This window comes from Watersipora subatra, chromosome 3, assembly GCF_963576615.1.
Source record: "Watersipora subatra chromosome 3, tzWatSuba1.1, whole genome shotgun sequence".
Lineage (NCBI taxonomy): Eukaryota > Metazoa > Bryozoa > Gymnolaemata > Cheilostomatida > Watersiporidae > Watersipora > Watersipora subatra.
The window spans coordinates 51,574,842-51,719,020 of record NC_088710.1 but is presented as its reverse complement, the minus strand read 5'-3'; the positions used below and the strand labels follow the sequence as shown (position 1 = coordinate 51,719,020).

Below are 144,179 nucleotides of genomic sequence, written 5' to 3'. Positions count from 1 at the left end.
TTATTGTGAGGTTTCAGCATGTGACCAGTATCTTTTTATCATTTCAGCAAAAATACCTATGTTGTGTTTATCAAATTAGACCCAGGTGTCATACTGAGCGAGTGTATAAATACATTAAAAAACTCATTAATTACAGTATATGTATTATGCGTTAGAGTGTCTTTCCATACCATTTTGTTTGGTATTGCACCCCAAGATTTTTTGTAATTGTAAACAATGTGCAACAGCTCAAAAAAAGTTAAAAACCACTTTTCTAATGAGTAAGCTTGGTTACTATATAAAAGTGGAGCAGTTGATCTGTTGACATATACAGTTATACCTCAACTCACAATCACCATTCTATACGAGCTGTTAGACATACGTATAGGACACAAAATTTCAGCAAATATATTTCGTAGCATACAAAGAAATTTCTTGAAAAATCACAGTTTTGTAAATAAAAAAAGAAAACTAGTAAAAAATAAAAAAAGACAAGAAAACTAATAAAAATATATAAATTACATTAATTTGAACTTTATATAGTCTAAATTAGAAAATTTTACATCACATATTTCTATCACTTACTTTGCCGCTGAACTTACACTTCAATCTAGGTTTTTCTAAAGGCCTCTTCTCCCTGATTATTATTCCATTAATTTAATCTTTACATTTAATTAAGGTTTATATGTTTTTATAATATATTTGCAATTATATATTTACAACAAGCATCAATGTTTGTGAGCTCTGAAATGAATCAAACAACTTCTGCTTAAAAAATTATTTGCTCCAACAAGTGACAGTTCCGACTTAGGAAGCAACTATTGAGATGAATTAATCCTACATGTCGAGGTTTAAATACAACGTATTAGATTAAATTGAAGATGGCGCAGATGTGTATGTTGATTTTGAGCAGTATTGTATTTCCCAAGTTCACTATAATAACCATGCAAGGTCTGAATGTAGTAATTTTAATAGCCCCATGGTAGTACCTAGTCAACTGCGCTATTTGTAGAGAGCATGCTAGATTGGTATATGTGTTCGTTGGAGGTAGATAACCAGTTGTCTCAGGTAGGTCAAGTCTCTTGTTGGTCATAGACGTAAAGTAGGCACCTTTACATGTACAACATAAATAATCCATTCCAGGAACGATTGTGTTATTGGGAATTTACGTTACAAGAACAGTAAAATACATGTAAATTGCCTAATCCATTCTAAGATCTTTCCAAAGTCACTCCATTGGCCATGCAAAAAAGAAGATTTTGACTTAACTCTGCTAATTTGTACGCTGTGCCATAACTACAGTATTATTGATATGCATCGACAACTTTTCTTTTTTTCTAATGAATCTTACAGGTTTTATAGACCATGATTACGGTAATTTTTACAATAAATTTATGGGGAGCGCACATCTTCAACGTTTACTTACAATGATTTGCTTATTTTTCTAAACAGCAAAATCTATTCTGCAAAGTAAAACTAAAAACAAATATTTTATGTCTACAATAATGCAAAATAACAAAATATTTTTACTATACAAAGCGGTGCTACTTGTTCATCGTCTATGTGTATCCAGGGGTCAAGGTTAGAATAAAAGAGAACTCTTTACGATACTCCAACTCGTCACATTCAGATTGGTAGATTAACGCTGTAACGCCTGCACCAATCGATCGCCTTGGTATTTTTGAACAACTGCGCAGCAACCGTTCTCTATTTTGTCAACACATCTGACGATCTATCACGACGAACTAGAATGTCGCAAATGTTGTATATATAATAGATATAACTATATACGCGTGTCGTTTTTCTCTTGTGGCGAGATTGAGTAACATTCAAATCGAATTTGAGAACTCGCCCGACTTGACATTTTACGTTATATGGAATTTTTTACATAGTAGGAAACAATAACTTCACATAATATTTTCAAGTTTGATCTATAATTTATGTTATAGGGGTGTACGTTATAGGAGCGTCTATTGTTAATTGTATTTATTGGCTGACACAAAGCAACTGCTATCAATGTAGATCTTTGGTTGTAATGCTAGACTAGCTAAACTCCAGATGCCTGATGCTTGCTTGTGATTATTGTATGATTGAAATTTAAAAACACTGGCTACATAATCAGGAATAAATCAGTCATAATTCAAACATAGTATATATGTATGTATCTATGAAATCTTTAATATAATAAGAACCATTTCCATACAAAGCCATGGTTGAGGGTTGAGGACAAAGGTTGCATTACACAGGTTTTGAACCCATAACAATCAGCTAGGTCAATCGACACTCCAACCCCTATGCCAATCAATCACTATGCTTTTTTTGGAATAATTGTGAAGATAGTCATAACACCTGAAAATTGCTAATGTTGCACATAACTGCCAGGGTAATAGTGATAATAATAGCTAAAAACTACTTGAAACAGGCAACCCTTTTACATGTTTGGCTCCAGTATGTATGATATAAAATTATTTTAATAAAAATATATTATAATAATATTCAAATAATAATATATTATGATCGTATTATAATATAGTATAACGCAATAATATTATTGCATTATAATATAATTGTAATAGACTCAAACATCAGGCAGATAAATAGTACTGAAGTATAATATTATCCCACGACCAAACATGAGCGAAGCGATTGTTCGGGAGCTTTATGATAAATGCATATGTGCACACAACTCCCGAAAATTATTCAACAACAGCCGTCGCAAACCCTTGTACCGAAATCTCATCAACAAGTTTAACCATTTTTCAATGTAGTTGTTTAAGTATAATAACGATACAAAACACATATAAACCTATTTAAATATGGTACCAAGTCTTTGAAATTTGTAGACAATATCCTAAACCTTACCCATTTGATCGGATTATACATAAATAGACAGATTAATTTGGCCTAAACTTGTTATTATAACTTTGACAAGCCTTTTGTAATCAAAATTAAGATCGGTGCATTTCACAAGAAAAATGTGCACATGGCACCAGTCTATAGCATTGTCTATAGCATTGCCGAAGGTTTCTGTAACTAACGTAGAAGTACTGAAAAGTAATCGTTTCTTTTTGCCGATTTCAAAGTAACTGACATTTTAGACACTTATAATGAGTACTTTGGTATTCCAACTGATGTCCAAAGCAGTGAAAGTAAAGGAAATGACGATGATATTTTTCTAACGATTCTTATAATACTAGAAATTCCCCTGTCATACAGCGCACGACCAAAGTAATAATAGAAAAAAGAAAGGGTACTGCTGGTTGTTGAAAAAGTAGTTACAAAAGGTCAGAATTCTACAAAAGTAAAATTCTTTAGTTAGATGTTGTAGGCTTCGCCTACAACATCTACTAAAGAATTCTCTGAATCAGATGAGTTGTTGTTATTATTTTGAGTAGGGTGTTGCTGAACATTAGCATTTGATGTTGATGGTTGCTGTGAGGACCTTCTATTTCTCCTCCTCCGTAATAATTGGGAGACACGTGGACGGCAAATGCGATGACGTGGTGTTTTGGTAGGTTGTATGTTCATGGTAGTTGTCAAGTTGTTTTGAAATGAAATTCAAAAGGTCAATTATGCAAAACAAAAAGTTGCATAAAAATCAGACTTAATCTACTACTATCTCAAACTTATGTTTTACAACAATAAAATAAATATTAATTCAAGCTGTAGACCTAACCTACTGTACGTAATTTAACTAACAACAACAATAAAGAAATATTTTTATTATATCTCTGAAATGCAATATTAAAAGTAAAACGGCAAGCTGCCGTGTAATATACAGTTTGAAAGTTGGTTGTGTTGTAAATATAGAATGGTTTTGACAGCGTTATGTAACAGAAAGAGAGCATTAGCATTCACACGTCTGGGAGTTTTATGCAAACTGGAGTGAACTAATGAAATATTCTTGTCATAAAGGGGCATTGTAGTTCCGCCCTAGCTTGTAGATAAGATGTAAAGAAATCTGGCTAATGTTCTAGATACATGTAATTTTAAAAACCTTTGATAATTGGACAAAAACGTAAGCTGATAAACTGTGTACCACATTTTCGTACCTGTAAATCGGTCAATGCCTCAAACAGTCTACGTTAATTACACAAACCTTTGGCAATTAAACAATGCCATAGACTGGTGAAATGTCCAAGTTTTTCTCGTAAAATGCTGGCGACTTAATATTTCTACTCTCTGCCACACGGCTTTGTCGGCGTTTCATATGCCGGTCTTAAATTTAATTACATTAGGCTTGTAAGTTTTTTATTTCGATTTAAGGCCGAATTAATCTGTCTATTTATGTATAATCCGATCAGATGGGTTAGTTTCAGGGTTTCGCGGTAACCTTTCAAAGACTTGGTAACATATTTAAAAAGGTTTATATGTGTTTTGTATTGTTATTATATTTAAACGACTCTACACAAAAATGGTTAAATTTGTTGATGAGATTTTAGTACAAGGGTTTGCGACGGCCGTTAATAAATAATTTTCGGGAGTTGTGTGCATATGTACATTTATCATAAATCTCCCAACCAATTGCTCCGCTCGTGTTTGGTCGTTGGATTATTACGATGTTTAATTATAAGAATAGTCATTCGAATTTACAAGATTGAAGTATATAGTGACCGATGTTGGGCAATATGTTACTCTTACTATTTTTTCTAAATAATTTTGTTAAATAGATTTTCTAAAAATCTAGATAAATATCTATTTCATTGACAACCAACTAAAATCTGTTTAGATTTTTAAATTCAGCATAATTTTTTGCATATAAATACAAAAGTCTAGATAAATATCACAACTTTTTGATATTGGTTGCTATGACGTTTTGAAATGTAAACAAAATTGTGCATTGGTTTTCTATTATTACTGTATTACTATATTAACAATATTGGTTATTCTAATAATATCAGTGCATTTTATTTTTAATATTGCATTTCTCCTATTGCAGGGGGAAGATATAAGCACATAATCTTTTCCTTTCATTATTGCTGTTTGTTGTATATAATAACACCCGCACCCAGTACATTACAGCTAGGTGATCCGCTGCAGAGACCAGCACAGCACAGCTGTCAGTCACCTTATAATAACAATCATCCAAGTGTCAATAAGTGTCAATAGCTAGAGCAGATTTATGAGTGCAACGAAGGTATATTATACTCATGAGTTAGCATACCTAATCAAAATGCTGCATGAAAGCTGTTGTGTTATAAAGCTAAACCTACATACCACAAAACCTTTATTTGAATGCCTTGGGCTCTATTTTTCAACCCTTCACCTTTAGTGGTGCTTTATTCGAGGTGACGTTCAAATAAAGGGGGCGTCAAACACCTCCTCAGAATATTGAGAAGATGAATTTAACCCGAATCGCATATAATCCCTGATATTTTGCACTCTTTTACAAACGGAGCAACATTAGCCTTTCAGATGTAAGAAATTTGCTAACGTACCTCCAACTTATCGTAGATCTCTAAATAAATCTCGTAAATCTCTAAAGCTTTCAAGTTTTTTATTTCATTTTAAATTTGAAGGCATATTTCTACTTTATAACTATATTTAACAAGGTTGCATTAAAGCTCATAGCACTCATTGATTAATATGTTTGCTACAGTTTGCTACAATTGCTATGTTTGCTACAGTTTGCTACAGTTGCTATGTTTGCTACAGTTTGCAACAAAAACTGGCTTTTTATGTGCAATGAAAGATGAGTTACAAGTGTTGATCCATTGTAAGCCGAGTTTATATTATCACAACGATGATATGTAATAATATGCTATAAATCGGCAAATTTATAAGTTATATAATAATAACTTATGAAATGCTAAAAATATATATTCAAGAACAAGTGGCATAAACAAACCATATTTATAATACATTCAGAAACATAAATTAACATTTTTAAAACAAAAATATTAGGATCATTTGATCAGCCAGTTGAGTTCTGATAGCTGTTTTTGTTTGGAACCATTCAATTTTCTTCTGGCTGTTTAATACCTTCCACAGGGTCTTCTGACCTCGACTCATCTTCTGTACAGCTGAGCTAGTCGATATTAGCGTCCAAACATTTTTAGTTGAGCAAAACCTTTATGTGATGCCATTTAGAATAAACACTTCTCGAGCAACTAGAAAAAACCATGTGTAACCAAGATAACCTCAAAACTTTTGCCTCAAAATATGTATGTAGTAGTACAGATTCCATAGTAAATGCTAAAAAAATTTTCACATATATTGAAGTATCAAGACTGCCCTAAACAAGGAACTAAATTACTATTAGCCTGATACAGTTACTAATTATTCGTACGGCAGTGCATTCTAAGTTTTAACGAAAATAAAATGTAAAGCTTTGGTGTGCTTTAGTGAATGAACAATTTGTTATTGATGTAATCGAGTCATTATTAGTATTGTTTTCTTAAAACCATGTTTTGCTTACATGAATACAAAAGCGTGTGATAGTAGTGCCACCTGCAGCTGACAGGTGTTAATGTTTTTTTAATAAGATGACTATTAGTTAATGACAGGGTCATGCTGTGACCTCTTGCCAATATTATCATTGGCTCCATTATCAAGGCTGCCACAGGCAGCCTTTGAAGTTCTACTTTGATTAAAACCAATAGACATGCTCTGCTAAACCCTTGCGTCCATACTTGGCCAACAAAGATTCAACTGCTCGTATTTTATATAAATAAATATTCAGCTTACACTGAACTCAGCTGCAACCTCCTATCAGTTATTAGTCATGTAATTAGTCAAGTATTTTAAATGGCTTTAAGAGTTTATAATCACATACTTCTCACAGCTTTAGGAAAATATACCAGTTCTCTGTTTAATTGGGGTACAGAATGGTACATGATGACCGAGTTGGGGGGTCCTCTGACAGTGACTAAGTGTGTCGGGATGTATCAGTATAAGCCATCGCTCAAGAATCAAAATCTTTACAACTACTTTATTGTTTTCAGAGTACAACAACCAAATGCTTGCCTTTTCACAAATGTATTCAGGTTATACTACAAGTGTTCAATTAGATTCATTTTTAAGTTTTTTATAGAGTAATTTATTGTGTCAGTCAAATATAACTAAAAGCAGCATTTTGAGTCATTGCGATTGTCGCTGAGTAACTATAGCAACAACTTTATATTGATTATGAATAGTATAATAACCTAAACTTTTTACATATACCTAATTTAGTTTTTTATATTTAGTTTTTACATAGTTGTATATAGTCTATTTGCTTTAAAAGCGTTATGTAAAAAGAGCTTTTTCTTTCAATACACACCATCTACTTTATTACTTTTTTGTTTTTGTCTTTTGTCTCATGGTCTAATCAGTTTAATATGATATTGATAATAAAGTTCATATCTATCTATCTTTCTTTTTTCTTTAATTTACTACATGTGTAATCACTTGAATTATTTTCCACTAGGTTTTTGTGTTGTGAAGCAAACTCAATGAAAGGCCGTATGCCAGTTTTAATGATACAAAGCAAGCCTCAAAATGAATTGATTTTTTATACAGAATGCACAGGCAAATTTTAGGATGTTTTAGATTGAGAGAAAGTGCACTGGAGAGGTCAACAGGCTTTGAGCTGTTAAAACTTTTGAAGTCGTTCCTAACCAATTCTAGCACATTTAAGACTGTTTTATGTGCAAGTGAGATTTGGACAAGGAGTCATGAACATCAACACAGGCCCAGGTATAACTAACAAACTTATTCATGTAAAATGTATTAAAGTTTATGAGGTACTTTTTGATTTACTCTAATGCATAGCTATCAAAAGGGATTCTGGAAACACGCCTTAGATCAGGGTTCCGATAGTTGTGAGCTCGTTAGAGTGAGAAATATAGCCGATAATTAAAATATTTGGTATATTGTGTAGTTTTATTTATAAAAAATGACTAAATATAAAGTTTCTTGTTCGTATTTTTAGCAGTTAAGAAAATTCTGCTGCTAAATAATGCATCTTAGACAAATTTCGCGAATGGCTTTTACCTATGTACTCTTTGAGAAACAAAAATCTGGTTCTAAAATATTTGTTTTTCACATCTAATAATCCGTATGAAATATGTGTAACTCAATATTCCTCTGTTTTACTCCTCATCAAGATCATCTTTAAACACTCTTATGGTAAGCTATGTAGAAATATAGAAATGTGTCAGTTGATAAGTTAGCTACATATATCCAAAATTGTTTTACTGTCGTTGAAAAATTCTGAGGCCGCTAAGCCACTATACGGGGTAGGTGCGGTTCAGGATGGCACTATTACGGTATACTGCTCCACAACACTCTTGCTTCTTGTATATGACATAGGGTTTATTATATTTACTCACCCAATTTTATCAAACATTTTTCACTTAACTCTTTTTCCTCTCTGGTGAATAAGGAATTTGTTTTTTCTAAGTTGGAATTATCCTAAGTTTAAGCTTTTGGTGAGGTTGGGAAGTTTTGGCCATAAGGAGACAACTCTCGCATACCTAAAATATATGGTGCCGTAAATTCTGGTTTATAAGTCGAGGTCTACAGTTTGATTTAAAAATCCTGGTTTGACATGTACTTGCCGTGTAAGTTGATCGTTTGTATGGCTCAAATTGTTTGATCGCTACTAGTTTAGTCGGCATCAGAGGCAGGCGATGCGTAGCTAAAAAATGGTATTCAAAAACACCATCAGCAAAAACGCCTTTATTTTTTGTGCCATTGGCGGTACGTACAACAATTAATATAAGAATGAGAGACGACGGTTCTAGTAAAAACCACAAGGCATGGAAAACAATACATCACCACCGTATTGGCCTGCCTCGCCAATAGAACAAAACTGCCACATTTGATAATTTGAACATTTTTAACAGAAAAGCTATGCCGCAAGACATAGCTTTTCTGTTGAATTGTGATTTTTGTCAGTAATTGCGATTCATGTACACGAAAAAGGATGATTGAACAATAGTGGATGTGTCAAGTGTATTAATGAAGTGTGGGATTGTAGGCAGATACTACGAACAAAACATTAAATTTGAAAAAAAACACGTTATTCCAGAAAAGAATCCTAGCGATGACAAGTTTAATGGTGAAGAATGAGACTTTGTGTTTGATCCATTTCATGTCGAGTAGGACTCCTAGTATTTTACTATTTATAAATAAATTTCCTTATGTCATATCATGTCATACTGTGTCATATCGTGTCATATCGTCTCATATCGTCTCATATCGTGTCATATCGTCTCATATAGTCTCATATCGTCTCATATCGTCTCATATCGCCTCATATCGCCTCATATCGCCTCATATCGCCTCATATCACCTCATATCGCCTCATATCGCCTCATATCGCCTCATATCGCCTCATATCGCCTCATATCGCCTCATATCGTCTCATATCGTCTCATATCGTCTCATATCGTCTCATATCGCCTCATATCGCCTCATATCGCCTCATATCGTCTCATATCGTCTCATATCATGTCATATCATGTCATATCATGTCATATCATGTCCTATCATGTCATATCATGTCATTTTGATTTGCTATGGTTTTTTAAAGTTGAATATTACTACAATTCATGTCATGAAAAATGTGACCGCCATATAAGTCGAGGATGATTTTTTTAAGCTTGAAATTTGGTGTTAAATTTTTGAATTATATGCCAGAATTTACACTAATTATTTCACTGCACTTTTCACACAGTCTGAGTAGCAGTCTAGGAGATGCAGGAGTAAACTTTGTAGTTACTGGTGAAATAATATTCTGGTTAAACTAACTGATGAAATTCAGTTTCGCGCTTGGCTTCCTTTACGGTGCTCTATATAGTTCTATTATCACATCTTAACTAAAAGATTGCTTGTTTGGATTACAATTTGTTGCCTTGCTGACAACTTATAAAAATAAAAAAGTCTTGCCGTCCAACCTCAACTTATTCAAGAACAAATCGGTTGTCAGCTTTAACGAAGCTTTGCTTATCTATATACATATTTTTCAAAGTATGTATGTCGTATGTTTGCATTCCGGTCTGAATTTCGGCTATAGCTTTTAAAATCTTGATATTAAAATTTCACATTCTTATGGATTTAAACCCACGACTAATGCACCAATAAATTTCTTATCCGAACGTTCTACCACTGAGCTAGAACGGCATAGTGATCGGAAGTTATATGTTTCTTATAACTTTTGAAGTTTATAATATAAGTTTTTAAAGTTTGTTTCATCATCATTATTATTTCAACTTTCATTTTTTTAGACATAATTTGAGTACGGTATCGTGTTTGAAGTTTAAACATTATTCACTTTCGTATCCCTGTTATTATTACTTAGTTAGTTTCCAGCCTTTATTATTAATATTAATTTTTCATTCAACCATTTTTGGCAGACATCGTTTTAATAAAGTTTCAACCTCAAAATACTACCATATTTTATCATAGTTTTTTATTAATCTGTTAAATACATGTATTTTCAGAAGTTACACATCATCTAATGCCTCCAAAGAAAAGAACCTGCAAATCTGACAAATGCTTTGACAAAGTTTGAAAACGTTTACAGTTGTTTTTATTTTCTCTCTTAATTTTTTTCAATTACACAAAACACTTTTCTCATGATATGTAGTTTGAAAGTTAGAATGGCAACTGTAGTTATATGTTAAATACAAATCAATCTTTTAATTAGAAAGTTTTTTATTACCTGGGCAATGCCGGGTAGGACAGCTAGTTAATACTTGTGTATAGGCTCACTAACACATAATAAACAAAAATATCCCTGAACCCTATACGCAGAAATCTTCCAATCACAATTTTCAAAATAGCTAGATGTATAATTGGGTACTCAGTCTTGCTCAAACGGGCTATAAGAGCTATAAGAAGAAGCCATCCACCTGTATTAATTGCTAGCCTCACGGTATAGCGCAGCTTTTGTGTTCCCATAGTGAAAATAAAAAAGGTGCAGCGCCTCTCACATCTGGCAGAGCCGTGTAGCATGCGGCTCTGGCCTGGCTATACCTAGTAGACCAGTTGTACTTTGAACCACGTGCGGTTTGGAGGCCTGGGAATATTCATTCACGCTATGTCATCTCATCATTCTTTGTTTAATACAAAACTGCAGAGAGACCTATTGCATTGTCCAGGGCATTTGAGTCCCAAGTTACTGCGCGTGGTGGGTTTAGTCTCTGCTCTACCAGCACTACGTGAGGAAAAATAAGGGTTTGTCACACCAGTAGAAAAAGCAGAAGGCAGTGCCATAGTTTAAATTACATCTAGATTACTTGTAAATAATAAGTCGGGGTTACTAAAAGACAAGCTTGTATTTTTGTAAATGGCTATAAACAAAATTGAGTAAGTCCCACTGATAAGACACGAGCCGTAATGCTGCAAATCATATGAAACATGCAAAGAAATTGTCTTCCTATGACTGGAGACTTACATCTCACGCCAGTAGGTCCATATTCACAAGTTCCAACCGAGGTGAGGCATTGGTGCAAGTGTAGACCACAAACGCCTCAGAGTGCAAATAGTACATTTCCATTATAAGCTGGACATCTTAGCATTAAGTGTACTATAATCATTGCCTGGCTTTGGTACGGTTACAAGTTCTCAACTTAAAACTGTCTGCTACCTACCTGATGAGCTTGCAAGATGTTTGCTCATAACTAAGGTAGTATGAGCAAACATGGTATTTAGGAAAGCTCATAAAACTATAGTGGTAACAACTCCTGATTATTGATTATATAGTATTGACTGACAAAGAATATGGAAAAACTGCAGACGCCACAACGAATGCTGCTAACACAGCTAAACCAATAATAAATGAAAACGTCAAGTACGACTAAACAACTGTGTAGTTAACATTTCTTATTATCGTCTGCAGTGTTGCATTATTGTTATTGCTGTTCAACTACATTGTATCGTCAACAACATAAAATATTACAAAATAAAAATGATATGAAGTATAGATTACTACAGACACAATATTCTGTCAATTCTAAGTTTTTCCTGATGTTGTGAATAACGGAAAGCAAAACTTGATGATAAGGCAAATGAATTAATTCAAAACTTGATTATCATATACTGGTTAAATATAGCCAATGGTTGTCTTTGTAAATTTTGAGATGACCAAAACTTGGCTAGCGCTTATTTATCATAAAAAAATTCAGGAGACTAACTGCTCTCTCATTTATTGAAGATTTTAAATGCTGGTTTCTAGTAGCAATTTCATAAAAACTAAACACAGTATAATAATAATAAAACAATATTATATATTTTATAGGCTTTGTCATGGTAGGCTTTGTTACTGACAATACAACTAAAGCCAAACAACAGTTAGTAAAAAAATACAAAATAAAATAAGTCCATTTAAAATAATCAAATTCAGAGGCCCTATAAACTTCTTTAATTAGGCTGTTAAAGTAGGAGCAATGTCAAAAAACTAAGGAATTGTTAATTAATAAATTAATATGAATTAATTAATTAATAAAATTGTTAAGGAAAATAAGACTCCAAAAATATGAAAATATCAACACAACCATTATCAGAGAATGTAATTAAAATGGTCACGGCTTTACTTGTATAGTGTTCTAAATAATGCATAGGCACCATGTTGAACAGCAATTTCTAAATAAAAATGAAAAAAGAATGTGATGGCACAAACTAGTAATATTGTTACAGCCAAAACATGGTCAGCCAAATAAATAATCCTGCATGTGAAATTGGAGAGTAGATTATTCATACTATATATTAGGTTTGTATACATAAACATCCGTGTCCACGATATCAACAGAATTGAGTAGATTGGGTGTTTGTCAAGTTGATAGAGATCTGCCTTGATTTAGCTTGTCATTTGTCACTTTTGCATTTGGTTTACCACACTTCTGGTCTAGTTGGAGTACATACATGTACCTACAATGTAGTGGCTCTCAACGTTGTGGCTTACTGGGTCGACTACTAAAAGTGAGAGCTTCCATAGCAGTTATTCTTTCACCAATCGCAGGAGGAAGCAAACCCTATGTCAGCTGTAAGCTGATGCAGCCAGATCGCATCGTTGGAATATCACATTTATTGTGGAACAATTGATAGCCTACTACTGTTTAAACAATTAAGATTTTTCTGCAAGTTAAAAGTGTCTCTATTTTTGTAGCTCTTGTTAGCTGGCAGATAAAAGTGTGAAAGCCAGGGAACACTAAAAAAGCTTATGCATTTAACCAAAAAGGAATTTTTAGACCGTAATATGCTTAATAAGATATTTGTGTTGGTTTATATTTCATTAAAAATTATATTTTACCAAAAAGAACACACAAGCAATAATTGCAATAACAGACAGTTAAAAGATTTTTGGCATTTTAATATTAGTTTAGCCAAACATAGCCAAATAGCAAAAACTGGAGGTTTTGGCTATGAAATGCCGCTATGAATTTTACTGCTAGATTCCTTATATTTGTTTTAAACCATTGCAACTCTTTATTGAATGGCTCGTAAGCTTACAGTTACAAATCAATCATTCAGGTAATCAAATTAACAACAATTACAAGTAGGCCTGCAAACCATAAATAACCAGGTCTTACTAAACACGACATAGGTTGTTTCACATAATACATTGTGCTTTTACTTGTCATATTACGGTGCATGTATTTGTAAAAACTCTCCTTGTTTTCATTAAAAACCTATTCGTTGTAGAACTGTAACACATTTCAGGGAAATGCAGTTTGAAAACTAGTACTAGACTACTAGAGCTATCACCTCTTTATGGCTGTCTAACTCATTGCAAAATGTAATCGAAAGTCTTTGAAATTATCTCCCCTGTCACAACGCAGTTTTGAACCTCAGCTTATAGCATTAAAAACATAATCAATATTTTTTTCAATTTAAGTAAAATAAAATATTTAAAATTTATTTTTGCATTTAAATTAAAAAACACCAAAGTAAAAACTATTCGTGGAATTGTCATTTAGACTATAAAGATGTCAGCCTACTATCGAAATATTTTTGCTTAATGGTATAGTTTGCCGCATCGTTGAGTTCCATTGAGGATGACTGCAACTTCAGTTTTAAAATGGGAGACATTAGCATCTGATATATCATCAAACATAAAAAAATTGGTTTGGGGAGACGAAGTTTCAGAAGAAGTATTTTTACGGTGGACACAAGGTCAGTCGTGATGACCGTAAAAAATAACATTCTTAATCATTAAAAGAAAACATAGCAACGTTCTTGAAAGTTTGTTTTTAACATGACTATATTCAGTTTTGTATAAGCTGTTACGTTAGTTAGTTTAAAGTTTAAGCTTGTTAGCTGTATGTATCGAGAGGGTGTAAAAAGGTTTTCAGCGTAGGGCTGCTTACACAAATGGATGCTTCAAGCGTTCGATAGATTACCAATACCATATAATTTACATTTTGTTGCGAGTGCAGATAACTCATGTTACATTTAGCACCCATGTATTAATGTTTACTGCTCAATTGTTAATCAAAAGAACATCCGTTTGTAACTGTGAATATCTCGCTGTAATCGTTGAGCCAGTTACTAGTTTTTGTAAACAATTGTACCTGTTGTATCTAGGCTCTGGACGCTGAAATTTTTAAAATATGTCTGTATAATGAAGTGCATTCTTATTAGATCAATCCAAATCCAGCACATTTAGGTCTTGACCACGTTTTGTTGGTTAGCTATAGTATTTTGTGTATTGTCTATTCATTTTCATTTCATATTGTCTATTCAATATTCATTTTGCGAGGTACCAAAACTGACTAACAAACTGATTACTGGCAACCTATTAATTTATTTTCACAGCATTCAAGTTAATATTATCTTTAAAGAAACAACCAAAAGTTATAGAAATTCTATCAAATGCAGCTAAATATTTTTAATTTTTATACCCAATGCGGTTCATCCAGTTACAATAATGAAATAATGCTTTTTAAAAGGTTCACTTACGCTAGTTGGTAGACACATATAGTAGGCATATTTATAATAACATTGAGCACATTTCATATGTTCAGCATCAAATACAACATGTGCTGGTAGTGTAAAGCACTCACTTTCAGATATTTTTGTGAGACAATTCACAAAAATATAGTACGTACTATTATCATATCTCCATTGATGTCTAACATCTATATATAAATCTCAAAGTTTGTGTGTCCTTCAGTTTGTCTACCTATAGCTATTAAATTATTGGAACGAAGAATCCGTATCACAGACTTTATCTTAGAATGTCCTATTCGCCAGGCAAATACCTTACCAATTAAGCTACACGAGATTGATGGATACGAATGCTACCGCTCTCCATTACGGCGCAATGTAATTTTTTGTTTGCTATCACGGCTCGTATTAGTAAGCTTACTCAAATTAGCCATTGCCAGTGTGCCAGACTAATGGCAAGTGGCAGGCCACTACATTACCTGTCACTGTTTTACAAGCTGTTTTTTAATACCCATACAACGCCGAGAAGTCTGCTAGTCTTTTATTATGATGCATCATATTTTGTTGCAAACGTCCATAGCAATGCCATGTTAATTCATAATGGTCAAGCAATGGAGCAACAATTTGCTAATTTAAGTGCTGCTAGTGTCTGTGTCGAACACCCCCATCATTCAGGAAGAACCAAATTGTCAAACATTGATTTGCCATTTAGATAGAGATATAAAAGCCAATTTATTGCAATTTATGATTAGTCGAAAATATGTTAAATTACATGTGTTCAAGCTCCATGCAAGTGGTGAATTATAGTTATTGCTTCACTAATAGCTAACAGAATATTAATTAATAGATTTTTTGCTTTTGTTGTTCATTTTTTTCAATCTTTCACTTTAAAACCTATGCTTCTTAACCACTTTCTTTGTAAGCACGTTATCCCTTTCTAGCAAGTATCATATATCATATATGGTTTTCGACTGTAATAATTTTTCAGTGTCGCTTACCGCAACAACTTGTAAACATTTTGAATGCAAGCCTCTTTTAAGATTCGACTTGATGCTGGTACGTGCAGATATCTCAACATCTGAGTAGTTTTCAATAGAGCCTAAGAATTCTAGGTGTTTAAAAGTCACCACTGTAAAAACTATTTTTAAAATACATTCATGTTATAAATATTTGACGGAGAAGTCAGCTTAAATAATTTGTCATTTATGTTTTCAATCATGCCAAAGATTTTTAAATTATAGAGTGCTCCTTTTCAGTCCAGTTAATCAATTTTATGCATTGGAAACTAGTGTTTTCTGCTACTTTCCGCTTTGGCAGAAAAATAACTGCCTATTTTTATGTCTGCCCATTATGAAGCATCAATTCAAGCAAGAAACGATAAAATGCCATTTTCTCATTAAAATAATTGCCAGAAAACTTTGTGTTTTCCTACAATATTGTCATTAGCTGTTGTGTAGTGAAAGTCAATGTAGAATATCCTTCGTCAAGTTTTTAAATTCTTGGTTGCAACTGTATTTATATGAAGATATTTTCCATAGCTCCAAAAACAGTACAAAAAAATACGAGTGGTCTTTATTCGCAGTTCTACCTTTACCTATGAACTTAATTTGTTCATTAAACCTTCTCCATTTGGTTATACCGTTGTGTGTTGGAGCAGAGTTTTCTATATAACGATACACTAAAAATTATTCAATTTGTTCCATAGACCAAAAACCTATGAATATACTTAAATAGATACTACAGATACTTACACACAGCTATACAACGTGCTATCGAAAAGTATAAAAAAAGTATAAAAAAAATTAATCTTTGTAATTTTCACCTTCAACTACATTACTTTTTCTTATCATTACCATAGGATGAAAATTGCTTCGATCCGATTGCTTATTTGCTCTCACTTTGTATGTTAATAAAGTGGTACGTTAGTGCAATCATAAGTAGATTTCTTACTGTGTACTATTTTAAGTAGAAATGAGAAATTATATGATTTTGTAATATATTTACGTTTATTATTACTATTAATAATTGCAGTAATGTCTCTCACTGACTTATAAAATGTTGCTATAGTGGCTTCGCTTACATACACTCATACCTGATGGCAACAACCTCATGATAGACCTGAATTTTTGGCAATACAGAATAACTCCAAGTTACTGTATATATATATATATATATATATATATATATATATATATATATATATATATATATATATATATATATATGATATATATGTATATATACTTTTCAAGGCCCCTAACATTAACATTCATGGTCAAACAAATGGTCTTTATTGTCTATATCATCAGTCACAGGCATATTTTCATTCAGTTGTACATGATAATACATCATTAAACCTCGTATTTAGTAATTGGAGTGCATAACAAGACACATTTACTGTTGCTGAAATAATATCAGTACATAACTTAATGATCAATGCAGAAAGAAGAATACAGCAGACAACACCAACTACACCACTACAACGTAATTAATAATTCCGAGAAACTTTGGATTACAGGGGTTTTATGTTGTAGGAACTGTAAAATACATGTTAATCACCTAATTTCTAATAGAAGGGCCAAACTCACCCCTTTGGCCCTTCAATCATGGAAAAAAACTAAACTCAGCTTTCTAATTTCATGACTATACCATGTAGTGCAATAACTGTGGTACTACTGGTTTGTATTTCCAAAGTTTCGCTGTTTGTATTATCTGTCTCTCTTGGTTTTTGGTTCATGATTATGGTAATTTCAAGTTCAGGTTAGGGTAGGGCACACCTTCAATGGCAATTTGAATCGATTTTTTTTCACATTTTTTCAGACCGCGAAATTTGTCGGAAAAAAAAACATAAAACTATTGCATGCTAAAATAAGTAAAACAAAAATATATATTCACATATATAAATATAACACATAAATATATATGTTAGAATGGTGTCTGTCCGTCTATCTGTCTAAAGCCGGGGTTAGAGGTCAGAATAGCACACCTGACGATCTCTTATGGCAGGTTAGACTGCCAGGGTACTATCACGTATAATAAAGATATGCCTATGTTGTCTTCTTTCTCAAGTGTGGCAAAAAAGAAAACAGTATTTTTAAGGCTAACTATAGTATGCTTGTTATTCAAATCAAATTTGAGAACTTTCACTGACTTGACACCTTACGTTATATGGAATTTTTTACGTAACTCAAAGCAAAAACTTTACATAATTTTACATAAGTGGAATTTAAGTTTTAGGAGCATCTACTGTACTTCTAGTAGAAATAGAATTTTTATAAGAAGTTAAGTTCAAAAGGCATCGTTGCAATTTTAACCAAATGCAAGAAATCCAGTTTTTTCTATTTTTACAATTTAGTTATTAGCCATAGACACACTATGATATAAGTTATACTGATGGAGTTGTCTGGCTATGACTATTATTACACTGTTTTGTTTCTCAGGACTCAACTTTACGGAGGGTGAACCTACAGCCCTCATTCAGAACAGTGGAGGACCATGTGCTGTTATAGCGCCTGTTCAATCATACATTCTAAAGAATCTATTATTCACTCAGTCTGAATCATCTGTTGTAACTATTGATGATCTCAAAACAATATCAGGTAAAGTTATATTTGTAGTTAAAACTGTTATAAAGTTGTAAAGTTATATTTGTAGTTAAAGTTATATTTTTAGTATAAACTGATAGCTCAGCCGTGATTATATATATAGGGTATACATGTATGTATATGATTATATCTATGCATATCTATACATAGTAAGATGGACTATACATGTTTAGATTGACTGCTCCATGTGCTAGTTATAAATGTATGAATATGTTCACAAATGTTTTGTAAGTTTACCTTTAGGGATGCCTAATTAAATTATCAATTTTTTAGACTTCGCAATTCTTATAGTTTGTAATGTCAGCCTTTGTTGGTTGTCTTTGTAGAGGCTGGCGCTCAGAAACTGTTAGGAAAATCTATATATGATATTTTATGTAATGTCTCACACGGTGGGAATGTTAGACTTGTCACTCATTGGAACGGTTCTGGAGAGGACACAGCTGGACCTAGTACTAACTCTGATGGCCAATCAAGTCAGAAAAGACCTAAAATATTTAGCATTGACAACTTTCACAAAGAATTAATGTAAGCACATGTTTGAATGGCATGTTCTGACGAGTTAAATAATTTGTTGCAATTTTCATGACGTGGTCTGTTGTTTCCAAGTTTGATGTGCTATTTATATATTTTTACTCTAAAAATTGCTCAATGTATACACTATTATCTGTTGACCCACTAGTAGTGATACAGTTGTTTTGATCATGGCTAATCATGTCAGATTTACATTTGTTATGCAGTAGAAATTAGTAGAAGTTGAAGTAGAAGCTGCCGCCGCCGGAGTTTAGACTGGCTTACTTTGCTGATCAGGCAGGATGAAAGCTATTTCATGTCAATTTCGTTCACCTTAACTCCGTGATCACGTGTCATGATGTCAGGCACTCTAGTCCACTAGTACAGGGTTATCATCAATTCTTGTCGTCTGGATATGGAAATGTTAACAGCAACAATTAATACTGATATGTTTAATGAGCATGTCATTATTTTAATACTCACCACGAGTAATGTTTTCATGCTGACATCTAAATACGCAATGATGTGTTGTAGTTATAAAGACTTAGCACTAGAAAACCTGGAGGATACTCTTGACTCGTATGTTGAGAATATTATGGGCGATTTTGGGGTCCTCTCACTTCTCTATACTACAGTACTCACCTTTGTAAGTTGTTCATGACTATATTTTAGACATAGCATCCTATTTCTTTGCTCCATCGCTAACACAGCACCTTTTGTATTACATAATGTTGACAAAAGGGTCGTTTATTCACGCTAGTGTTCCTCGTGCCAATGGATTCAAAACAATGTTTGAATTGTACCTCTCAAAAAGGCCTTCGTTTCTAAATAGATTACAGGTTTTTGAGTCTCAATATTATTTAGGACGTGTCGTACTTATGCAGGGATTGCTCTATGTTGTTCTTATGTCTACTTCCAAACATGATTTGTTATGTTTTGCTTAATTTTGACAACCTCTGCATACCCGACAGTTTGTCATAATAACTCTCTTTAAAGAAATTTGCACTGTGACAATGACAATGTGCCATTGACAAAATTCAAATCATTGAAATGTAAAGAATGTGGTGGTGGTCTTGGAAATCATGCACCTATCCTTTTGATTAGTTAAAAGGCCACAGAGCGTAATTTAAAAGCAAGGTGTTTACAGCATTGCTAGCTGTCAGGTTAGGAAGAAAGAACATGAATACTCTACTCTGTCAACTGTATGAGAAGGTTTTAAACTTGTTGCATTTGTACCATCGATCACCTGATCTTGTCGGGACCTTAAAATGATAAAATGCATGTTGTGTGCTTTCATCTAAGCCGACTTTTATTAATCATATTTTAATCATTATATGTAAGGGTTAGATCTTCCTGAGTTAAACTTCCTGTCTATTTCCACAAAACAAGAATGGCAGTATTTTGTGCTCGTGTGAACTAGGTAATATATTTATTTATATTTTGCATATGCTCTGCTTGCTTGAAAAACTTAAATTTGCAACTTTAGTTTTTGAAATGTTAGAATATTATGCAGCTTGTGAATGAGAGTTGTTTTTTGAGAATTAGTATTGGGGTTGCATGGAAATGATTAGCAAACAAAATCAATAGAATGACTACACTTTACCAAAAAATACTGTAGCTTTAAGCTTCTCCCGAAAATATACATTCATTATCGCTGCGTTTCCATACTTCAAGGATGATTCAGTATCCCTTCTAATAAATGATTGCAGGTGTTTTTTGTATACTCAGTGAAAATCACATGTGAACAAATTTTCTTAAATTCTAGTTGATTGTCATTGCTAAAACCAAAGTACATGTATGTACCAAAGTACATGTATGTATACAAACCAGCACATCTTATGTAGTTAATATATTCTGATTGCTATAAAAGTACATGTATGTATACAAACCAGCACATCTTATGTAGTTAATATATTCTGATTGCTATAAAAGTACATGTATGTATACAAACCAGCACATCTTATGTAGTTAATATATTCTGATTGCTATAAAAGTACATGTATGTATACAAACCAGCACATCTTATGTAGTTAATATATTCTGATTGCTATAAAAGTACATGTATGTATACAAACCAGCACATCTTATGTAGTTAATATATTCTGATTGCTATAAAAGTACATGTATGTATACAAACCAGCACATCTTATGTAGTTAATATATTCTGATTGCTATAAAAGTACATGTATGTATACAAACCAGCACATCTTATGTAGTTAATATATTCTGATTGCTATAAAAGTACATGTATGTGTACAAACCAGCACATCTTATGTAGTTAATATATTCTGATTGCTATAAAAGTACATGTATGTATACAAACCAGCACATCTTATGTAGTTAATATATTCTGATTGCTATAAAAGTACATGTATGTATACAAACCAGCACATCTTATGTAGTTAATATATTCTGATTGCTATAAAATTTAAATATCGCCTATCCGTTTATTTAAATTTTCACAACTGCTTTTAAGGTTACTTATTTTTAAATGTTTAGTAGTATTTAATTTAGATTAATAATGAGTTCACTTTGGTATTACTGCAAGCAGTTATGAATGGTTACGGGTGAAAGTGTACCATGTGGGCTTCAATACCAACAGGATATATAGCTCACTGGTTACCATTTCTTATTTTTAGAAAATCCTTTGTAAAATCCATTTTGTAGAAAATCACCTCATATACAATTCACCTTTGGAGGATGCAATCATCCTAGATTTAATCCTTTCCATGTATTGAAGGATACTACAAATAACCAATTTTTCAGGCATTAAAACAGTGTAAATTTCATGTCTACATTGAAATACCTGTTTGCAATCACTGTTTCCATTGTGCGGATGTCGTGCATTTGGACTTGTGCCTATGTTGAGTTACTGTGCAAATAACGTTTCAATGGGACATTCGCGTGTTCCGGATTAACACGGGCGCTTTGTTAAAAAAGATAAGGATATCTACGCCAGAGGTCATTACTCTTGTCTCGCTGAGCAGCATGCATTTTTCGAACGACCAAAGTGTAGACACTAGGTAGTTTAAATAGAATAGATTGCATTTGCATTTTCATGCGCATAATTCGCAATCGCCATTTCTATCTTTCGCAGGCATGAGACATTCGATAGAAATTGTGAGTAATAAAACTTATTTTAACTTGCGTATTTTGGTGTTCCTCAAGTTTGCATCATATTGTGGATGATGCAAACTTGTGGATTAATGCGTCATGGAAACATAATGAATTGTTCGCGATGTTATCTATGAACTAAACCAACAGAATGAATTGGCGTACCCAAATGTTGGTTGAGGGACTATCAGAGTACAACCAATAATCAGTTTTAGTAGCAGATTTCGATCGATTTCTCTTAGTTAAGCCAATATGCATCAGGTCTTCTTTTTCTTGTGCTATCATTTTTCTATGTTGAACAACCAGAGTGATAGAATTATAAATACAGAATACTATAATGATAGGTCAATGATCACTGCTCTTCTTTGTACCTTGGCTAAAACATGTTTCCTTCGATGCACTGGACTCGTTCATTTCAATTCAATGAGGAATTAAAATTTTCATATTCAAACTTGAAGATTATTTTCAACTTTAATACAATTCATCATGTTTGCTAGGGTTTAGACAGATTACAACCTGTGGTCGAAGACTCGGGTGAACCCCTTGTAGACCCAAAATACGGCCATGGCGGGTGAGTTCTTAGAATTATGCATTGGTTGTAGAATTTGTAAGTTTGATAGCTTGCTTTAAACCTTTGAAGCTAAATCTGATCAGCATTCTTATTCTATTCTTGGTATCAGCAACAAGGACAGAAAACTTACATATGGACTGTAGGATTCACAGATTTATATTACAGTAGATGCTCCCATAACGTGAATTCTAGGTAACGTGAAGAATTCATGTAAAGTTTTTACTTGTATTATGTAGAGAATTTCATGTAACATTAAACATCAAGTCAGTTCAAGTTCTCAAATTTGATTTGAATATTGAGAGTCTCATAGTCGCCCTTAAAATACTGTTTTGTCTTTTGCCACCCTTGAGGGAGAAAATGGCATATAGAGGTATTTCTTTAATAAGTACTAGTAGTACCCTGGTAGCCTAGTGTGCTGTGAGGCATCATCAGGAATGCCGATAGAGTGCAAATAATAAGTCGTTACACAATTATTAAAATATATCCAAAAGCGGTCAATTGGTGCAGGTGTTCGAGTGTTGGTCCACAAACCGTAGTGTCATAATTTGAAGTATCGTTAATTGTGATGTTTTAATCTAACCTCTAACCCTAGCTTCGGACAAACAGACAGGTAGACAGACACCAATCTTATTACAGTAAAATATATTTTTTTCTGTTTGAGTTTACGTTGGACATATACAATTTTTATTCTTTGCAGGATAGATCTTTCTGTATAAAAAAACTGATTTATATTAACATTGAAAGTGTCCGCTCATCTTGACATAAAATTACCATATTTATTGACCCTAAACCAAATGAAAGTGATAAGAAAAAGAGAAAAGTTATCGATACAAACCCATAAATAATACCGCAGTTACTGTACAGTTATGAAATTAAAATTAAAAAGTTAAGTTTAGTTTTTTTCATTTTTGAAGGCCCAAAAGGGTTGAGTTTGGGAAGATCTTGGAATGGATTAAGCACTTTGCATGTATGTAACTGTCATATAACATAAAATCCTTATAACGTAAACCTGTATAGAACAGATTATTTACGTTGAAGGAGCATCTACTGTGGTAATAATACGTTGCTGTTAAAACTAATTTACTTGTTGATATATTTAGGCAGTGCCTAGTCAATCTACTGCTGACTGGCGAAGGTGTTGCTGAGGTGTTTGACGGGGAACAGGATGTGGGTGGCAAAAGTAAGTTAATAGGGCCATCATTTACCTTTATTTGCATCTACCCTCCATCACACTGAGGAAACTTGCCTTGCTTGCTCAATATGTTTTTGTATACAATAAAGCTGTTTTCCAATAAGGCCCCTATTAAAACACCTTTTTGCACAGTAAAGGTGTTCGTAGGTCGTCTCAGACTAACTTGTGCAGTGCGCATAGGCTAAAGGTTTATCATTATTTTCGCGAAAAGTTTTTCAAATGGCAAGGCGTAAAAGTTTTGTTTTGCTAAAAATTGTTGTTGTCAGGTAGTTAATATCGACTAGTTCAGCAGTGCGAAAAATAGTTGAGGTGAGCAGACGCTTTGGAAGGTATTGAACAGCCAGATTTCGTTCCATATGAAATCAACAATCAGAACGCAAGCTGCCATACAAACGATGCAAATATTGTTGTTTCAAAAATGTTAACATTTGTTACTGCATGTATTATAATTATGATTTGTTTATGTCACTTGTTCTTGAATATATATTTGTAGCATTTAATATTTTATTATTATAACTGTTGGGCGTTCAGGTTTATAGCGTATCTGATAGCATCATTGTGGTTATATAAATTTACAATGGATCGATGCTCATAGCTCCTCTTCTATTGTACATAAAAAGCCAGTTTTGACTGCAAACTGTAGCAAACATATTAATGAGTGTTATGAGATTTAATGCAACATTGTTAGATATAGTGAAATATACATGTGCATTGTTAAATATAAGGGTTATAGGATAGAGCTAGTCTGTACGCATGACACTGTTCGTATCTATCGTTGTTCGAACACGAATGTTCTTATGTAGTGTAACGTCTGTACATTTAACAAAAATTAAATACATTATGTTTCAAATAACACATAACATTTGTAAATAAACTCAATTGTAAAAAGAATTATAATGAAGTTTATGACTTATGAAGTTAATACCTAATCTTGTTCTCTTTGTACCTCAAAACCGTCATATGTTGGAGCAAATATTCGCATGAAAATGCATTGTATTTCGTTTTATTTGCTCCACAGTTTCAAAACTATCGCTAAATGCTTCAGGTTGTATATAACATTAAACATGCATTATATAAAACCTTTTTGAGAACTAAATGTATTTGAGCACGAATCTTTAACACTCATGGAACTATGATAAAAGAGTTAGTTGTGAAGTTTTCCATATTTGTGAAACACCTTCCTTGTGTCAACTTGTTTGCAGATTGCTACCCATGCTACAAAATATTTCCTTTACTGTAAAAACTCAACTTTTCCCTGAGTAATAGCACTTAGCACTGCATGCACTTTCCATTCAGGTTTGTGTAATGAGCTGTGGTCAATGTTGACACTGCGCTTTCACCTTTTTTATATTTTACAGAAATGCAAGGAATCTCGAATCAATCTCAGGTTGGGTTCTTGACAATTTTGGAAGCGTACCACATTACGAAGGTATTCTTTATTGCTAACTAATGATTTTATTGCATATATACTTAAAAATGTGAGATATCAACTTCACTAGAATTGTAATCTCGATGAGTAAACTAGGTAGACCCACAAGGTCAATTAACTGACATAATACCTAGTTCACATCCACGTGTTCATGCTTACCAGTTATAGAAGACATTCTAACAAATTCTTCCAACGCAACATTAGCTTAATTTAACGAATTGACAATTTTAACTCTCCTCTCTAGGTGTTTGTGTGATGGCGTGGTATCGGTATAATAAGTGTAACCTTGATATTGAATACAGAAACATTCCTTTTCTTCCATACTTTTTTCGCACTGCTCAGCAATGTGATGTTATTTTGTCTTAAGTCAGGATTCAAGCCAGTAGGCCGTAAAAGGCTGTTGTAGCGGTGTCAAAATTTTTTCAGCGTGTATCTCCTGTTTTTATGCTCCAAATATTGATGCTTACATATTTGTACATTAATAGAACAGCAAAATAAGACAAATCCTGCCCATAAGAATGAATTGCAATGCAGACTTTCTACTTGGCCATTGCGGCTCCAACCAGCATCAATCACCTTTGTACCAGACGTCATTATAAAATTATCTACTAGTACTCTATTTGGATTGTAGGTGGGGTGGAACTTGAAAAGTCCAGTCTACCCCCTTTGGGTTCTTGCCAGTCAGACTCACCTAACTGTTTTATTTACTCAAGTAAGCCTTCTTTAACGTTCTTTTGATATTTTATTGTTGATTTTTATTGAGAAACATCAACCATGTTGATAGACAGCGCTGCACATACCTTAAAAGTGTACCATCTACTGTTTTCTTGTGAGAATTGGGTAAAGCGAATCTTACTGTATACATCACTGCAGCTCAGCTTTAAAAGCTCCGAAGAATCTCTCCAGGTTAGATTGTAAACTTGGCATGTATTGTTAGGATGAGGAAGCACTAGCGGAGGACAAACATTCTGAAGCTCTCAAAGTCATTAACAGTTACGATAAGGAAGGCCGTAGTTTTTTTGATTCAACCGTTCTTGGAGAGCTGATGTCTGCCCTTGGCCTGGTTTCTGACCCTGGATAGTAGGTCCATTAAAAGGCCGTATTACTTAAGTAGAATAGCATATGGCATTTGTCAAACAGCAAATGCAAGGAGCTGGGAGGGTGTGGCAAGTACACTCTTGCATAGATCACGTCTCCGATACCTAATGCTGGCTTTTAATATTGAACCTTGATTTCTGTAGAAATGTTTCTTGATAGTGAAAGCTATGGTCGCTTTTTGATTCCCTAAGACTAACCGAGAGGAGTGCACACGAAAAGGAGTATAATATAATCTTTTATGAATTGGGTTACTCGATAAACATTTGTTTAATCTTAGTATCCATATACTTGGAGTTATTTCCTACATACTATTTTCAGTGATATGTGGCAGACATGATCATTGCTCTATCAAAAACGCATAAACAAATGAGACAGCATTTCTAGCATGCTTTGAGCACATTTGTTATAAGGCAAGCATCTGGTTATTGTAGCCTGAAATACTAGTAAAAGTTGTCGGCCATGGCTTTTCCTGACACATCGCCGCGCATGCGGTTATTATGCCTGTTTTGGTTATTGCGTACATCAATTAAAGCGAAAAATTGCGCATTTTCCTGAAATTGTGAGGTGTATGCAATAGAAATCTAAATGCCTCGTGTGTACCCAATTGTGTACTCCGTATACGAAGGGAACCCGAAGGCAAACTTAGTAAACAAGGGAGAGCGGTGACAGCACTATTGATGCTAGCTGCACTGAAGCTGAAAATACAAAGTCTGTAATAACAAAAACATGCATGGTCTTGAGCCCCATATCAAACAGTTTCAAACGTATATGTATGTAGTCAATTATGTTTTCATCTTCTGAGACTAGTTGCAGCTCCCTTAAAAAGTGAAATTTCCACTTATACATAAATGCTGAATATAGTCAAACCTTGACTTTTCCATAACCTTAACATTCAAAGTTTTTAACAGGCAGTTTTGTAAGTCGGCGCATATGCATGCAGTTCACCGTCACATACTTTACGTCATAGTCCATCATTTACTTTTTCAAGTTTTAAACTTATGAATTCAAAAATGATTAGTGTGGGTCATAGGAGTGATGGAAAGAGGCAATGCATTTCTTAAAGTTGAAGCAAAAAATTATATATCTTCGAATCAGAATTTAGAAAAAAATCAATTCTTTATAAAATCTTTCCAACTGTTTACTACATTGTTCTCATAAAAAAAAGTGATGAGAAGAAAAGCCAGCCTGAAATGAGAAAACTGGAATGGCTGGCCGTAATAACTAAAACAAAATCTAAAATATATCAAATGTAAATATTAAATAATTCAAATAATATGAATTTTAAAAACACAAAATTATAACCAAATTAATTTTATGTTAGCATAGTTTTAATTGGTCTAAATGCATATTTCTAATGCTAGCTGCACGTTTTGTGTACAAGCCTATTTTTAACATGAATGAGAAATCACTCTAAAAAATTGTAATATTGGTTGTTACTTAGCTTGGTTTTTTTAGACAGTTCAATTCTTCCTGTGGTTTTACATTTTGCATTGCCTTTAATGCCTGATATAATTTTCTGAAGTATTTATTGTCAAATTTATAAGCACTGGAATGAATTAAATGTTGTGATTCTAACAAGAATATTTGCTCCACCGTACTACACTGTTTTGATATACAAAAATACCTTGGAATGGGTTAATTTCACATATTGAAGTTTGACTGCCATTGCTCTAACAGTAACCACACAATTTCTCAGGTCACAAGTGAAGTAATTTTTGCAAACATGTTTGTTGTGTCTGCACATAAATTTGCTTGATAGTTTGATGGTTATAATTTTAAATTCAAAGATATCTGCATTTATCTCTCTTCTCAGTGTCGATATAGTGAAGGAAAAGCTAGATCCTGAAAACCTTGGAATAGTTTTTGTGCATTCCTTCATGGAAGAATTCTTCGCTGAAGATAAGAACGAGAAAAAAGCGAGGACATTTTCTCTCTGCCACTACAACGGTATAAAAGGTTCCAACAACTCCAATAAGGTGAGTAATTTCTTAACCAGTTCAGCAGGATTATTCTACTTACCTCTTATTCAGCTTTTCCACATTTGTGACTTATTGACTTTCATTGTTGTAATTTGTTGTTGTATTTTTATTTATTGTTGTATTCAGCACAACAATAATTTGTTGTGCTGAACACAATGACAAGCGTAAATGACACTGACCTTTCTTTGACATTTAGATTGAGTATCACCGCGCAGAGGCTACTCTAAAAGACCCACAGGATATCGCTGTATCTATAGACTCTAGCGAAATATTAAAATGCCTTCAAACAAAATGGCCTACAGTAGATCTGCACTGGGCAGGCCCTGGTCCGCCCTCTCTGAATTAACTCATATTTTAACTTCACTATTTAATATTATCCTACCATAATGTGGTACAAAAAACACTTTTTAAGGTAGGTTTTTTACACGTTTAATTTTAGTGGTATAGAATAAAGAAATATAGAATTTTCTCAACCACTAAACATGATTAAGCATAGGGTTAGTACAAATAATGTAATGTATAGGTTATCCCTTTTCCTGGTCGTGCTTCCATATGTGCAGCTGGCCAGTGTTGGATGCAGAGGCTATCAGAGGTTCAGCCGTTTGACTCCAACAATGTGAAGTTATGCGTGGCATGTCTCCTCCCTCGATATCTGGTAGATGACCGTCATGAAAGAATTCAGGACGAAGCAATTGATTCTTTTCAATTCCTTCCAAATCATACAATCTCACTTGGTTATCTTTACCTGTGTAATAAAAGGATTGAACTCATGTGAATAAAAAGCACCAACTAGATGCACTCACTTATGCTTAGATCAGTGATTGAATTCAGAATGATGCCCCAGTGGGCGGTAAGCAACATAAATACCTGAAAGAGATAGCATGTTTTTGCTAACTTGCGAAGTAAAGGGAACAGTCCTTGTTCTTATTGGAGCTTCTAACATGCACTGACATTTGTCAGTACCAGGCTTTCTGATGTCACCAAGGGTAAGTTCATTGTTGTCATTCAATCGAATGACATCATTTCCTCTCATCCCGCTCAATAACCAGCGAGCACCCTAAAACAATTGGCAGATGCAAAAAAGTTATCATCAGAACTTAAGTATTCTGCTATTGCTTCAAAAAGATCAGTATATGTAAGCATCAACTTGAGAGAACCTAAAAATATTATATTCAGCAGGCTTTGCATTACATAGTTCCCTTACGGAATCGCTGACAGGTGATAGGAGATTTGTGAAGGCATTTGGCACTCGTCTGTCAATCAGCATGCTTCTACCTGTTCTACTACCACAAGTGATACAGATGTTGTCATCTAGGCAGAAGATAGTTGAGACTGGCTCCGTTAATGCCTCATCGTCTAAATTTATATTACATTGTAGAATGTTTAGTTAAAATCCAACTAAAGTGTTGACAATGAAAAGAGTGCTTTCATGAAAAGCTGAAAAGGTTGATTGTACATTTTCAATCACACTAAACACCAAAAGTTGCACAAAGATATTTTGCTGAATATGCGAAAACTTGTCATATTCTCCAACTTGACTTCATATTATTAATGCTATTTAGATGTGAAGACAGTAAACTCAACTTTGTAGTAACGAAATAACACAGGTACATATAACATGACACCAACAGGTGACCTTTTGTAGCACTAAAACTCTATAATTGTAGATTGCATGTAGGGTGTTTTGCCCATACATCTTTTCCTAAACAGCAGTCGAAGAATAGAATACAACACTAGATTTACAAAATACACAAGCGCATAAAATAATAAATATACAGTATAACATTACCAAGTTGTAGAATAACTGCTATCACAATTATATGAAAAATGAGTAATGTGGATATACTTAAAGATCCTGTGGTAAGTCACAAAATAATTCCAAGTGATGTAAAACGTAACTTAAGGGGTTGAATAAGCTACAGAAAGCTGGTTTTCACACCATGAAACTGACCTCTTTTCCACAAGATACATTTGTGTTCTAATACAATGTGAACATACCCTTGTAAAATTCTTCAACTTTCGCTAGAGAAAAGACGTCATACCACATTAGCTGTTGTAGACTGACAGAGCATAAAAGACTCGTGTTACCACTAAGCTGAACAGTTGGTGGGTACATCTGAGAGGTAAACAAGTTTTCAGTATGTAGCTGTAACAAAATAATTCGACAGGATGATCATCAGCCAAGTGTAATTTTTGAATATACAATCAATGTTTGCACCTAAATTAGTAATTCAAATAGTAAACTTTTAGTTAATATTTTTCTGTTATATTCTGCATATTCTAACTACATAAAATATAGAAAAGTAGATCAAAATAAAAAGCTCCATTTTATAAGATGCATGATTTCAAGATGACAAGTAAAATTATTCCCATAAAAAGCTATATAGGACTTAGTGACGTTTGTCACAAGACGAGCAGAGCAGTCTCATTCTAGTTCCTTCTAGAGTGATATGACACTGTGAATACACTTATTCTGCACTCGGACAGTCATTTGAGAGTTCTAGCCGACTGTTAAACTTGGACACATAGCTGGTGGCTGGTTTATTACCAGAACACACTAAAGTAAATAGACCTAGTAAACTAGGTGTAGCAAATCAGCGAGTAGACCTCAGTGACTCTGCGAACCAAGTGGCGATCAGGCAATAGCGGGAGCTTCTGCCGTCGCCTTGTTGATAGATATGGTGCAGCAGTGCTGCAGTATTAGCACAAACATAAGCTTTTAATGGAACAAGCTATTTTAGGCTTATTATAGAGCTTCTAGAAATCTTTATTTGGAACATGAAACTGAAAGTGTAAATGAGGGAGTTGCGTCCTCTCTAAAAGTACTGACAACTGAACATCAATGAAGAGTGGCCAACGTACAGTAGCTCGATGTTTGCTGATTTTGGGGGTGGGATAAGCTGGAAGATAGCCCAGTATATCATGAATAATAATTTAAAGAAAAAACAAAATTACTACATGTATCTGGCATTGAAAAACACAATTTTTTTAACTTGAAGATATACGAATGATCAGCAATACTTTTCAGATTTGGCAAAAGAAAAGGTCAATTTGAGGTTCACACTACAGTAAAACCTAGCGGTTCGACAGTTGCTGCTAAGAAGAAAAATCTAACAGAAAGGCCGCGCATGATCGTTGAGGGTAACATTTATAAAAGGCATAGTTATAGCCTCCACAACCAACTTAACGACTCTGACTAATTAGTCTATGGAAATATCAAAATGGTATATTACCAGTTTAATCTCATGAATAGTTGCGTCATCCATCTCACCTTGAAGTGAATGAATAAACATCGCTGCTGAGACTTGCTCTGTTCTTACAACAATATTTGGATCCTGAAATAGTAGCAGCAGAAAGAAGATAGTCGTAATGTTCCATTGCTTATAAAAAACTGTTAACATAATTATTACAATACTGTTTGTCAGAGTTGAAAATAGCAACAGTTTGTTGATGAGAGGCTTTATTTCATTACAACAGTTTCATTACTCTTAAAGGCTACAGCAGAAATATAAGTAAAGTTCCAAAATAAATCAGTAAGTAATAGAATAACCAACCATAAACGTTGAAGGTGCAGAGACGATGGCGTGACAGGCTCCGGCGCAAGTCGTTGCAGCCAGTATTGACATTTCTCTATTCTTAGACAGTCGATCTTTGTCACTAAAATTGACTATAGGCAGACTGTAGAGGATCAGCTCATTGTTAACAGCCTCATCAGTGCCCACAAATAAACCTAAAAAATGGTGTTTAATTTGTGGGTCCCAAGTGAACTAATAATTTATCGCATATGCATTAACCAGACAGAATATTATTTACAAAACTCGTGTCTGCTAGAAACTAAACAGCAAACCGTTTTGTTATGTATACATCAAATATTGATTCTGTCCACAAAACACCGATAGTCTAATTATTGGTTATCATTTAAAGCCTACTAGTATATTCACAACTGCACGCAAGGAGGAATCAGGGCAGACCCAAACTGAGATATAAAGATATAGCTAAGCGTAACATAAAATTAAGGGAACTAGCCACACACAGATGGTAAGTTAAGGTGACAACAGAGCTGCATGGAAGTCGGTGATGAAGCCTAAACCACAAAACAGCCATTGTCGACATGATCGACTGGAACAGATTGAGAGAGATTGTCCATCCAACTGTTCAAATTCGTCTAGAGTTAAAATTCTGCCTTAAAGTCTTTCACCTACATTTTCACAAAAAATAGATAGAAGTATAATTCAATCACATATTTATATACTGTGCACCAAAAAGACTTCAAGCTCTCCATATAATTTCAGATTACAGACTAATTGTCCATTTATCAATTTCTTCACTTGACATTCATATTAAAGTAACTATTGATGTCATTACTTGCCTCATTTACGTTGGGTCTCAAAAAGTTCTTGTTTACGTTTTTGTCATAGCACAAATAATATAAAGCAGAATTCACGGACTGCAAATATTGCGCCAAAAAAAACTCCATCCCATCACACTAGGAAGCTATAACTCATTTTGCGAAAATTAAAACAAATTTACTATTTGAACTGCAAGATAAGACAATTCTAATTGCTAAAACAACATTATAGACACCGTCTCTTACCCTTGCAGCCATCGCTATGCCAAGCTAAAGCAGATGCGGACTTGTCCGTCTCATACATGCTGATGTGTTTATATCTTCTTGCAGAAGTGAACAGCCAGATATCATAATAATCTGCTTCTTGAGATACTTCAGAGAATGTTAAAGGATCGTTCTTTAAATTTATAGCTGCCATGATGAGCCCTGTGAGACTTTAAAATCTACGTATTACAATATTACAAATCATTATAGATGATAACAAGCACACACAGTGTAAACCAAACATACAAAAATAGCTTGGTGCATAAACTGAAACAAACTCAAAAGTAGATTACCTTATTTTGCATTTTAGTAGCTAAATAGCAGAAGTTATGTATCCGATAATTATGTAACAACAAAACAAGCAAACAATATATTCATACTAGCTATACTACTTGGCGTTGCCCAGGTAATAAAAAAGTCTTTGTACAGAAAATTGATTTGTATTTAAAACTATCTGTGCTAACTGGCGTTGCCGAGTATTAAAAATCAGCTTAGAAGTAATGAGAGTTGCTTGCCACTTGCTATTAGCCTGGCAGATTTCCAATGAAAAATTTTAGTGAGCTAACTAATGACAATCACTAACGCAATCACCCTGCGTGGTATGCAAAGCCGTTGGGTATGTGCTCCCATATTATAATAGTAACTTATGTATATCAGTGAACTAACAACTCATTCTCTGTGGCCTATTGGGTAGGGTGTCGGACTAACAAAGAGTAGGGTCTGAGATCAAAACTTCTTTGGTACAGATCCTTTATTCCAAGATTTTAAAAGCTATAGGCCAGAATGCATACAGAGATAAAACATACTTTGAGAATATATATAGGTAAAACAACATTTGCCACTTTGAGTTTCGAACTACATATCATGAAAAAAGTGTTTGCGTAGTTGAAATAAATTAGGAGAGAAAAGAAAAACAACTGTAAAGGTTTATAAACATAGTCAAAACTGTAACTTTCAAACTTCATATCACGAAGAAAATGTTTTGTGTTGGTAAAAAAAATAAAACAGCTATAAAAGGGTTTAAAAGTAAATATGAAATAATTAGCAAGTAATAGCTAAATTAAGTCCGTTTTGCTACGATTACAATAAAAGATGATTCGCTAATGATACAGTCGATATGAACTGAGAAAACAAAGTAAAAATCCTGAATATGTAGAATTAACAATAATAATTCTTGCATAGAAGTGTATGTATAAAAAATATTACTTTTCCACCAGAAGATATCTATCAAAACTTTGAATACGATGATACTGGTACCTCTCGATACTGGTACAAATGTAAAAATGAGATATCGTACTGTCTTTGTCTGACCAAACGGAGAGAGCATGTCGAGGCGTTTCCCTACGAAGATAATATGATTGTTTGCGTGAAAATGATTGGCCTTGACTGCGATATAGCAATTGAATCTTACGAAAAACAAAAAATAGAAGTTCAAAAAAACACGAAAAAACATTGTGCTATATAGAATTAATAGAACTTCAAATAATACAAAATTTAGCGTGTGTATACGCTATACGATATATGATAATGTCTTTGTTCAATATGCCTTATCCAGCTCAATGATAGAGTGGTACCAATCTCCGTGAGTTCAAATCCATCATAAATTTAATTCCAAGATTTTAATAGCTATAGCTGGACATACACAGACATACACACAAATTTAGAGAAATATATATATACAAAATGTAGATATGTGTGTACCACAGTATTTGACATCATAAGAAAACAAACTTTAACTTCAATTTTTTAAGCAGTATTGACAATTAAAAATGTATTGTTACGGAAGGTAAACATGCGCACAACCAGTAATAAAATTTCAAAGCATTGCTGTAAAAGACCTTCCCAGTTTGTTTCTATTCTGCAGCTGTACAATTAATAATAATAATAAAAATTAACCTAACCTGCATGCAGCATGTTCACATACATGTAGCTTTTGGTCCATCATATATGGCATTGTTCCTGTTTTTATATTGCAGCTTATGTTTCAACACACCAAAATTTGGTATACTTCCTATAGAAGCATTAAAAGCTATTAATCATGATTAAATATGAAGTAAAATTGTACTTCACATCTAGTACTAGAGTGTCAGCTATTTTCTGCGAAAAAAGTTGAACTTGCCACAGGAAACTTCTTATAGAATTTTGGTTATTTCACATTTATTCCAATGTGTGGAATGGCTTGATAATAACAACTGTTTAACAAATCTTGAAGGTTCTATATCACATCTGCCCTTCTAATGTTTTTGGTAAAGTGCTGATCAATGTTAAGAATCTAATACCTCCTTACAAACATGATAGAGTTTTTTGTTTTTTCTATGCGATTACTCGTGAATCTTTGGCATCTCTATAAGAACTTTTATTTAACTATGCTGGTACACTCTTCAATTTTAATAATTTTATCACGAATAACTATTTCTTTACACATGTTAAAGGAACATTTAACACCGACATGCAAGATTTATATACGTGTTTCATTATAATTTGATGTGAGGTTCAACTTGTGGGTGCAGAATGAATGCACAAACTAATGACAACTTGAAATGGTGAAAAAAAGATCACCATTTTCAAAAAGCATCATATAGCTTGTCTAGCGCCTACACAATTAAGGATATTTTGCACTGCCTAAAAAGCTTATAGCTATTTAGTCCGTCAGTCAGGTGCAGTTGGATGCTAAGTGTGTGTTTTGTAATTTTTGCATAGCTTTTTATTTGCAAGTACAATAATTGATATTCACAATATAAAAGGAAATCTATCTGCCTCTGAAAACTTACATCTTATTTCCTTTGTTAAATATAGTTTTTTATGTTATAAAGTGCTTAATATCTTTAATGAACACCAAGATATTTTACGTTTTTATTCACAAATATTTTTTTATTAATAATAGCAATAATATAATAAGCAATAATTAAGCAAATTAAAAATATAATAAGCAATATCTTAAAAAACATAAAAAATTAATTGCAATACACCAGTGTGAAAAGTGTTGTAGTTATCAGTTATCTACAGAGTATCAGTTTCAATCACCACAATTTGCTATACATGTATTCCATTTTAGGAACTTCAAAGATTGTAGCATTATGTCTTCATTGAACACCAACAATATGGTGATTGAAACTCATAGCTACTTGTAGTGCATCATTTTTAGACATACCAATTGTTAATATATAACATTGTACAAACTATAAAACTAAATATATACTGTATGCGTATAGTCTCAACTCGAAAAGGAAGTCATCTGAGGCTATTTACTTTGAATAGTTAGAGGTTTTCTATGCCAACGCCTTTTTCATTTTAACCACTATGTTGTTCATGTTAAAAAATCATACACAACATACAGTTTTTCCTATGCAGTCACTACCTAACCCAGGTTTGAGCTATAAGGTTTAGACCAGCATCAAACAAAAACAGATATCTACAATAATATTGTGAACCTATCAGCAAAAATAAAAACCAATAGGTCAATTGTTTAACAAAATAACACTAGCCAAAAAAATTTCCAAAATTTCACAATTCAACTTATTTGATAAGCTCATCAATCAGTCATTTGCCAGCAGATGTTATCGAATCCGATACATATAAAAATATTGTAATTTCCAAAACATGCGCATCTTTTCTCACTAGAGATATCCAATGATGAAATAAAGTCACGCAAAAATCCTAAATGCAAATGAACACAATGAGAATCAATTTAGCCTACTTGAATAATGTCGATTAAATATTAGCGCATCTTACGGCAAAGTAGCAGTTTAAAGTGGCTGTGTAATATGTTCTACATTTTACATATTCAACCAATTTTAATACATAACACATAAGTTTAATATGCTAGCGCAAATATATTTCATTAATACAAAACTTAACAAAGTGAAAAATGCTAAAAATTAACTAATTGTTCACGTTAACAGCAATTCGACAGACTGGTGGGAACATTTTTGTGACCCTTCAAGGTCAAAGGTATAGTCCTAGATTTAAACTCACTACAACATTAGCGACCCAATGTTATACAATTAATACAATGCAGCTGCTCTATACTATTTCAGACTAACAGTTTTTCCCCAATAGCTGAGCGTTAAGTCTAACTATCGGGCTCGCGATGCAATGTGCGATTATTTTTTTACGAGCGAAAGCTAATTTTGTATACCGTTGTTGAGCGCAGTCTGAAGAGGTAAAATGAGCCAAAACAAACGTTATCTTCAGGTAATTTAAAAAAAGTATAAAAAAAACTACACTATATGTATATGGTTATGTGATGCTCACATGCTTATTCTAATCAGGTATTATTTGTGACAATTAATATTCGATATTCTATTAATACTATAGCCAATCCAAGACTACGAGTGGTGTATCGCAAAGATTTATTCAATCTTTCAGAAAGGCTGCTGTTGCAGATTTCGTATCAACCATAGCGACGACCAACAATTTGATTAATTATTTGCTATGCATTTAATGTACCGCATGAGACACATTCTTTGCACTTTTTAGGGCCTATCAATAGTAGCAAAGCATAAATATAAAGATAAGACTGCACCTAAAATATCTAATTATTTTATTGTACTCCAATCATCACGCGCAGTCTTCATTAAGTACTTTCATTTCAACAAAGCAAGTAGAATAATTTATTTTCAGCATTCGCTCATGATCGAGTCCAGTCCGATTTGGCAACTATGTCCGTAGCATCTTGTTCTACATCTCACCAACGTACTAGTTTAGCCTACACAGAATGGTGTGAAAGTATCTAAGGAAACTGCAATTATTTTATACATACATATATAGTGCAATGAGTTTTTTTAGACAGATAACTTAACAACTCTGTATGATACAAAAAGACTAGGTTGTGCTTGCAACCATACATGTAGCATGATAATAATACATACTTGCTTGCCATTACAAAGATGACACAACTGATAGCGAAATGCTGATCAATTATACTTACCTATTTCCTAAAAAGCCACAGAAGCTGGTTTCAACATTAGAGTTTGGCAAGTGATTACGTTATTGTTGGTTTAGGTCAATCTCTAGTTTAGGAAGTTTTAATAGTCTTGAATTAACATGAGCATGAGTTTCCAGAATAATAAATACTTTATTACTTCATGAGTAAAGAAAAAATAGCATAAATAGTGAAGTAAAATCAGGGCAACCCTCGAATCAGACCAAGCAAGAACTGATGCTTGGTTATAGTAGCTTAGGCACCTCCGATTTAACTGTACTTCCGTCACTGTCAGCGTAAAGCCATTAATACCGATTCGCTATCACGCAGCCGATAGCTGACTGTGGATATACCTACACAACCCCAACAAGAGCCGATAATTCGGACTCAGTATAACAGCCGATAGCAGGCTGTATAAACATCAGCGCAATCCCAGCAAAAGAGCCGACAATACAGACTCTATATATTACAGCCGATAGCAGACTGTATATATACCAGCGCAACTCCAACAAGAGCCGATAAATACAGACTGTATATATTACAGCCGATAGCAGACTGTATATATACCAGCGCAACTTCAACAAGAGCCGACAATACAGACTGTATATATTACAGCCGATAGCAGACTGTATATATACCAGCGCAACTCCAACAAGAGCCGACAATACAGACTGTATATATTACAGCCGATAGCAGACTGTATATATACCAGCGCAACTTCAACAAGAGCCGACAATACAGACTTTATATATTACAGCCGATAGCAGACTGTATATATACCAGCGCAACTCCAACAAGAGCCAATAAATACAGACTGTATATATTACAGCCGATAGCAGACTGTATATATACCAGCGCACCTTTTAAGCCAAGCTGTTTAAGTTACAAAAGAAGTGCTGTACTGGAATAAATTTATTGTAATATCGTAGTATGCCTCACCATACTAGCCAAGTCTCAACTGCCTCTCCAATGCAAAGACAACTGTTTATATAAACAAGCAGAAGCAAACTCAACATATGATTGGAGTTTACGAGTAGTTGAAATTTGTAGGTCAAAACGGCAGTTATTTTTTAAAAGAACAAACGCTATTTACAAGTAAATAAATGATATAAAAATTCGGCTACATTTTTGTAATGCCTTAGTAAATGTGGAAAAAGAGTTGGTAATAAAGCAAACAATCAACAAATATTCTTTCTCTACTTTTAGGGTAGTTTTCTACATGTGAGTTCGAAGAAGCAGGTGCCTTATAATTCCTATAGTGGGTGTATTCTAGCTTGCATTTATTCCGTTCTTCGTTAGCCGTTGGAATTTGAATTCTTTAGTTAGATAAATAAGTCCTGATTGACTCGCTAGTGTAGTTTTAGCCTTTGCTCCCGTCCTTCCTTCGCCCCTTCTCAGCGCCACCAACATTTAATGAGGAGTTTTCCCTTCGCTTTAGTGGTGGAAAGTCTTTTTCGTAAATTTCACGCAAATTTACTACAATAGTAAAACACAATTTAATACACATACCCATCAGAAATCCTTTTAACAAATTATTATGACATTGCCAGCTTGCTTTCTTCTTACTAGGTCACAGAGTTTGGAGCTTTTGCACCAATGTGCTGTTTAGAATGCTAAAACAAGAATCATTGCAGAGTTATGTAGAAATGCACTGGCCGTACATTAGAGTAATATATTTCTTTGTTTTGGCCTTTTGATTACCTAATCTTGTTCCTATATAATGAGGAACCCATTTTATATCTAATACTACCCTAGGACACTTATATTTCGCTAGCATTTAGTTTCGTGAGTAGCATACAGAGTAAAATTTCGCTGCAACTTAATTTCGCAGCTCTGATGAATGCGAAAATATAGTGATGTGAAAATAAATGCAGTAGTACAAACAGATTAGATTCCTCAGGTTCAGTTCCCCGATAAAAAAAAAATTCAATTTGGGACTAGTTTGTAATTGTGAACCGCAGCTAGAATGGTGTGGGCGAGATCGATAATGCAATTTGATCGCTTGCTGCCATTTTTTTCTTGGACTATCAATGAACATAGCTATTTAATTTTGCGTTTTCGCTCGTTCGTTATGATAGTTTAGTTTCGCACATGAAATTTTCGCGAGAGGATGACTCCGCGAAAACGCGAAAGTTAGATGAAGCGAATACATAAGTGTCCTAGGGTAGTCAAACCATGAAGCAACAAATAAATACATGATTTTTTCTAATTGGCGACATTTTGCAGATATGTACGTATATACCTATATTACCATATGAAGTTGTCAAATGTATCATGCATCTCTAGTACAGCAACTAGACACTCTAATAGTCTTGTTGTTAAGTACAGTATTTACCATGTAAATGCTTGCTCATAATAAACCAAAAATGACTACATACAATTGTAGCCTTTTTTGGCGAGTTCAATAAGCATAGTGATATTTACATGTAGTTTCACGAGGTATAAAATCTCATATAAAGATTACTCTAAATGTAACTTAAGCATTTTTAACCAAGTTACAGCATTAACATACGTTACGCTATTTTAATTTCATCACAATTTGCTCATTCCTTCTGGATCCTAGCACTAGCGCCATTTTCACATTGCGACTGAATAAATTTTCAATTAGTAAATACCTTCAGATGTGTTATAAGATTTTTCATCCTTGGCATATAATTCTTTTTTAAATATTTGCTTTTTTGCAAAACCGATCCTTTGTTTTTGGTATGATGCAGGTTTTATGGCTGGAATCACAACACACTCAGTAAATAAATGGTGGTAATTTTTTATGGCAATAATGTAGCTCATTGTTATATTCACTATTTGCCATGAATTATCAACTTAACCCGTCTCTCAACACTCAATGTGTTTAAAAGTTATATATATAATATCTACAAAAATTAACTCTATTGTGCAATGCAAAAGGATTTTAGTCATTAACTTTCGATACGCTCAACATCACTCCTTTGAGTCTCTTGTCCTTGACAGTAGTTTACTAGTTATATACACAGATTTATTACATCCTGTCACCAAGCACCATTATATGTTCTAGCCTTACAAAGAACAAGTTCATGGATGACAGATATTCTATTGACAAGATGTTTTTAATAACTTGTGTCTTATGCTTACTATGAAATTGGGATTCTGTTTTTAGAGCAGTGTAGCCTCCATAATTATTTATAACTGATTATTAAAAGGTGTTAACACATCATTCAACTCTAAGAAATGCATAAAATCTGCAGAGTACACTTCGTCCTTTGAGTGTACTCGACTTTCTGGTGGGAATAGAGTAAGCGTAATTATGAATATACTTGAAATGTCAAGTTTCTTTACGTTGCATAAATCATTCAAAGCATCGGAGATTGACTATTGTCGTAAGATGTAGGTTTTATCCATATAGAATAGCGCTGATGAATTATGTCACATTTGATATCGTTTTTAAAGTTTTCACTGTAAAATGCTTTTCATGACAAGTTAGACTGGCTGTATTAGTAGGTTTTAATAAAATAATCTATTCATGTCGGTTTAGTATTTTCATATTTTCCCAAACAATAAGTGTCAATTCTGTTTATTACATGTATACACTGAAATAATTGAACATTTGTCACTGATAACACATCAGATAATTTTTCTTACAATTTGCCATATAGGAATTATCTAGACTAGCGCCCTGACAGTCTAGTGTGCCGTGAGAGATCGTCCGGTGTAATAATAATATGTACAACTATTCTGAAAAGCTGGAAGGCGATTGATTAGCGCGGTAGTTAGTGTCGGGCTGCTTATCCGAATGTTGCAAGTTTGAATCCTGTACGATGGAATCTTTTTTTCATCTCCAACCATAGCTACGGACAGAGGAACATGGCTCTTATGATAGTAAACGTTATAGGATTGTCTGACCATCGAGAAGCTAGTATAATGATGATCTTGTGACTGCCATATTGCTATATAAGCCTGGCAGTGCCCGAGATTTCTTTTAGTTTTAATCAGATTGCCAACAAATGAGGGTTTAAAAAGCTGTTTCTTAGGAACCAGATAAAGTTTTTTAAACCAAAAATTTTAGTGACCTGGTGGATGGCATGGCACAGCATATGTGTGTGAAGTTTGACAAAACATGTGGAAAGCATAGCATTTATGCAGACTGACAATGTGGAATTTATTAATATGGATTATGTTATGCAAGCAAATACATTAAATCAAAATTTAGGTAACTGACAAACAAGTTATTCTTTAAAAATACCGTAAAACCTCTAATTGAACGCCACCTCTATTTGACCACCACTATAGAAGAAGGGTTGAAAAATAGAGTGCCATGGCATTCAATTAGCAGTTTTGCGGTATCTACATGCTTTATTCACGCTTAAAGCATTATTATTGCAGCATCATATTAGCAACCTATTTAGCATAGCTCTAGTAGGAGTTGCTCTTCCTGACATTTTTGCTTTCACAGCAAGCATACATCTTAGAATTGTCTTCTCATCTAAACATATTGTACATGTGAATACATGTGTTGTACGTGCTTCTGATTGGCTGTTGGTTATTTGGCTCATTAATTCGACTCTCAGTGATTTATCTTTTGTGTTGTCACAATTGTTCACATTCTAACAGGTGCGGCATTTCTATTGAGTCGTAAGGCATTGGACACAGTGACTGCAGTGCTGTTAAGGGTATAGTGGGCTCAGTGTAACTTAGTCACCCAATTCGTGGATATTACATAGAGGTTTGTCAACCAATTATTATGTAGCAAAAGTAAAGACTTTCCAGTTAAAATACCCGTTTCGTAGGTAAAAAGCTAGCCTGTTTTCTCAGCTTTGATTCTGCTGTTTCACTATTGCAAACTTACAAATAATATGCAGTGAATTTAAGCTGACTTCTCGAAGAAGTAGATGTTTGGATATTTCTTGCCTTTAACTTATTCGGTGAATGAGTTATGGCGCTCCCTAATAGTCATATACTAGAGATATGCATATACATTGTACATGTAGATCGTATCGGTGATATACTGCTACAGGATATGCTGATAGTAATGCGTCATGCAGTGTTTTAATAATTGCTTTTTTAGGTCTTCTAGTATGTATGTCTCAATTCATGTTTTTGTCAGCACTTTCAAGTATCGACAAGCTTTTTCATAGTTTGTTTTTCTGTAATGGCTGTCGCTCTTATAGACATGTCATACACGATGTTCACAGTTAGCTCTGCAAACAGTTTTTGCTTACACACTGATACAGAACAAAGGAAGGACGGCACTGTGTGCTTATATATAGAGTACGGCTAGCTACTAAACCTGCTTTTGACAAGTTATTCTAGTCAAGATACAACACATTTCTTTAGGAGTTTCATGTTTCTCTTTGCTCACTCTATTGTGCCTGTATCATCAACATCTGTCGATCTATGACGGCCTTGGAAGCCTTCAGAATGAAATCAACTGTATATGAAAATTTTAAACAAATTGTTTTATGTATAGCAGATAGCTTCTATAGTCAAATGTATAGAATTTGCAGCTAGTAATCCCTAAATAGCTTCCAAGTGATGTCTCAGATACTTGAAAATGACTTTTATGCAACAGGTTTGCTTGTCACTAATCAATCACTGGATCACTCTACCTATCAGAACTGTCGTGAGACTTGCCATGTAGGTGACTGAACGATTCTGAGGTGTGTCCACTGGGTAACAGTGCCACAAAATGGATGACAGGGTAGGTGTAGTAGTTGAAGTGAGATGTAGGTGATTGGTTAATCGTGCATTGTTATCAAACCAATGTATTTATCTGTGATTCGTTTGTTGAGTAGCTGGCCTTTGTTGAGTAATCTATGGTTTGGTAGGCTCGTGTAGCTGAAAAAAAACGTAAATGGCAGGCAAAGGTGAGAGAAAGTAAAAGGTCATTTAAAACAGACGCGATTGTGTTTGTCCATTGTCAGCTGCACTGTATTTCCAGGCAAACTAAAAATGGAGATTCGTTTCAGGCTCGAGTAATACCGTATACAGTCTGTCTGAACACAATGCAGTGTAACATACTGTAGTCAGGATTAGTTTGTAGAAGCATGTGTGATTAGCTACAGCTATTGCCTCAATATGCTAAAGTGGATAGTCGTGCAACAGCTTGCAGTCAGAAAGTAGCTGATAGTATATGATACTAAAACTTTGTATTTGTCATACGCTCGCTGTATCCGCTGTGCCAAACAATCCATGATAACCCTGTTTGCTCGCCGTATCAATAGGATTTTCAATTAAGCATTTTTACTAACACTGAAAGTTATTAGATAGTATTGCGTTGCAGAAAGAGGAGGAAAGCGGCAGCATGTTTGGCAGCAACCCAGCTTGTTTGCATGATGAATATGAAGAACACGCGCGTAGCAAAAGGACCTCATCTTCGGTAAGCTTGGCACCTAACTTCCTTTCTTGCTGTGAGGCTTTGACTAGGCTTGTACAAGTTTTGCTGTGAGATTTGGTAGTATGTACGTACTGGTGATATCATAACATCCTAAGAGATTTCAGTTATCTTGAACTGATCACTCCATTGTAAATGCTCTCTACGCCTTTACTAGTGGGTAGCTACCAATGTTACAAGGCTTTGCCTGGACTGAGTCAACTAACAAATCCCTGGCCAATAATTTGAAAAGTTCTTCAAGATGCCAACTACTGATATATTATCAATGCGAAAAACATAGAGCTACCATGATTGTTAATACTAGACACACTTGCCCCTTTCCTTGATTTTCATCGTAATAGCGTAGCGATGATATGTTTACTATTTCTTTTAGCCATCAGCAATTTTGTCTTTTCGTAATACCGCCTTATGAACAAAAGAGCACTTTTTTTCTTTTCTCACATGTAGTGGTGTGCTTATGGTCTGCCTGTGTATGAGTGAGTCAGCTGATGGCAATGTCCGCATTTCTTGTCACATGGCTGACTCAGTAGCTCACGCCCGTTTGGCAGTCCATGTAACAACTGTAAAGTTTTTTGATTGATTTTGTAGTTTTAAACGACCTGTAACAAAAATTAAATTTACCTATCAACAGCAAGTCGTGCGTTGGATCAACAATAATCGCTAGCAATCCATTTGTACTTACGTTGAAGGATTTGACATATAGCAGATTATTATTGGTCATTGCTGGAGTGCGATCACTTTGTTTGCAGATCACTTTGTTTGCACTCGTTTGGCTCACTGAAAACTATTTTTAGAAAGAAGTATATGCAAAGCAGTAAACTACCATTACCATTGGATGTTTTATAATGAACTAGTATTTTTGCCAGTTCCGTGCACCGTGATAGATCACCATGAGCAATCAGTATGATTATCCCATGAAGTGATATGAAAACCAAGTGGTGTAGTAGTAACATGCTTGCCTTTGAATCTGATGCCCCGGCTTGATTCCTGTGTGAGGTATTCTTTTTTCCTAACACTTAGCATGGCTTCGGATAGACAGACACGGCTCTTATTATAGTAAATATTTGTTGATGGTCGCAAATGGTCGGCGTAAATTGGAGCGTCGCATGCCAAATTCGATAGTGAATTTTGCTAGGATTTCACTATAGACATTGCATGTCACAATCATCTCCTGTGAATGCTGTTTTAGTTACAACCTGGTAAATTAGTTTTTCTGCTGGCCATGACTGATCTTTCAGTTTCTGTCTGCCAGTGACTCTTCAAAAAATTATTTCCTGTCTGCATTTTGCAACAGGAAACCCCCTTTAAAAACTGTTTCCTCAACTCTTGTTGATTCTCTCAACCATAGCGAATGGGACCAGAACCATATTGGTTATCCAAATTGGTTTCCTCAGCCTTTCCTCTAGCATATTCGGTTACTGCCCTGGCTACTGACAAACACCTAGAAATGAGAAGGTGATTCATAGCTGACTTCCTTCCAAACATTTAATAATCTCACATTTTAGGGCTTGTGTTACCGACATTAAGTGGCACTTAGACTTTGTTGATTTTGTGACAAGACAGCCCAACTAGGGGTAGAGCAGGATGTTTGACTCGATGCCCTGGCTGCTTTCATAGTTTTTTTAATTAGCTAATTTGAGACTATCCCAATGTAAAGGGAGTGCACTTGCTCTGCTGCGCTTCATCTCAGCCACAGATTTGAAGCGACAACAAAGTGCTTGCCATGGCCCTATTATCAGAGTGTTATCTTTTTCAATAAGCACTTTGTGTCAGTTGGGTTTGCCATTTGATACTTTGAATAGTTTGACTGTCAGACTAGTTCGAAATCTGTTCAGCATTGTTTAAATTTTCACGTCAACTCATTTAGGTTGCCTCTGAATATTCAGGCCAGATAAGTTAGGTCAGCAGCTGCCTAGGAATGTCGATAACTTTTGCTGGAGTTTAATAGGCCCTACTACACATTCTTGGTGTGTTTTGTGGGAACTCGTAGATATCCTGTCAGCTTCTTCTATCTGACAGAACAGCGACTTCTTGATGAATAGACATATTCAGCAGTGGCACCAATAAACTATTCGAATAAAATGATGACAAGCGGTTCCCAAGCCGCAATGAATTAATTTTCATGTTAAACTCGCGTAACCTTTGTACATCGTATAACCCATAGAATGTAGAAAGAATCATTAGCTATCACTGAATACAGAGTGGTAGATTTAACAAGTGTGTTGTTTTCTCAGGGCTGTAGGGGAGTTACTAGCCTTCCTCGATAAGTTGGTCATTTCTGAAGCACCGATTAAGGTGTAACTTTTTCAAGTAACACGTAGTCTTTGTAGAAATAACGCTTACGGTTGGTTTTGGTTCAAACAGGGTAATGCTAACACGCTAGTCGTGATAAAAGGGCTTGTCGTATTTCTCTGACTCAGCGTGCCAAAACGCAGTAGAGATAACTCCTTGTTGTCTTTTTGATGTGGACTTTGTATTACCGATAGTATTATAATAGGTATTATTACTTCTAACAAAGAATTTGGGCTACTGCTTTTACCGAGATAAACACCCACTCACACGTCGGCACAAATTTTATACTTGATAAACATGTCTGTGCTTATCTTTCAATTAACTAACTGTTATATAGTAGCAATAACTTATCACCAAAACAGACCGTCATGTTTGCTAGCCACTGCTAAGGTATTCTTGATGGAATACGCTCGCAGGGATCAGGCCAGTTGTAAATATATACATTAATCTCCAAACCTGCTAAGCTCGGCCTGGTGCCTTGATCAATATTTGGTGTTTTGGATGCACCGAGTATATTTGTTCTGGTGTGTTAATATTTTCAACGAGTGGTTTGGCTATGAAATGTTGCCATCAGACATGTCTATGGGTAGATGTCATTGAAAGGTTATACCTAACTTACCTGCAAGCGTGGAACTCAGTTGAAGGAGCTAGAATATTGCAACCATGAAAACTGTATCACATTATGCTCCTTTACAGGTGTATCAAGCGAAGGAGAAGTGCTTTAGAAAGCTTCTAAAAGTTGCATCTCTGGAAGATGATTTTCAGGTATGCAATGATCTATGAAATAACTGGGCAGGCATTGTCTATGACTTGTGTGAGCTACGTGAGTGATGGCAATCTCGATAACATGACACCGACAGAATAAATGCATGACACGCTTCTTCCCGTTTGTTGGAGAGATGTGTTTCATTTGAGACGGTGGCATTAGCTTTGTGCGTCATCTTCTTTGGTTTCGTCTAGCGTTCTAATGCAGCAAGCTTATAAAATCATATCAACAGTTCTCAAGTAAGGTGGAAATAGCGTTACTGTCTGTAAAAGACTGAGCACCCACACAATCTTGTCATGTGCTTTAGTCATCAAAGAAACAGGTGTCAGCTCATTGTCATCATCAAAGAATTCCACGCACTCGTCTCCCATTAAACTCTAAATAAAGTAATGCCATGTGTACATTAATTCTTAGTTCAATTCATTTTAATGTCCAGCTCAAGTGTTCACAGGGTCTATTTTGGGAAAACTATCCAAACTAACTCACTGCAGTTATGTAATTATGCCAACAGAGTAGAGGCAAAGGATGCTTTCATTCTATCAAGTTGATTATTATATAAATTGATTAGTAGTAAGACTAATGTAGAGGATTAATGCTGGAACAAGAACGGATGCATTCTTAAACAGTAATCCCTCAGTTTTCTGGTTATTTGGAACTGGCACCCCAAAGTGACAATCCGCAAAATAAAAACTAATAACCCTTGTGTTTAGTAAAGTCACTTTTTTTTATTAATCGGAAGCATTTCATCTTTTTCTTAGGTTTCTTAGACCATTTTGAGAGTTTAGGCATTTGAGAGGCATAATGTAGGGCATCAAAAGCATTGTGCACTTTTACACTTGACAAAATGGAACAGAAAAACAACAAACTCTGACGGCTGCTATCACAATGATGCTTGCCGAGAGATCTCAGTAGGAAAGAGTGTGAGAGCCATTTGTTTATTTTGGCTTTTTTGTATTTTTGTATTTTCTTTAGTTTTTATTGATTATTTTTTTATCTCACGAAGTACTGAAACCATGAAAGCTGAAACGCGAAGTATTCTATTTTCCATTCTTCTATTCAGGTAAGTATCTATAGACTGCTTGATCTATAGATATGCCATGCCCCATTCAACCTCCAGTGAAATACATAACTACTAGTAAGCTTGGCAGTCTTGTGCACCGTGAGAGATCAGCATGAGTAATCAGTATATGCATAATTAATTCATGATGTGGCAAGGCGGCGAGTGGTGCAGTAGTTAGAACTCCAATTTGAGTTGAACGGAGTGCCTGAGTTCAATTCCTGTGTGAGGCATTTTTTTCCTAAAGCTCTCAGCATGGCTTCGGACAAACGGACAGACAATGCTCTTGCTATAGTCAAGATTCAACTAGTACATTGTACATGCTTGTCCTGAATTCTTAATTTTTCCTAAAATTTTTTAAAACTTGCTGATTTATGTCTTATTTACAAACTATTAATACGATGAATACTATTATTCTATGATTCTATTTATTCGAATTTATTCTATTCTACTATTATTCTATTTATTACTACTATTAATAACTATGAATATGATTAAATATCATATTTGATCTCATTCTATTAACATCTGTTACTGCGTGTGCTGTGGTGCATTTCATCCTCCAACAATTTGATTAAATTAAAAACTTAAAACCTATTGTGTTAATGTTGAATTAAGTTTCTAATTGCCTCAGATATTTCTTATGCCTTTGTTCTTCTTCAGACAGGCATAAGCTATATCCGCATAGAGAGCTTCTAAGGCTTATCTGGTGTACACCTGTGTTGCTTGTCAATCGTTCTAATGAACTCTCAGTTGAATTCATTGTTTCAATAGTATTTCTAATACATTTTGTTTGATACATATTCATACTAAATATGCATCTGGATTCTGGGCAGGCACAACGCAATCAGTTTTAATGTATAGACTTGGGATATGACTGTTTACATTTAGGGGCGGCTATCTGATAACAGCTTGGTTAGTTCCCTAATTGCCGCCCCTTCCCAAATCTGCAATTCTAGGTTTCTAAGATCTTTCAATGCCTCGTTTAGTTTGGCAGCGAATTCATATTTTTGAACAGTATTATTCTTTGACAGTTTCTGCAGAATGAAATTGAAGGCAAAGCACTATTCTTGACAAAAGACTTCAGCCACAGCCATCATGGGGAAGCTATGTCAGCCTCCACACCTGAAGAAGTCTCTAAAATCCACCAGGTGTTGTCATTATTGCGTAATATAACGTTACTGCGTGTTAATTTGTGTGCAAAGTTTATGAAGTCAAAGCCTATTCATCAGCACTGGAGATACAACTTGACATAGTAAGATAAAATTCTACTAGAGGAAAAACCAAACCTGGCACTAAAATGGCTTACTTCCTGTAGCAATTTAATGTGCTGGATTGTGTGTAGCTTTATTAATTCTGAAATGTTCCGTGATTAATGAGCTGTTATGTAACCTTCATAACACTTACTTCCATCTGCACCCGTTTGTTTCTGCGCATTTTAATGGTTAACCATTTTATTGATGATATTGCACGCTTACTATGGTCGACCCGGCAGGAGAGGTGCTGTATTCTTTGTGGTTAGATAGTAAACTAAATTTGTATAGGAAATTCTTTATTGTTAGGGTTACTGATTATGCGCTGTAAAATTATCACTCCGGTGCATCGTGCAGTTGGCTTCACTGGGTGTGCCACATATTTAACTAAATTATTTCATTCATGGTTCATGACCAAGGCTGTCTCTCTTCAAATATCCATACGCACTCTCCGGTCACCCATCATTAGTGGGAGCCAGTAATTTATACCTATTCCTTATCCGAAGAGACAAGGTACCATGAGCTGCCTCGAGCAATCGTAATTGAAGGCGTTTGACTTATCAATATTGACACTGTTCAGTGTGTGTAAATATCTCCCAAGATCCTGATGGCCTCATCTATTCTCTCATTCTTCTGAATCGCTAATAAATATATATCCCTTAATATTCCCATAATCATAGCTAACTATTGCTGTCTCCTGGAGGTATCACAGCTGGTGACCATGACAATGGTCTCTGAAAATATTGTTGCACCTCTCATTTTGTAGGATTGCATCACATCGGTGAAACAAAACTGGGAATGGCTGACCGCTGTCTCCAACTGTCTTCCTATTCATCTGAAACACGCATCTGACTATCAACAGGTAGGCTGGGTATGATTATTAGCAGGTAGGCTGGGTATGACTCTCAGCAGGTAGGCTGGGTATGATTATTAGCAGGTAGCTGGGTATGACTATCAGCAGGTAGGCTAGATGTGATTATCAGCAGGTAGGCTGGGTGTGATTATCAGCAGGTAAGCCGGGTATGACTATCAGCAGGTAGGCTGGGTATGACTATTAGCAGGTCGGCTGGGTATGACTATCAACAGGTAGGCTGGATCTGACTATCAGTAGGTAGGCTGGGTATGACTATCAGCAGGTAGGCTGGGTATGACTATCAGCAGGTAGGCTGGGTATGACTAGCTCATTGAAATGTTAGAGCGTGACTCTTTCAACTTCCATCGATACAAGTTCCACCCAGTTATGGGATTGCACTAATCCTGCTATACAAGATTATATGTTCAAAAACTTTATGTTCATCTATGACTTTCCCAAATCGCATGACAATCACTCTAGGATATGCATATTGTGGCTTACCCTTCTGCCTATGCTAGGAATTTTGTTGGTAGTCATAAAACACCATTAGTAATTGGTTTCCATGGAAAACCATAAACAGTTCTTATACACTGTTTGATTTGTGAGCACTTCATTTATTGACTTCCTGTGCTATTTGGTAATTTCCTGTTGTTTGGTAGATTTTTAGTCTATGGAAATGTACCATAAAGAAGGACCTGCTATTTGTTAGTGTGTTGTTGGTTTGTGTGTAACAAACCAACAGGGTGGGAATCTACGAATTCAAAACTAGCTTTTGTGTGTCATTCGCACTCACTTCATACTGGTCGAGTCATGGTCAGAGTGCCCAGGATCAAGTCGCATCGACTGCTACTCTTTTTTGATACTTCTCTTTCTTTGGTAATTATTAGAATGAATTTTGGCTAGCAAAACTAACAAGTAAACGCAGAGGATACTTGCATTCAACAGCTTGCTAAGATAATTGTTCATGATTTCTAGCATAACCAGCATTATGTGAGAATTTATTTTGGCAACATAATACTATTTAGCTAATTATTCTTGTAATTTATTGTGATCTTAACATAAAATAGGATTAATGTTGCTATTAGAGATTTGCCTGATAATACTGGATAATCCTCTTTTTATCTTCCTACCCGCACAGGATTGGGTTTAAAAACAAGTCATTTTCTGCTATATTCTTCTGCACTGAATAAGGCAAAATAGCTGGCCTCGCTGACTCTATAATTGAAGTAACTATGGGCTTGCTGACTACCAAGAGGTAGTCAGAATTTCTGTTTTTACCAAATGGTAGACGGCCTCGCTGAATTTACCAAGAGGTAATCAGAATTGCTGACTTTACCAAAGTAGCCAGAATCAATGACTCCACCACAGTAGCTAGGCTCACTGGCTCTGCCAAAGACTAATCGATATCAATTTATTGAGTTGAGTTAAGTTGAGCGTTTAATCTCTGGAATGCGTTGAGAGACTCTACAGTCCTTGCTTGACTGATTTGGTCATGTTTTGGTCATAGATGATATTGGTCTCTATCCATCAGTCAATCTATCAATGCACCCATGCACCATCAGCCATAGATATCCTTGTTGTTATGAAGTTGTAGCTCTTGAACCATAAACAGTAAATCTCTAGGTATACATGCTGTTAGCCTATAGTGCTAGTTGTGTTATTTTCTACTAACTGCATCGCAGTAGCTCGTTTGTATTATTGCATCGTACCTGTTTGCTATTAGCTATATTAGCTATGAACAATATGATAACTTATACATTTACTAGGTGAATGCTCACCGGGTAATGCCCAGGTAATAAAAAAGTCTTTGAGCAGAAAAATTATTTTTATTTAACATATACAACAGTTACCATTGTAACTTTCAGACTTCATATCATGAGAAAAGTGTTTTGTGGAGTTCAAATAAATTAAGAGAACAATCAAACAACTGTAAAGATGTTTAAATGTGAAATAATTAGCAAGTAATGGCTAAATATTCTGTTTTGCTACAATGATGACGATAAAAAATGATTTGACCCTGATACAATTATTATAAACTGAAAAAAAAATCATGAATATTTTGAATTAATAATAACAACGATTACATAGGAGTGTGTATATAAAAAGGTTACTGTTGTAACTGGAGCGGTCCATCCAACCTTTGATGATACGATGATACGGGCACCGCTTGATACCCGATGTAGTGCTCTAAATGCCATCCTTGAAAACAGCCGTGTCACTCGCATTCTGTCGCAATTCAGTGTTGCTGTTTGAAAGTGAAACACCTGTGCGATGCGCCATCGTTGTGCCATGGAGATGGCCTTAACGATCATTTCATTTAGCAGGGATTTAAACAAAAATTAAAATTAACGGTCTCTGCCACATGAAAGGTTTGAGCCTTTTGTGCTGAGGTTCTTTGTCATGGAGTGAATACAGGAACAGCAAAGTATTTGATTGTATCATAGCTTGATATCATACTATGCAGAAGTAACAAAAGCTGGTGGGTGCTACGAAAGCATGAGGTCTACCACATTATAGCATGAGATTTACCTCCCGTTAGTATTATAGCGTGAGGTTTACTACTGAATTATCCGCCGCTTATAGATAAAACACATTTTATACATTTGTTTAAGCAATAATCACTCTATTTGTACATATCTTAAAATGACTTATAAAAATAATTGAATTTAAATAATGGTAAAAATAAACATGTTGTCATATATTTCTATACATTTATTATAGCGATGCACTCTTCATATATTAAACATGTTATCATATATCTCATACGGTATCGAACATGGTATATTAAATGCAGGTGTATATATTTAAATATTATAATTAGGTGTACTCAGGTGACGCTACACTATTGCTGTATGGAACCTTACACATTCTAAGTCATACATCACACGTATAGCTGTAGAGATGAATGGCTTCACTTTTAGATTCACGAGCTGGACAATTGTTGAGCCTAGCATTGTTCAAGTCTGCAGAGTTGTTACTTTATTTAGTAAAATAATTTGCTGCTAGTAAGGACAACTTGTAGCATGTTCCTCCAATCGGTTGTTGCCTGGTATGATGTATTGTGGTTTAAACCCAATGGAGAGGAATGATTCTACCATGGTACTAATATAATGACCATATTGAAGAAAGATTGCATGTTAGACCCGTGTCACTGTACCTTGAGTTCTTCTTCTCTACATTCATATAACAAGTAGCCTATATACACTAGTTCATGCTGAATTATATAATCAACCACTCCAGTGGAGTGAGAAACAAGCTGGACCCTTTGTCGCTAAACCAAAATTTGCATTTGCAAGATTGTTACGCATTATGAATTCAGTCAATAGTCATAAAATATATTAAATAGACTCTCTTTTTGTTCTGATTTCAAATATGTAAACCAAATATCTGTAAAATTATGTTTTTGAAGGGTTATGTAAGCTAATTTGTAAACATTTCAGTATTTTAATAGTTGAAGATGCAATCTGTACAGATATGATCACATCACATAGATTGTTATTTGCTCATTTCAACTCATATACATGTATTCTCCGCAGCAGGATGATTATTTCTATCTGCAAAACTATCACCTGTATCTGTTGTTGTCAGTTCTTCCACCAAGCAGAGCACACTCAGAGGAGGTTTGTCATGCTACAGGACGAGGTGGATGCTGATGTCTCTAGCATTGACAATCTTAAGGTAGGCCTGGCACCAGCACGGCTACGTAGCTGGTCTGATATATGCAGTCCGTAACTGAACTCTGCATGTTGTTACTTCGGTCTGTGAGCAGATTGTAATTCTAGTCTTTCTGGTATAAGAGTTTCCTGTCAAATTGTTTTAGCTAACTGTCAGTTTCCATGGCGATCGCTTGCAAAATAGTTGCAGATGTATCACTAGCCGTGTTCATTAGGCGCTTTAGTTGCTATGACTAAAATTGATAAACTTTATTTAAAAAAGATCTCAAAAGGATTGCTAATATATTCAATCAAATTCCAGTTTTAGACCATGATTTATGATTTTCTGGTTGTTCTGCTAAAGGTAACTGTTGGAGGAATGATTTGTGGCCTAACTACCCACTGGAATGTCTTGTTTCTTTACAGAGGCTGACTGGAGCTCTCCTACAGTTACAACAGGATGTTGAAGGTTTGAACGAAAAATCAAAGGAGATTGTGCCGCTTCAATATCGCAGGGAGCTGCCAGATTTTCCCGTAAAAGTTAGATCTCTGCTTTCATTCAGCCATGGCAAGGTAAACTTTGTCATAGATGAATTTTAACTATTTATTGATAACTCTATGTTTATATATTTTAGTCCAAAATGCTCAGTCTGGTCGCTATATTGAGGCACGATAATAGTACCCTCTTAGAATTAGCCAATGACCTGACCCCTTTCCTTACGCTTTAAGAAGTCGCTTATCTTCCTTTATTACCGGTATCCTGGTGGGTTATCAAGTCCACTTTGATTGAACCGCTCAGCTCAACATACTGTAGTTAATTAACGTCACCAGTCCGTTACTCCTCAGATGTGTTGCTCTAATACGCATCTGTACTTGTGCTCTTTTCTAACCTGTTCATCACCTACTAGCAGTAACCGCGGTGATGCCCGGAATTTCTTTCATTTTCTATAAGATAGCTCGTAGATGCTTAAAAAGCTCTTTCCCAGGAACCAGACAGAGTTTTGAAATCAAATATTTTTAGCAACCTGGCAGAAGGCTCGGAGAATATGCGTGTGAAGTTTGGATAAAATCAGTCAAAAAATGTGAAACGCAGAGTGTTTATGTGAATTAACGGACACGCAGTGGGATTTATTTAATAGAGTCTTTAGCTAGTCCTTTGTACAGCAACAGCTGAACCTATCATCAGTTTAAATGGAAGTAGTAGCCTAGTATAAAGTATATCGTTATCTCCACCTGGTTTTATAAACTTTAAAGCAACAATTTTCTTATTAAATTTGTTATTATTTATTATTGTTATCATTTGTTTATTAAGGTTATAATTTTTAAAGGTTGACTTGCAACAAAATTCACATTACAGTTATTTGGTATCATAAGATTCACCATGTCTTACTCAGTTGTATTGTAGGTGCAAAATATATGGGAATGTGATTACAAGCTCTTAAAAGCAAAAAAACGAACATTTAATCGCAGCCACACGAGACCGCCGTAGTTTGGATTCGCTTTCCAAAACGGCTCAAATGGGACGTAGTTGTTACAGGATGGTTTCTGTTTACACTTTCATGCAACCTCATTCGTCGAAATATTTTCACAAATATACTTCACGCATTCAATAAAACCATGTCTATTGTTCTTACGCGTCTGTTTTATCGTCATTGTAATGCTGTCACTTTTAGCACTGATATCTTATAACTTACCGTAAAAAATCGTTAAACTTTTTAGCCTTACCTTGAAGGAGTACATATCATTGTCTGATAATCATGACGAGCCTGTTGGTCACCTGTGATAATCGAAAAATGCTGCAAAAATTATTTGCGAAGTATTGGGTCACATGATCAGATTACGACTTGACGATTGAATAATGCCGAAACAAAACTGTAAAGTAGTGAGCACCTATATTTGATACGGGGTCTTCGGTAAAACCCGAAGTGTTTGTCATAAACTAGTGTTACGATAAGTTTTATATTGAGATTTTTATTGGCCTTTCAATTCACGTGAGAACATCACGTGACAAGACGATAACCAAGCTGTAATGAATACGTCAGAGAAATAAAGAGATTCCAACCTACGGCGGCTTTTCGTTTTTGAGCTTTTAAGAGCTTGTAATCACATTCCCACATATTTTGCACCTACAACACAACAGAGTAAGACACAGTGAATCTTTTGATAGCAAATAACTGTAATGTGAATTTTATTGCAAGTCAACCTTTAAATAAGTTAAAATGATACTCTTTATTTATATTTGAAATTACAAAGTAAAGTTCATTTTGGTGTAGTAATGTGTGTCTACTCGTTTACCTTGTCAGTCTTGTCAGGGATGAACAGAACTGGCTGGAACATGATTGCCGCTGTCAAGCAGAGTTCCAGCTCATTTTAGATTAAATTGGCTATTAAAGTTGGTTTTACTCTCTTTGCTATCTTCAATAAAAGTAGAGAAACTTCTCATAAACAATGTGTTTTACTATTAGCATAGGTGCCAGTCATTGCTCTCCTAGCCTTACAAATGAACGCGCGACCAGTTTGAAGGGTTACTTAGACGTCTCCTCTTCTTTTTTTGGAGGCTGCTTTTCTATTTCCAGGGTTTTCAACTTGTAATTTTCTGAACTATTTTTTGCAAGTTTAATCAAGATCTTAATTATGATCTCCTTATCTAGATATGCAGTAAGTAGTATTGATGAGAGTGAGAGGATGTCTGGTTTGTGCCTGCTTCATTATCTTCATGGTTTTCTCTGTTTCCACCTGTTGTAATGATTAAAAGATGTGTTGGAAGTAATAGATATTCATCATTATTTGAAAAAGTTCATGCTGATGTTATCGTACTTCATTCTGATCTGCAGTTAAAATCTGTAGTTGATAAAAATAATTACTTTTATCAACTTTGTTCATTTATAAAAATCAAATAATGTACTAGAATTTTCTTCCCTAAAGTTCCATATTAGAGCATTATATTAGTCATGCAGACCAGTACATACAATATGGGCCATTTCTGGATTATTTTAGGAAAATTATACTGCCGAGTTGCAGTATGAATAACATAAATATTTCTTGAAATTTGTCTTACAAAATCTTTCTAGAAAAATAGGATACTGATACACGTTTTATAAACTTTGACACAAATTTTGCTTATAAGGCTGTTGGATACATTTCCACTACAACATTATAAGATAATTGAACTATATGACTAAATGTTACTATAAAAACTGAATATTTATTTTATGGTTGTTTCTGGATTGATAGTGAATACGCTAATAAATTAGTCTTGCCACTGCAATATACAATAGCAATTCACAGAGCAAGAAATGCAGCATGCTCATAGATATAGACCGATTGATGTTAAATTAATCAGTAATGATTTAAGCAATATGAAGGAGTAAGAATTTGTTAACATGTAAAGTAACATGATTTGCCAAAATCAACGAACAATGTTCTCAAGGACAAGGTAAAATGTACGTGTCATGTGAGTTGTTTATATACCGGCCATATGATGTAGGTTTTATATGAGTCATTTATACACTGACTATATGATGTAGGTTTTATATGAGTCGTTTATACACTGACTATATGATGTAGGCTTTGTGTAAGTTGTTTGCCTTGGTCATGACACACGCACCATGTGAAACAGTTGACCACTCAATGTATCATTTACAAATGGCTATTTACTTAGCGTCTTCATATAATATTTGTGCATATTTCTTAACATTCTTCCTATGTACACATTTTAGTTCTTTATTAACGAAGGAGATGAATGCCTTATTGTTGACAATTCGAATCACATAGCCTGGCTGGTGAGTGTATTAACTCTCTACTATTCACCGTTATACGCCGTCACAGGTTGCTTAATCCTCTCATCTCGCACGCTCTTAGTTTCGTGTAATTCGAAGAATGCAAGGACTGTAGACATCTTATCAGTGTTGCCGAAGCACAATTTTTTATCATTTGATCTTGGATTAAATCTTTGCAAGATGGATTAAGTTTAACTTATCTGTTAATACCACGTCATTTTGAACTTGCCACTTAGTAGATGCAGAGTTACTCACTCTTGTTAGCAGATATGAGTTTTCCCCTCTCTACATGTGTGTTATCTCAAAATGGTTAAGGTTAACATTGGAGCAGTCTGTGTGTAAGCTTGCATTGAAATGAAAATGTATGTCACTGTAGGTACGAAATGATGCCGGAGAGGAAGATGAGCTGCCACCTGTCATACTGGTGTTATCCTCTCTTTGCAAAGAAGCAATCGACACAAGCTCAAGGTATATTTAGTTTTCCAGTGCACCGACTATGTTGGTGCATTGAGTTTTGATACATTACAGCAACTAAATTTTTCGAAAATATATTTAACACCAAATAATATTGTACATGCATATTATATATGACTAAATAACGTTATTTATTTTTCAATATTGACTACCGTGTACTTGAATGACATACAAGGAATTTAACATTTCTTAATCTGCCACCTGGCATTATTTTTAGTGTATAACCTTGTATTCCGTTTAGTATTTTTACAGATTTCTATTGTGTCATCATGAGTGATCATAATCTATTAGCAATCCGCTAATACCTATAATTTGTAAAAGTTATAGATTATTTTTGTATAATTTCTTAGCTCATTCATACATATCATATGAAGCCTATTATCTCAGAGAGTTATATCAAACTGCTTGCGCGTTGTAGCTTGCGCAAGTTCATGCTGGCCACGTGGCGTTTCTGTGTCAAAAAGGTACTTGACCAAGTTGTGTCTAGAATCGTGGAACTGATAGATGATAATGCCACACCTGAAACAGTAAGTGTTGCTCAGTTGCTTGTATGTGTTTATTCCAATGGCAGTTCTTGTTTATGTTGCTGATATGGTGGTTGATATGTGAGGTTTAATTAATTTTTACCTGAGTCGTACTTTTTTATGTAAATTTTGGGTCAAGCTGTTTCCAGCAGTTCTTCGCTGCCAGCTGATGATACACTTTAGTCCTATGCGTGACCTCTCCAAGTCACATCTTAATAACATACCTATTAATGGCCAAGCTAGGTGGTCAGTTAAAAATCATACTTCGTGGATCGTTTCAATGTCAATTTAAGGAAATGTTTGTTTTACTATCTTTGTGCCATCCTCTCCTTTTTTGTTCTAGAAAACTTGAGAGTTTTTGAAAAAAGCTGCTTACAGTATATGATGCTCTTGTCATTGGCTAAATGTGCATTACTTGGTTAAGGAAACACACAGTCATTGTATAATACATACGTATTAGCAAAGTATTTATCCTATGGTCATGTGTTATGATTATTTTGGTGATTTGTCTAACAGAAAACTGCTGTCGAAAGAAATAACTGCATTAACTGTATTTGCATGTTTATAAAATATATATCATGGATTTTAGATGAAATATATATTAGATAATTTACAACTTGATAGATTCATTTGTGATTTCAAAATTTATTCATATTTCTTAGAACAACTGTTGCAACAAGACTGTTTCACCGGAAAGCGTGTTAATAAAATTGTTGTCTTTGATCTCCTGAGGATGAAAATTCTTGCTCTGAGTAGTGTGCCTTTGTAGCCAATAAGAGTGATGGAAGATGAGTACGCATGAAGCATAACATTTTTGATGTTGGTTGAAGAGATTGATTATGTTGCAAAATGGTATGAAACAAAATTGTCCAAAATATAACAGCAGTTCTCGAGTTGCATATGTATCATTTTGGTTATTGTTTGACTGACTCATCGTCACATTTCTGTAATTGCACATTAAGTCATGCGATAAGATTGGCTAATGGGATGGTAAGCTTAAGGCAAAAACTGTGTAAGTCCGGGTATGGTTAGCCTGTCTTGACAAACTGTTGTTTTTGCGGAGTTCTCCGCCGGCGAGCGGAGCGAGCAATTTTTGGGCTAAATCATAATGCAATAAATAAATACAATACATAAATTTTTGGGCTAAATCCGTTATGATTACCGATACCGATGGAGCGACCGACATAACATCCCAGCCAAGCCACATAGACGGATGAGAACAACTCCCTTTCAGTGCAGTTGATGCATCAGGTGCAGTGCGTATTGTGACAAGCTGTGGTTTTGCTCGCTCCGCTCGATGGGGGACAACTCCGCAAAAACAACAGTTTGTCAAAACAGGCTAGGGTATGGTTCACAACTACAAGGTTTGCTGCTACTAAGCAGAATACAGTTAATAGAACTGCTATTCTATATGAACTGGAGACAAAACTGCTGATTTTTGCTCCGATCATTGCTACTCGTACGCTGTTGGTCCCGCGCTCCATGAGAGATTGTCATACGTAATAGCTATGTGCACAATTATTCTTAGATGAGAAAAAATACTCGAGTGTTGCAGATGGTAATGCACTTGACTGAGATTTAGAATGCTTGAGTTCAATTTCTAGACGAGGTAATCTTTTTCCTAACTGAGTTTCAGACAGACAGACACGGCTCTTATTATAGTAAAGATTAGCGTCAATAGCAAGAGTATGTCTCAGCAGTAGAAACAACCAGTCAAGTCAACAAATACTTCAAGTGTAGTTTGTCGTTTCATGCAATGATTTATAAACAGTCAGTCTTACGTATTGCAATGCACTGCTCATCCATAGTACTTGCTGACCGTCACCTTGACCTTGAGATGGTCTCACTCAATGCACTGGCATGAGATAATATCTACCTAGTATGGTATAGATTAGTACCTAGCTAGCCCTGACTGGAGGCAATACTTACTAGGTGCTGATATAACATGCTTCATTCCTTCAAATACTTCAACTTGAAAATATATGCCTTTAAATGTGATCATTTTCTCATATTTTTATAATCTATTGTGAAGACAACTCTCAATAATCTAAGAAGTTCCAACATCTTACTGATGCATTAAGTACACAATCCTGCATATTATAGTCAAGTTATCTTGCCCCATATGCAGCCATCTACCATTGCATGTTACAGCCACCTTTTATTTTACAGTTCCAAAAGTTATGCAAAGAAGACAGAAATGAAATTCTTCTTGCTCTTCAACAGTTAGTTAGTGAGATGCCTCTGAACAGCTTGTCAGAGAAGGACTATGATGAAGTGGCTGATTGCGTTGAGTCATTAGTTGACCTCATCGCTGATCTTCCTTGCAATACTCAGGGTACGTTTGATACGATTGACTCCGTGTTTGGCCTCAGCTTATTGATTGCCTAAACTTCAGGCCAGTCTATCAATGTGGAATTGTCTTACCAAATGCCTATCAGGAATTCTTGGCAACATCGCTGATACATGGTACATGCGTGTCATAACATAACACTTTATTGAGTACTGGCTTGTTATATGTCTCAAGTTTCTTAAAATATGCCAAACCATAAATTACTTGGCATTAATGTTACACCAAAGTTTTTGTACTAAATAGACCTTTGTATTTATCTAGCTTTTATAATCATGCATGCACCTTGTAATATGTCAAAGGAATTTAGGCCAGCCCCTATAACTGTAACCAAAGAATTCTAATATCGACTAATTATAGTTGTATGTTACTTTTGTCATACTTCTATTGAGGGTACATGTCTTCATTCAGGCGAAAGTACTGATGATGGATGCATGGAGACATTCGAAGGAGCTGAACGCCTTGCTCGTGCATATCAGGTAAACTCTTGCCGCATTTCTCACCACATCTTGCACCACATATTGTACTACTTATTATATCGCATGCCACACAATATCTTTGACTATTTTTGCCTTACATTTAACTTAGCATACTTCACTACCACTTCAGCTATATATACATGTATAGTATTCACAGCTATATATACATGTATAGTATTCACAGCTATATATACATGTATAGTATTCACAGCTATATATACATGTATAGTATTCACAGCTATATATACATGTATAGTATTCACAGCTATATATACATGTATAGTATTCACAGCTATATATATAGTATTAACTCCGTCACGTTGCACCGCATTGCATTCATCAAGGCCTTTTTATTTTTTGTTGCGTAGAATTCTGCTCTAGCAGGTACATATTTCATTGCAAAACCAACTGTAAAATATTGCAGAGATAATTGTCACTGCTTAGTCAATGATTAGTCAGGCATATTGTTCAATGTATGATATTGTATAATATGGCAGTACAATATGGTAGTGTATGTGTAGTATCTAGTATGGCATTTACACTAAATATTTAAGGTGTGAAGCATCGACCCGCATATCACACTTAAATACGACGTGGTCAGTGTGTGCTAGAAAGTGAGAGTAGTACACCCTAGCTTATGCTAAGGTTAGGAGAGGATACATTTATATGAATCACTTATTAAATGATTTGGTGAGTCCTAAAAATATACACTACTTTAATATTTTAAGATCACATCAGCTTTCATTTTCAGTTGGAAGTTTGGTATAAGTTATTTAAGGTCAAAGGTTGTTTTTGAGGAAGCTTTCCTGCCTTTTATGACATCATATGACAGGATAACCTTAGCAACCAAGTTTACTTTGTTGGCTTTTGTCTCCTATCTGCTGAACCATAGAAACATCACTTATATGATCAACAGAAGGCTTGTGTAAATCTGAAAAGTTCATCTTCACAAACAAATGGTCTTTGATCTCATTTTTACAAACAGAGCTACTCTGATTGGTGTTGGATTTGCACATTTCAGGGCACAAGTTCTGAACTTAATCACAGAACTGACTAGCTCAGTTGAACAGAACTACATATTGTAGCTGTCAAAAATGTTGTACCAGCGCACCATCTCCTTCCCGTCAATGTCTACCCCTAGGGTCTTCAGATTTAATGTAATGCTTAACAAAGCTAGATTATAAAATCTATTTTTAACTATTGTTTACCACTCTTTGAGAGATAGTTGTTTAGTTATCAATAGTAAAGTACATGTATGTGCGACAACTGAACTATGAGAAGACCACCGTTTTTCATTGCAGGATGTAATTTTGAGCAATACTATATGGTGTGTTTTATGTTGCAATATAAAATATTATTGTATAGTAGTATAATAATCTTTTGTTTTGATATCGCCTTATGGTAACTCCGGACAGTGCTGCCTGAGAATTTAGTGTAAAACAGAATAAAAATTCGTGTCATTTTGTTAAAAGAGAAATTGCATGGTTTATTTTTCCTTTATTTCTTATACCTCATCAGGGTATACGACAGGAGGAAGACATGATTTTAGTTTAACTAAATTAGAGCTTGGTCACTTGACACTTGACCTGCTCAGCACTGTGCAGCCAGATTTTTCTCGATCCGATCCGTTGAGAAGAATTTTTGACCCTATTGTAACCCTCATAAATGCTCAAATCAAACCCTAGCCAGACTTGCTTCATTTATCAATTGATAACACCGCGAAGTTGAGATATTACTGCGACCACCCGTGTCTTGTGTGATAAAACTGTTCCAAGTCTGTTTTTCACAAAACTAGCACAGTTTTCACATCAAACTTGTGAGGAGTATTAAAAGCTTTGCTCATCGCAATCAACTATGGCAGGTTTGAGTGTTTATTCTTTTTAAACAAATTACCTAAATCTAATTCTTCGCTTATATTGCAACCTTATTAATCATTTGTGACCTTATAAATCATCTGTTACTCCTCTGCGTTGTTAAAGCGGTACTAGACTAAATATTTAGCAGGCTTCTGTGAAAACTGAGAAGCGTCATATTTATGTAACATTAGAAGGAGTCAAAATGCAGCTCTATCGCTGCCTTTCCGCACCGCTGTCTAATCATAATAACTAGGAATCATCAGGCAATGCAGTCTTACGGCTCATCTGGGCATCTGCTCAACTCTTTCTACTCTCTATTATTTCCTAGGATATGGAGATATACAGGGATCATTATGCCTCGCTCATAGATAACAGTACGGCAGCGTGCGAAAGCCATATTCACGCTGACTCCGCTGCTGACTGCCAGAAATATAGGTCATCAGCCTACATAAAGAAGTAAGTGTTAGAAAGCAGTTAGTATGTCATTGTATTGTCACTTCTACTTAAGCAAAACTCACTAAGCTTCAATCCATGACATGAATGTTTGAGAATGGCTTTCTGTCATTGAATAAACAGAGTTTTTGTCTTTGTCTGCCATTTTTGTCTATCTTAGAGACGTCATGAGCTGCGTTATTAAATGACAATATTCAATGTGATTTTGACTTTAATTTTGTCTAATATTCTGCATATTAAAACAAAAATGCACATAGTATTTTATTACTTCATACTTTTCATAAGTTTGGCATATACAGTCAAACTTAGAATGACTTTAACATACGAACTTTCCAAATGCGTAAAATTTAATCAAATATCTGACATGACACCTGAAGTAAAGTATTTTTAACATGCGACGCTCAAAGTTTCTCAATGTATTGTAGTTTTGTAAATGGATTGAAGAGACGTGTGAACATTGAAAAATTAAAAATAGTTTAAACTATATAAATTAAGTAAATTTAAACTTCAGCTAGTCTAAGTTTGGGTAGATTAGGATGCTTCTCTCCATCAAGACTTCTACCTCTGAAATTATGCATCGCCAAGCCTACACTTCCGTTCACATGTCTCTCAGATGTAGCGACGCTGAGAGATCCCTTTTATTAATTATTGCTTTATTAATGCCGTTTTTTTATATATGCATTCAGCTTTTTCTATATTTAGTTTTCACAGTTTTATACAAAGCATTTGTTACATAGAGCATTTGTTTAAATGCTCTATGTAATTACTTGCAGTAGTTACTAAGGAGTTATTGTAGGTTTCTGAGCTGTGTAAAAAATTAAAAGAATTAGAATGTGTTTTATGCAGATATTTGTTCCAGCATTGGATGGTTTCAACATGTGAACCAGATTTTGGAATGAGGTAATTCTGTATAAGATGCCAGACTGTATAGAAGGATGTGGCTTTTATACGATAACTTGTGGGTCTATGTGACAGTAAAATACGTTACTTATTGGCAAGAATAACTGCGCAGTGGCAATCCTTTCCTGAAAATGCATCCAATAACACGTTTGACTCTACTCATTCAGCTACCCCAGTAATGTTAGAGTTGATTGGCTAGATGGGTTCTTGTATGTTGCTTGACTAGTAGGTACAGTTGGCATGTGTGCCTAGTTTAAAATGATCGGCTAGGAGCATTTCATCGCTATATAGAGTAAACAATAAAATGCCCTTCTTAGACAGCAAACAATCGGAAGACCGCTGATGGTTTGCTATCTAAGAGGAAGCAGTAACGTATCCTCGACTAGAATGTGAAGTTAATACCGGCTATTGATTATGACTCCCTCGTGTACGTTTAGAGCATTGAGATCTTCCTCTAATCTCTGTCTGACCGCCTAATATTATGATGCCAGTCCTGCCTGGGCTCATCTTTCTCGCTGGTTCTTTCATTTCTTGCCTCCGTAGTCGTAGTAAAAGCTTGCTATTTATCGTTTGTTTCTTCAGCAGGTAAAGGAACGGTCGTGGCATGACCATTTCTCTATAGGTATATAACGCTCTGTCTCCGCATGATGGTGCTCTCATCACGTTCACCTTCACCATTTTGCATTTTAATTAACATCTTATACCTGGCATGTTAGGGTGGTGGTATAAGCTCCGGTTAAGTATGTACTGGGTTTACTTGTTATGTAAACGTTTGTTGCTTGTCTCTTGGTATCTGTTTTGTATGGAAAACCTTCCTGTGTCGGTCTTGCTCATTTGTTGAAGGTGTAACTCGCTATGGGGATGAGTAAAACATTTGCAATATCTCATTCATATATTTATATAGGTAACTGGATGGGGTCAGGTGTTCTATTAAAATAAGTATGGAATAATGGTTAATATTGATTGTGCTCAACATTTGGAAAGGGGATAGCATCTGTGTGATAAAGTAACTCAACCTACTCCCGGGCATGGAACTGTTAGTACTGCATCTTCTCTCTAATGGCTTACATCACACACTTGGCTGGCTCTGTGAAACTTCTAATTAGATGTAGGAAAGCTCAGCTGTCTAATGCGTCTATCTATTTAAACAGTCTGATAACATCTGTCAGCATTCTGTGTTGCTCTTATATCACCTGCCAACTCTAATCGCCATCTTCTTTTATTCTTAAAGGCATGCCTTACCTTTGCTCTAATGATTGTATATTGTTTTTGGAATAGCTTATTGTTTACAGGCCGCTCTCGTAATCTATCTGTGACATTTATGCAAACTGTAGTCAGTTACTACTAACTAGGTTACACCTCAAGCAGGTAGGTCTCTCAGGCTATATAGATCAGCTTTTACGACAATCACTTTGATACGTCATTTACTGTTCGATCATGCTATTATACTGAGTTTGAAAATGTTATACATAATGCTTAGTTGTCTTTTGAACTTTGATGCATTCAGAGATCTTTCTATTGTTACTGGTGAGCTTACACAAATCTTTAGTAGATTTTATCAGAAAATATCGATATTTTTTTATCATTTGTGATTGTTTTTGATGTTCGAGGTGATCTGACTGCCAGAATGTTTCTAGATTAAAATTTACAAAACTTGATTAAATGGTTAAAATGCTCAAAAAGAGAAACCTGAGAAATAACGTCACTAGTTGTTATCGTTGCTGTAGTTGATATCGGCAAATGCTTTCCAGTTGCAAGAATTACGCGTTTCTATGTTTCTATTCTGTCGGTCTCTTTGCGACTATAGATGTCATAGTCGCACTTTCGTGTGATCTGAGTGTTTTAACTGTGATGAAGTTTTGTCGATTTTAATTTTGAAACATCCTGGCAGTCAGATCACGTCAAACATAAACAAAATCGCAAATGATAGAAAAATCTTGATACATTCTGATTAAATTTACTAAAACTCTGCGCAATTTCATCATTCTAACAGAACAATTACTGGATGGATGAGATGTAGTAACCAGTAACTTGTTTGCATGTAGCTTATAACTTTTATATTGACATTGGTAATCATTAAGAAAATGATGCTTTTCATTACACATCAAAACAAAAATGACAAAACATAATTATAAATTATTGAGCGAGTTGAACAGAAGTGTTTTAAAAGTTAATAATCTAATAGTATTGTGTAACAGTCAAGATAGCGAATTGTAGATTGTATTAACAGAAAGTTAATAAACTGTTGGTGTCGCAAAATAGAAAACTAGCGTATGCTGACTTAGCCTACATAGTTAACTGATGTCGCCATCATCTGTGATAGTTGCTGCCGGTTAAGACATGCTCACATCTGATAGTTTTTTAGGCATTTGTTTATTAAATTAGCTTCCAAGAATTACTGAAAGCGCAGTGCAATTGTAATGATATGATTGAGAACCCAACTGTTCTGTGAATACTTCAACTTGTTAAGGCTCTAGCATTAGCTATACAATAGCTCAAATAGCTTATGTACAATAAGGCAATATGTTCAATGTGACATTTGGGGTATTGGTAAACATGTTTATGAATCTCAGGCTACCCTGATGGTCCAATAGATGCAATGTAATCGACACTAGTTACATAAGTCTTCCTTGCTGACTCTAACTTCATCGCTAAGAATTTTAAATCATCACATTGCTGTTTACTTTTTTACTCATTTCATTAAGTGAAATTTAAGACTCTGAAAAAGGGAGAGCAGTGACATTCCGTTTTTGTGACTGAACCTTTTTAGGAAGTTCAAATATGTATGTTTTCTACATACTCTCTTGCTCTCTAGAGCTATATTTTGCTAAATGTATGCTCTGCTAACGATTTCTTTCCTCTATACGGCTATGCTGCATGCCACAAAGGCTTATCAGAGAAATCATGTTAGCTCCCTTAACAAAAATTTAATCAACTCTAATTGCCTGCTTTTGGAGAGATCCAAGTAACAAGATGGAGTCGGTTAGAGACACCCTCAATGCGCTGCACAACACAGAACCAGCTCTAACATTCAATTATCTTGCTGTGCAGAAGATGGAGTTATACTCTCTTTATTTGTCAGAGTGCCTCATGATGGTGATTCCACGGATGGCGCAGAGTTAGATGATACGCTGTACATTTGTGAAAAGAAGTCAATGGGCTCGTCTGATTTTGATAGCACAGATCTGGAAATGAATACTAGCAGACGACCAATCAGGTATCTAGTCAATCTTTTATTGGATATAAGTTTGCTTAAAATCAAGATTCGACAAGCAGCTGCTAGGATATCTAGAAAACTGGAAAAACAAATTCATTTTTCCCGTGGAATGTTTTTGTCCCTCGACTAGTTGCGAATCATGTTCGGATGCAGACTATTTCATGCGGTACCACATGTTTATCAATTTACCTTGACCTATTTAGATTTGCCTGCATGCATATCGCTGACTCGTTATAGTTATCTTCTCTTGGTATTTTATAGACTGACCGTAACCACTGAAGTTGATGACGACGTCTTTACAGTCTCGACTGTCCAGGAAACTACCAGATTTATCATCTCAGGTGTGAAAGATCCAGTGACCAACAAAGCTATATCTTTAGATGAAGCCCTTGATAGAAAGATCATCGATCAAGAAAAAGGGCTATATTGGTCAGTATGAATCTTATGTAGAATGCAGTCAAATGATGCTGGAAAGTCTATATCTCTTTGAACCATTGGTGTACATTGATGAATTAGATCAGTTTTAACAGCTAATGATAGAGACCCGTTAGATTTTATAATGAAGATATTCCCAGACTTTTATGATGCGAATCTTATCAATATTGCTCGAGTTGATTTTGGAGTGGGAGGAGAACTCCAACTCTGAGTCATATTGCATTAAAGAGAAAGTCATTCAGAGGCAGACTCTTTTCTTTGTCTAAATAGTTTACGCGCAGTTCATTACACGTCTCTAGGATTACTTTTGTTATCTTAGAAATAATGTCATTATCCTTCTGATCTCTTTGGATCACTTTTCATTTTTTAAATTGCAAGTCATTATTGATTAGTTTTTTATGGTGTTGTAGTTGGCACGACGGAAATAGTATAGCTATCAGTGAGGCAGTTCAGCAGCATAGAATCCTAGTCGAACAAGAAAGTACGAGTAAAGACTTCGAGGAGGAAGAATCACAGACTATCAAAACTCGAGTTCCATCGGTAGAGCTCAAAAAGGACCGACAACCTCCGCAGGTCACATACACAGTAACAGGTAAGTGTTCAGAACTTTGGTAGACATCACATACACAGTAACAGGTAAGCATTTAGAACTCTGGTAGACATCACATAAGTAAATTGTAATACATTTGGTTATAGTGTTAAAATGATAGACTATCATATGCTTGAATGCTAGGAGACTTGTTAACTGCATGGATGGTTGGTGGGTGTTTAAGATTCAGTTTGTTAGACATTGCCGGCTGGCATAACTGGCTATTTAGATATATAGCTGTTGATTGCTAACTTGATTGATATTGTGCCACAATTGTCTGCTCGGATGGTAAGTGTATTTCCAGACAATGGGATTCCCCAGTAGGTTATAATAAACGGTTTGATTAAGTTCGCCCCTAGAATCATACACGATCTCTACCAGCTGCTGGCCCTCTAAAAAGTGCCTTTCAAGGACCTTCCTATGCTAATTTGTGGATCGCTTATTGAACACATAATCTTTATAAATGGCGTTGAAGTTGACAGATGGGTAGCGTGACTCTATTGACTTTAGCTCGACAACAATAAACAGTTGCCTACAGTCTCTACTAGCGTGTCCTTCTGTTCGCTTGGGTCTCATTCCTGCTCTCTCTCATAGCATCTAGCCAGGATTAGTGTGGCCACTGGCTGCTTGCTAACAGTAAGTCTATTAACGTGACTATAAATATGTTATTGTTGGCTATACTCTAATTATAAAGATTTGCTGAATTAGAGCTGGTGTAAATGCTGCCAGGTTTTATCGGCATCATTTCTGCCTTAGCCTATCGTCTGGCTAAGTGTTTCTCACGCTTGTCTTAGCTGATTCCTTTGGATTCGTGTTCTGTGGAGGCTCATAGCTCAGCGCTTCCTTTTCGCTAGCCTACTTCTCAGCACTTCGTATGGTTTTTGGCACTTTGTTATGATTGCAAAGGTCAGCTATTGTGATTAGGCCTTGATAGCTTCCAATTGGATAGTTAGTTAGCATACGACTGACTGACTGACTGACTCCTATCCTACAATTTTTTACTCTATTTCAATTGCGTGGATACAGATGGCGCTACTCAGATTGTCCAGGTGAGTAAGAGCTTATAGCGAGTACCAATAAACCGTGAAATACCAGTAAGAACTAGTATTTCATCCGTTTTGTAGGTTCTGAGGCCATGGTCTCCTGACCTGCAAGCCTCTGTATTAATGGTAGTTGTTATCATTGTGAGAATGCATTGGTAGTAACACTAACTATAGCGTCTTATGTGCCACTTGCTATATTTTTATGGAGTGTCAACTGATATGCATTGGGTCTGTGGCGATTTTTTCTTTGTTTCTCATACCAGAGGTCTTTTAGAAATTGACTACCACTTCCTCTTGCTTGTGTTTACTCGAATTCCTACTGTCTGAATGGTGACAGGCATAATCCGTGTTGTTCACAATGCTGGAGCTATGGCTAAGAAGTGCCTGTGATCTCTACTCCAAAGCGTCTGTAGATCGTCTATACATCTGTTCCGCTTTCTTATACTACTTGAAAAGTAGAGCAAGTGAGACTTCAATTGACAGCTATTTACAGTCATGATGCCTTGCTTCTGAACCAAACAGTTGCTCTAGCACATTCCTTCAACCTTGTTCCCTTGTACCTGTCTTGTCACATCAACCCTTGACTTATCAATCATTTACTAAATTGCAGTTTATATGTTCTCACAGTAATAAATCTATGGCTGTATCAATCAGAGAAGTTTGATGGCGCAATTGACGTAGGTTGATGTGAATGAAATCATGCACAATGGACATTAATACACTCACAAAGCTCTCTACATAAAGTAAAAATCTTTAAAGGTATACACTGCCCTTGCTAAGCCGCTGTGAATTCTGTTGCGGTCGAAAATTCTAAGATTTGCTAATATATGTGTCATTCTTGTTTAGTGGTTTCACATTAAGGGGCATACAATTGCTATATTGTGGTAAACTTTGGTCTACATCATTATTTCAACTTGCACTCGACTTGTAAATGCTTTTCACCTTAAACCATCCATTATACCCATTTCCTAAATGTTTTTTAGTTTTTTCAAATGCATCACTTAGCATGCATGCATCTAGTCATGCTAGGTGTCAATGCCAAGGGCATTCACTTGGACTTAAATCATTTCTATGTAGGAGTTGTCTGCTGCTATCATTGAGTCATGAAAGAACTGCTCCTAATCTGAGGCCGAGATCTTGCCTATATCTAATTTGAAAAAAATCACTCCGCATGTAAAGAAACCTCTATGTCATCATTGCCTGTCATCCTTTTTATTAGTAACCAACTGAAGTCGACTTAGAATAGTTGCTACCAGAAACAAATATGCCTTCCTTTCTTCATCTAGCCTGGTGATGCAGCGCCGTTTATGAGGTCAGCAAGGTTGGGACGGCTATAACCATTCATTATTATGCTCTGATATGATAGGCCATTTGGCTTGCCGCACATGTGTTTGATGTGATATTTAGACTGATCATTAGATGTAATTATTTACTCTACACGCGTGTAACTCGGTGCACCGCAAATACTGCTGCTGAATACGCTAGCTAGGTGTATTATGTAGGGCAGACAAGAAGCGCTTTGACTATAATTTAACTCGCTACAACCGGACACATCAATAAGGCTAATGAGACACGAGATGGGTTGGTAGGAGACTCTTCCCCTTCTGTGAAACAAGGAACACCACTATTCCTCTTATTACAGATCAACTTGCACAAAATTTTAGTAGATTTATCAAAAAGTATCGATATTTTTCTATCATTTAAGATCGTTTTTGATGTTTCAGGGGATCTGACTGTCAGGATGTTTTCAGATTAAATCGACAAAACTTGATCGCAGTTCAAACACTCAGAAGAACAAAATGTTGATATTGCATTCAAGTTGCAGCATTACGTGTCTCTATTCTGCCAGTCCCTTTGCAACTATAGAAGTCATAATCACACTTTCGCTTGATCTGAGTGTTTTAACCGCGATCAAGTTTTGTCAATATTAATCTTGAAACATCCTGGCAGTCAGACCACCTCAAACATCAAAAACAATCACAAATGATAGAAAAATATCGATACTTTCTGATAAAATCTACTAAAATCTTGTGTAAGTTCATCTCTAAGCAAACCTTATGCGCTGTCTGGTCTTAAGTAAACAAGTCTAGGGTATAAGATTAAACTATTACTACGTATAACATGCCTTCTAGAATTACTTTATTTGCAGCTGGGGAGTACAATTATTTAGAAATGACATCACTTCCTGATAGCTAACTTGTGTCAACTTTGAAGCATCATTCTAGTAAGATGAGTACTTATGACTATGCCTCTCTCCTATTGCAGGTGTAATGGACACCAAGTCCAATAAATTAGTCAGCGTCACACAAGCCATTCGAAGGGGAATAATCAATCCACACGACTCTACTTTCGTATCAACATCTGATGGTGAAAAACTTTCCTTTTGTGAAGCTCTAGAGAAAGACTATATCCTGTCTGAGAAGTTAGATGATGAGGTGCACCTCAATGGTGACAGCACTTCAATTGACACTATTGAAGCATCTAGCGGGTCGAGTAACTATACAGTTGATAATGTCCTTGACCCTAGGACCAAATACAGGGTAAGTCTTCCATACGCGGTTAGCAAAGGAATTGTGGAACCAAGCAAGTCTGAATATAGAAATCCAAGCACTGGCGAGTACATGAGTTTATCAGACGCTGTCAGTCGTGGAGTGGTGAAGGCCACTAAAGTGAAGCCTGGCTCGCTCGTGAGTGACCTCATCAACTCGTTACAGTTGCATGATTCCGCCACGCTTCCTGTCCGATATGTCCTTCCTCATGCCAAGGAGGACCCAAGTGTTAGCGCCTATAGGGCGCTTTCACGACACATGGACAGTAGTGTCAAGGCCGTGCTTAACCATAATGCACAACCTGTCTCTATACGCGAGGCATATCAGTCAGGTCTGATCAAGTTTGACTCATTGAGCTACGTGAATGAAGACGGTTCATTGATGAGCTTTGAAGCAGCGGCGCGTGAGCAACTAATTAGCATGGACGCCATGCAGTGTATTTTAGGAGCTTGTAAAAAGCTTTCTCTGCAGCAGTACATAGACAGTGGGCGGATAAGTCCGAATGGCAGCACATTATTGACCAACAATACTTCCATTCCCTTACACGAAGCCATCAAAGAAAGAAAAGTTGATCCCTATTCAATATTTATAAGGGAGAAGACGTCAGGCGATGTAACATCGCTAGGCTTTGCGTTAGACGAAGGCCTTATTGCCTTAGATGATGACAAAGCTTTAGAACAGTATCTCATCTCTGAGAAGGTAACACCGACTATCTCTCCGTCAGCAGCTTTAAAAGAGGCGTATGTCGTAGAGAGGTTGACCACAGACAGAGCAGACATCAGAATTAAAGATCCAGCTACTGATGAAGTGCTGTCACTAAGAGAAGCTGTACAACGCGGCCTGTATAATACACAATCAGCCGAAATTGTTCACCCTTCGACGGGAGAAAGTTTGTCATTGGTTGAAGCTGTAGAGAGAGATTTGATAGCTCGGGAAGACGCCAAGGCCCTCTATGATGCTATGGATAACATGTCTCTAGCCAAGGCCATGGCCAACAATATGGTTAATGGTGAGTGGCTCAGCCCGGACACAAAGGCCGTCACGACTCTACAGGAGGCCATAGAGGAAGGCTATGTCATCCCAGAAACTGTATTTTTCGTCGATCAAGCTACTGGGAGGATAGGCACATTGGCATCGGGCATCAAAGATGGTTTGTTGCTTCATGATATTCTTCCATACAAATTAGGTGAAAATTTAGTAGCAATTTTTGTGCGCAATATGTTTTTATAAGCATGCATCCACTTTTATCACACTTCTAACAGAGCTTCTTGCGTTAACTTATGGTTTTGGCAAAACCAAGGCGTGCTATATATAGTTTGCTGAACCGTAGCTAGTTGAGTCTTCATCAGACGAATCATTCCATTCTCATAGAAAAGTTATACTTCCTAAGTTTAAACACACTAGCTAGTTTGTGTTAGCATTTCTGTATGGAGCGAGCGCTCTCAGCATGGCGAGAAAACTCTCATTTAAACACACTTGAGACGAGTTGCCTGCGCAACTGATTTACTTTCTCCATTGGTATTCTATCAGATAGTTATTGATTTGCTTGAGTGTACCTTTCTCTTGAAGAGATGAACTAATTTGTTTTTGCTCGTAACTTTAGGTCACGCTTCAAGAAGAGGGTCACAAAAAGTATAAAATAAAACATTAACTGAAAAGTTTTAAAAGTAATAAATTAATGTAATAAAATAAATTGTGTTTGCTTTTATCGAATTTTATCAATTTTCGGTTTTGTGGACGATAACACAAAAAATGCTCAAAAACCTGGTAATGCATTTATACATTAACTTGTTATTAGACTGATGTAGGAGCATTAAAATGCTAGGCAAGGTGAGCAAATGAAAGCTATCTAATAGCTATACTGAAAAAAATTGCTGCAAAAACTCAGCTGTAAAAAACATTACTAAACTCAGTTTCAGCAGTGCCTTCTGCATATATAGCATTTTAGTATTGAAGTGTCTTTTTTGCTCAAATGTATATAATAAATAGGTTGTGTGGAAGGCATAGAGTCAAACCAGCTATATTGTGAATTTTCTTTAGGTCACCTGGACAGTCTGGAAAGCTCATTTATAAGTAATTCCGACTCGGGATTAGATGACGTAGATATAGCTCCAACCAATCACCTTTCCGACAAATCTGTTCAACTGAATGAGCTCTCCGACAACCCGCTTCCCACCGATGGGCTAACTACCTGTTCTCTGTCTCTCCCAGAAGCCATCGCTCAGAAGAGAATTAGTCCAGAGGTAAAGTCTTGGAGATTTTTAGAGGAAGAGGCCCCTCTCATAGAGTTCATCAATGCCGGGGCTCTCTCGGACAAAACCGAGTTGATTGTCGCTCCGGACACCAAAGTTCAGGTGAGTATATCTGTATTAGGCCTTACATATTGTTTCTCATGAATGTTTTCTTATTGTCACTATGTTTCCATGACACGAACGGAGCGAATTTAGAGTTGTGCACCCATTGAATTACCGTGCAACAAGGGTTTCAATGGGCATTCGCGTGTTGCAGATTAATATGAACACTTTGCTAAAACAGATAAAGAATTTCAGGTCAGAGTTCATAGCGGCGGACTTCTGTCTCGCTTAGCAGCACACATTCGAAATAGAAATGACAGAAGTATGGAAATGTTTAAAATGAAATAGCTTGCACGACATTTTCTTGCTCATCATTCGCGAGTATCTTTTTCATCTTTTGCAAGCATGAAACATTCGATGAAAATTTGTGAGAAACAAAGCTCTTTTGGCTCGCGGGTTTTAGTCATTTACATCTTGCGGATGATACAAATTTGGAAACATAATGAGTTGATGAACAGACGAGCTTGAGATCAGATGTTTTCACTAGACAAACATGTGGCTACAGACATTGCCAAAGCGACTAGCTTATGCAACAGTCAGTAGGCCATACAAAGACAGATGATATGGCGAGTATAGACACTGGTGGCTGCATATCTGTCGATGAGAGGTCTACATTATAGTTTTGAGAATGAATAGCAATGCTTTGACAGTCCTCATTAGCTGCGGAGTGATATATTTCATGTGACAGCTTAACCAATATGTTAACTACATCTCCATTAGGTGAAGGACGCATTGGCCAACAAACTTTTGGGTTACCAAACGCCCGTAGTGATGAGCCCGAGCACTGGAGACCTAAGGCTAGTTCAAACAGAGAACCGGTTGCTCCAATCTCTGCTCAAGACCCCGGAGCTGATAGACTGGCTCTCCGAGGTAGAGCTGAGTATGGCGCGTGAAGCAAAGCCTCATGAGACTATTGAGGGAATCAATGCTCAGCTCTCGAGTCTGCAGGTACCCGTGCACTGCTCTACATTTGATAATAACACTTTTTATATTATGGCAATATGGCTTATATTAAGACGAGCTTATACAAAAGTTTAGTAGATTATATCAGAAAGTATCCATATTTTTCTAACATTTGCAATTGTTTTTGACTTTTGAGAGAATCTGACTGCCAGACTGTTTCCAAATTTTAAGATTGACTTGCAACAAAATTCACATTACAGTTATTTGGTATCAAAAGATTCACCATGTCTTACTCTGCCGTGTTCTAGGTGCAAAATATGTGGAAATGTGATTACAAGCTTTTAAAAGCTCAAAAACAAACAGTTAATCGCAGCCATCATGAAAACGTCGTAGATTGGAATCCCTCTCTAAAACTCCTAAAATGGGACATAGCTGAACGCGGTGGCTTCTGTTTACACTTTTATGCAACCTCATTCGTTGAAATATTTTCACAAATATATTTCACGCATTCAATAAAACCATGTCTATTGTTCTTACACATCTATTTCATCATCATTGTAATGCTGTCACTTTGAGCACTGACATCTCAAAACCTACCGTAAAAATTTGTTTAATTTTTTAACGTTAACTCAAAGGAATGCATACTATCCTTTGATAAACATGAGGAGCCTGTTGGTCACCTGTAACAGTCAAAAAATGCTACAGAACTTGTTCGTGTTGTTTAGCAGAAAGTATGAGTGACACGATCAGATTATGACTAGATGATTAGACCAGGCTGAAACAGAACTGTAAAGTAGTGAGCATCCATATTTGATAAGGGCTTTCCGGTAGAGCCCGAAGTTATTGTCATAAACTAGTGCTACGAGACGTTTTATATCGAGCCTTTAAATTGGCCTTTTAATTTGAGAACGTCATCGAAATAATGAGATTCCAAACTACGGCATTTTCGTGATGGCTGCGGTTAACTGTTCATTTTTGAGGTTTTAAGAGCATGTAATCACATTTTCACATATTTTGCACCTACAACACAGCAGAGTAAGACGTAGTGAATCTTTTGATACCAAATAACTGTAATGTGAATTTTGTCGCGAGTCAACCTTTAACATTGGCAAAACTTGATCGTAGTTAAAACACTCAGAAGAAATATCTGTGTAAAATAACATCACTAGTTGCTAACATTGCCATAGTTGAGTTATTGGCTATTGAGTTCTAGTTGCAACATTACACTTCTCTATTTCTGTTGATCTTTTTACCAAAATGCAACTACATGTATAGTTGTCATATTTGCGCCTTTGCTTGAATTTGAGCGCTGTAACTGCTATCAAGTTTTGTCAATTTTAATCTTGCAACATCCTGGCAGTTAAATCACCTCAAACATAAAAACAATCGCAAATAATAGAAAAAATACCGATATATACCAAAATTACCGAAAAATACTGTTACATTCTGATAAAATCTAACAAATTTTGTGTAAGTTCATCTTTGAACTGGCTCACAACCTGGTCACTCACTGCTGCCGCTTTAGAAGAGAGCGTGTCATCCATTTGGCACAATTCCACTACAACCTTATAACTATGTAAACCATTTGGGCATCTTGTTCATTAACTTACCTGGTTATGTTATGAGAAGCCAAGTGTTATGTTGTGTTATTATGCGTGATCACCAATGGAATGACTGCTCTTTATGTTTCGCAACGCACAACTTTCTACTAACAGGACCAGCAGCAGCAGGTGGCTGATAAGAAAGCTGACATTGACGAGCTGCTCAACAACACGCAGAAGTTACTCGAGAGTCGGCCAGATGGTGATAAGTCAGAGCTAGAGCAGCAACAGTACCAGCTGCTGAGAATCGCCACTTCCGACCTCAAGGCGACTTACGAGAAGGTATGTCACTCGTCTGTTGTTTAGCTGTTTCAACTTTTCTTGTTAACATCTTCCCATATGTAAAATACACAAATAAATCTATCATTAGTTTAGTATTTGTTAAAATTTCATAACTTGGCTCACACTTATGCAACCCAGAGGAAGTTGCCTTCTCATGCACAATAGCTTAATAACTTTTAATCGTCAATTGTTGCTTTTTGTTGTATAAATATTTACTTTCATTAAAAATTTAATTAATTCAAAGTAAGGTTTCTATTTTGAGCCAATTAGTCATTGGAACCATGAACACTGGAAAACTACCAATAACAATAATAATAACGTATGAAAGATATTATATAAATAATTTATAGGATTTCAGTCTTTATGGAGCTGGTTGTTGATATAATTGTTTTTAGTTAGTGACTATGAGACAAATTATTCTTATGCTATTATCATTAAAGCTATTATTGTTAATTTTAGCTTTATTTTTGTTAACTTTGTCTTAGTGTTTTATGCTAAAATATTTGTATAGATTTGTCAAGCCTTTATCTTAGCCAGCCCCTATCTTCCTTTAGCATTTTTGGCTATACAAATAATGTTGATTATTTAACTGCGTTTTATTTTTGTTTATATTTTGGAATATTTTTGCCATGATGGATGTATTTCATATATATGTATATATGCATAGGTAAACAAACAGAACAAGGCGCAGCTCAAAAGATTGCAGACGATGAGAGGTTTCCTTGATGAATACAAGGACAAACATGACAGTTTCGAGGACTGGATGGGCGAGGCTAACGAGAAGATACACACTGCTGGCCACATCGTTGGCGACCTGGAGCACCTGCAGCAACACGTCGAAGCCTTAGAGGTTGGTTTCTTTTCAGCCATGTCAAGTTACGTAATTTGGAGTTATAAGGTCAACTCTTTGTCATAGATGTATTCAAGTGTTCGTTTGATGTTAATTTGTAAATCATTTTTTCGTAAAACCTGCAACTTTATTACATATTGTATTATCAAATGGCAAGTATTGTATGAGTTCATCCAATGCATTGATTTTCACACTTATTTTTGACACCTTGATGTTACATGTATTCCAGTTTAGCTGCTGCATTATAGTTGACTTCCATTCAAGTACTTATCATTTGTGATGCATGTAGCCATCAGATAGACTGAGATCATCAGATGGTGATGGCCAGGTAACGCCTGAATCTATCATCATCCATCTTTCCTTTCTCACTACTTTCATTGGCTTACCTGGTGTTATGGGATTACATGGCTGCTCTGTTCGATTGCCTTTGTATATCAACTATATACATTTTAACATTTGTTACTTTCTAGAACGATCAAATCTATGCATATATTGATCTATCTGAACGCTTTTACAAAGTATAATTTACTGGCACTCTATTGCTGGAAGAACAATCAGCTGGTTTCGTAGAGATAATCCTCAAGGATAAATCTAGGTTACAAATCTTTTTCTATTACAAAATTTATGTCAGTTCAATCATTGATTGTATTTCATCATTTACCCTGTTCATAATTTGGGCTGCATCATTGTTAAGCATATCTTCTGTCTTGGATATACTCTTTTGATGAAGGTAAAGACATCTTCATCCTTCGTGAGCCAAACGATATCAATATCACTCAATTTGTTGTTGCTTTCTCTTTAAACAGTTTTATAATCATACATATTTATGAGTGGGATATTGTTACAGCTATTCCAGGATGAGATAAACCAGCAAGATCAAAAAGTTCTTGGTCTACAAACTACATGCTTCAAGTTTCTGGCTGAAGCTAATGTATGTACTTGAAGTTGTCTCCCTTGTATATTACATTTTTGTCTATAACATTGTTATAGTAGCATAATATTGCAAAAATTTTATTGAATGCAGTTTTCTAGCACAAATTATTGTAGCAATAAAATTTTCATTTTAAATTTTACAAAAAATCTCAGAAATTCTTAGGAAAATTGTTGTTACACACTGGTTTGTACCATCACAAGGACATACAAGAATCATTTGCACAGAATCTGGAAGTTGAACATTAATCTCTTTACTTTTCTAGAGGGAATGTTGGTGAGGTAATAAATACCTTGCTAAAGCATTCCTGCATTACTAATAAGAAATTAAGACCTAATTGGGTATGTTGGAATTGTAGTAAGGTCAGTGAGTAATGTGTGGCGGGACGGGCATTGAAATTACTTCCTTCTATATTGCGCATTAATCCCACGACCAACCGAGTGGAGGGAAGTTCGAGAGTTTTTATGATAAATGCATGTGCACACAACTTACGAAAATTATTCATCAACTATGTAGGAAACCCTTGTATCGAAATCTCATCAACAAATTTAACCATTTTTTTGTAGAGTCGTTAAAGTATAATAATGATACAAAACACATATAAACCTATTTAAATATATTACCAAGTCTTTGAAAGGTTACCGCAATATCTTAAAACTAACCCATCTAATCAGATTATACATAAATAGACAGATTAATTCGGCCAAAAATCTTTATTAAAACTGGCCAAACCTTACTTTTATCAAAATTAGACCGGCCAACGAAACGCCGAGCGACAGAGAATAGAACCATAAAGTCGTGCTCATTTCACCAAAAAATAACGTGCACATTTCACCAGTCTATAGCATTGTCGAATTGCCGAAGGTTTCTGTAATTAACGTAGAAGTACAAAAATCGTTTCTTTTTTTGCTGATTTCAAAGTAACAGACATTTTGGAAACTTTTGAGTACTTTGGTATTCTAACTGATGTCCAAAGCAGTGAAAGTAAAGGAAATGACGATGATATTTTTTCTAACGATTCTTATGAGATTATTACAATATTTAATTATAAGTTTGGATGACTATTGAAGTTTTATAGTCACACTAACAACATGGATGATGGGCAGTATGTTACTGTTATTTTCTAAAAATCTGTATAAATAACACAGCTTCTTGATATTGTTAGCTATGATGTTTTGAAATGTAAACAAAATTGTGCATTGGTTTTCTATTATTACTGTATTACTATATTAATAATATTGGTTATTCTAATAATATCAGTGCATTTTACTTCTAATATTGCATTTCTCCTATTGCAGGGGCGAGATATAAACATATAATCTTTTCCTTTCATTATTGCTGTTTGTCATGACCAAACACTTTTTTAAATAGATTTTCTAACAATCTATATAAATATCACAACTTCTTGATATTGTTAGCTATGACGTTTGGAATTGTAAACAAAATTGTGCATTGGTTTTCTATTATTACTATATTAATAACATTGGTTATTCTAATAATATCCGTGCATTTTACTTCTAATATTGGCCAATATTGCATTTTTCCTATTGCAGGGGAGAGATATAAACATATAATCTTTTCCTTTCATTATTGCTGTTTGTTGTATATAATAACACCCACACCCAGTACATTACAGCTACCATTGCAGTTATCCTATTGCACTGCAGTGCCATTTGACTGCTAATATTGCATTTCTCAACCATCAATACCCTTTCTTTTTTCCAATATCACTTTGGTCGTGGGCTGTATGACAGTGGAATTTCTAGTATACATGTATATTATAGCTGTAATAAAATTTGTTATGTAATTTTCCCCCTATGAAATGCCAACAATTAAATGTAAACACTTTTCATCGTGGTATAGCGTTTTGGTGTTTATCGCAGTCGTCTATAGATTGTTACCAGACAATAAATTATTTGGTTTAAAACAATTTTGTATGCAAACCAAAGCTATTGCTGTAATGTGAATGTAAGCAAATTTTAATATATTTTTTGTGGCTTTTGTAGGAATATGAAAAATCATTGGATGCCTACAGAGAGACCATTCATAAACCTCTACCAAAGGGAAGCATAAATTTATCAGAACCTTGTCTGCAGGCTTCTACTGATGCTGCCAGTGAGGAGTACAAACAGCTTAAGGTGGCCAACCTGAATGCCAGAGAAGAGGTGAGACATGTTTTGCTGAACTTTCCTTAAAAATTGAGCCTGAATCCATTTCACAGTCTAGCAGTTTGTCACACATTCTAGCTACATGCAAACATTCTTCTAAATTAGGTATTGGAGACAATCCAAAAGGCGCAGAACTACAACGAACTAAACGAACAGCTAGGGGAATGGCTCAATAACGCAAAGGAGCGTATGAATGATATAACAGGAAAGCCAGTAGAGCTAAGTAATGCCGATGCTATAAAAGATACAACGAGTGAATTGAACCACTTAGATGCCGAGATAGAGACAAATAAGGCAACACTGAACCGCCTCAAGGGTAAATTTTATTTGTCAACTTCGTTCATAAAAGTTACAAGAAATGCTAAAAAGATTTTACAAAAATATCTGCGTTGCACAAGAAATGTTACACGGTTATAATTACTGCTGCAAATTGTAAAAGTTTCTCTAAGAATGGTTTGTAGAGAACTTGGTTTTGTATTTAGAAATTAAAAATTGTATATATTATTACTTCACTATCTGATTCAAAATACCGCATCATCCTTGACGTGAGATGAAAATTATAGACAAAAGTTGTATTCCAAAGTATTAAGCAGACCAATTTGGATACACCGAGTATCATATTTAATAAAATAAAGCTGTCTGTTGATATATAGTCTAAGGGTTTTGGAGTTTTGTAAGTAGGTTTACTAGGATGTACTTATGTCTACACGATATGATGATGATTCACTTGAACTTTACTTGTGAATCTAAGGCTTTTATCAGAAATTGTATGCTTGTTAGTTTTCTATACATCATGTCACAAGGTTAGACGTGTGGACACAAAATCAAATTTTGTCTCCAACGAAACAACCTTGTTGCCAATCACGGGCAACCAATAGAAATTTTTATGGCTCAACAATTCCATTTCTAATTATTTTGCAAAACGGCAAAACCAGATCGTTATCGTCATGACAATAAGAAACACACTGCGTTAGTTCAAAGCAAAGAAAAATTACGAGAGTAAGATTTACTAAACAACTTTATACTTATCTTGTAGAGAATTCTTTCTGAATAAGATGCATTTCACAGTAAAACGATATCTGTTTTTATTCTCAAAATATTGCTTAAATACTAGCGGTATATCGGTTTTTCGAAAATCTGTTTGAATTAATTTGGGCACAATAATCGTTCGGCCAGAATTTAATGCGGTAGCGAAAGAGTTAAAATTATGATGTTTAGGTTTTTTTCAATTCTGGCTATTGGAGTGAGACGGTTGGTATTGTTTCAATATTTTTTCTCCAAAAAGATCTTTGCTTCAGTTGTCTAGCGCTAAGTACAAGTAAACATGTTAAAACATAGACTGCTTCCTCACATATACCAACATATAAGCGTTATATCATATCTTAACATGTACTAACATTAAAAGTCATATCAGGTCTTAACATATAAGAGTCATATCTTAACATATACTAACATGTAGGAGTCATATCTTAACATATACCAACATGTAAGAGTCATATCTTAACATATAGGAGTCATATCATATACGTACATGTATTGATATAATAAAATTTATGACCCATCAGATGTCGCTGAAAGTCTCTCTGCTGTCTACAAGGAATCTGACCAGCCTACAAAGGCTGAAGAGCTGACCAGTCATGTGCTTGGTATGTCAGAAGCCATGGAGCAGCTGCAGGCCAAGGTCACTGATACCCAGCAACAACTTCATGACAAGTTTGTTCAATCGCAGGTATGCATATTTCTGGTTCTCAACCAATTGTGTTGCCTTTGTTTGACCAATGACAATGCTTGAGATACATGTTTGACCAATGACAATGCTTGAGATACATGTTTGACCAATGACAATGCTTGAGATACATGTTTGACCAATGACAATGCTTGAGATACATGTTTGACCAATGACAATGCTTGAGATACATGTTTGACCAATGACAATGCTTGAGATACATTTTACCCAATGGTGATGCTTGATGTAAATACTTTTAGTTAAGAATTTCCAAAATGACGCTTTGTTATTGCTGCTAAAATATGTATTTTTTATAGTATTTTTGGCTTCACGCAATTACTTCTACCTTCATGTTTAGCTCTTATCATAAACAGCGCTCAACTATCAAACATGAGATTGCCAGTGATGCTATTGTGGTACCACATAATTACTACCTATAAGGCAGAGTTCATAGACAAGATCATAGTAGGGGCTTTACTGATTTCATGAAAATAGCCTGAAGAATTGAAAGAAGCTTCACCATAATTGTTATCAGACGAAAATTAGGTAAAGTGAGCTAATTCATTCGTTTGCCTAACTTCTACGTTGATTAAGGAAGAATTCTTTGAAGTCTCGATCGAATGACTTGCCTCTAAGGCTAAGTTATGTTGCGTAAGATGACAAGAGCGTTACTTTGAAATGAAGCTATTCTCTTCATGGATCAATAGTAATGTGAAATCTTTCTCTCTGCTGATGCTGATGTCTCCTCTTCTTTAAAAATAATACGTTTCTTTGATGGAGGAAAGAGAATCCTCATCCATTTCTTGATTGGAAAGGAATTACACAAGGGCAAGTGTTTGTCATGCACTAGAAGAAATACTTGGGTGTTACACAGCGCCTGTATCACTCCACTGCAAGAGAGTCAACTCCTAGCAGGTCCACTCTGTAGCATCACACTGCAATGCATATAGCCTTCCAACCTGTTTGTGGAACTATTATATAGCAAAATAATAATTCCTACGGTTTAAATATTATAGTTGCAGCTCATAACAGCTGATCACTATCTGGTAGCTGCTGTGATGCGTTGCTGACTCTCAGTATGGAAAATAGTGGTTTTAATCAAAACTATACTATATATAATTTTTTTTTTAAATAAGTTGGTTCTATTAAAATTAAATTGATTTTTTTAAAGTTACAATTTATTTTAATATTTATATAGGTGGACTGGTGTATTTTATCCAGGCTACATGCTGTCATAAAAAATATGAATGAAAAATTTTGGAATATGCTTTAGCGCATCTGTGTGCCCAGAGGCACTTTAAATATTTCCATTTAGGCTGTATACTGCAGGTACACTCTCAAACCCTTCTGCTCTTACCTTGAACTTTTACGTAGCAAAATAGGATAAAAATAAATTTATATTAGTTCTACATAAAACTGTATATTTAGAGTTGCATACGTCAGTATAAGTGTGAAGACTTGATTGAAGGATTGTGGGAGATTATCATGTCTCTAGTCTATGGAGGTTCACTGCGGGTTTATTGTCAAATCATAAAATCATCAGAAGTTACTTCATTAAACCATAAAATAAAAGCAATGAATGATTTATATCTCATTAGACCTCAAGTTTTCTATTATTACGTAAAGAATCTATCATCTGCTGACTATCGTCTATCATCTGCTGACTATCGTCTCCGATTTTAAATGGCACTAATTATTTTACTCCGTACAACAACTCAGTTTTCTTTCAGTGCGCAAATAAAGTTGCAATTAGTGCTGCCACACAGTGCATGTATTGATCCTCGGCTGAATAGCAGATACCAAAATGAGGCTCTTGAGAAACGACGCAACGTTACTCGACAAATGATATCTGGCCTGTGCAGATCTAAGCTAGCGCATTTGCAGGCTCCCTCTGTTTGCTATTACCGCAATAGTTCTTTATTTTGCACTCGAACTAGCTATTCGTGACCTGATTAGTTCTGCTTTTTCGAATTGAGTTTCATTTCCTGCCGAGTGGGTTTAGAAAAGTACATTTGTTTTGACTACAGGATTTGAGTGCGAGTCTGAGCAGCCTTGTAGACTTTGTCGACTCAACAGAGGATGCAACTAGAAAGGCTGCGGGTATCAGCGTGGAGAGAGAGAAGTTGAACAAACAGTTACTGGAGCACAACAAGCTGGATGCTAGCGTGAGGTGAGCTGAGGCCTCCTCATCATTTATTCCCTGTTACATCTAAAATTACTTGTATGAGAGGAACCTATGATCATAAATATGGCAGTCAATAGTCTACCTACCGTCTGGGTTGCAACATCATGAATGCATAAATTATTTATGCAGGTAGAATATTGAGATCAATGGTCAGGAGTGCTCTTGTGGCTAACAAAAACTTTTCAGTTATATGTTGTTTTCATCTCTAGATCAACTATCATGAAATTGGAAGCACTGTCGAGGGAAAGTGATGATCCTGCCCTCACCGCTTTGCATGACAGACTGCAAGCGCTTGCTTGCACGCTCGAAGGGCGGGGTGCCAAGTTAAACAAAATGGTCGAAGAGATCACTGATCTCTCAGAGAATGTGAAGTCTTTAGAGCAATGGATTGTGAGTGTCGTGCAGGACTTGCAAGGTAAGTCGGCACTTTTCCTTTACTGTTCTGTCGACTTTCAGGGGTGCTCCAGATACTAGCTCTTCGCCGATTTACAAAATTATTGAAATTTTTCGCAGCTATGGCGCCAATCATCTATGAAATTAGCATTAAAACTTTTCATAGAGTAAAAATTGTAGGTTGTAGGTCTATAGACCAATTTCTGTACACAAATAGTTCGGATATAATTGCTATATTTGGTTTGCTAGACACTGCGCTACCATGAGCCCTCTTAAATTCATTAGCTGTTTGTGTCGAGTCTGGCGATGAAATTTGTGTATAATTGTTGCGTGATTATTAGTAAAAAAATATAATAGTTATACGAATAGGTTTGCACTAAGTTATTCAGTTTTCTGTTTTAAGAGCCGGTAGTCTCTAGTCTCTATTTAAATGATATTAAGTTTATTGCCCTTTGGAAACTGTTTATAGATGTTTTACTTTGTAAAGATCTAGCCATTTATACAAAGGCACATGATTGTTTGTAAATGGTCTTGTAGAAGAAAAAACATCTTCTACAAGACCATTTATTTTGGACACAATATATGAAGTTATCTATTAGTATTTTCTATTCATTTTAAAATTGTTTATAGTTATTAAACACTAGTTTATGTCAAACCTGTTAAACTGTCATTCTAGACTCTGCTTTAATAGAAGTATAAAAGTATTTAGTTATTAGTTGATTATTGATTATTGCTTGATTCTATTAAAAGACATAGAGATTATAAGATGGGGTAAACAAAAGATTATATGGTTACCCCAAAGTATTTGGGGTAACCGTATAAATTTAATAGCTAATATTGGGTGAGAGATAAACACTGGGTACTATTCTATATGCATAGGTTGTCATGCAAGAATACAAACTATGCTCTTTAATAGGTAAGGCTGCTACAGCTGACCCACTTTCGATAAAGAATCATTTTGAAGAGCTCTATTCTGAAAAGAAAGAGAAGCAGCCGGACCTGGAGACGATTAAGGACACGATATCGGCGTTGCTCGCGGATCCCGAGGCAACAGATAAAAGTCATATTAGGGATGTGCAGTCAGACGTATGCTCCAAGTGGCACGACTTCACCGAACTTCTTATAGACCTCATTGTCATGCAGGTAAGAGCCTGGCCTTCAGCTATCTTCACTTTTTATTTCCTTTAAAAACCTTGTAATTTGTATTGTGCTAAAATTGTGTACATTTGACTGGCTCCTGCAGTGTTTGTCCAGTGAACTCGCTAAAGACAGATCTTATTTTATGATAAGTTTGTGGTGTTTGTGTTTCAAGCGATTGTTAGTGTTTTTAAACATTTTGGAAGGAGAATGGTACAGCGCGTAGTCTCTGTACCTAGGTTACCGTATAAAATGGTTGTACAAATTTGTAATTTTAAGTAATGGTATAAAAAAGTTGTACAATTTTTGTACAATTTCTACAGGCTAAGCTTCACATCATAACGACAATTTTCTATATACGTACTCTGTTTAAAATTGTTTCTGCTTTTCCAATTTTATTCATTCTCTCCAGCAATTATGTGATCCTTTTACAAGATATATTGAGTGTTTGAAATAGAACTGTTTGGAGTTGTTTTCTCAATGTCATGAAGAAAGCTGCTTTGTACAATACGCAGAGGTGTTGTTGGTCCTGTCAAGTAAGGTTAGAACGAATGAACTTTGTGTACAGTGTAAGGGCAGCACTGCTCGTTACCATATAATTATACTAAAAGGTTTATATGAATTGTATGGTCATGCATAGCTGCTACCTTCTACAAGTCCAAGGAATCCTGATATATGGCTTGTCTGTAATGAAATGTATTGTATTGTTATGGAAATCAATAGTCTGAGTGTGTCAGACTCGCTCGAGTGAGAATGACCGTGATTGATATACTGTCAGGAGTGGATTATTGTTAGTATGTCTCATTTAACCTTTCGTCACTATTCACTCATAATGATGTTTGTGATAATGAACTTGTGCGCTGCTGACACCAGTTATCAATTTGCTGCGTCAGAATAGTAATTAGTCATCTTCTTGAATCAGAGTCGGAAATTTTTTTTATTCTAATAGAGGCAGTTTAAGTATATGTAGAGAATTTTATGTAGTTTTTATATGTAATCATATGTACTCTTTGTACAGAGTTGCATGTAGTCATTATATGTAGTCATATGTACTCTTTGTACCAAGTTGCATGTAGTCATTATATGCAGTCATTTGTACTCTTTGTACAAAGTTGCATGTATTCATATACAGTCATATGTACTCTTTGTACAGAGTTGCATGTAGTCATTATATGTAGTCATATGTACTCTTTGTACAGAGTTGCATGTAGTCATTATATGTAGTCATATGTACTCTTTGTACAGAGTTGCATGTAGTCATTATATAAAGTCATATGTACTCTTTGTACAAAGTTGCATGTAATTATTATATACCGTTATTTATATTCTGTACAAAGTTGTTCACAGATACCATATATCTTCATATATGGTAACTGCGCAGTTATACGTAATCTTTGTACACAAACACTTTGTATATAGTTATGTGGTTATGGTCGCTATACATGGCTGTGTATAGTTGTATATAGAGTCATTGTTTAGTTGCCACCAATGGAAATTTGCTCACTGTACAGTGGACATATTAATTTTTTTCAGAAAAACCTACATATGTATTAGTCACTAGTTCTGGCCTCTGTTAGTCAAAAAATGCTATTGCGTTTGCTCGATGGGCGGATAAGCATGAACAGCTGTCCTGCTGAGTGCAGCTGAGTGTCCTGAGAAGAGTTGTTGTTAAATAGTGACAGTTTGGAGAGTCGTCTGTCTCTGCTATGGAGAGAGCTCGACATCAGCTATTCTTATTGGCGACTGGTTGCTATAGCAGAGTCAAGAAGCACCTTGATGGATGATCACTTATCTTTACATGTTTGGAAGTTTCTCTCTACGATATAACAGCTCCTATTATGTCTCCAATTCCACATACTAAGGAAAATTTGCTTGCTGTCTCCAGACATATTAATTTGTTTTACGGAAACTGCATATGTCTTAGTCGTGAGTTCTGGGTTCATAGGATATCGACTAGAAATTAGTCGATGGCCTATGCAAGTAGGACTGTTCTCACACCTTTGCTGACTAGCTTCTGGTCTACATGTAGCTCCGTTGCTGTCGCACTGTGATTTAGTTACTGTCGCTCTGTGATTTAGTCGCTGCCGTTGTTGTTACAGGCTTTGCGGGATGTAGAGGAGGTGAATAACTACTTCATAAATTGTGAGCACAGTTTGCTTCGGGCTGAGAATGTCACCATAGAGCCGGAGGAGCTGCAGACGATGCTCAGAGAACACAAGGTTTGTGTCTAGCTTTTATTTCTCTTCTCTCATTCACTAGTCCGCGTATGCTGTGTATCTTCTAAGCGACTGATCCGTGTCAGCCGGACAAAATACATTATAATTATTAGATAGTCGAGGCTCTTGGAATTAATATGGATAAGCGTCTGCCTACTTTCTCATAAATAGCTGTGTAAAAATAAAACTGCTCCGCCGTTCAGTCTGTTTTGAATTACATTCTTGGGTCAGTTTGTTTTTCAAGCTCATCAGTTTGATACAGGGCCTCTCACCGAGTAGGAAGAGAGGAATGATTTAATTTTAGCTGATAATTGGTAATAATTAGCCATAATGGAATTGATAAAATTGCTGCCCATATGACTGAGAATACTGAGGAGTGAATGAAAATAGAGGAGAGTGTGCATGGAATAGGGTGCATCTCGTGAGTTCATCAGGTTCAACTGATCCCAGTTATGAATTGGCTGATCAAACTGAATCACTACTCATGTTTCTCCACCACGGCCTACATTATTTGAGCGAAGGCGCTATGGACTCGAGTTATTTGCTTTTTCAATTATCTTTTTAAGCGATGCGTAACCTTAGGATAGGTGGTCTGGACAATTGTATTCGAGTGATGATATGATACCTTTTGAATCGCTGAATTGATCTCGTAACACCTTCGTCAGACTTTCCATCAAGGATTTTGTACAAAGTTCCTTTAGTTTGTGAAGTTCTTTTGTTGAATTGTAATAGTATCAGTCTGCAAATTGCATTTTGATCAACTCCAAAATCCCTACTGCTTGAAGATGGTGATTCATTTAAAAATAACTTTCCAAATGAGTGTGAACAGTGTTTGTGTTGCCCTAAAGATCCTTGTAGTCTCTTCTCATCTTTTCTTCAAGTCGACGAGCTGCGCTCTTGATTATCCTGCTAATCCTGTCTATTATTATCATCTATTGGTCACATGACACGCCTTCAACCAATCACCTGTCAATGCTGGTTACAATAGACTCCAGCGCGCACGCGAGTTCTAGACAATAATAAATAACCCAACTGACTGTAATTGCTCTTCAGCTTGACAAGTGGTAGTTGATTCTTGCCTTGCGCTGCGTCTTTAGCTAGAGTTCTATGGATTATCTCTAACCTTTACCGAGTGTACATAATCTTGAACTAGTGGAGATATATTTGAGTCTACTTTTTGGTCGAAGTATTTGGTTACCTCTTCATGCTCGGGCCAACTGCTGCCAAAGTCATGCAACCCGCAGTGCTCGCCAAGTTAGTCAGCCCTTCTTCAGATCTCAACTTCAACGCTTTGGTAAGTTTTTTTGACCAGCAGAAGGATATGGAGGTATTATTTATAGTATTCTTACCGTACTTGCCATTATAAATATTAGCCATCAATTCAAGGATAGTTCAGAAACACACCAAAGATGACGTTCGACATCTGTGTTATGCATTCTTTCTTGAACTGCACTAGATGAACAATATGTGTTTCTCTCTGCACCTGGAGTTAGACTAGCAATCTTTTGTTTATAAATCAGGTTATTGTTTTATTTTAGCATTTGTTTGGTTTCATTGAGCGCCATTAGACCGTTTCACTCTCTGATTACATTCTTTCTTCCTCCATCTTCTTGCTGGTCATTCTGAAAAGTAGAATGTAGTTGTTTAGCTAGCTAGCTTGCCTGTCAGTCGCTAAGCATCCCAAGTACACCGGTTCAGCTTTAACAATTAGACTACCTTTCATATTTTAGCTGCGCAATCGTCTGCTGGGATTGCAGCTAGTTGGTCAGCCTAAGATAGCTGTAACAAAGGCGAACTTGTCACCTTTTTTATCAGCAGTGCTTGTGGTACCCCTTTCTCCACAGTGCGGCAGCAGGCTGGCAGCGGCTGGCGGTCGCTTTACTTGATGTCTCTCTTAATTTAAATTAGGATTCCATCTGAACATGACAAGCTCGGCTTCCTGCCACTTACTAGCAAGGACTGGCCCATTATTTAGGCGTCCCCAATAAGAACATTTGTACTCTGTCCCATCAGAATTGCGGTTGTACCTCTGACTGGGATGACATACTTGATATATGACTTTCTTTTCAGGAAGTGCTGAAATATGCTTGCAATTAAAATATGTCATTCAAAGGCTAGAATGTGTCAATCGATGTGCTGTAACACGATCATACAGAAAGCAACCTGTTTCGTAATGATGGAATGTACTAGGCTTGGTAGATTATTCCAGGTACAAGGCCAGTCAGGCTACTAGCAATGTTACTAATAAAATGGAAAGTTACAAGTTGTGATGAGGGCTAAAGTGTTACCTAGAGAACGTGTTGATGGCGTTGATATGTAACTTGTTGACTAGTTGAATGTTAGAAAGAAAATCCATACAATCCGTGCCCCTAGGGGAGGTAGATTAGTTGTTATACAAGGTTAGATAAGTGTATGCTCCGCTACTAACTCAGCCTATTGCTTCAAGGTATACAAGCGAGTTATTCGCCGTGGTTGCTACCTACAGCGAAACATGGCAAATAAAGCGACTCTTCCAAGAAGTATATATTGCGAGCAGAGCAGTCAAAATTTTCAAAATATGGCCGAGCGAGCTCGAATGAATTTAATGTGGTTACAGTCATTTTCTGTTCTTTTGTCACATGATTCTATTTTCTGTGTGCTGAATCATGATTGTATTTCCATCTACAAAAAAATTAAATATTTATTGTATTTGCTAATAGTAGGTGTCCAATCAAATATGAGGCTCAGTTGTGTGCGGCCAAAAAATCCAACTCGATTGAAACTGTTGGGTTTCAAGCTTTTGGGCTTTGACTGCATCAGTTAAACTCTAAAATGACATCAGGTTAACCACCATATGGCCATTTCATCAGCATAGTTTCATTTTCGATTACTAGTTCTTAATTTTGTTCATTTCCACACTTTATCACAATCCTACTCCGTGTTCTCTCATTTGTATTCAGTATCGGGAGAGAATTTAGCGTCACAAGAATTCATAAAAGGCAAGAAACAGCTCGCTGGGTTTGTTAGCATTACAAGTATCCAACGTGTGGATGCTCTCGGGTAACATCACAACTTTCAAGTATCCATTGCTTTTTGATTTTTCACAAAGTTTATAGCCTGAGGTTTTTTTGAACAGACTCTGCATGAAAAGCTGGAGAATAAGAGAGATGATGCGATGGAAGTGATACAGAAGTGCTCGCATATGCTCAGGGAAACGACCAAGGAGGAGGGCGATATAGCTAAGGGGAGGATAGAGCATGTCCGATCGCTCATCGGTAGGTGCTAAGAGTAGTTGTCTACAGTAGCATGTGCGCTGTCGTCTAGGAGTTGAGCCAGTCGTAAACAGTTTTGTTGACTTCCACAACTTACTACTGTCTTTGCAATTTGTGAATGCTGACTTTTATTTCTGTTCTCACTAACATTGTTGGGAGGGCATGTCCAAAATACTACTATCTATGTCTTTCCATAAAAGGGTGTTTGCAGTAGCGCGTAAGATGCTAAAAAATTGGATGCGCTGCCGTTTTGGTCAAGCGATTGTCATAAATAGTCAGTATAAACAACAGCATTCTCAGCGGTAGCGGCATGACATACCGTCTAACTGAATCAACGCATGAAACAATGTCTCATTTTGTTTGTTTAAATGTAGCTTGCATTGTCGAAGTGTGGATAACTCCTGTGAAGTCAGTCCACACGATTAGTTCTTTCTAACTTTTCTTAGCACACGCATATATTCATTTCAAATATTTATTATTACACACAATATGAATGACGGAATCGATAACACTATTTTTAAGACGACGCTTAAAAATGAGCATATTTGAAACCGTAGACAGTAGCACCTTCTGATTAGTCATAGTACTACATAGCACTTAGCCATTATCTAACAGAAGTGAAAACAAATGTTTGCTATGTATAGTAGAGCTTTCCTACTGGGGCAAATGGAATGGGAGAGCCGCCCTGGTTTTCAACTGTTTGGCTATTGGCTAATATACAAGCAATAAATTAAGTGTGTTAATGCTGAACACATCTGTAAAGTGCCCATCTGTATTTGTGCAGAACATCTACATAAGGCGATGAGTGTCTGTCATTAGCTGCTCAGCGTCTACAAGCACAAAATGTGGATTTAGGTAGTCTAACTGTACCTTACATCAGCATTATTCAGGTAATAATGGTTCTACTATTTATAAAGATGAATGAATCCAGAAGTCGCCATCTGTCATCCATATAATAGTTATTTGATAGCAACTGCGAACCCAAATCGCTTAACTCGAATGGATTAGGCCCCTATTAACATTATTCACAAGCATTTCATCCTGGAATGATATTATATTTGGATGTTTTATAGAAAAGTTGATCAGAAGGAGATAGATATACGTATATCACTAGGTAGAAGCCTTATGGACCGCTTGTGGAGACCTTCAGGGACCACACATGTAAATGCATATAAAACAAGTTATTTATTAGTGATGACTTCTTCATATGAAAAAAGCTATCTCATTAATAATAAATTTCTGTGAAATGCTTGCAGAGATCAGATATTAAAAGTGGCATCTATATTAGTTCATTCATGGGAAATCAGTGTATGTCAAGTGTTCATTGTACCGCAGCTGCTGCATCATTCATCATTCTTAATTGGCCAAGTTTGTTGTGAACTGAAAAACTCCACGTCGTTGAGATAGTAAAAAGAAGGCTTTAGATAATCCGTATCCTGTGTAGTCTTTATTACTCTTAAAGGCCAGCTGTTTGTCACCCCATAGAGAGAGTACTTGGTGCCAGCGAGGGAGAAAGCCATTTCCGATGTGACATTAGATAGTATTATTGGCTATTATATAGCGATACATTCCAGTGGCATGCTGCGCTCTTTCTCTGCCATCTTTCACACATCTCTCATATTTTAGTGTGGGTTACTTCTTTTACTAGCGTTCCCAGTGGTCTAAACTGATTTGGCACGCTGCCTAATAATTATGCCCAGAGTCAGCATAGGTTGGCAGTGTTGGATTACAAGCGGCAAGGCTCCTGCCTTGTCCACTCTTACAAACAAGTCTCATCTAAAATCTATCCTTTGATCTCTGCACATATATTATGTGGAAAGTAATGCTCTTCTCTTCTCAGAAGCGCCTCAGCGCCGTTAGTGTCATTATTCCTATCTGTTTACCAATTATGTTTTCTTGTTAATGCGCTTGAATCATCTCTGTTTGCCGCACGCTCACCAGGGCACCAGAACTGGGACTGCTACAGCTGCTAGTACATGGATGTCTATCACTATCTTTCCATGACACGATTAATCCAGAAGTTTGCATCAGCCGCTAAATGGATTGGTACTCACAAATTTTTATTAAATGTTTTATGCTTGCAAACAGCTATTTCATTTTAAATATTTTCCACATTGCAATAATGCTTATTTCGACTATTTCTAAATGCGTCGCTATGATCGCGGTCGTAGAATTCCTTACCTTTTTTAACAAAGGGCCAGCGTTAATCCGCAACATGCGAATGTCCGTTGAAACACTTACCACATGGTAACTCAGCTTGCGCACAACTCGAAATATGCATCAGCCGCCCAATGGAAACATTGTGTTTGTAGAGAGTGAGCGAGGTCATATATCACTTTTCTTTCATTTCCTCCGAAAAGGAAGGGTTGAATCTGTACTAAAATCAGATGAGTTTACCTGTGCATTTTTAGCAACACTCCCCGCCTCTCAAACTTTGGCAATTATGGTAATTTCTCTCAGTAATTTAATCTTACTGGAAAAAACAGACCGCCTCTAGTGTTAGGAAACACGAGCGAGGAATGTATCACTATGTTTCCATGACACGCATGAAGCGCATCATGTGGGTTTGGAGTTGTGTGCAAGTTGCATTACTGTGCGAATTAGGTGTTTCTATGGACATTCGCATGATGCGGATTGACTCAGGTGCCTTGTTGAAAAAAGGTAAAAAAATGTACGCTATAAGTTAATAATTAGTAAATGCAAAAACATGAAACCCGATCAAGAGAGGACGACGGAAGTATTGAAAGTGTTTCAAATTGAATAGCTGGCGCGGTATTTTAATGCTCATCATTCGCAAGCGCTGTTTCCATAATTCGCAAGCATGATGGATTCGATAAAGTTTTGCGAATCGCAAAATTTGCTTAGCTTATGGATTTATGCTGTTTCCATGATGCAGTTAACTTGCGGGTTGGCTCAAATTTGCGAATCATGCCCATCATGGAAGCATAGTGTATAACAAACAGTTGAATCAAAAATGACTGTAGATGTAAAATGGTTGGTGACAGAGCCCATTTTTATTCAGGGTCTGTATGGAAGATGAGCTGTGACAGGCTCCACCTCCTCGAGGAAGCTGTCCCCATGGTTCAGCATTTCCATGAGCATCATGCTGACATCGGCACCTGGCTAGATGAAATCAGCAATGAAGTGACTTCTCTCGGCTCCTCCTACGATAATCCTGAGCAGATTCGAAAGCAACAAGATTCTCTCAAAGTAAGACCTTAACTAGCTAGCGGGTCAGTCAGGTCAAATCATCTGGTATTTCCATTGTTCGACTATGTCACTATGAGCACTACCAGCACTTGTGGCACTTGTTGCTAGTCTATTACTCATACGTGTCAGCTAGCAATCATTCATAGATGGTTTACTTTATCAGGCTGCACTCAACTCAGATATTGGTTTTCCCTCACAGCTTGTTACATAACAAAAAAATTTAGGGCTAACAAAGGCCAGGAAGCTAGACACCTGCTGAGGCTACTGTATTGATTATCTATGAGCTTGCTAATAGGAGTAGAGAATAAAACCTCATCTCACTAGAGATACAACAGAGCTAATCAACTGATTGAATCTACTCGTACTACCCTTGACCTGTTCGTAGCTTATAACATCTATGTCAGTCGCCTAAAGATGAACTTGCCCAAAATTTTAGTAGATTTCCTTAGAAAATATCTGTATTTTTCTATCATTTGCGGTTGTTTTTGACGTTAGAGGTGATCAGACTGTTAGGGTGTTTCAAAATTGAGAAAATTTGATCGCGGTTAAAACACTCAGATCAAGCGAAAGTGGGATTATGAAATCTATAGTTGCAAAGAGGCCGACAGAATAGAGACGCGTAACGCTGCAACTTGAACACAATAGCCGATACCAACTATCACGACGATACCAACAAGTGACATCATTTCGTACATTTTTTTTGTGTGTTTTAATCATGAAGTTTGTTGATTTTAATCTTGAAACATCCTGGCAGTCAGATCTTCTCAAGTATCAAAAACTATCTCGACTGATAGACAAATATCGACACTTTCTGATAAAATATACTAAAGATTTGTGTAAGTTCATTTTAAGGATAGGCTATCTATTAATTAATCCTATCCTTAATCTATATAGCCTATCCTTAATCTATATAGCCTATCCTTAATCTATATAGCCTATCCTTAATCTATATAGCCTATCCTTAATCTATATAGCCTATCCTTAATCTATATAGCCTATCCTTAATCTATATAGTCTATCCTTAATCTATATAGTCTATCCTTAATTCGATTATGGAGTTGAATGAACACAGTTTAAGGTTGGTTTACGTTGTATCACAGTATGTCGCCATTAAACCCACAATACATCGGTAAACCCACAATATATCGGTAAACCCACAATATATCGGTAAACCCACAATATATCGGTAAACCCACAATATATCGGTAAACCCACAACACATCGGTAGTCCCACAATACACCGGTAGTCATTTGTGATAACTTCGTTCACACTATTACAAAACCATCCGCGTTTACATCAGCAAATAGTCCATGACAATGTGTTCTCATTATACAATGCGGCCATGGAAACGATGAAATACTCATCCCGCAGCAACTGTCATGGAGGGAAATATAGATTAAGCACTCCGCGATGCCCGGTCACCACCACCGAAGTGGTGCACATTGCACAGGCTGTCATGGATGTTCGGCGAAATATTGGAAGTTTGACAGCTGCAATGTTTCCCGACATATCCGCGTTGCCTCAGCAATGTCAGCGGTTTACATTCCACACTGACGAATAATCCATAATTCCATAATCGACGAATAATCTTTGAGAGGATAACCCCGACATACGGCGATACAGCATAAACCAGCCTTTAGTTGCGAGCACTCATGATCTGTGTAGAATTCTATTATTGTTGATTTGTAAAGTGAGTGGATACAATGTGTATGCTGGTATGACAGTCATCACTGATCATCTCCTACGCTCTCTGTCTCACTTTTATAAACAAACTAGGTCTATTCCGCTAATTAGCCGCTGCCTTCTTGTAATTAGCTTATTGACATTCACTAGTTCTTCTATTCTGATACATTTAATCCTTAAATTTTAATTAGATGCACAACCTCCCTAGGCTCACTATTGTCTGTGTGTTTTTCAAGGTGTTTTCTAAAACAACAGGCTTTCAATCGATATAATGAAAGTTCTATTTCATTAGAAACTCATAAGCGTCATCTTACAATATCAATACTCAAGTGTCAAAACATGAAACTTCTCACCGAAGGGGTCAATTTGAAATTTTACAGTCTGTATTTACACGAACGTTTGAGAAATTGGGAAGACAAGTCTGAAATTTATAGCTATGAGTTTTTCCGTAATTGGTCTACTTCTTGCCCTACAATAGTTGGTCTACTTCTTGCCCTACAATAGTTTGGGTAGTTTTGGTTTCCCTTCGCATAGAAGTACATGGTTGAGGTTTACATCTGGTATTTAGAGTCTTACCATGCACTCCTCGTAATTGCAAGAGAGTTTACAGTAGTATCTGCCTTGATTATGGTAGAAGATGTTGTATGACAACTGAATCGGTAGGACTGTTAACATTGGATAAGCATGTGTGGTGATGACCGTGATTTACTATTAGAAGCTGTGGCTCAAGATATTTATAAATACTTTAATGTTTTATTCTACGATAACTGAATGCTTGCCTTCCAACAAATGTCAAACAAAGATAATTTTAACTTATAATCTAGATTTGCTCATCGATTGTCAAAAGCAGCGTATAGAAGATAACTCCAAGTTTATAGATATAAGTTGAAGAAAATAAGTTCGAATCTCATACCTCATCCCACGATAAATAGTTAGTCATTACTCTGCTACACATACTCTCCTCTACAGTATCCATAGTCATTACTCCGCTACACACACTCTCTACAGTATCCATAGTCATTACTCTGCTACACACACTCTCTACAGTATCCATAGTCATTACTCTGCTACACACACTCTCTACAGTATCCATAGTCATTACTCCGCTACACACACTCTCTACAGTATCCATAGTCATTACTCCGCTACACACACTCTCTACAGTATCCATATGGAATCTCAAAGACCTTTTTCACTAGAATGGTATGATTAAGAGAAGGAAATAATTCCAATGGTGTGTTGAGGCTGCTACTCAGTGGATAGTATAGAGTTTGTCCTGGTCGGGTTTAGCGAATGTCGGTGTACTCGAGTGAAAACTGACCAATGTCATGGGGATGAACTGTGAGATGCTTAACAAATTGATGGCTGACCGAAGAGACAATGAGGTTAATGTAGCTCTCTTGGTTCCATCACACTCGGTTAACTCATATTTACATTTAGTGCAGTCTCATGTCTGTACGAATATAGCGGCTCTCAGTGCACCAAGACTTGTAACCAGTCGCTATATCGGAATACTATTTTCTCTTCGACTTGCAACCAACTGATTAAACCATAACTGTCACGAACAACTTTTATCGTATTTACTAGGTAAATCAGACACGCTGATTCCGATTTTGTAATCAAAATAAAGATTAGGCCACTAACGTTCAGAGTAATGAAGGATTTCTTATAGCGTTTTAATATCGGTCTCGAAAACAACACGATCGGCATAACAAGCTCCGCCCATAAATACGTGACGTAACCTAGCTTTTTAGGAACAGAAGTTACGTAGGTATGTTTAGACCGATTTAGAATAATAGAGATGGGTGTTTTAAAATCCATTAATATCTAAATTCAGCCTTAAAAATAATATCAGTCTTTTCAGAAAGGTAGATAAGCTATTTAGCATTGCGTATTTAAAAAGCGCGATAACAACGCTAGCTTGTGATAAAACCGCGCTTTTTGAGCTAATTTTTCTCGGTTTCCAGCCCATTTAAACGTCATGTAGCAAGCTGCGAGCAATTTTAAATAGTTTATATCCCTTTCATAAAAAACTGAAATTATTTTACAGGCTGGATTTAGATAATAATGGGTTTTAAGACACCCATCTCTATTATTCTAAGTCGGACTAAACATTCCGAACTTCCGTTTCTGAAAAAGCTAGGTTTCGTCACATATTTATGGGCGGAGCTTGTAATGCCGATTGTGTTGTTTTCGAAACGGACATTGAAACACTTTAAAAAAGCCTAAATGACTTTGAAGGTTAGTGGACCAATCTTTATTTTGAGTACAAAATCGGAAACAGCGTGTCTGATTTACCTAGTAAAACCGATAAAAGTTGTTCGTGACAGTTATGGTTTAAGCTGTCAATGCGGAGGCAAGCGTTTTGGAGAGCTTCCAATACTATAGTCTCAGGTGATTTGATTCAAAGCTTCATTTACACTGCGATAAATGTGACAGTCAAGGTTTACTGGTGTTGATTGGCATATCAATAGCATGTAGATTATGAGTTTTCTAGCAAGTGCAAACGCATTATTACGTTAACATCTGACATCTGAGAATCTGACATGATATGTCGTAGTGGTTGCAGGCTTGCAGCGCATTATTTTATGTATAACACGTGTTGCCGACATTCTGTGTATGTGCCGATATCAGTGTATCTGTAGCTTAGGGTCTTATGGCAGCTAAACTACTTTGACTAGGGCTGAAGGTGAACTCGCTGTACACATAGACCCACTGGCAGCACCTAAAGTGCAGAGATATTATTATGTATTTGCGTTACTCATTGGCCAGTCATAGTATTATTCAAAAGACAAGTTATTTTGGTTTTGGCAGCGTGCATCCAACTGACATCAACCGTGCATCTGATAAGCTAAGTACTACAATTTACATTGACCAAACCTCCTTCCTATATTCAAGGTATGAATTACCAGTCTTTCCATTTTTCCAGACCTCCCTACGCTATATAGATGACCACAGACCACTCATCGAAGACATAAACAACACAGGCCAAGAGGTCAAAGTTCTTTGTCAGCAAGAAGAGGCAGCGAAGGTGCAGGGACTCCTAGACAAAGTGAATAGTAAATATGATGAGGTCAAATCTGACATTAGAAACAGGTGAGTTAGTATTGACTTTAACTTACATAATCTTACTACCTCTATGGTAGAGGGTACAAGTGTATTACAATAGTCTAGCAGTTATAACCCCTTTTGCTGCTATTTGCTGCCAATGCTAGATGCTGTCGTTTTGTCATCTTTTTTAGTTGAAGTTATAATAAAAACACAAATTGACTTATTATCAAGCAATGTGTTAAAAACTCCTAAACCTGACATGGTAATATAATATGAATAAAATATTAGAAAATATAAAATAAACAGGGTACAATTTATATTTTATTCATATTATATTTACCATTTGAGGGTTAAGACTTTTTAACACATTGTTTGATACTAGATCAATTTGTGTTTATATTATAACTTCAACTAAATGTAAGATTTGTGTAGTCTGTCATTAGCTGCGGTAAAGCGACAGCATCTAGCATTGGCAGCAAATAGCAGCAAATGTGGTTATAACTGCTTGACCCTTGTAATACACTTGTAACCTTTACATGGCATATTAACCACTATCCTTAACCAATATTTGATTGATAATCTGAGATATAAATTATGCTAAAATGCAAAGTTGACGATAAGTTATCTGCTGGTTAATGGTACTTCATAGAATATCAACCCTATTCAATCAATTCCAGGCGTCTCATTTTGTGTGTCGACGAGCGTCGAAGAAATAACTTTAGCAGTCACATAGAAGCTGTGCCAAGGTTGATAGCATGGACTACAGGTTTCAGATATTGTAGATTTTCATTTTGCTCCCATAGTTTATAGTTTTATCTATTAATAAAACGTTTTATTACTGAAAATATCTTATTTTTTGTGTGTCTGGAACTCATCCACCATATTTATTGTTTTGCTGCTTCTAGGCTGCTTTTTCTCTACATTTCTGCTCTGAATTTTTTCTCTATTCCATTGAAGCGGAAAATCTTTATCATTTTTGCTGGGCAATGTCAGTCTATGGCCATACTTTTACAGATAATTTAATACATTGACCTATTGTCAATCAAAACTGTGTCACGGACAATAGCTCCATGTTACACATAAAAACTTTCAAGAAGTTATCACATTGTTCAAGTGAATGAAGACTGAAATTAAAGCCATTTTGCTAACATTTGCTAAATATTTATAAACTTTCAATCAACACCAATTTACGTTCGTGAAGCATCATATTTTATATTATATTATAAATGTATTTCACACTTAGAATGACTTTGAAAATGTACTTTTTTAAATTTGATTATCAAGATTCATTCCCTCTCGCCTGCTCATCTGCATGTACGGCACTTTATTCCGGACCAGGTTTATCCTGGAACTGAATATACTGCGACCATCTGTGCATGGGATTTGGCCCAGGAGCAACTGTGTCTGGATGCCCTTCTTAACACCACCTAAGTTCCTTTTGTGATTCGAAACAATGACTTACTCATCATAAACCAGAGCACTAACTACTAACTACTACCAGAGCACTAACTACTACCAGAGCACTAACTACTAACTACTACCAGAGCACTAACTACTAACTACTACCAGAGCACTAACTACTAACTACTACCAGAGCACTAACTACTAACTACTACCAGAGCACTAACTACTACCAGAGCACTAACTACTAACTACTACCAGAGCACTAACTACTGAACCGCGGCTCCATTCTGATCTTGAAACATTAAATGACATTAATATTAATATTCATTACCTGGAATTGTTGAAACGAAACTGCAAAATTCATTCTAAACCAGCTGCAGGCAGTTCAGATGGAGCTGCATGCTGTTTCATATACTGCGGTACAGTAAATGGCTCTTATAAATCAGTGTAAACCTTTTGAGTCAATCGAGTTGGGGGTTTTCATGCTTCCTAAAGTAAATATACTTGCTAAGATTCCTCATGATTAACCATACGCAAAAGTACAGAGTTGCAACTACATATCTATGTCAATGTTAATTAGTATATAGTTGCAACTACAGATCAGTGTCTATGTTAATTAGCATATAGTTGCAGCTACATATCCGTGTCTATGTTAATTAGCATGTAGTTGCAACTACATATCCGTGTCTATGTTAATTAGTATAAAGTTGCAACTACATATCCGTGTCTATGTTAATTGCACTGCACTTAGAGAAATGTTTCAAATGTTTAAAAAGCTTATTTAATGAATTTTGGTACGAAGGATCAAAATCAGTAAATTTAACTCCGTCCCTCCTCATGCATTTTTAAATTTTTCGTTTTAGACTTATAAGAGAAAACACTAGCTAATCAGTCATAGATTTGATATTAATTGGTGTTTAATGATCTATAATTGTGGACAAGGTAGTATTGCTGATATCCTATGAGTTAGAGCTATGCATACAATAGAATGCACCACGTGTGATGTGCTCAGCTCACATCAGCCATCTCATTATATAAATGTTAAATACTATTTCTTTTCATGTAAACATTTAAATTAAAAAACCGGTTTCCTCGTTGGGAGACGGTCATCATATTTAGTTTGAAGTTTAAATTCTCTGCTTGTGCTATTTATGCTAACCATTAAATCAAATTTTACTCAAAGCTTTGTTCGATACTTTAAGCACCTGTCATACTGTTTCAGGTTAAATGCTTTGGCAGAGGGGTTCCACAAGGCTACCTCCGAGGTACAGGATGCGATTGATGGGATGCTCTGTGAGCTCACACACCTCAATAACCAGATAGACAATGCAGACCCAATCGCCTCAACTGTCGTTAAAATTAAGGACCAAATACAAGAAAACAAGGTCTGCATTACCACTTGGCTGATTTTTTATTTATTGTTCTGAATATAGTTACTAACCAAAATGCTCTCTAACTTTCACTGATCGAGATGGCTAACTTGACACTGTTTTCTTTGCAGGCCATCATGGAGGACACAGCGGATCGGCAACAAGCCATACAGAGTATCAAGGTTTCCGCTGATGATGTCATCAGCAAAGTGAAATCCAAAGAACATGAAGGACTTCCCGAGGAAGAGAGAATTAAGATAGATGGTGAGTCTAGAATATTCCATTTTACTGAGATGCTTTTGATCATGGCCAGAAGGTTAGGCGCTTACATTGTATGTCTCAGTGGAGAGCTGATTACGAATCTCTGCCGTTTCTCTCTTAGTTGATGAAATTGAGCAGAAGATTTCCGAGATGGAGATTTTGAATGATGAGATAAAACACAAGACAGTTTCGAGGGGACGGAGTCTAGAGGAAGCTTTGGCAGCTGCCAGCAAATTTTGGGACATCTATAATGAGCTGATGTCTGGCTTCCGTGACATCCAAGATTGTATCAATTCGCAGGACTCTCCTCAGGTCAGCTGTGGACTAAACTTAAGCTTTCTTTACCAATTTTTTGTTCTTTCCATGCAATTCTGTTGGTAAAAACAAATCACCATATAAAAAACAGGATGAGAAGACCGATTTAGTCCATGTTAGAAATAGTCCCCATGACTGTAATAGAAATAGTCATCATGACTGTAATGGAAATAGTCACTCTGACTAATAGAAATAGTCACCATGACTAATAGAAATAGTCACCATGACTAATAGAAATAATCACCATGACTAATATAAATAGTCACCATGACTAATAGAAATAGTCACCATGACTGTAATAGAAATAGTCACCATGACTGTAATAGAAATAGTCACCATGACTGTAATAGAAATAGTCACCATGACTGTAATAGAAATAGTCACCATAACTAATAGAAATAGTCACCATGACTAATAGAAATAGTCACTATGACTGTAATAGATATAGTCATATAGACTGTAATAGAAATAGTCACCATGACTGTAATAGAAATAGTCACCATGACTGTAATAGAAATAGTCACCATGACTGTAATAGAAATAGTCACCATGACTGTAATAGAAATAGTCACCATAACTAATAGAAATAGTCACCATGACTAATAGAAATAGTCACTATGACTGTAATAGATATAGTCACATAGACTGTAATAGAAATAGTCACCATGACTGTAATAGAAATAGTCACCATGACTGTAATAGAAATAGTCACCATGACTGTAATAGAAATAGTAACTATGACTGTAATAGATATAGTCACCATCACTGTAATAGAAATAGTCACCATCACTTCAATAGAAATAGTCACCCTCACTCTAATAGAAGTAATCACTATGACTGAATAGAAATATACCAATATCGAGGTATTTCCTGGAAGGTCTATTTTTTACATCTGAGTAGTTCTCATTTTGATTGCACCTTTCATCAGGACTGTTTACAATTGCCTCATTGCTAAAACAGGTAAATTATTCTTGGCAGGCCGAGTCAGTACTCATACAGGAACAGGAAAAGGAACACAGAGAGATGTCGCAGTCACTTCAGGAAGCCATCCCTCGGCTTGAGGAAGCTAAAAAGATGTCTGAGGCTCTGACTCCACTTATCGGTAACACTTTAACTTCCTTGATCAATTTTTAAAACTGCCCCGGGATGTTGAGTTGTACAGGTACTGTCAGCTGGACCCATCTTCTGTCTAGGTGGATAGGTACAGTGAGGAGTAGGGCGAGACGCGTGAATTGAACTCGAACAGTTTCATAAGTGTAACATTCATAGTATGCTGAGTATTCATATGTACATGTATGTATAGTATTATGTATTCATAGTAACAAATGTTGTTTCATGGACCAGTCTTGTATATGATTGAGTACAGCGACAAATGGGGAAGGGTATGTTAATTTTCGAAGCTCGAAGGCCGTATCACCCAATAGTATACACTAGTAATTAAAAACTGTGTTGATTTGAACTGCTATGTCCTCATGTCTGAACGTGTCCAGGTGAGAGTGGTAAGGTGGACATTAGTCGTGGTGTGGAGGAAGCTGGTGAAGTTCTTGAGGAGATCGGTGATATCTTGGAAGAGCGTCAAGTAGCCCTAAAAGAAGCCATGGAAAGAGCTAGCCACTTCGAGGAGGAGATAGAGAGTGTGCTCAGCTGGCTTCCCAAACTCGAGGAGACAATCTCCAATATGGGACCGATAGCTGTTGACATCCGCTCCATCAAGATACAGATCGAGGAAGTGAAGATTTTGAAATTGCAGGCAGTCGGTAAGTACCACCTAAAGTATATGTGAGGAAAAACTGAGCTTGCAGAAAGATCGGGGCACTGGCACTGAGACTGTCTATCAAAAATATTTTTTCTCAAATGCTAATAAAATAATAGTCACCGGATGAATGATGCTGCGAAACTGATTTGTAGTGAAAAAAAATTTGATTTTTCAGATAAGTTTTAGTCTAAACAATTACTACACTTATTACTATTAATGTAGATTTCTTTTTAACATTAAATTTTGCTTTATCCTATTTAAGTTTAGTCGTAAGACTAAATTTAAATCATACGACTTTCTTTTTGAACATAATCGTAGCATAACTAACTACTTATACATGTATATATACAATATATATACATATATAATATATATATATATATATTATTTTATCTTTGCATCACTTGTTTACTATCTATGCGCTCATCAGCAACATAATGAGCTTGCGGTCTGTGTGCTCAGGCAAGTGCGTCGCCATTGAGGGCATCAACAGCTCTGTTCAAGCATTAAAGAACAAGTCACCAGTCGCAGCAGAGAACTTCATTGTTGCTGTTGAGGACATCAACACCAGATGGAACAAGCTCGTTGATGGCATATTTGATCGTGAGGTGGGATACAAATTTAGTGCTTATTTCCCTGCATTTCCCGCTGACCATTTTGCAATCTAATGAAACAGTTTTTTAGATGCGACTTTAACTAAGTGATGTAAGAGGCAATGGCAACACAACGTCCACAACACATATCAATCTCTTAATTTCTACTGCTGTAAATATCTGAGGTTAATTTGATGTTGATATCACCTGACGAGTGAGGCTGCGAAACAGATTTGTAGTGAAAACAAGTTCGATTTTTCAAACAAGTTTTAGTCTAAACAATTACTCCACTTATTACTATTGATTTAGATTTTTTTTAACATTGAGTTTTGCTTTATCTTATTTATGTTTAGTCGTAAGACTAAACATAAATCATACAACTTTACTTTTGACAACATAACTGCAATTTTACACGATTCGTTGCCAGCGAATTGTGTAAAGATTTTAATAAATCTGAGAGTTGTTGTCTCTTGTGATCAAGAGCTCAAAGTTATTCAGACATAAAAATAGTCTGAAATATTAAATTACTCACATATTATATTAATGAGAACACCCAGCTGGTGGCAAATATTTTTTTCATTTAGAGGTCCGGTAAAATAACCAGATATATTGATTGTATTATTGATGTGTTACCAAATTACAGTATGATCTTGCACCTTGAATCACCAAAACTAATCTGGGGAGAAGAGAGAAATGTCAGTCTTTATCAACATCTGCAAGTAGATAAGTTACAATAGCATTAAATCACAAGCAAATTGTCAATGAATAGCTTGCATTATTAGTATTTAAAATTTACCTTTTCTGTAGCAGCTTACACTCCTCACCATGGTAACCAAACTCATTTAAAACAGCTAAATCAAATTGAAACTCGTCGTCTTATTTTTATTTATCTATTGTCACTGATTCTGAGCTTTAATTAAATTCTTATACTTTCATTTAGATAAGATGTCTAAAGAGATATCAACCTTTTCAACTAATTTTCAAAACAAATTAGAAACCAAAATTTTTCCGTACTTGTTAATAGGTGGGCAGTAAAACGGCTGAATTTGGATTTCTTGCAAAATCACTGACTGTTTTTTACCAACAAACAAGCGTAAACTACCATACAGAGTAATTATTATGGTAGATGCTACGTAACACTCCCCTTAGATTAACTTGCAATCTATATAGTAATTGAAGTAAGCTATGCTGACCAAATACACTATATTTATGTTTTGCATACTTGTCATTGATTTTGGTACAATTGAAAAGTCATTTATTCTACATCGAAAATGGATTGCAAGAATTTCCTGTATTTTATAATAGCCAGTCTGGTCCATATTGCTACTACATTTCATCCACTGCTTTAGCTTGTAGTCACGGTGTTACCAATTATTACACATAAAGCCATTGATTTGTTTAGCTATATTGTAAAATCTATTATTGATTGACTGATGGAATTATGTGCTCGCTCATCTGTCAGCTGGCATCAGCTGACAGTAATGCTAATGTCTTACCTTGAATGTAGGCAAACACTTGCATCAGTCAGGTAGGATGGCGCCAGAATGCTGTCAGTCGCAATGCTATGAGCACTCCTCGTAATGATATACCATCTCAGCTCATTTATCCTGGAGAAAATGATTAGTTTATAAATGATTGGGTCTTGTCTCAATTGCTAGTCATAGTAGAGTTCGACCTTTACACTGCTAGATGTGAGATAGTGTCGGCCACTCATTAAGGGTGGCCAATGCTGTAGGTGCTACAAAATGTTTAGTTGGAGCTACTAAGTGTTTAGTAGAAGCTACAAGCTATTTAGTTGGCGATACACAGTGTTTAGTGGGTGTTACACAGGGTTTAGTGGGTCTTACAGTGTTTTGTTGTATCTACAACATGTTTAGCAGAAGCTAATGTGGATAAAATACTTTGTATCAACAAATTGTCTTGTCTGGTCTTTGCTAATTCACTTCTGCTTACTCCTAGGAGTTCAGATAGTAAGTCTAATAACACCACCCTGTTACCTTACAGCAAGCTCTGCAGGATACACTGATCAAACTAGGAGAGCTTGACACTTCTCTGGAAGATGTGAATGGATATCTGCAGCAGGTCGAAGATGAACTTTCGGACCTTGACCACGTGCATGGAGATCCTAAATACCTTGAAACACATATCAAGAAATTGAAGGTGAGATAGAAAGGTTTTTGTATCTCCGTTCATTATGGAGCTGACAATTTTGTTTATCTTCCCAAATAAAAAGAAGACAAGCCGTGCTGCTCAAATTATAGCTTTCAGCGAAGGTTACACAAGAAAGTCGAGCAGCAGTATTTTCATATATGTTATACATGCCTGTTGCAATTAATGTCTGTTATTTTATTTGATTTATTGTGTCTGGTTCACTTTGTGAAAAGCTGGCATGAATGTAAAAGGTTTGCTGGTCATACGCTTTATCAGTCAAAAGGTTTGCTTTATTGCTCATTTTTCTGAGGCATCATTTTAATTTTTACTAAATCTCAGCGATGCTGAGAAGTTAGCTGTATAGCCTGAGAGTATAAAGGGTAACAGAAGAGTTAGCATAAGGCGGTGCAGAATGAACAGGTTGCATGATTAACATCTTATCGACCAACAGACACTCCTATCGACCAACAGACACTCCTATCGACCAACAGACACTCCTACAATATAATTTACCCAATGCTATCATATGACCTAATATGGATGATTATATATCACAAGCAGTCAAACCTCGACTTAAGAAGTTAATCTGTTCTGATATTTGATCGTTATTTGCTCTGCATGTCGAGATGATCGTACGTACGAGCAAAGATTCCTTTAATGATACTTTGTATTTCATTCCATAACCCAACAAAATCAATGAGAATTACTTCAAGTAATTACGTGTACCATAAAATTAATGACTGACAAATAATGGGTGGTGTTTGTAGATGGTACAGGATGATCTTGACAACCAAGAAGCAGTGGTAACGGCCCTCAACAGCAGCCTTGCGGAGATGAGAGCTGAGGGGTCTGGTGCAAAACACTCTCCTCTTCTTGACAAGCAATCAGAAATGAATGATCTCTGGAAGTCTGTCAACAGTTCTCTCAGGGAAAAGCGCAACAACTTACAAGAGAAGCTTACGGGGGTCAGTTGGATGTTCAACCTTTTAAAAGAGCTATTCTTTTGCTGAAGCATTTCAATATGAACACAGGATAAAACCTAGTAGAAAACTATATTGGTATTCATATATATTGGTATATTATTGGTATTAACAAAACTTTTTTTCAGTTGTTAGTAATGTGGAACTAGTTTTGTTTAGCATGAGAAGTCTTGGAGTAGTTTTAGTTTTGTTGTAGGAATTGCCGAGATATCTTGCGGTAAATTTATTTTTTCTTAATGGGACGTCCAAGATATCTCGTATGCAGTTCAATATTTTAAAAACTTGACTCCCAAATAATCTTGGATAGTCTGCTAAGAGGTTAAATATCAAGTGTAACAGAACTCATTTTGGTCTCGGATGTTCACTGGGATTAACTAGTAAAAACTAAATGGAAGCCTGTTATAGGTCAGGATCAGGCTTACACAACAATGGTTTTCTTTAGAGCACATGCTTTGCAGTTGTCTTTTCATGATTGTTCTCCAAATGCATATGCACATTTAAAATGTACATAGCTGATTATACACATATTTGAGTAGATATTTTAAAGTGATTCGCATCACAGCCATTGATTGGCCTTAGTTTCTTAGTTGGCTGACTTACTAAGTGTTTGATTTATGCTGTTTAGGTAACTTAAAAACCCATTTTACCTTGATTGGTATACTAAGAAAGGAGACAGCAAATATTCAACACTATTAGTTGCAGGGCTTCCATTCTTGTTCTCATACATTAGGTTAAAATTACTTTGGCTATCACTGCAGCCTCTAGTCTTTGTGCAAGTTTTATGCAGAATATTAGTAGTAGTTGTAGCATTAATAGCAATAGTGATAGTAGTAGTAATAGTAGTGGTAATGATAGGGGTGAAAGTTAGTTATTTGATCCTAGAGCTGGCGACATGATAGTTTTCAAGTGTTTTATGAATAAGTGGTAGAATAATGTGTCAACATGCCGGTTGCAGTGCATTATTCTATAGCAATTATGTTGATAAATGTATGCTGCTCACTTTTGTGTGTTGCTATTAATTTCCAGGTCAAGTCATTCCTTGGTGAGATAGAGGATGTTGTCAACTGGTTAGGAGACTTTGAGCAAACTTTAAAGGGTGTCAGGACAATCGGTGCGCTCCCTAATACAGCTCAAAAACAGTGTGAAAAATTCAATGTAAGTTTGAGTCTGTATGTTCTATACATTGCTCAGAATGGATGAGATTACTATTTTAATCTCGGTGTAATTATCCTCATTGAAACTCACGTTATTTTACTATAGAGTAGATAACTCTGAATTGTCTGCTACATTGTCAGGGGTTATCCTCTCCACAACAGACTATTATAGGAAGCGCAGTAACCTAACCTCTATATCTGTTAGCGAGCAAAGTTGCACAGTAGGAAACCATTTTGTGTATATAATTTTTAGGCTACCATTTAAGAACTGCCATCTTGTCACTGCTGATTGTTTCTGTTTGTTGACCCAGTCTCTAATAGTAGTAAGTATCTGGCCGTACTTACACGCAACTGTTCTTGTATATGTCTGCTACCATGTGAAACTGCACGATGCGTACATTGTAGTACTATTGTAACCTTACGCTCGTAGCTTGCCAAACTATCATTTCTTTTAGTCGATCATTTTATCACACGTTCTTAATTTCACATCATCTCACCCTATAGAAAGAGTGTATTCTTTGTATTGTGATATCATGCATTCTTCAAAGTCACCTTGCTTTTTTATCGCAAGATTAAATCGTTCTGCTGGTGGTTTTACAAAAGACAAAATTTTTGCTTGTTCGTGTAACCCCAGGCTCTGCTATTGTACAAACAGCTTGAGGTTATATTAAAGTCACCCATGTTTTCTTTTAATTACCAAAAATCTATTCTTTTTCTTCTGCTCTGGTGTGCTGGCTCGCTTGACAATTGTAGGGATGACACAGCGTAGTTATTCTATGTAGTTGGACGCTATGTATAAGTAGTGTCATACCATCGATATCATGAAACCCTTACGTATTGCATTAAAGGTTGACTTGCAACAAAATTCACATTACAGTTATTTGGTATCAAAAGATTCACCATGTCTTACTCTGTTGTGTTGTAGGTGCCAAATATGTGGAAATGTGATTACAAGCTCTTAAAAGCTCAAAAACGAAAAGCCGCCGTAAATTGGAATCTCTTTATTTCTCTGACGTATTCATTACAGTTTGGTTATCGTCTTGTCACATGATGTTCTCATGTGAATTGTAAGGCCAATAAAAAGCTCAATATAAAACTTATCGTAGCACTAGTTTATGATAAACACTTCGGGTTTTACCGAAGATCCCGTGTCAAATATAGATGCTCGCTACTTTACAGTTTTGTATCGGCATTTTCTAATCGTCAAGTCGTAATCTGATCATGTGACCAAATACTTCGCAAATAATTTTTGCAGCACTTTTTGATTATCACAGGTGACCAACAGGCTCGTCATGATTAGCAGACAATGATATGTACTCCTTCGAGCTAAGGTTAAAAAGTTTAACGAATTTTTACGGTAAGTTATAAGATATCAGTGCTAAAAGTGACAGCATTACGATGACGATAAAACAGACGCGTAAGAACAATAGACACAGTTTTATTGAACGCGTGAAGTATATTTGGGAAAATATTTCAACGAATGAGGTTGCATAAAAGTGTAAACAGAAACCATCCTGTAACAACTACGTCCCATTTGAGCCGTTTTGGAAAGCGAATCCAATCTACTGCGGTCTCGTGATGGCTGCGATTAACTGTTTGTTTTTGAGCTTTTAAGAGCTTGTAATCACATTTCCACATATTTTGCACCTACAACACAACAGAGTAAAACATGGTGAATCTTATGATACCAAATAACCGTAACGTGAATTTTGTTGCAAGTCAACCTTTAAGGGACTTGGCCATTACTTGGAAGTTTTACCGTGTTATAAAACGAAAATCACTTTTGAATACTCTAAACATCTCGATGTTTGTACCGTTCTCGATGAACTTTATAACTGATATTTAAAAATATTTAAACTGGTACTTCAAACTTTACTGACATATTAAAACATGAGGCCACCCCATACTTAATGATGACATGTTGCCAATTGATTACATAGAGCTGCTCTAAAGACAGGAAGTACAATTTGTTCATCATCTTTATAACTCTGATATGAAAATAAGAGTTACAGCTCCGCTGATCTTGTGTAGTGATTTAAAAAAAAATGTTTGATGCACTTGCTATAAGGTGAGTGGCGTTGGACTCCTTCAAGTTAAACACAATAGTCAGTCACTCTTAAAGTTATTATGTACTATCTTTGTCTCAACTAAAATCATATAAAAATTTCAATTCTTGAGTCAATTATGCTACCTAAATACATGCATAGATTGTGCTTCTGTATAGCTGACTATAATAATATGTTTAATAGTGCTGTCTAGAATAATTAATCAAGAACTCTAAAATCTCTTAAACAAAGTGTTTCTAGCTTTTAAAACTAATGGTATTTTAGCTTTACGGCGTCATTAAATAGAGGTTACATGCTGGGAATTTAGTCTCTTTGCAACGTAATTAAATAGAGGTTACACGCTGGGAATTTAGTCTCTGAACTTCTCTCAGCACTTCATCCAAATGGCTGGAGTGGTAAATGGTAACATCAGCACCAGCCAGTCTTCGAAGTCAAAATGTTGTTTTAACGGTTCTTTGAAAGTTTGCGATGTTTATGATCATCGCAGTTTTATATATATTTTATAAGAATTGTTTTACAGGAGCATTTGATAAAATTAAATGCTAAGAATGATGCAGCTCACGCCTTGCTTACAACCGGTGAGGAGATGCTCCAATCCTACAACTGCCACCCTTTCCAAACTGTCCAGATAAGAAGTTCACTGGCTAAGCTTCGTCGCAGCTGCGATGCTGCTAAAAAACAAGCAAAAAAGAAAAAGGTGGCCATTTTTATGTCTAGAATTTTCTACAAACATATATATACGTTTATATATTATATTTATATATTATGTTGAGATAATGTTGTTTATATGATATGTTTATATATTATTTTTTGCCTGCCAACATGATCTGCCCTCACCAACTCCGCTGGTTTGATGCTTGTAGTTGAAGCTCCAGGAGCATCTACAAAATGTCACCGGATTCCATTCAGTGATGAAGATATTTACTGACTGGTTGATAAACGGAGAGACAAACCTGTCAAAGCTAAAGACTCCAAGCAAACTTGTGGAACCAATAGAAAAGCAGATAAAGTCTCACCGGGTAAGAAGTCGTGCCTTCATGACTAGGCACCTCTTTAAAACACATCAATTCTTAGGCTTGATTAAATAGAACAAACTGAAATATAATGGTGATCGAATAACAAATAATAACATGTATTTTGATGTCTTTAGTAGCATGAAAATTAGGAATATGTTGCTTGCAAGTAGTGAGAGTGAGAGATGAGAGAATCACATAAAAGTTGCAATGTAAAGCTATTGAATGAACCTGCTTGTGTCCGTGTGGCATAGATGGACTTCCTCTCTGTATTGCAGGATTTCCAGGAGGATGTGGAGGCTCACAAGGAGATTGTAGGGCGACTGGACAGGACTGGCACATACCTCAAGTATTATGGTGCTAAACATGATGCTATTGTCATTAGAAATCAGTTACTCAGCATTAAGTTAAGGTGGAAACGACTTCTTTGGAAAACTGAAGAGAGAGGACGATTGCTAAATGCTGCTCAAAAAGAAGATAAACGAGTGAGTTTAACAAAGCAACTGAGTATTTCATTTTACATCAGACTTGATTCTCCTTTCTAAAGTTTTGTTATTGTGATATTTGGTGCCTAAGGCTATACACTGTAAGCAAGTCTAATCATAGTCTCCAGTAGAGATTATATGTGTATGCATTTATTTTACTTGAACAATATCTTATAGCAACAACTCTGTGTACTGGCAAGGACAAATGAAGGCTTTATTTCACTATCAAAACTTGGGTGGTCTCAAAGATTTTATGTGTATTATGAGATATAACATCTTCCGCATTGACAGCAGGAAATCCTAAGTAGGCTTCAGATAGCTATACATAGCTTGAGTTCTCATTAACATTCCACTTAGTCGAAAATGTGTATATAAGTACTCCATGGGCTGGCATCTGTTGCTTTTGTATACATTCGTTTTGGCTGCTCTTTGATATGCTGGTTTCTGATGCTGACCAATTAAATGGTTTGCTGATGAGCTGACTGCCTGTCATTGCTATCCACTTGGCATTATCTGAGGCTAGTCGCTGTCTATGGCTGGCTATAGGGAGTCAGCTCTGGGTAATACGATGGCTTGTGATTACATATCAACTCGGAGTGCCAGTCGCCGTGGCTCTATCTGCTCGCTGGAGCTTTCCTCGCTAGAAGACTACGAGGATCAGCGGACACTATCTCAGAGGATAACTGATCACGTCTGTGCCGTTTGTTTCTCGCACTCATTTTTTTGATCAGGATTTCGATTGTATCATATTTCATTTACAGTCATCCGTTATTATTTGTTTTATTATTCTCTTGCGCATGGCTGCCTGCTGCCACCTTTGAGTTGAAAGAGACAAGAAATCTTTACTTATATGGGAGCTTGAAGAATGGGAGTGCAAAGAAAGAGGTTGCTGATCATTATCAGTAGGAGTAGAGTGTCGCTCGCTCAAGCACCTGCGACTCCTGTCATTCTCTAGCTATCTGACAGTCAACGATGAGCTCTTGTCTGTTCTTAGTTTGCGGAGGACTGGCAATCATTGGTAGAATGGCTTGACCAGACCAAGGAGTCTTTGAACAAGCTTATGGAACAACGGCCTTCTCCGGCGCGTATGAAAGAAATCATTGAAGAGATCAAGGTGCGTAACCCTTCAAACTCCTCTCTATGTACATTCTATTGATTCATGTTGCACCTCCTATGTGTCTATATATCAGTTTTACCTGCGCCTCTTCTCATCGCATCGATGCATTGCGAGCTTTGGCATATAAAAACTGCCTTTTATAGAAAATGAAGTTGTGCTGTTTCTCACTATACCGCATGCCATGTTATGTTTCATTAGATTTGTAACCCACGAATAAGCGCTGTACACTGCTCCATTCCGCTATATACTGACACCTGTTATGTTGTCCTTTTATTTTATGTAACCAACTCTGGATATCATACTGTGTTGGTGTTGCCTTGATGGTGCATTATTTATACACGGTATGCATACATTGCTATCTGTCTCACGAGTTACTATCTTTCTGCTTGTCTAGTCACCACAACAGTAGTCTCACAGTAGCCTTTCTTCTCACAGAGCACACCGATTTTCTGGTTGTTTCGGTTTTTCTGTACGTAACTTGGTAAAGCGTCACATTCATTTGCGAGGCTTAATAGTTTACCCTTTTTTACGCGTGTCTCTAACATGCACCTGAATGTAGTCATATAAACCATTCAACAGACTGCAATAACGAATTTTTAATTTAGTTTATTTTCATCTAGGAAGTCGGTGTGCTCACCTGTGTGTATGTGCCGCTCGACTAATCAAACTGTGCATCAATTGTTATGGGTTGTTGTTGCCTAGTGATTGTCCTTTCTTCTCATCGATGAAAGAATGTCAATGATTGGCTACTTTCTCTAATGGTACAAATGCAGTGTCTTTGTTACTTCTTTCTAATGGTCCACTCAATTTTCTGTAATATCTATTGTTTTCTATCCATGCATTAATCTAAATGTTTTTTAATTGGGCTAAATTCTCTGCTTTTGTAATTCTGAATAAACTTCAGTCTTTACACAAATCAAGTAGCTGAGATACATTTGAGTCTGGTCTCCCGTGATACTCTTGTCAATCAACTATTCATCTTACAAACTCCTAATCTTTTGCTTTTGTACTTGGAGATTACTTGTGAATCACATTACTGTATCAACTTCTATTGTGGTGTTCATGTGGGTTGGGATTCATGCTAGAGTGAAATTTGACAGATGTTTGAACGACAGATTGGTCGCAAGCACCCTCGGTATTATGCCACAACGAGGCTTGGTCGCAATCTCAAAGACAGGTGCACCAAATCCGATCCGGAAAAGGAAGTCCTTGGCAAGATGTTGGATGAATTGAAGTCTAAGTGGACAAGTCTTCGCACAGAGCTATCCCAAAAGTACGGGACAATAAAACTAGTCGTAAAGTCAATTAAAAAATTTTTTCCTCTTTTTAACGTATAAAAACTTTAGAAAATTAACTGCCGACTGGCTGCCAACTTTGTCATAAATGTTTATTGTCACTTTGTTGTCAAAATGACTTTCTGTATAAGTACATAGTGCATGTGTCAGTCTCATAATTTTACATCACATTTGAGAGTATAAGCGTGCAACTGCCTCCTTATGTCTGGCAGACAGACCCAGCTTGACTCACAACTTCTGGAATCTGGTCGACTGTTGGAGGCCTCTAAGTCTCTGATCGAGTGGCTGGAGAAGGCAGAGGACTCTCTGAGTGAGAAACACCCCATCAGAGGTGACCAGGACACGGTGCATTCTCTTCTTGAGCAACATCGAGCATTTCAGGAGGAGCTTGACAGTCGGCGATTGACACTGAACACACTGCAGCAGACGGCAAACCCTGAAGACCCAGCTGTCCTGCAACAACTGAATCAGCTGAATAGCCTCTGGTCCAAAGTCGAAGGTCTCAGTAAAGCTCGGGAGCAGCAACTTAAGGACAACCTTGAATCTGTGAGTGATCTTGTACCATATCTTTGAGTCACGCTGCTATTAATAATTTGGGTGTTGTGTGATAAGACTAAGCGCCAAGTGGTTTCTATCGGTGAGAAGGAACAATAAGTAATCATTGATCATCAGCAGACGTTTCATATTTTGTATGGTTTAATGTCCGTATTTGTAGGCAACCGAATTCCAAGTCGCAGTTAATTCTCTGCGAGATTTCCTGCCTCAAGCTGAGCAAGAGCTCAAGTTCCAACCGTTGCCAGAGCATGAGTTGGCCATCATGCAGCTCATGGAAAGGCATGAGAAGTTTGAAGACCAGTTGCAGGTGAGGGAGTTAGCAAGAAGTTGCCTACACTTGTTCTTGACAGCTAATTCGCCCACTGAAAGTTGTTGCTCGGTGTAGATTGTATCTTACCTCTGCTCTTGGTAGACCTCGTGTGAACACTAAAGTCACTTTCAAATGGACCCTTTGTTTTTATTCACAGAAAGTTGTTCCAAATGTTGAAAAGATCAAGGAGCTAGGCGAAGAGATAATGAAGAATTGTCACCCAAACGCCGTCAGATTTGTGAAATACTACTTAACAATCACTCATACAAGATGGGAGCAGGTACTGTCTGACTTTAAACTTTTTGCAGATATTTGTCTAAAACATTTTGGACCTCGAGCTAACAGGTGCAGTTCATGTAATCATAAAATAAAGGGTTTGTACCTATGAGATAATTGACTTACCTGTCAGTTGATTGGCCTGCAAGTCAAAAGGTATTAATAAAAAACTCTCAGTTTAATCACCTAGAGTCTGAAAAGGTAGGATTTCTAGTCATAAAATTAATGACCTTTAGCCAAAAACTCAATGACCTTTAGCCAAAAGGTCAATGACCTTTTAGCTTGGAGTAAATGACCCTAACCCAAAATACAACTGATGCGAGCTATGAAGCGAAAGGCTTATAGTCAAAAAGGCTTATAGTCGCAAGGTGTTTGACTTATAATGGAATGATGAATAACTTTTGATCATGAGTTTGATGACCTTGAATTGTGAGGTGAATGACCTTTGCAAGGTGAAGGGCATAAGTAATTTGTAAAGTGAAAGGAGCACCTGCAGTTAAAAAGTGAATGATTTGTAACTATGAGGGCAATGAATGTTTGTACTGTCTGTAGCTGTTGGAGCGCTCTCGCTCTAGACGAAAAAGATTAGAAGATGCCCTTGACGACATTCACGGCAGCATCTCACTCCTGGAAGACCTGCTGACATATTTGAGTGATGCCGAGGTTCTCCTACTTACAAAGGAAGAAGATGAAACACCAGAAGACATGGCACTCGTTGAAGACCTCCTCAAGCAGCACATGGTTTGTAGGCTCTCGCTAGTCCTGTCTTGGCTTTGACAATGCATATGTCGACGTTAGTTACCTTATAAGAATTTTGTTTTAATTGAAATTTTTATTGAGTGTTAGTTTGATTGGAGGAGTAACACAATGTGACCTACTTGGGTAAACTGATATTTGTAGGAATTTCATGATGAGTTACAAGAGAAAGGAAAAGAAGTAGAAAAGTTCACTTCTGCACAGCCGGAGCAGTCAAGATCGGCTGCTGGTTACTTGCCCAAGCTAAAGACGTAAGTTACAAATAGAGACCCTTTTGCGCTACCCATAGATTTACTTCCTGAAACTGTATAGTAACACTATACTTGGTTGTGTTCTCTTATTGTCAATGCACCCCGCTTTTGTCATCAGGGACCGTTCTGTGGATGACAATATTACTAAAATGTAAGTAGGAGGCTGATCAATCCCTTCTAGTTTTATAGTTAAATGCCTATGTTCCACTTTGTTTCTCTCACCTCCACCTCTCTTCTGTGTATCACCCACTCTTGCCTTGATTAGTGCTAGTCTGAGGCTTTTTGCTAGCCTCGTGGTTCTACGAGGCGATAGGGGACGTTGGTGCTATGCACATGTTCAGGAGTAGTCCATAATTTCAGCTTATTGATGCCGGTCCAGTCATTGTCTTGTAGCCACTAACTTTAGCAGTTTGCTGTGAACTTTAGTCTATCTTTAAACATAATAGAGTATGAAATAATTCCGTTGTTTTCAGGTATACCTCCATTTGAATTGATTTTTTAATTTTGCTGCAGTGTGCAACGAGAGTTGCTGGACCCCAACAATCCTATGGTAACACAACTTTTACACAGATGGCGTGAAGTGTGGCGAATGTCAGTAGATAGAAAGAAACGTCTTCAGGATTACTTGGAGCATTTACTTGAAGTAAGCAGTCATTCTCAATGATGGTTTTTAGAAAACGAGCTGAGCAGACGTAGTTTTGTCCTGTTATTATGTTGAATGAGATTTTACTGACAATTGAACCATCTATTCATATTTTTCTAGCTGGAAAGTGTGAGGAACTTTGATTTTGAACTTTGGCGCCAACGGTATCTCGCATGGGTCAAAACGAAGAAGGCAAGAATTACAGATTTTTTCAGAAAACAAATTAAGAATGAGGTGAGCAGATCTTCTTTGATTCCTTACTGTGACAAGATATGCTAATCCGATATTCATAGCCCAAATCTGTCTATACAATGTTGTGCAGACAACTCCAAATGCTTATGTACCTATTTGCATGGTATGCATCTGTTCTTAGGATGGAACAATAAACAGAGATGACTTCATCACAGGCATGCTAGAGTCCAAGTTTCCTACAAATAAAGCGGAGCTAAATGCAGTCTTTAACATATTTGACAGAGGCCACACCGGTTCAATAAACTACAGAGAGTTTATCGACGCCCTCCGGCCGGTGAGCAGTGGCTAATGTGCCCCTAATGTGCCCCTCGGCTATTTAGTCAATTCTCTACTATTTTAATGGGTTTAAAAATCAAACATGTTTCTTGTAGAGTCATCAGAGATTAACATGTAGTCATTACTAACTTTAATTTAATAGCTACACTAGATGGTGAGAAACATATTTGTAGGCCAACAGTGTGTTTAGAGTGGGCTGATAATAATAGTACTACTAGCTAGTCGACTCCAACTGACTTTAGTGAATCATCTGTCAGTCATAATAAACTTTCTCTTTAAAACTATTTATATAGAACTCATCAATGGTAAATAAATAGTATTGCTTTCAATTAACCAATTTTCCGTAGCTGCTAATATAGGGGATAAGGCTATAGAATGCATGGGAAATAGCGCAGAAGATGAAGCCAAGGGCATAGCATGAGAACGGATGTAACGCCTTTGGAGCTAGTAACATAACTCTTGGTGCCAGTGCTTTTCAACCATATCTTTTTGGTACTTACATGTGTGTACGTACATGTATGTATATGTACATGTATGTATATTTCCATGTATGTACATCTACATATATGTATGTACATGTATTTACATACATGTACATGTAGGTACATACATGTACGTGTATATGTACATGTATGTATCTACATGTACCTACATGTACATGTAGGTACATACATGTACATGTGGGTACATAGATGTACATGTATGCACATGTGCATACATGTACATAGATGCACATGTATGTACATGTACATACATGTACATAATGTACATGCCCCAGCGTGTGTATCTGCAACGCAGTTTAACAGAAATGTTTCTTTCTCTTTCACTCAAGTCTCCAACAAAGACAAAGGTAAAACGTTCTTTTCCTTATGAATGTTCTGATAGAGCTGTCAGATAGTTACTGCACTCTACCGTCCAATCAGTAACTCACCTTTGTTAAAAATTCCACCCTTTACACTTCCAAGTTTTGTCTGGTTATCACACCTCTCTTCCACTAGTGCTCCGTTCCGCTTGCAGTTATAGGGTTCTAATAGCTTTACATTAGGCGTGTCTAAATGGTGCCCGAGAATCCATGTAGCAGGGCAAGTCCACCTTGTCGATAATATCAATGGTGATGCTAATCGGGCAGGGTTAGTGTAGGTAGCTTAGAAAACTACAAGGTTTCAATCTGACATTGTTGTTATTCTGTAATCATCTTAGGAACACGTATTTGTCTTCTCACTCTTGAGTTTCTTTTTGCTCGATTCAACCTAAATGTCTGTGGAAGCCATTTTACGCACGTCTCCACTAATCAATCTCTTTAGCACACTTGCATGGTATAGTCTTTCATCCATAGTCATTCCTTGATGAAAATACGTTGATCTCTCCAGGATTGGTTGGCTGAACTGTTACTAAACATTAACTCAGCTGCTGCTAACGCAAGCAGAGATCGAGCTGTCTATAACAAAATTGACGTAAGGATTATCCTTCGTTAACCCGTCATGCTGCCCATACCTCATTGGTTAGCTTCTGCAAGCGTTATTATTTACCTACATTATTCTCTGTTTATCACCTTATGACCTATTCTATTTGTTGCTTATGATTTTTTAACCTCAGGTTACCAAGAAGCCGAAAAGGCAACTGAGTGAACAGGAGTTGGTGCATGATGAGATTGAACGCGAAGTCTCCACTTGTAAATGTAGATCTCAATTCAAAGTAGAGAAAGTGGAGCAGGGCAAATACAGGGTATAATTTTTATACTACATTTATTTGTTCTGTGCATCATGCTTTCCGGTACATTGCTTCTTCTCATTGCTTCTACATTTAAAAACAAGAGTTTTAAACTCGCGAAATTGGGTTCACTGTGAGATTGCTTGATGATATGTCATGCTTGTACTAAGACCTTACTAACAGATCATGCAAGTCTATGGTTAAGATACCCAACAGATGTTTGAAGTCTGGGGATATTCGCCTCATATGGACTTGAATATTCGATCATATGAGCGAATGTCTTGCAACTGCACTGACCATGCATGTTGTGAGTTTGTGGCATGCAGCGATTTTCTCGTTCATACGAACACCCTCATACATACTTGCAGGATGAAAATGAAATACCTATTAAATTCTTGGTGAGCTATCTTCGCTATCGTTTTCTCACGCTGGCTTTCTGTCTTAGCATGCATTTCTATCACATACTTGTAGAAAGTAGGTCTATATGACAAGTGTTTATTTGTTCGATATGTGTGCCCATTTCATATCTCATTTCACCCAGAATCAATATGTTGTAACCAACTGAATATGTTGTGTTGTTGTTTACGTCTGGTTGGCCGCACTGCGAAGGGTAAAAATTGTTTGACTGAAGTAATACACAAGCTCTCAACAATATGGCTACGGTGCCTCCCTTGAGTTGCCATAGTTGTGTATGGCACAAATTGGTCAGACGCGCCTATACATTTCTATGTTCACTTTGTCTTATATTAAGTCCCTTCGAAAGACCTTGTGCCACTAGCTGCTGCGTGTTAGCTTCTTGTCAGCCTGGTATTTTGAGAGCTTAATTATTATTGCAGTTTGGAGACAGTCAAAAAATGGTTCTTGTCCGATTCCTGAACAGTACAGTTATGGTTCGTGTCGGCGGTGGTTGGGTGACTCTGCAGAAGTTTTTAGAGAATCATGATCCTTGCAAAGGTCAGTGTTGTACCAATACGATTACCTGCTTGCTGCAGCCAAACCAACTCTGTAATGGCTCTACTATGATATAATGTTACCTTAGCTTTTCTTAGAGGTTCTTATTAAATGTCTCATGGTTTGTGTGGCGCATTCGCTCTAGCTGTGCGTTTGAATGCGTATTATGCGGCACTAGTCTTTTGCACCAAGCACACTTAATGTGTGGCACAACCTCTAAAGACTCGATCCATATTGAAGTAGTTGGCACGGTGTATGACTCTGCTAATCGCTGTGTGTGAAGTTGCGCTTACTAACAAGCCTCAAATCTGTAATGTCTATATAGCTGTGACGAGAGCTATAATAGTATTTGAGACTTAACACCAACGTTGTTGAAGCAGAAAGTAACGCGTGTGATGTAAACGCTTTGAGTAACCAGCACCGACACGCTCTGCAGCACGATTCTGAAAACTGAGAACACAACTCCCAACTTTGATACAGAAATTAAAGAGCATTTTATGCCTTCAGTAACAAAGGAGAGCACGAATCTTACAAGAATGGGTCGAAGCTGGTCTTCGACTGATGTACGTAATAGCTATTCGGATACAGATGAGTTTAAACCAAATAACAATGAGAAGGGTGGTCGGAGCACACCTGGGCCGGAGTTCTACGTTCGACGTAACCGTGATGATGAAAGAAACCGTTCGAGGGAAGGTTCTATCAGTTCAATGCATAAACGGAAGAGTCTAGGTGCAGCTCCTGAGGCCTACCAAGACATGTTCTATAACCCCTACAGCAGCACTCCGTATGAATCGACGAGAACAATGCCCAACAGCAATATTTCTCAACTCGGTATAGAAGAAATTGTCTTGCATTGTTTCTGTTGTTAGTTATGAGTTCTCAATGGATTATCAAGTTAGGTTTTGGGTTGTGAGTTCCTAATGCCTCGATCCAATCACATTTTAGCCAAAGGTCGTACAAATACAGAACTGAGAGAACAGTTTACTCTCGCTGATGGGGCTGCTCAGAGCCGAGCTACATTCACTTCTCGGAGGCATTCAGCCAAGACGAGTAATCCTGGATCAGATGGAGGTTATTCCAGTGCCAGTTCATCAGCAGGTTTGTCTCATTTTGCATATATCTGCCCATCTTCAGCAGGCGTACCCATATTCAGCAGACAAGTCTCATCTTGGACTAGTAGACATGTGTTCATTGAGACTATTGAGCAGGCAGCATGTTTTACATTGCTTCTTTTGCATCATTTTGATGCATGTTCTAACGATAGCTTTTAGACTGCCAGTCATGCAACAAATGTTTGCATGAAAGTTCTGTCTTCTTGTATTCTTCTCCTGGAGCTATAGTATGGAATAAATTGTTACTAGAACGTTGTATTTTTAGGGAGACTTAGCTTTGTGTTTATACTTCAAAAAGCAGGATACATTTTTGAATGTGCAAAGTGAAAATTTTTTATCTGCACAAGAGCTCATATACTGGTAAGCTATTCTCGAAAAAAAGTAGAAAATTGGGCTGTTGTCGCATTTCTAGTTCAACCAAAAATATATAAGCCTGTTTTTATACTTTTAATATATAAATTTTCAATAGTTTTCATTTGCAAGCTTCAGTGACTTTGAGCTGTCTTGAGAGCCATCAATAGTCTGCAGTGACAAATCATTATAGCTTGAATTAGTTATTTATGAATATTTCAATAAAATAGTTCGGCTTGACAACAGGGCATCTGTCTATTAATTAAAATAAAATTTTGTGATAGTTATGATAGATAATCATAAGATACACTGTTATATATAAAATCATATATACACTGTTTATGAAGAATTTAGATTAAAAAAATGGTGTGATTTTGTGCATACATACAACTGCTTATGCAGTATTATTCCAAGAGCACATTACTCCAAATTGTTAACTGAATTAACTGCCTTATAATAATTCACATTAATCGATGGATAGCGCTGCTGCCAGACCTCTTTTAAGAGTTCAATGATAAAACTTAGGTTACTTTAAGATGGCATTTCCGCTGCTGACTTCACATGTGATAGTTAAACAGAGATGCCTTCTAAAAAGAACACCTTACTGATATGAAACATTGGCACACTCTATGGGACCTGCTTCACTTTTAACTGGCCAATACAATACTAAAATATTTCTGTTTGACTGGCTAAGATCAATTGAGTTAGGTTTAAAAATAATTTGTGCATGTTTTAAGTCATAAAATTATACTTAAGTAAAAATATGCTTCCATATAGTATGGTGCGAGTCAAATAGATTCTTTTATATAGTATGGTGCGAGTCAAATAGACTCTTCCATATAGTATGGTGCGAGTCTAATAGGCTCTTCCATATAGTATGGTGCGAGTCAAATAGGCTTTTCCATATAGTATGGTGCGAGTCAAATAGGCTCTTCCATATAGTATGGCGCGAGTCTAATAGGCTCTTCCATATAGTATGGTGCGAGTCAAATAGACTCTTCCATATAGTATGGTGCGAGTCTAATAGGCTCTTCCATATAGTATGGTGCGAGTCAAATAGACTCTTCCATATAGTATGGTGCGAGTCTAATAGACTCTTCCATATAGTATGGTGCGAGTCTAATAGGCTCTTCCATATAGTATGGTGCGAGTCAAATAGACTCTTCCATATAGTATGGTGCGAGCCAAATAGACTCTTCCATATAGTATGGTGCGAGTCAAATAGACTCTTCCATATAGTATGGTGCGAGTCAAATAGACTCTTCCATATAGTATGGTGCGAGTCAAATAGACTCTTCCATATAGTATGGTGCGAGTCTAATAGGCTCTTCCATATAGTATGGTGCGAGTCAAATAGACTCTTAGTAAACAACAATTATTTTGCGTAATTCAGCAAAAAAATACTTTTTTGTATATTTTAGTTAACTTGAATGTTTCTTTTTTAATTCCACATTTTACTCCTAATCTCAAATAAACTAGAGCGTAAGCTTTATGTAGCTATTTCTGCAATCCTAAATAGGGGTGAATAACTGTCTCTACTCCTAACTAGAGTGACTACTTTGTGAGGTACTTATTACTGAATCTTACTGTATCTCTTTTCAAATCCAGAATCTTGTCTTACATTTTCTCTATTTCAAACAACTAAACAGCAGTTTATTGCATATTTCACTTCAGTTTACCTTTTAGAAAGCTGCTTTTTAAAACTGTCAAAAGCAAACAACTCCATATTTATGGACATACATTTCACAATGTAACTCATAGGTACAGCAATTGATTTTTTGCTATACAATATGACTACGGCATTATCAACTGCTCCTAGCTGATGTCATTTCTGATTATTTTATCGATATCCAGAGTTAGTAAGCTTAGGTGTACCTTTAATTTATGCAGTTTAGTATGTCTGCTATTCGGTTCCATGTTGTCTCAATCTTGTTGTTCATATATGTTCCAACAGTGTTTTGTTAGAGGTTGTTTTCTGTAGAAATGAGCTTATCACTGTTGATCGCTGGTATTATTGTCACCTTATTGTCAGAATCTTTCTCTTCACTTTCAATGAAATCAATCACTCCAATCAAATCAATCACTTGTCGAATTGTTTTGAAAAGGTTTAATCAAGTCGGCAGGCGTAAACTTGTCTCTTATCAAATAACGAAGTTTAATAACTTTTACCAACTCGCTCTTTGCTCGCTCAATCTTTCTATCTTCATATTAATTAAATTGCATCAATGAATGCTTACTAAAAGCTTATTGCATGTCACGTGGCATAGTGTGAACTGTATGCCATGTACAGCAGGGAATAAAGGTGGCATATACAACAGTGCTGAATGTCTAACTGGAACCCCTAGACGTAGTCTCAGCTCTATCCATCGGAGTAAAGTTACGCCTGCGCAATCCATGGTTAACCTCTCATCAAACTCTTCACTTTATGGTTCGTTGACCCGCAGTTTGGCAGCGTACCAATCAGCTGCAAATAACACATTATGTCATTTGACTAATAAACTTTTATTGAACCTTTTAATGTCTTTCAAACTCTTGACTATCTCCCGAGCATGGCTTGATTGCTGTCTTGCTGTTTGTGGTGTTGTATCATTTTGCATGTTTATTGACTGTGCTTTCATCCCAACTAATTTAGATTTGAGTGATTTTAATAACATCTTATTCTAATCTTTCACTGTTTCCAATTGTAGCACTTTTTTATTTCATTTTAGGTTCAAACGGTAGTCTTGCTGGCAGAAAAGGTGCAGTAACTCCTACACCACGATCAACGGATGGCCGTGTTACCCCGGCTAGACGAAAAGCAGCTACACCTACTCCAAGAGGGGTGGCGCGAACTCCTCCGCCTCGCAGATAGTTGCGAGTGGTTCTTTACTAAATTCTATCTGTGATGGTGGCTTGGGAAGACTTACCTTCTCCGCCTAGTTTTTATATTTGATTTCTATGTATTATTGATGCTATCACAATCTCTAACACCCTCTGCTGTCTTCTACCTGAAGATAATTTCACTGGATAATATGATGACCATTAGTATGTGTTTCTCGCAGTCTTGCCATAGGAGATACAAGTAACTATTTATTGCTTTCGTGTAGGACAATTAATATCGCATTCAATGCTTGGCTATTGATCTATAAAGTTTGTAAATATGATTAGTGATGTATATTATTTATGACTATGAAGATGCCCATTCCAGTTTCTTGTTGTTAAGGGTTTAATCTGATAAACCCCATTTCATTGATGCTTTTGCTACTTTCATTTAGCCATTTCCTGTTTTTTTGATAACTTTATGCCATAAACAGTTCAATACAATATCAGTGATCATACTAACCAAGACATCTTGCTTCCTTTAAATGTATGGCGTCAATATCAACAGCAGTTATAGCGATACACATGAAAAGTCTGTGCAGAATTCCCATACCAACAGTCAGCTTCTGTGGTAAAATACGCTCTTATAAATTCTTTGCTAAAATGTTTTTCAACAATGTCGTGAAATTATAAACTGAATATTCATCTTCGTAGGTATATTTGTAAAGATGAATAAAATCATGCAATGCATATAAAAAAGAATTATATATTACCTACGCTACATGAGGTACGTATTACTGAGCCACCGTGTCGTACACAAGTCCACACATAACCATCGGGTTGTACTCACGAGTCAGCAGTAGCAGTCATTAAACATCTTTCCTAAGTATGTACACAAAACTGACAAGTTTCAACCTTAATCAGCTATACAAAGAAAACCTGACTTTTTCACTTATTCGTGAATCATAAATGTTGAGATCTTGAAAGTACGCTTTAGTGAAAAAGACGTATGTAAATGTTTCACACAGAATATACACCTATGCACGAGCCATTTTATCGAAGATGCTATGCGCAAGGAAGTGGAGATCAATTTGTTTGAATAAAAAAGGATAAGACACATGAAGATAACTGTCTATCTAGTTACTAACTAGAACACGGTCATTAGATTCAGTCACTTTTATGTCAGCTAACCGAATGTCGATCAATGTTTTGGAATAGAACAATCGTACATGGAAAAAAGCAAACTAAGTAGCTTTCAGTAGAGAGGTGTGCCTCTCTAAAAATGAGCCATTGACAAGAGTAGCAAGATAAGAAAGCCATCTGAAGTCAATTATTTTCAATCATATCAAGGTCCAGCTCGGTATTGGGGGCCGACTCCATAGCAAACATGCCACCTAACTCAGCATCATCTGAGCACGAACAGACTGATGGGTTGGTAGAATGATTAGGCGATAATGGCGTGCAGAAACCATTATGTGTTGGCAATGAATCAACCACAGCGGACATCTTGTTTGTGATATCACACAACTCATCGTCTGTTGTGCTACAGCCGCTGTCCGAATCGTTCACACCTGGAACTTCCGTGGTTTGGATAGGAGAAGCGATGGCCGGAGGAGTCATTCGGGTTGAACTGTCCCAAGTGTTTGATTCGACTGCAGAGATATAGTTTATGTCTTGTGGGCTACTTGCAATAGTCTGTAAAACTCTCTCGGGAAATATCTGTCCATACCTGGCCACTGGCTTTATTCTCTACAGCAATCATTGCATTTTTGCATGAGCATTGGTATATAAGAATTCATGTTCATAAGACTATCTCTAGTAAACATCATTACATATAAATAAAAGCCGTTGAAATACTAGCACAACAGGAAATAGGATGAATATGAACCGATAGTCAGTCGGGGTTTGTCCAGCCAGTTAGCAGATATGTTGAAATGCCCATCAGCGCCTACGCTACTTGCCAATAATATAGCCTCAAAAATGAAACAGGGGATAATGAAGCTTCACAAAGAACAAGCAAAAACCAATCAATTACATGTCTACTTCCTTTGCATAGCCCATCGTTAGTTATCAATGTAAGAACACTGTACAGTAGACAAGGCATAGGAATTGACTAAAAAATCATTTGATTATATAGCATCCTTTACTAATATAACTTTGTTTTACCATAAGAACTGGTTAGTATTAGATGGTTACATGGTATTAAGAAAGATAAAAATATCATTTTAGACGGAAATTGTCTGCTCCCGTCAATCATTCGCATACATGTATATACATACCAGCGGAGAGGAAAGCCTGTTACCGGCGACTGCAGATGCATCCGGTTTTTTACAGAGGGCCGTCTACAAAAATAGCATACAAGAGTTGCGAGGCATCGGCAGCGTTTGTCAGAATGTGAACAGGAAGCTGAATGAGTGAATACTTAGCAGCTATGGCCAATTGTTTTAAGCCTAGCTAAATATTACTTTCATGATCAGACATGAATGTGGTAGCTTATATCACTAGCTTGATGTAAACTTTAGAAATCATGCCTCTACGTGAAGAACTACACAAATGCTAGCAGTATTTTTGTGTTACAAGGATCATAGGCAGTATCTATTGATTGGTCTGACTGTAGAATCGCGTGTTCTTTCTCGTGTTCTTTCTCAGGCAGTAAAAGTTGAGAGATGGCATTCCTTCACTGCTCATCGTATAACAGACAGATCCCTAACATGACACCTACCTCAGTCATCTTGTTAAAATTAATAGATGGTCTTTGTTCATCACGCCGCCTTTTTATGCCACATCGTCGTTCGTGTATAACACAAGGTTGAGACTGGCATCGAAGGAGCAACTGCTTAGAAGGGCTGATGTGCCGAGAGGGGTCAGCAACAGAGGGCATGGATTTGGCAGCATTCACTCTCATTGGTGTACTTTCATGGCCGCTGTCACTAGCATTGGTACTGTGCTCAGAAGTGGGAAGCATTTGGAGAGATTCACATCGATGCTTGGTGAGATTGCTTGATGAAGCTAAGGGAGAGTCAAAGTACCCACTGGATGCAGATGAAGGCCGGGACCGCGGAGATTCAGGTGGTGTGCTCGTGTCAGACGGAGCCAGAGAAGACCAGACAGGGGGCAATCCCCGAGATGCCTGCAATCCACGATTTTGTGAATATTGTTGGTGCTTTGAGCGATGAGAGCTACTACCATTGGGACGCAGGGCGGTTGGACGGTGAAGATGACCACGGGTCTGTGTCTGTAGCCATCGGGTTTGAAGGTCTCCATCATTGGGGATAGACATTGACCGGCATTGTCTTTTGTTCGGTGGATTCAAGCTTCCCGCATCCCATGTAGACGTATCGCTCGAATCAGGATTAATGAGGATAGAGGTTAGGGCTACACGATTGTTGTCATCCAGAGCTTCTTTAAATGTTATAATCTTCATTTTTTTGCTTGGGTCTAGAAACAACAAGTTCTATTGAAATATGGAAAGTGTTGAAGCGTTCAACTGAATAGAATAAAGAACAAGCAATAGCATTTGTTTGAATAGCAAACAATTAGGTTTAGAAGGCTATTGGCAGCAGTTGCACTCATGTGTTTTGAGTGGTAAATGACAGAGTGTCTGGGACAGCTTAACAACCATGTCAAATATAAAAATAAATTGGCAGGAATAGCTCAGCATTGGTAGGAGCTAGTTTACTAAATAAAGAATCGCTATGGCTATGCAAATCACATAGAGCGGTGTATGACATCTTTTGGCAATTGTTCCACATTAGCATTTAACAGGGATTTGTCATCACAGTGTCAGCACAATGTCAGCTCTTGTTTCTCGAATGTATCAATGTATCAGCCGCATGAAACATCCTGATTTTTTGATGGCTCACAATGCTCCGGAGAAAGTTTTTATCCAAAGTATTTCGCAGACAAGAGGGGAAAAGAATGCACCGAGTGCCATCTACGGATACTAAGCACCCTCTAATTACTAGTACTCTTACTGTTGCGCAAGCACAGCAGATGAATGAATCCAGGTTTTTTAATTATTATTCCAAGCACTGCGACGTTTAACAGTTGCATGAGACAAAAAAATGGTGGAGTTATAGCGCTGCAGACAAGAAAGACAGTGACCGCCTAGAAAAGAAAAAGCATGCCCTCGCATACTACCAATTGGCATTCATTGCTCTCTAGTTGTATAGCTGCCTTGTAAAAAGAGACATATTACTAATTACGCGTGAATAAACCAGGTGTATGCACACAATGAATCAACTTTACAGATATCCAATTAAGGACGTGTTTGTACAAATTTTTAGAGTCTAATAAATCACATAGGGCTGACCAAATAATGAGAATGTATAGATGACTGAGTTGAAGTAGCCGAGAATCAACCAAGCAGGGTGTTTGATATCAAAATGCATGAAATAAAACCTAAGACAATGCACTTCAGATATTATAGAGAAAATCTCGTTCATTATGTATCACTGTTGAACCAGAACACATAATATTATATCAATAGCTCAACACGCGCTCTTTCACTAAAGCTTGTGCTAATGCATCAACTGCTCTCAAGAACGCGGACTGTACTTACCCTAGAAAATGTTCGCGCCTGGTAAAAAAACCTTTTGAAATTCATTTCTTATTTTAACAGCCGGTTAGAAATTTCTGCGCTAAGCAAATAATGGTCTTTTAACAGTTATCATAGCAAGGATGGTAGGAGAGTAGGCAGCGCAGCCGAAGTAACGTACTGTTACTTACTGCTCCGTTACTTACTGCTCCGTTACTTACTGCTCCGTTACTTACTGCTCCATTACTTACTGCTCCGTTACTTACTGCTGTTATTTACTGCTTTGCATATGATAAACGCTAATGCAGGCTTTCATTATGCATGCAAGTTGTTCCATGTAGGTTGTATGAGATACCGGGTGATGGAAGTTAACGCCTAGCTTTGACTCAACGAAGGGTGTAAATCGGTAAATCGACTGACTCTTTTGTACCTATTCATGCTGCGGTTTGTGTTTTGTTGTTTGAGAAAGCTGTTATCCATCAAAAAGCACCAGCCCTAGTCAGACTACGCTGCGGCTGCGCGTATTAGTAAGCCACCTACACCTCTCCTATCATACTTGGGCAGTGTAACATGATTGCTACATAAATCAAGGTTAGCCCATACAGAGCTGGGTAATGGGTAGATTCCACAACTTGCTTATTATTGTCATTAGCCAGTCTCAAGTCTTAATATCAGCCAACCAACCATACTAAAATATTCAACTGTTCACAGCTTATTGAACAGCCATAAAACGTATCAAATGTATCGAGCAACCCAGAGTAGGACTCCGGCGTGTGCTACTTGAGAAATGGACACATTTGTATAAATTCATAGTCGATCAGGTAGCGACATCTGATAAAACTGAATTACATTCTTGACACACAGCGACCCCCTTATCACCCAAGGACAGATTATGATGACCTCTGGGTATGAGATATACCTTAATTTTGGTTCAAACCTTAATTTTGGTTTTCGCTGTTCTGATGGAATTTCATGCAGTAACAGGTTGGGACGTGGAAGATGAGATTTTCATTGTTTCCGGCAAGGCAAGGATGTGCAGTGACAATCATTCAGATACCAATCAGAAGGTTTGTAAAATGCAACACATTGTATGCAAGAACCAATAAAATCATGGTTGCCAAAACATTGACCAGATGCACTGAGAAACATTAATTATTTGTTAACCACAAGAAGGAACCACAGATTATCCATCACTGATGCACTCACCGCATTTATCCAAGAATGTTACTATTCGATTGCACCCGCAGCGAAAGCCATGTATGGAATAAACGAGAGGTGATTACGTCAACTAGGAGGCTGAGAAGACGCTATCACCACAAGAATAACTGAAACAATTACTGAATGAGCTTTCTTTTGCAAAGTATTTTCCAACAATGATTCTTTTCAACGGTTACACTGAATGAAAGTGATGTTTTGAATGTATTAGCAATAATCCCTATATAATACGCTGGTCAACATTATTTGTGTCAAAGGCATAATTACGTTGTTCTGAATCACCATAGTTACGTATCCTGTCAGAATTAAAAAAGTCTGATGCTTCAAAGCTGTACATGTTTTAGACCAAAAACATTGGAATGAAACAATATCATGAAGTGATTTCGATCTTTGTAAAAACTGCTTCAATATTTGACTTTCAAGCATAAATTCATTTCCAGTTGCGATTAGCTAGATGGTTATTACTGGTTACATGAGAATAAAGCCTGGTTTCCATATGACAGCGCAATGATTGTGCGCAGCCCAGTGATCGTGCGCAATGCATTTTTTGGACCGTGATGCAGTGTTTCCATATCGCGCGTAGGCGTTATGCTTACATTGGACAGGGTGGATAATTTCCTTACTTTTTCGTAGGAGAGACATAATTCTTCAGAAAAAACAGCTCTCCATTGTGAAATTGCGCTGTCATATGAAAACCAGGCTTACTCTTTCGTACGGGAGACCGATTTCTTCGGAACATAGTCCTCCGGTTGAATTGTGGGATAGATTGAAAAGGACTAGCGGTGTATTGTGGGATACATCATCGCGTGTACCCATCGCAAGGATCCATTCTGTTGGATCCTTGCAATCAGCGTACGCACGTCGCGCGATCGTCGTACGTTGACGTTTCCATATCACAGGTGGCCTACGCACGACGTCATGCGCCTTGCGCTGTCATATGCAAACCAGGCTTAAGTGTAGTCCATTTTCAGGGTTGATTAAAATTATCGTTTTAATCATCCTAAAAAATCATGTTTGACGATTTTTCTTTCCATGTCAAAGGCTGTGATTTAAATCATCTCAAAATATCATGTTTGATTTATTTTCCTCAGAACTTCCACTTCCGCATTTCAAAGGCTGACCCCAAAATGGGACTTATAGAAGGTTTACTGTGAATATGAACTGCACAACTTGGTCAATATTAAAATAACTTTTAATAAATTAAAGTGATGCAAAGTTGTTTTGTTATGTTGCTCATGTTTTCATATGGCACACTTCAACAAGATAAAATAATATTATGTTAGTGGTTGTGAAAAAAAGCTGGTAATTGATTTTTTTTAAATCCAACTCAAATAAAAAAAACCTGATTTAAATCAAAAAAATCTGACTTTTTTTAATTTTTCAAAAAAATCATGATTTTTTCCAACCCTATACATTATATCAATATGTGAAAGAGGGCCTTTTACAGAGCCTTCAAAAATATTATGTTTAGTTGAAAGTTTTGAAAACAAAAACTATCTTTGTTATTGAATCTTAATCTAATATTTGAAATAGTTGCCATTTATGGGCTGGATACACGTATGTTACTAGAGACATGAATAAAACTATGATAAAACTCTACATTGTGAAGTAAAGCCCCGTTCCAATATACGTCGCAAAGCACCGGCAACAGCACTGCAGGCTATTAGCGGTGAAATAGGAACCTACGCACCGGGTACCGCCGGTAGTTGCCGGCGGCAACGCAATAGTTTAGCGCTGTTCAAATTTCACAAAAAGCCGCAGTCAGAACCTTCCGGAAATGCACTGTACAGGTGAAGGTCACCATTATAGAAACGACATGGCGAGCGAACATTTTATTTGAATAGCTTTAAATATGAACAGATGCCGCCGAGCCTAACTTCGCAAGCGTTTTGCTGCGCAAGTTACCGCCGAAGTCTCGCAATCGATATGGGAACCAGGCTTTAGGACCCATTAAGCCGAACTCAAATGAGCATATAATGCTCGAACTGCCAACAAATAAAAGGAGGTGAATATAAAAAAGACGGAATGACGAAATGTCGGCCGAGAGCTACTTTCTCCACCCTGTGATATAAAAGCAAGCATAACAAGCCGTGTATGACACTGCAGAGACCTACATAAACCACCTACCTTTGAGGAGTGATGCGGGAGGATGAGGTTCAGAATGATGACGAATTTTTGAAGCCGCATTTTCATCCTACAATTGAAAGAGGACGGATAAAAAGGTACAAAATTAGCCTTGGTGCAATCTATTAGTTCATCTGCCTCATACCCCACCACCAGTAGGTTCACTTCACTACACAGATTCTATTATGAATCCAACATTTTCCCACACTCTGATAGTCTCTAGAGAAATGAACAGGAGTTGAATGAGGGAAATTAATTTGCCTCTCTACGCACAAAACTGACTACGGCAACGACACAGGAAATGTACTACATATATAATATTCCCTTTAGTCATATAGGAATATGTGTGGTGATTGAATCTGTGCAACAGAATTATTTTCACACGCTTTGGATAGCCAATGTTTTTTAATGTTAGCAACGGAGAGCTAAGAGAGATAGGGGGAAGATGGGGAAGCAAAGAGAAACAAAGGATAAAATGAGAAAGGTAGGCGTCGGTAGCGACATAAGTGACAGAAACAAGTACGTATTTCTATTTCTTTTTCATTTAATAAACAGCAGTAGTGAGAAAAGGAAGCGAGAACTTTTAATATTATAAACGCAAAATAGGCTCTGCTATTTCCTGTTCTATTTTCATTCGATTATATTTGTGGTAAATATGTATGAATAAACCGGCAAAATAAAAACGGCAAAAAATGCAATGACTATTAGTCCAACATTGGCTTTCAAATGGCTACTATCTCAAACCAATCTGAGTTCAAACAAAAAAATTCAGACTGTGTTTTGGCTGCCGAAGACAAATTTAGAGCTCAAACACCTCCAGAGATTCCTTTGCTTCAAGTGCTCAACATGAATTCTTAAATCGCACATTTTGTTACACATATTCTTGCATCGGAATAAAACTATTCACGTTATTTGTAATGGAAACATCGATTCAAAATTGAAACAACTCACCTTATATTAATTTCGGTATTGCTAACAGAACCTGAAAATTTTGTCTTTAGGTGGTAATTAAAACAAAAATGACATAGTCGTAAAATAAAACAGACTTTTAAACAAAACACCTGTGTGGAGCACTACCTTTCTCATATAGAGTGACTCACCAATGAAAGGCTCTATAGATCTGAAGCAAGCCACGTGATTACTGGCTATTTAGCGACAGCACACAGGTACACCGAGAATGAAAAGAGGTAAAATGTGGTCGGACATAATCACTCACATGACTAGAGGTAGAGATGGAGCCCTGAGATTCAATGAGCATTTGACTCTGAAGTTGAGATGTTAGAGCTCTCACAGAAAGCATGCTGTTCGACTGTGTAACCGCACCCTCCCTGTCAACCATTAATATTTGCTGGCAAGTTCTTGCGCGGGGTTGGCACTGGGGGCCGACATGTCGATCATTGAGCACAGGTTGCAATAGGGCTTCACCCGCTTCTCATGACAACACAGGCAACGTCGCTCATAGCATCATTAAAAACCTGCAAAGATAGAAACCATTAGGCAAAATTAAACCAACTATTTCTATCAGTTTTTTAGAACGATGTGAACTACGCCATCTGTAACTTAGAATACTCGATTGTCTTAATACTAAGTTCATGTGAATTTTTATTAAAGGATATTTGTGCAAATACCATTTGAGCATTCAGAGTGCAAAACGAATTGAAAGTTTCCTAGTGAAGCCCTTGGAATATTGATGAATTGCAACTTCATTAGAAAGAACCGAGTTCCATTTATTCCCGGGACAAAGACTATCGTGCATCTAATACGCCAGGCTTCAACGTATACAAACAAACTGACACGATCCCTTGTCGACAAGCCGATAACTAAAAAACTAGTGCAACTTTTATCAAACCTTTTGCGAATGATGAGTTTTGGAGAAAGTCCAAATCCTAAACAATTTGTGGCATAGCCAAGACCAGAGTGATTGTTGGGTATCACACAACTTGGCATCAGTCTCTGCTTATGACTAACAAACTTTCCACACCACATCTGAGGGAAAATTGCATATCTTTGGATAATAACAAAGATATCAGTAAAGGAATAACATGCAACAAACAACCATCCAGTCCACGGTGGGTAGTAGTGACTGCCGGTATGCTGGTGAATTATTTTCACTTGACACAGGAAGACCACTTCATAACCAATGAACGAAAATTGGCAGAATGCCAGAAAGGGCAGTTTCAATTGTAATCACCCATTCAAACTCGCTGGCTCTCGGCAAGCACTCTATTATGGGTTATTGATTTCTCCATACCCACGATGTCACAAAGAAGCTAAAAACAGCAGAGCAAATGTAGCAGTATGCTATAGATTTCGAGACGGGTCTAATTTGATTACACAAACTTAATCATGATTGTCTACTAAAAACTGCAATGGTTAAAAGGCTACTAACATCATTCGAGAGAGTTGAATGTTTAGAAGCAGTTGTCATGAAGAAACATCTGAGTAAAATATACCGAGGTTTCTTGTATTAGAGTGCAGAGATGTAATCTAATAGCTCCTAACATTCCACCTATACAAGCTTAAGCTAAGCAAATATTTTAAACCCAACATGGCCGTACAAGCAGGGATGTACAAGAGAAAGCCAAATATTGATGATTGATAAGAGAAGCCGAAGATTACTAATATTGTGAACATAGCAGGTCTCAAAGACTCTCAGGGCAGCTAGAATAATTCTAACTCTCTCTCAAATAGCACGCTTATATAGTCACGCATGGCATGACACTTACTGGCATGTGATGCAGCATTCAGTGAACAAATACGAGCCATTGTCAGCGAGTGTTTAATAGTTTGAGGGGAAGACAAGAGAGAGAAAGAGAGAACAATCAAACCATTACTGAATGGGCGTGCATGTTTGAGACAAGTGTAGACACTGCCTGTCAACCGTTTTTTTACCATTCTGGTAATCAGCGATGTAGGAAGCTTTGAAACAATAAATGCACAAACAGTTTCATTGATTGTAAAATCAATTACAAATGATTCTGAGGGGCAAACAATGGCTATGCTATGAGTCTTGCTGGGAAACTCAATAGGCTTCTTAAAGGTTGACTTGCAACAAAATTCACATTACAGTTATTTGGTATCATAAGATTCACCATGTCTTACTCTGTTGTGTTGTAGGTGCCAAATATATGGGAATGTGATTACAAGCTCCTAAAAGCAAAAAAACAAACATTTAATCGCAGCCACACGAGACCGCCGTAGTTTGGAATCTCTTTCCAAAACGGCTCAAATGGGACGCAGTTGTTACAGGATGGTTTCTGTTTACACTTTCATGCGACCTCATTCGTCGAAATATTTTCACAAATATACTTCACGCATTTAATAAAACTATGTCTATTGTTCTTACGCGTCTGTTTTATCGTCATTGTAATGCTGTCACTTTTAGCACTGATATCTTATAACTTACCGTAAAAAATGGTTAAACTTTTCAACCATTTTAACCGTAGCTTGAAGGCGTACATATCATTGTCTGATAATCATGACGAGCCTGTTGGTCACTTGTGATAATCGAAAAGTGCTGCAAAAGTTATTTGCAATGTATTGGGTCACATGATCAGATTACGACTTGACGATTAGATAATGCCGAAACAAAACTGTAAAGTAGCGAGCATCTATATTTGATACGGGGTCTTCGGTGAAACCCAAAGTGTTTGTTATAAACTAGTGCTACGATAAGTTTTATATTGAGCATTTTATTGGCCTTTCAATTCATGTGAGAACATCACGTGACAAGACGATAACCAAACTGTAATGAATACGTCAGAGAAATAAAGAGATTCCAATTTACGGCGGCTTTTCGTTTTTGAACTTTTAAGAGCTTGTAATCACCTTTCCACATATTTGGCACCTACAACACAACAGAGTAAGATATGGTGAATCTTTTGATACCAAATAACTGTAATGTGAATTTTGTTGTAAATCAACCTTTAAGCAATTAAAAATGGTGGCTTCAGTATAATTGTCTTCTACCTGTATATCAATACATATACTGGTTACTTAGCATTACTTTCATACTGAATTTTATTTTGAGTCATAAGTTACAAACAACCGTGTAATTTTTTTAAGGAAAGTGCATGTGAGGGTATCGATCAAAATATGAAAGCATGAACGGATTTTACTCAGTCGCACACATATAACATAGCCTAATCATATCCAGAACTAAATGAAGCCTCATAAAACATTTCATGGCATTACTGTTATTTGTGAGGTTATGTTACGATTTGGCTAAATAAGTTATTTGCCTGACAACTATCCAACGAAAGCAAAACTGCCACAAATAACATTACTGAAATAGCAATAAATAAAACACAGCTAAAAATCTAATGATTGAGGGAAAGTGTCACTTAAAATGGATCGATTTCCATTGATACACATGTATATCTGGGTAAGACCCATGAGACCTGTAGGCAACAATACTTCAGGGCAGATCAAGGCTGTTAAAACAAAGCTAGACTCCATCGAATAAACTTGTGTCAAGCTTTATTCAAATAATGTAATTATCCTAATGAAATAGAGGATCCTTTGACCATTTACATAATGCCAAGTTAGACAGACACTACACCGGAAGGACAAACTGAACTGAAATGCTCTCTTTTGACAAACAATTGAGCCAATACATAACAGCGTTATAGACGATGTGAACAGAGAATCGAAAGAACATGTCAGCTTTGCAGATAAACAGAACAAATAAACAAAGATAAAAGAACGCATTGAATTAAAGGCATTAACCAAAGATCTGACTGCACACATTGCAAGAGTCTGCGCATTATATTGATTGAGTGGCAGGCTTTTTCAATTTCACATTATCTAAGAAAGAATGATAACTTATTCATGGTATAGAACTTACTATAACATAGTTTACTCCAGTGTGAAAAACAAAAGGTCACTAGGCAGAAACATTGAAAAAAACATTAGCGGGCATCATAGGATCAATTATGCCTATCGGCTCAGAAGCCGTTTACGAAAATGATAGTCAACTTCTTTCATCAAAAATTAATGCGGTCATGAATGTTTAGCTATACATTATTTTGGTTATTGGGTTTTATAAAAAAGTTTGTATAATTTCAAGAATGAAATATAATTCAAAAGCTTTGATAGAATTTTTTATATGATCCAAGAACAGCTGCTACTCCATTACGTATGATACGGTCACCAGAATTCTATATTTTAATCATAAATGTTAAACCTATAAACACTTTAAAATCCTTCTACATGTGCTGAAACTTCACCAATGTGATAAAAATTGTCTTGTATCTGTACTGATGTTCATTTTGCGATGGATGACAATTACAGCATGTTGAACTTAAACCTCTGTTGCCTGAGTCATTGTTATGAATGACTGTTAGGTTATGCGCTAGCCCTGTGGTATAGAAGGACTATTTAGAGCCCAGGTTGCCTGAGGTGCATACGCAATTTTTTACTACAAAACTGAACTTCATTCCCCGTCCACACTGTTGGCCTTGACAGACATTTTTCAGCCCAAGAAAAAGCAAGATGGCCTTCATGCAAAAACCCATTACATGGGTTAGGCTAGTATACATCAATATAATGAAAAACCTATCCTCCAAAGAAAAACTGAAGACTATCCAGTTTGCTGCTTATTTCACTGTAAATTTTGACATGCTTGCCAAAACTATGCTCATGAAAATAGCCAGTGTATTGACAAGTTGTACAAAGGTCATTGATTGCCATTGTCAATTACTTGAATTGTTAGAAAATATAGAAATGATCATATTGCAAAATATGATTTGGCCCAAACTTTTTATGTAACCATCTTACAAGAACGAAAAGATGGCACACAAATGTAGTCGAACATTTTTGATGATATAGCCACAAATATTTGACAATGTTTGACTATAATAATCAAATGGATACTTAACATACCAAACATCATACCTAACAGATGATCACTATGTCTGTTTATTACCACAAAGCTGCTTACAAGATTGTGTAGCTTGTGTAGTGTAGATCTAAGTGTAAGAGCTACTAATACCTATGAGCTTGGATTACTTTTTCCTAACTTTTTTAAATTTCAAAAAACTTACTCACGTGTTGATATTTTATCATTTACTACTATGTGTAAAGAAATGTTTTTCAGATTAAAGCAACTACAATTAGTAGTAGTTAAGCTACTTCACACAGTGACATCTGAATTTTAACACTTTTAGAACAGTAATATTGCTCCATGATCTTATTAAACTCATCTGCAGTTTGCAACAGTTTTATCCATGATCACAAATAAACTAACATTTACTAGCTGTGCCAAAATAAGTAATCTGACCATAAACGCAGAAAACAACTGATGATAAAGATGTAACTTGGTAATGTAAGTCTTTATTACTATGTTAATGCACAAATGTTTAAACTGCTTATAATCTGACTGTAGTGGCTCTTTAAAACTAAAATGTACATTTAGTGATTTATGAGCTTTATCTACTAACTGGTTATTAATTATTTTTTGTTACCAACTGCCAAGTGAAAAGAGACATCATTTCTGGTAGCAACTAACTAAAAAATATTAACTTCACTTTAACCGGCTTTTTGTGTTTTACCAAAGTGGGCAAGAAAAACTTTTCGACCAATCTGTGGAAAATCCTTACAAGTCAGATTTAGAGAATTGCTTGTTACCTAAGCTTGCTATAACCAACCGACTGATGGCACATTCTTTTTTTATTTTAATGAAGATGAGATCTTTTAATGCTAGACAGTCATCTATAAACTGTGACCAGTTATTAATATACCTATTTTTAGCAGCATATTTATATCTTACGACCTTAAATAGTGGCCTTAGGTTGTGGCTGTACTAACAAAAATCCCACACCATACCTCACCTAGCTTAAGTATTGAACTGGAGCACCATGAAAATGACTTGCAACCTAGAAATAGTACAAGCACATGTCTAGAGATGCTTTTTCACAGACCTGTAATTCAAGTTAGCATAGAGATACAAGTTGCATTTAAAGATTTTGGTTGATGAACAAGACAAAATGAGAAAGACATTGTTTCCGATTTTTTTGTGGAGTATAAACCTAGATTGTGCAAAATTACTTGATTTATTTAGAAAGCAGTGTGATATTAAAAAACTATGCTGACTAACCAACACCAGTATTGTCAAAATTATTTTAGGTTATTCCTACCATGACACAATAGATTGAAATGACAGACCTGACAGGGCTATTTGTCCTTGTTGCATTCAAATATCTTATTTAGCATTTGTCAATCACAGCCATTGAACGTTTTTGATTACTTTTGCGCATCATAATGAAAATAACTTCATATAGTTTTGAGAATTGCAGATGAAATTTCAATTTGGTGAATCTAATACCCTTCAACAAAACAATATTTTTCACATTGCTAGTGGAATCAATTGAAAAGTGTTGATTATACAGATACTGATAAAAGTAACATCAGGCAAAGCAAACTCACTCATGTTACTTCAGCGCCACACCATAACTGCTTCAGTTACCTAAGTAGTTTCCATTACAAAGTAGCTAAATTTAGTTCAACAGTTGCGCTGCAGCAGATCAGTACAATGAATTGAAACAAAATATAGGAGGTGTTTCTGCAATAAGAATGCAATTTATATCTAATAAATTAAACAGAATTAGTTGAGGAGAGGTGAAGTAGAGGCATGAAAAAACGATTTTGTGATTCTTTAAATATAAGCTAGGCGTATTATTAACCAGTACGTTCAAATCTCCAAAAAAGATGTATTATTGGTTAGTGGAAACCCGCCATAAGGAATTGCCGGAAAACATACCGATGACAGGAAAGAAAATAAAACGTCATGATAAACGTTGTTTATCTTAGCAGCTCAAATCATATTTATGGTAACCTTATTAGTGACAATTGGTAATTTAGAGACAACAACGAAACAATTATGTAACTAACATTTTGTCACTAAAAGAATGGAAATATTATAAAATAGCAGATAAATGAAACTGACTAGAAGATAATGTAGATATATAATAGTATGAGAGGTGATATAAAAGCTGATTCGTTTGCATAAGAAAGGTATATATAACTGCTTGTTGCTTTAATAAACTATAAGAGGTCGTAGAAGCGCTATTTGATTGAACAAGTAGATCTTAGACGAAGCTTACGAATTTACTGCCGGTTGGCTAACGATAACTTGCCACTCGACGTACACTTGCGAAATAAAAAGCTTCAATTAAAATAACTGATGGCAGATACATGAAATAATGTGTGTCACCCAACCATGTGAGCGAGTATATAGGTCAGATCTCCGCCTCCCATCAGTCAAAGACCGCTACTCGCTGCATCGTAGGTATTAAATATGTCATAAAGTATTTGTCTATTTATTCAAACAGCCAAAATGTTTGTTTTTTTATTTCTTTTCTTTTATATACAACTAAAAGTTGAAAAATATCAAAATATACTTCTGCAACGTCGTCCCTGATTAAACTGACAAGGAGTCACTTACGAGCACGTGTACCGGTGATATGACCTCAGCTTGACCCAAAATAGCTATCTGCGTATTATTATAGTACGTGTAGTAAATTAAAAAAACGAAATGAAAATATAATATTTTAATAATTTTACACATTAAAATGTTTGTTGTTATGGCTGTAGATTGAATCTTTAAAATCGTTCACGTGATCAAACAATATGGCGAAAGATGAATTGCTATGTTGCCTGAAACAAGCAACTTAGTGTTTATAATAAGTTGTATTAGTCAGCCTTGTTTGCAGTTATGGTATTGTTGATTGCCACAATTTAGCAAAAATTGGGAAATGTTGCGTAAGAATAGTGCTTCAAAATAAAAAATTGATAGTATAAATGCGTATAAAAATAAAAGTTTACTGTGCGGTTTCATAAGCGTGGCTATATGGTCGATGTTTTTGTTACGTACGAGTGTATACAGATTGAAATAACAACAAGAAATGTTCTTCAGTACTATTTTTAAATGAATTAAACTTTAGCTCAAAAAGTTGTATCTAGAATGATACATTCACAATTTTACTTTACAATATGCGTAAGCAAGATAGAAAATTGTGACATTTGTGAAACTGTGACATTTGTTGTGATTGATCGTGTGAATAGGTATATATTTACATTGTCACTGCGTAGTGTCTGCATGCAAAACTAGTTTGTGTTTCATTACGTCGGCTGTATGCTCATTTAGATTTGTCATTATTTGGCTTATCAAAAATTTTATTGTGCTTTGTTGTTTTGTCTTGAGAGTGTCTTTTATAGTTTAGGAAACTCAGGGAACAATATAAAGTATAAGATGAAACACACATTTTGAAAAGACAATATTTAAACCTCGTCATTCACCTTGTTTGTAATAGTTTTACATATTTTTATGGTTTGATTTAATTAGAGAAGTTGTACTGTAATTGTGAATAATTGAGCAACAGTGCTGGATT

The 144,179-nt window shown here is 36.2% G+C and overlaps 5 protein-coding genes across 7 annotated transcripts; 3 read left to right on the top strand and 2 right to left on the bottom strand.

Moving 5' to 3' along the window:
- Window positions 1-13,693: 13,693 nt before the first annotated feature.
- Window positions 13,694-28,850, top strand: LOC137389733 (ubiquitin carboxyl-terminal hydrolase MINDY-3-like). The gene is made up of 11 exons (XM_068075815.1): window positions 13,694-14,079; window positions 18,294-18,452; window positions 18,785-18,983; window positions 19,503-19,614; window positions 22,580-22,653; window positions 23,754-23,833; window positions 25,204-25,274; window positions 25,906-25,986; window positions 26,212-26,354; window positions 28,186-28,348; window positions 28,548-28,850. Exons 1-11 carry the CDS (start codon window positions 13,962-13,964, stop codon window positions 28,695-28,697), a joined length of 1,350 nt encoding a protein of 449 aa, XP_067931916.1. The 5' UTR covers window positions 13,694-13,961; the 3' UTR covers window positions 28,698-28,850.
- Window positions 28,851-28,874: 24 nt separating this feature from the next.
- Window positions 28,875-33,133, bottom strand: LOC137389734 (WD repeat-containing protein 73-like). The gene is made up of 7 exons (XM_068075817.1): window positions 32,946-33,133; window positions 31,906-32,081; window positions 31,585-31,686; window positions 30,350-30,497; window positions 29,556-29,707; window positions 29,219-29,408; window positions 28,875-29,096 (listed from the first exon to the last, which is right to left on the bottom strand). The coding sequence occupies exons 1-7, from the start codon at window positions 33,115-33,117 to the stop codon at window positions 28,876-28,878; spliced, it is 1,161 nt and encodes a 386-aa protein (XP_067931918.1). The 5' UTR covers window positions 33,118-33,133; the 3' UTR covers window position 28,875.
- Window positions 33,134-42,468: 9,335 nt separating this feature from the next.
- On the top strand, window positions 42,469-68,060 carry LOC137390710 (envoplakin-like). The gene is made up of 15 exons (XM_068077033.1): window positions 42,469-42,583; window positions 43,430-43,558; window positions 44,141-44,236; window positions 47,240-47,308; window positions 49,401-49,517; window positions 50,386-50,481; window positions 54,061-54,150; window positions 54,552-54,698; window positions 57,845-57,907; window positions 58,281-58,372; window positions 58,797-58,905; window positions 61,072-61,241; window positions 61,668-61,728; window positions 63,913-64,040; window positions 67,895-68,060. Exons 2-15 carry the CDS (start codon window positions 43,547-43,549, stop codon window positions 68,058-68,060), a joined length of 1,416 nt encoding a protein of 471 aa, XP_067933134.1. The 5' UTR covers window positions 42,469-42,583; window positions 43,430-43,546.
- Window positions 68,061-68,098: 38 nt separating this feature from the next.
- On the top strand, window positions 68,099-127,430 carry LOC137391926 (microtubule-actin cross-linking factor 1, isoforms 6/7-like). Of its 2 annotated transcripts, XM_068078488.1 has the most exons (49): window positions 68,099-68,154; window positions 68,416-68,583; window positions 69,000-69,181; window positions 72,487-72,521; window positions 72,645-73,920; window positions 74,811-74,869; window positions 74,924-75,124; window positions 75,845-76,072; window positions 77,743-77,910; window positions 78,578-78,760; window positions 79,608-79,691; window positions 81,698-81,856; window positions 81,965-82,175; window positions 83,425-83,588; window positions 85,613-85,755; window positions 85,980-86,185; window positions 87,080-87,306; window positions 89,400-89,519; window positions 92,632-92,770; window positions 95,790-95,977; window positions 100,591-100,757; window positions 103,339-103,501; window positions 103,618-103,750; window positions 103,869-104,059; window positions 105,041-105,164; window positions 105,553-105,819; window positions 106,281-106,426; window positions 108,416-108,571; window positions 109,330-109,527; window positions 110,569-110,697; window positions 113,283-113,459; window positions 113,626-113,781; window positions 114,054-114,260; window positions 115,255-115,374; window positions 116,478-116,650; window positions 116,885-117,218; window positions 117,388-117,534; window positions 117,695-117,817; window positions 118,366-118,554; window positions 118,714-118,820; window positions 118,939-118,971; window positions 119,334-119,463; window positions 119,584-119,697; window positions 119,837-119,989; window positions 121,588-121,716; window positions 122,538-122,655; window positions 123,598-123,750; window positions 126,409-126,543; window positions 126,824-127,430. In XM_068078488.1, exons 1-49 carry the CDS (start codon window positions 68,129-68,131, stop codon window positions 126,964-126,966), a joined length of 8,682 nt encoding a protein of 2,893 aa, XP_067934589.1. In that variant the 5' UTR covers window positions 68,099-68,128; the 3' UTR covers window positions 126,967-127,430. The 2 variants fall into 2 exon arrangements, with proteins under 2 accessions (XP_067934589.1, XP_067934591.1); XM_068078490.1 differs by lacking the exons at window positions 68,099-68,154; window positions 68,416-68,583; window positions 69,000-69,181; window positions 72,487-72,521 and having other exon boundaries at window positions 73,637-73,920; window positions 74,811-75,124; window positions 126,406-126,543.
- A 193-nt stretch (window positions 127,431-127,623) lies between these two features.
- Window positions 127,624-142,939, bottom strand: LOC137390123 (protein FAM53A-like). Of its 2 annotated transcripts, XM_068076388.1 has the most exons (6): window positions 142,893-142,939; window positions 136,007-136,265; window positions 134,794-134,860; window positions 129,637-130,352; window positions 129,194-129,256; window positions 127,624-128,663 (listed from the first exon to the last, which is right to left on the bottom strand). In XM_068076388.1, exons 2-6 carry the CDS (start codon window positions 136,127-136,129, stop codon window positions 128,241-128,243), a joined length of 1,392 nt encoding a protein of 463 aa, XP_067932489.1. In that variant the 5' UTR covers window positions 136,130-136,265; window positions 142,893-142,939; the 3' UTR covers window positions 127,624-128,240. The 2 variants fall into 2 exon arrangements, with proteins under 2 accessions (XP_067932489.1, XP_067932488.1); XM_068076387.1 differs by lacking the exon at window positions 142,893-142,939 and having other exon boundaries at window positions 136,007-136,272.
- Between the last annotated feature and the right edge of the window lie 1,240 nt (window positions 142,940-144,179).

Excerpts from the sequence above, each read along its gene's own strand:
- LOC137389733 (XM_068075815.1), top strand. The coding sequence starts at position 13,962 with ATGACTGCAACTTCAGTTTTAAAATGGGAGACATTAGCATCTGATATA. Across the intron at positions 18,453-18,784 it reads TGATCTCAAAACAATATCAG|AGGCTGGCGCTCAGAAACTG; the intron begins GTAAAGTTATAT and ends TTGTCTTTGTAG. Across the intron at positions 19,615-22,579 it reads ATACTACAGTACTCACCTTT|GGTTTAGACAGATTACAACC; the intron begins GTAAGTTGTTCA and ends CATGTTTGCTAG.
- LOC137389734 (XM_068075817.1), bottom strand. The coding sequence starts at position 33,117 with ATGGCAGCTATAAATTTAAAGAACGATCCTTTAACATTCTCTGAAGTA. Across the intron at positions 31,687-31,905 it reads CTGCACCTTCAACGTTTATG|GATCCAAATATTGTTGTAAG; the intron begins GTTGGTTATTCT and ends CTACTATTTCAG. Across the intron at positions 29,409-29,555 it reads TATCACCTGTCAGCGATTCC|GGTGCTCGCTGGTTATTGAG; the intron begins GTAAGGGAACTA and ends CAATTGTTTTAG.
- LOC137390710 (XM_068077033.1), top strand. Across the intron at positions 57,908-58,280 it reads CGAATCACATAGCCTGGCTG|GTACGAAATGATGCCGGAGA; the intron begins GTGAGTGTATTA and ends ATGTCACTGTAG. Across the intron at positions 58,906-61,071 it reads ATAATGCCACACCTGAAACA|TTCCAAAAGTTATGCAAAGA; the intron begins GTAAGTGTTGCT and ends TTTATTTTACAG.
- LOC137391926 (XM_068078488.1), top strand. The coding sequence starts at position 68,129 with ATGAATACTAGCAGACGACCAATCAG. Across the intron at positions 119,698-119,836 it reads GAAAACAAATTAAGAATGAG|GATGGAACAATAAACAGAGA; the intron begins GTGAGCAGATCT and ends ATCTGTTCTTAG. Across the intron at positions 123,751-126,408 it reads CAGTGCCAGTTCATCAGCAG|GGAATAAAGGTGGCATATAC; the intron begins GTTTGTCTCATT and ends CATGTACAGCAG.
- LOC137390123 (XM_068076388.1), bottom strand. The coding sequence starts at position 136,129 with ATGGTTGACAGGGAGGGTGCGGTTACACAGTCGAACAGCATGCTTTCT. Across the intron at positions 134,861-136,006 it reads CCATCTCTACCTCTAGTCAT|GATGAAAATGCGGCTTCAAA; the intron begins GTGAGTGATTAT and ends TTTCAATTGTAG. Across the intron at positions 130,353-134,793 it reads TCCCGCATCACTCCTCAAAG|ACCCAAGCAAAAAAATGAAG; the intron begins GTAGGTGGTTTA and ends TGTTGTTTCTAG.